Here is a 144,179-nt window from a genome sequence, read left to right on the forward strand (position 1 = left end):
TTCCTTCAATATCAATTTCTTTACCACACCTGCAACCCCCTCATTAAATCCTCCTGGAGAGTACCCATCAACTTGGCCCAAACTGCGACCAGCTGGCCCTGCCAAGGAATGAACCTGATTCAGAAGTTCTCCTGCTTCCAGAAACCCGTGAGAATTCTCAAACCAATTCATTTTTATACACAACTTCTATTCCTTCTTAGTCCCTGTTGCATCTTTTTCCTCTCCATTCCCTCAATACTGATCTTTCCCTAAATATTTTTGTCACAGGTGTTAAGAGATAAATAGTACATATTTGAAGGGAGGGGTAGTTATAACTACACCTATAGGTGCTACATAAGCAGCTGTATGGTAGTAATGGATGAAGTCGATACTTTTTAAAAATTATGAACATTAAATATGGTTAATGAAACAAACTTATGCATTCCTAACATTGATCGAGGAATTTATAAAACTGTGTAGAAATTACAGTGTGTTTTATTTACCATTCTTAATACAGCTATGGAAAAATATAAGCTCTGATCAAGGCGGTGGTGAGAGATACTGCATGCTACAAGATTACCCAGGGCTTATAGGAGTACCAACGTTTTTGTGGCCTATTAATAAATGTGGAGGATATGTTAAGATATTTTAAAGCAATCAGGTTACGAGGAGAATGTGAAAAACAAATGTACTCATGGAAACTAATTGAGAAATGAAAATGAGCTGGATAAATGGGTATATGTTTTTAGATAATAGTGATGATGAGGTGTATGATAGGTTATCAAAGATAATGGATGGATAGGTAGTTTAATCCTGAGTTCACCCTACATTGCGTGATTTCAAGCTAATAGTGCCTGGATAAAAATGCAGACCTATTGAAAAATGTCAATAAAATAATTAATATTACTAAAAATTAGCTGAAAATTTGCGGTTTGTAGAAAACATTCTCCTCTGCCCTAGGCAGCTTTTATCTATGAACTTCACCAAAAACATTGTTATGGTAATATTGTAACAACTATATTTTTTACGAGTCAATCGAGGAAGTGTCTGCATGTTAAAGAAAATTTCCCAATGTTTCACCGAGTAAGTTGGCACTGAAAAGGGTTAGACTACTATAGAATAAATGATAAGAGGAATTTTGTGCTTGGCAGGTCTCTAATTCAATTGTAGCACTTGATTTTCAATTAAGGAATATTTCTTTCCTTTGATTCAACACAGAGATGTCCAAGTTTTTTTTTTTTTTTAATCATTCGATCATATAAAAATCCTCAAACCATTTTATTCAGCAACTTTGATTCAACAAGGTGGAATGAGTGAAAGTCTAAAAGAAAACTTTTGAATAAAATAATTTTTTATTTAGCCATATGTTTTTATAAAAGCAATTCTGCAACTTGCTCAGGTGTTCGGGGCATCACATTTGAAGGATTTTGATACTGATTAACAGGGTTATGGACTGATTTGTACAACTGGCGATAAATAGCAACAATTACTTCATGCGACCTATGTTGCACAACATGACGATGATTACTGCTGAGTAAAAGACGAATTTGGTGCATTGACAACATATCTGGTACTGCTAAGAAGCTATCCAACTTGGTCTGAAAAAATAGTTAATGCAATGAATTAGGTCACAGGAGATGCAAATATAATACCATACCAAAATACGAGATAGAAAATATACCAGGAATGTATTTAAACTTGGTGGCTCCATCCCAGGAATAGACGATAAAGGCCCTGTATCTTGCTCTTGGAGAATGGTGTAAATTGGACCGAGGTTCAGATTAGCAACTAGTGAACTGGCTTGCTCCGAGGTCAAGGTATCTAGCTGCGCATCACCCTGTGCCTAAGTAAAAAATAGTGGGGTAATGAAGATTTAATATGTACTCTTGTATGCCAACACATGATTATATTCAGAAGCTTAAACCGTAAAAGTATTCACACAAGGACAGCTTTTTTCCTTGATGTACAACTCTACAATGGAGCATTACTGATTCCTTAATGTTTAACCTTCCATGCTATGCAATAGAGCATTAAATAGCTGCCAAAAAAGAAACATTACATCAACATCACAGCCATGTAAGAATGCTATTCTTTGCCATACATCTTTACTTCTATCTAATAGATAGCCTATTCAGCCCTTATACTTCTGGGAATGGTAAAAAAATATATAAACCAACAAATTAAGCCCTTGATAAATCAAAAAGATTTCATTCACTCAAAATAGTGTCCTATTTTGTAAATAAATTTCAAGAATTTAATTCAAAATTAATAAAAGGTAAGGAATATGCAAAACAATTTTTCCTATAATTTAAGGCTCTTATTAAGAAACTTTCACGGTATTTAATGTGCAATATTTGTTTGGATTTTTCACATGCTTGGTCATATTTAAGAGCAACAGTTACATCCCTCCCCTTGCTTACTTTAACAGATACTGAATGTAAAAGTAATAAAGAATTAACTAATACTAAAAAAAAACCATAAAAGCTACTGTCCATTTCTTAAGTATACAGACCAGAGTTTGAAGGGCAGTAGTGAAGCACATATTACTGATTACCACCTAATTTGTATCGGTATAAAGGTAATTCAGTGGTGTATGTTAGCAATAAAAATGTGGAATCAGTTTTCGAAGGTATATTTATAAAAAAGTTCCACTGTTTTCGGTACTTTCTTCGTGATCATGGAGCCAGCGCCCTTACAAAACTATGGATAAAGACTCAATGATTTAGCAATTAATACCAATGGCAGATGTTGATTTTATGTGTAGTAATTTTAATCGTGAACTATAGCTAATTGAAAGGAGAGTCATTGTTAACATTAATAACTTTTTCTCGGAAACTAGAAATAAGAGAAACTTGAGCATTGGACTGTTGCCTTTGTCTGCACATTCTCCATGTGACACATAGCAAATTTGATAGTGAAAAATAACTTTCCCTTCCTTTCATCTCATTGTGCACAGTTGCACACACCTTCCCCACAGACAGTGAGTGTTTGTCGTCCCTAGCATCATCGGCACTCCTATTCCAAATCCCTCTGGCTCCTCAATAACATTACAATTTATAAATTCCATCTTTCTCATTCCCCATCAGCTTTTCCCAAGAGGGCTTTGAACGTCAATAATAAATGCAATTATGTAATGGGGCATTGATACTTCAAAAATAAAGTTCTTAAAAATACATTACGGTGACCAGATGTCCAGATTTAGACAGACATGTACTACTTTTTTATTACTGAGCATGGTCAGTTTTTTTTCAATGAAGCTAAACTGTCTTTTTGCATTTAAAACTATTGCCCATACCACATGACAATATACAGAATGTGAGATGATAACCATGGACAAAGTATTATTTAGTTTCTGCCCTCATAAGAATTCATATATGTACATATAATGTAATGGAATTACACAATTTTAAAAAACATTAGTTTCCGCCATACTCCTGGGTAATGGCCACAAAAGTTTGGCATTTAGATCAATTTCTGCTGATTGCTCTAGCTTACGTTTCAGTTTTAAAATGTAATTGCACTTTTTTGAGAATCAGTATGTGTGGAAATGATTGATGCATATCTCGGTAATACATATTATGATATAATGATACATATCTTACTTTTGCTTTCCATTTCCAATGCTACTACACTTTATTTTATAAATGAGAGTGCTGCCCAATATGGTATACATTATGTAGTTTCAAAAACCTGAAGAATTTCTAGAGCATCAAGTATTTTTTTTTCAAAGCATTCAGTTTTCTTCATTCAAATACAGCATTTGTGAATTTTGATCTTGTAACCATAATCATTAATCAGTATTTTTGTCAGAATTGTGTGCTCACTCAACCGGTGCAGGCAAGGCTTTCATGTTTTTATATTTTGAGTAGATGATGTTGCAGAGATGATTTTATGATTAAATGAAGTTTTCTTCAGATATATACAGTTGAGGACCTCAAATCCAGAAACCCGGAAAACCCGAAATCTGGAACATTTGAAAATTCCTCTGCGTAGTGTTTTGACTTGCCACCTCGTGGCACCACTCTCCAAGCCTTGTTCTGGGATGAGTAGGAATTTAGCACATATTATGGACATACGCTAAGAACCTTGTCAGGGACACATAAGGATATTAAGTACAGGAGCCTAAGCACATGTATAAATTAATTAATTTACTAAATATACTATGAAGACCAGAAATCCAGAAGCCCTTCAGTCCCAAGCTTTCTGGATTTGAGGTCAACTGTATGTGCATAATAAATAATATTATTTTAGTAAGAACTTGTTGGATTTCCCATCATGTAACATCAAAGATTTCAATATGTGTTATTAGATCTAGTACATCTACTATCTTTAAACTAAACATTGTGATGTACAAAAATTCTGTTCAATATTTGGTTCAAAAACACAGACTTTGCAGATGAATTTAATTGCTTCACTTTCCAAGATAGGCTCTGCAGGAAAGGTTGTCAAGATAGACAACTATAGTTCCAAGAGCTCAACCATGTGTAACTCAATGTAAAGAACACCAACCTGAAGTCTTTCCAATCTTTCGTCCATAAATTCATATAGGGAAAGAGTAGACTGTATATGATAAATACAGTTTAAAAGATAAACAGCCATATCTGTAGTGGGTAACCGAGATGCACTCAAAATTATTGCTTGCAGTAATGGATCAGTAACCAATGCAACAATCTGAAAGTAAAAAATAATTCGGCTATAAAAATGAATGCTGGGGCCAGTGCACTAGAAGGGTAATTTCTGTTTATTTAATTATACATTAAGTATCATGATTAATGGTAGCAGTATAATTTAACAGAAATCTCTCACAGTGGGAAAGAAATTTCTACTTTTCTAAATTTCTACTAACTACTCTGCTGTTGTAACAAGAGATTTTCTAACCTCTGTTTTACTATGACACAACATTATAATTAACCTTTCTACTGTGAGAAAGCAGCAAAAAAGTAATTTTTTTAAGTCCTGGTAAGGCAATATTGCTAAACTACAGCTCCGTGAGGGTGAAAAACAAACCCTCTAGAGTACACTTGAAAAGCCATTTTATTGCAACCATTAGAAATGTTGTACTAAATACTTAGAAATGCCCTTGCAATTGTTCTCATGAAGGAAGTCCGACTACATACAGTGGAACCTCGTTAAAGCGAATACGGGCTATAGCGAGACCCCCGCTATTACGAGAGATAGCCGATGCACCGTCAATTGATCCTATTATAAGAATGTTAAAAATTTTGTTTTTAACGAGGCCCTTTTGGTGTTGGCTCTCGCCATAGCGAGGGTTTCACCGCCGGAAAAACTTACACCAAGACTCCTTAGTCTCTGTAATTGCTAGCGATCTGTTAGAAATGGAGTTAATGGAGTGCTCAGTCTTAAATTTATGTGGTAAACTGTCGTTCGATAAATAAGTAGTTAATTTTGGTGAAAATATTGTGGCATTAGCATTTGCGAATGCTTGATCTTCTTTTGTTCCTCGGGCGGCAGAAAGCAGACGGTAGCATACCCGCACGTCCATGAGTTGCGCGAATAGAAAGCATTTGATGGAACACACCATGGCCAAAAAAACACCAAACACGTCTGAGCGATAAAATAAAAATAAAGTAGTAATATGAGGTATATTGGCTATTATTTGCACCACCTCCGGTAAAGCGACAATTCGCTATAGCGAGTGTTTATTGGTGCACCGTGGGGTGTCGTTTTATCGAGGTTGCACTTTACTATGTTTTGTCTTTCACAGAATTAAATTTTAGAATTAGAGGCCCCCTAGGCAAGGACTAATCATGAGATCATACATGCATGTCTAAGATTCAGCTAAGAATAGGGTGGTTTCCTATTATGCAAATTCTATTATACGAATTTACATATTTTGTAAGTTCCGCGAACGATGGAAAGGTCTAGGGGCAACATGGTAAGACAGGAACATTTTACAATAGGGTGGTTTCCTATAATTTTTTTATTGCCTAAATCGAAACATTATTACTCCTGGAGTACACATTTCACGCTCTTAGATTTTTAAATGACGATATCTATTTTTCGCAATTAAATGAAAAGTGTAAATTTTTAAGCGCACAAAAACGCGACGGCTAATTATGAATGATGGGAAAAGTCCGTGTGATGTCGGTCTGCTTCCCGCTGCCGCAAGTGAGGTGACCATGGGGCGAGGCTCTGACCGCTGATACGACGCAGGATACTAGCAGGTAGCAGAGTACCATGCTAGCTGGTAGTGCTTGCCTTAAATAAGGATTATTAATGCCCTATCAAACGAAGGAAACTTTCCGACCACAGTCATTTTTAATAGGTGATTATTAAGACATGTTTCCCTGAGCTCTGTGCCTCATGCATGCATTGGTAATCTCAGACGATGTAAAACTCCTATCTACTAGTATAGAAACTAGGTCCCTGTGACGTCACGTGTAGTGGCATCGCATGGGCACCAATCTGGCCTTTTTCAAATGCAGTTAAAATAAACCATTGCCATTCGTCTGAACTGTGCTTTATAAAACCAAATAATTTGTAAATCATGAATGGTAATGGTAACGAATCGCAATCTATGCTTTTCGTTTTCTTGGATGAAGGAAACTACCCTATTTGCAGCTTTTAAAGCAATACTCTGAACTTTTTCTTTGACAAAATACATATTTAAATACCTCCACTGCACAAACGCTCAACAATGACCCACCGAATCCAATCCACTCATCTAGTAGTACTACTAATAGTACCAGATGAGCGGATATGGTTTAGTGGGCAATTTTTGAGTGTTTGTGCAGTGGAGGTATCGATTTCTAAATATGGGTTCTTAACTTGTTGGAACTTGGATGATGTAAATTTGTACTAATGAATAAATCATGTACAAATTAAATCACATGAGAACATTTTATTTTTCAATAAATAATGTAGTTGAAACTGCTCTATTAAGAAAATATGAAGAATTAATTTACAATCAATTAACGCAACAGAATACCTAAAAGTTGAGCGATCCCCTGTAGTTTTCACGTACTAATGGCAGTCTGTGTTTCATGGGCCCTAAAATTCAGGAGCTTTATGGGTGAAATACACACTTTGATTCCTCCTTAATGGTGGTCCAAAGCTGTTCTTGATTTCTTGGTAGAGTGTCCTTTTCTCCAGATCCTGCACCCTTGCATTAAACATCTCTTTAACAGGCCACTAGAGTGATGGGTTAATGAATTACGTTACAGACTGAAACTGATTTTCGTTCAAGAAAAGATGAATTAATATCATCAGTTGGAATTTCCTTGCAACAATTCTCTTTGATGATGCCAGAAAACAAAAGGGAGTCATTTAATGGTGGACAGTGGTGTTTGGTTGTATGCTTTGTCACTCCCAATTTTTCTTCATGAGGAGTAAGTTAGGAGCAGGGTAATCGAGTTCGAATTCTTTGTTACACTTTTTTCTCAGCATTGTGACTATGCCACGCTTGACATTCACACCACTCCTAACCAATGATCACTTTGTTCACTAGTTCCAAATCTGTTCCTTCTTAGCCATCTCTTCACAACAAACAAACCTAAATACAATACATAGAATATACATACAATTATAGCACTTGGTATCAAAGCAACTTAGGTACTATAGCACTTGCTCTAACACATTTTATATATGTAATAGGAAACAAAGGCCCTTTCCATATATCTGTTCGTTTACCCACTGATTAAATACCGCACAAAACAATGTCCAGTCTATTCTACTCAGCTGATGTCAATTCTAAAGAATTTTCTCTATTAAGCTATCAACTGTATCTCTGAACCAACGGTGTGGCGGATGCTGTGTTTCAAGAGTGTTCATAAAGTGTCAGTGATATTAATCCCTGTTCACCTTGTCTACTTCCTGTTTAATTTTTTGAGATCTGATACATGGAATACCCACTTCACGCTTCCTGTGTTCGTATGCTTGAGAATAAAAGTGGATGGTCCAGGATGAATTCTTGGATTACAGTCCAGCCGCCTAGAGTTGTCCGATGGAAGTTCAAAATGAGGGGCGGAGAACCCTGCGCCAACATGGTTTGCAACCAATCGCTGTCCCCCAAATGTACCTCACACCTTTGCCTAGTCATACAACGTTGTCACATGCATATGAAGCAATGAAACAAACTTGAACCACCAACACAAGCCCTTTCTGCGAATCGCCAAAACAAAGGATTCTTCCTTTGGATCCTTCAGGCTCGCCATTCCTTCTGGCTGGTTTCTTCACGGAACCCTTTTGTTTACATGTGATATGGGCATTTTCCTTTCTTACCTGGCAACCTTGCCCCCTACCCTTTCTAGCTGTCAACGGACAACTCTCGGCAGCCAGACTGTATATATGGTCCTTTGTACAATGGAAAAGGTTAAATATTCTATTGAGCATACTGCCCAGGATGTCTATCTTCACTAGGGATTCTGTTACATCCTTCCACAAAAGCTAAGAATTGTTGTAGTGAGCATATGTTGTGGGATTCTACAATCCTTACACTTTCCCATGGTCTCTATTCGCTACGAGTAGTCGTGTCCTACACGTAGTGGCACCAAAAATGAAACATTCACCAATGCTTAACAAATCAAATAAACACGCAAATCAGAAACACAATTGTCCAAGATAACTCTTCATGACAAACAATTGGGAGCGATGTCGTGCATGACCTAACACCACTGTCCACCATTATGTGACCCCTTTTGTTTTCCAGCATCATCAAGTAATATTTTTACACCGTCCTTGCTGAGGGGGTCCCTATTCCTAATACTGTTAAGTAAAATTCATAGAGGACCTACCCATCTACCACGAGCCTCTCCTTTCATATGGCTTAGGGGTCTCCTTTTTTCTCCTAGGTTCTCATTATATTTCACCTTTATAGGATTGAATGAATAGGATAAAACAGTGCAAAAACTTACAGAGAAAAAGTCATTCACCTTGACTTGGATTCAAACCCGGATCTCCCGATTTCCAGTCAAGTGCTTTAGCCAGTTAAGCTACCAAGGTGTCTTTCCCTATGAGCAAATTTGTAGACTATATGGGACAAGATGGTGTGGGCTGCTGAGTATATTATGTGACTAGCAGTCCAAGTCATGTACACTGTGCCACAGCCGGAGAGCAAAGCCTGAATCATGGCCCTTATATACTGGTTACTAATCTCCGGCTCGGGAGTGTTGCCTGAGATTCCGCTTTCACCCCTCAAACGCCTCCCCTCAAACACAACTATGGGCACAGTGCGCTGTCACTAGGGGAAATATGGAACTAACTGCACTGTCTGCGGCGGTATATGCTTTTGACAGCGCAGTTAGTTCCATATTTCCCCTAGTGACAGTGCACTGTGCCCATAGTTGTGTTTGAGGGGAGGCGTTTGAGGGATGAAAGCGGAATCTCAGGTAACACTCCCGAGCCGGAATATGTCGGGAGATTAGCAACCAGTATATAAGGACCATGGCCTGAACTATGAACACTAAGAGCTGTTCGCTCTTGACTAATTTAAGTACAAATACCGGGACTAGCCATCATGAAAACTTACGGAGTCACCTGAAATGCACAAACTGTGAACAAAATTGTGGCTTAAGCACCGCAAATCAGCAGATACGGGTTCAAATCCCAGTCAAGGCAAATGACTTTTTCTCTGAAGAATTTTCTCACAATTTGTGCATTGCTGATGCTGGAAATTTTTTATTCACTCCAGGGCACAACGTGTTCAGGGGCCGTATTCTGTATTTCGTCGGTACCGCACCGGTCGGTTTCCCTTCCCAGCCCAGCGACAGCAAATCATTCCGTACCGACGACGGTTTCCATACCGACGACAGCAAATTCAGCGATTCAGTATGGTCGTCGGTATCAAACCAGTCGGTACGGTTACCTCTCCTTCCCAAACAGGGATAATCCGAATATATCCGAAGTTGGAAGTCATCTAACGTGTCTCCACCAATGAGAAGGGTAAAAACAAGTGAAGACTCATTGGCACAGTTTGTTGTCGTCATTCTCAATCTTTTTATTTACGGAAATTACGACTTATTGCTAATTAAGATAATCAATATTGGATAAGTTGTTAACAATGCTTATATAATGTGTGGTAGTAATGCTGTACCTACAGAATCGAAGAAAACAATATTACAACATCACAATAAAGTTTGTATGTGATGGAGATTGTTGTTGCTGGAATGAATTATTGAAACTATCCTTGAGATTGTAGTTTCTTTTTTCAAATATTGGTTCCGTATAATGCTATTTATTCATGATTTGGTAATATTGTTGTCATTAAGTAAGTTACGTCTAAATGTTATCAACGGAAGGTTATGCCATTGGCACCGTAGCAGACGAAAATAATATACCATGGAACGTGAACGTAGGATTCAAATGTAAATGTCATATTAGAGGAACAAGTTAGGAAATTGTTACAAAAATATGGAGCTGGGTGTAATTAAAAGAAGAGTAATGACGAGGAAGTAAATAAATTGTGATTGGGTGAAATACATATGTATATGTTGCGCATTCCAAGTGAGAGAAAATGATAATATTGCGGTAAACCTCATACTTATTAACAAATATCTTCTTTTATCGTCAAGGGAATCAATGGCTGACGATGAAATGAAATATAGTTGCCTGTTACAAATGAAAGAAACTGATACCGTTGTGGCAAACTTCATGCTTAAATAAAAACATCTTATTTCTATGCCGAGAGAAACGTCAAATTGATGATTGAGTGAAATAACAGTCGCCTATTCAGAGTGAGATAAAGTGATAACATTGCGGCAAAACTCATATTCAATCAAAAATATCTTTTTAATGTCAAAGGAGCAAATAAATGATGATAGAGAGAAATAAAGCCTATTACAAGCGAGTGAAATTTCACTTAAGTGGTAACATAAATGAGAGAAAGTCATTATATGTTAGCAAACCTCATGTTTATTAACCATTATCTTATATTTCTGTCAAGGTAATCAATATAGATGATGACACAGTGAATTATAGTGGCCTATTCGAAGGGGCAGAAAAAGATAACATTGCAGTAAACCTCATTGTTTACTCGGTGATGAGATAAAAACAAAATAAAACGTACAATGCGCACCGGGGAGTTCATGAAACCCACTAGTCGGTGGCCGTATCGACACCTTTTTGCTGTCGGTACGGCTACCGACGATCTCCCGTCCTCTCGTCGCTGCCGCACCGATCGGGTTCGTACAGAATCGCATGACTTCTTACCGGGAGTCGGTGTGACGTCGAACCCGACGAATCGGTGCCGCACCGATCGGTTTAGAGTTACAGAATACGGCCCCAGAGCACAATAATTCATGGCAGCTCTTACCTATTGTAATCATTCTTAGGAAATGTAAATCGTATCCAATTTATGTTAACAATTTTTAAAATAAGCAAATGTAAAAATAAAACATATTTCAGCAAGATTATACTTGCTTTATTAGGAAGTAAATTTAGCAAAAAAGTTATTATCCAATTTGATTACCTTTATCAGATCATTTTTTCGATCTTCTCCAACACTGGTAACTGATAAAACGTCTTTCAACATAGCTAAGGCATGAGCGAGTCCTGGAGGAGGAGAGAGATCAGGTGGTGGAGTCTCAATTTTATCACATAACTGATTTACAGCTCCTTTGAGAGAGGTCAAAAATGCCTGCATTCCCAATTGATGAAGGTCATTTAAAGTTGTTTCAAGAAGGCTTCCAGGGATAACCTATAAATAAATATTTGTAATATAAGTACATATACAAAAACAAGTTATCCATCATGCGGCTACTTTCAACAGTCTCGAAGAAGTATGTACTCAGGTCGCGGTTAACATGTGCTTCAAAATAACTTTTTTTGAACATGAAAAATTACAATCATGTGTTCCTTAATCTTTTATTTTGAAGTCATAATACCTACTACAAGATTACTTTTCAGTTTCCTTTACCTCTTTCTACCAAAACATTCATTTAAAGAAAAGTTGGAATGCTAAAATGTAGTTAGTGATTCTCAGGTAAAAAAGTAATTCTATAAGGTTTACTTTCTCATCACAATGTTAACTAGATTTTAAAGATAGTTGAACTTGATTAATGGGCATATTGATCATATAATTAATGAGGAATCAATTATAATGCACCAAAATGTCTCCGTGTGACCCCCCCTATGATTCTGTATTCTATCAACCATGGATGGAAGGAATACAAAAATGAAGCAGTAACAATTTTAAAATATGTACATAGTCTATCTGCAATATTGAAAGCTTAGTAAGGAGTAATCTTGTAAACTAAGGCAAAAAAAAGAAATTTCAATGGGTTAGTCTCCACTATCAGCATTAATTCTAATTTATTACTCATACACATAATTGGATTCATGAGTAGTCTCCTTATATTTTTTTTGTAAATAATACCACCTTTAAAAATAACATTAGGATGCATTTACAAATATTTTAATAATAAGCACCTATTGAGTTCACAACTCTTCAGCTCCCCACATTCAGATGCATATTGTGATGAGTGGCTTATTGTTCAAAGCAACATTTTAATAATAAAATGCAAAAGACAGAGTTTAGGACTTCAGAACTAGTCAGCTAATTATTGAGGATTAAGGACACTAAATTGAAGAACTAATATTTATCAAGAGGCCAGTCTCCAAATCTAAAAGCAAAATTTTTATTCCTGGACTGAAAAGTATCCACACGTCCATATTTGAGAATATAAGTGATCACTGGCAGGAGCAATTAAAGAGCACTTCTTTGGGGTGCAGTTTATTACTTTAAGCTGCACCTTGATAGTATGCAATACATCTCAGCAGGGATGGTGAGTGAAACAAAACAAAAATGTTTTGTTTCGACAAGGCGGGAAATGAAAATATGAGGCCTAGGTTTAGTTTTGTTCTCGCATGAAATTTAAATCACTAAGGAGTTTAATTTCGGCCCGAGGCGAAACTTAATTCCCACGAACGAAATTAAATTAATCGAAACTCCGCTGCTCATAGTTAAGTTTCAATCCCAGAGTTGAGTGTAGGAGGATAAGAGGGAATAATTTTGACCCATTTCATATCAGAATTTAGAGAGGTTAAAACATTGCACTTAAAAACTGAATGGCCAGCTTGCGCTCACCGTTCTCCTGTTTGTGGCAATAATATAAGTGCCCCATGCACCTAGTGGAGGTAGGCCAAACCTCCACTTCATTGAACTATACTTTGTACTTGGGATGTGGTTCAAAACTAAACTGTACGAAGGTGAAGCACGTGGTCCCTCTGGTGCGAAACATAATCTGTGTTTTGTTTCGTCCCAGAGGTTCAGTTTAGTTTCAACCTGAAGTAGTTTTGACTCCGATTCTGTTTCAACCCTGAGTTTTGCTCCCTGGTTTTAATTGTTATTCCTTTCTACATTTCGCTCCCAGGAACAAAACTATTGAAATTTTACTCATTTTGACTTTCGTGTAGTTTTGATTGTTATCCCTCCCTCTTAGTGATAATGCATCTGAGGTCTGATATGCATAGCAAACAGGCGTTTAGATAAATGAGTTTTTTAAAACATTGTTAAGCGGGTGAAGTAAATATTTTCATGAGAGCCACCTTTACGTTTACAATCTATTCAATTATTTTCAGAAATTATGGGGCAAGTGGGCGGGGTTACCCCCTCCCTTAATTTTCCACTGTACGTAGTGTGCTAAAATGGGATGACACTATAATAACAAGTACTTAGCACCAGTAAAGGAGTAGCAACGTATATGTATATCAATTATGAATAGCCAAAAATATTAACCTGCTTCAGTACATCGGAATAATATCGAAGTAAGCAAACCACAGAAAAAAGCACCACAGGACCAGCAGCTGCAGCTATAATATGTTCAACACGAATCTTCAAAGGATGACAGACACCTTCTGTTATATTAGACAGAGCACCAGATATATGCTCCGGCTTCTCTGCAGAAAAAAAACAATAAAAAAAGGTTAATGAAAGCATTAATTATATATTTGTGAATATTTTTCACAGACATAGTTAGATTGCCTAAAATAATTCAAAGTATTGACGACCTAGAAAGTATTTTACTAAGAGCAACAGGCACGAGAGTAACAGAGAGCCACTTCAAATTCCCATCCAAGATAGCTCTATCCAAGAGTTCCTTCTCTCATCCAATATAACTCCAACCATAATTGCTACCCATTCATAAATGAATCAAATAAATCTCCAAGTTTGCTCGTCTCTTAAAATGACCAAACCACTAACTTGACAAATGAGCATGAATTAATGGTGTTGCTTGCTTTTTGCTAATGGCCCCTGAAATCAATTTTTATAAGCCTTTAAGCTTGAGTTCTACTAAATCAGAAGTAATTATTTAAAAGTCAAAATTCACTACAGACTTGATTATTGTATGACTGCAATACAATCTTTTTTTTGATAGAATTCCTCATACCAATTGGAATTGATGTGCCCTCTTGACAACAACAAAATAGTTTCCTTGAAATAAATATGCAATTTGAAAGCAGGGGATTTCCCTGAATACTAGCTATTTGCATGATAGCTAATGTTGCAAATATGCCAAGAGGCAAACAAATGAAAACATGCCTCCATATGGGGAAGACTAGTTGGAATTTTCCAAGAAGAATAATCAGACAGAGCACAGATCCTGGCATAATAGGGTTGTTTCCTATAATTTTTTATTGCCTAAATCGAAAGATTATTACTCCTGGAGTATGTATTTCACACTTTTAGATTTTTAAATGATGATATCTATTTTTCGCAATTAAATGAAAAGAGAAAAATTTCAAGCGTACGAAAACACGACGGGTAAGTATGAATGCCGGGAAAACTCCGTGTGATGTCGTTCTGGTTCCCACTGCCGTAAGTGAGGCGACCTTGGGGCGAGGCTCTGACCGCTGATACGATGCAGGATGCTAGCAGGTAGCAGAGTACCATGCTAGCTGGTAGCGCTTGGCTTAAATAAGGATTATTAATACCTTATCAAATGAAGAAAACTTTCCGACCTTAGCCAGTTTTAATAGGTGATTATTAAGACATGTTTCCCTGAGCTCTGTGCCTCATGCATGCATTGGTAACCTCAGATGATGTAAAACTCCTATCTACTCGTATAGAAACTAGGTCCCTGTGACGTCACGTGGAATGGCATCGCATGGGTGCCAATCTGGCCTTTTTCAAATGAGGATAAAATTGACCCTTGCCGTTTGTCTAAACCGGTATTTCTAAAACCAAATAATTTGTATATTCTGAATAAACTAATGGTGGGTAACGAATCGCAATCAATGCCTTTCGTTTTCTTTGATGAAGGCAACTACCCTATTAGTGCTTACTTTTAGGTAATCTGTTCAAAAATCGTTACAACTGCATATGGGATGAGGATAGTAATTTTCATTCATACCCAGCAAAGGTTACAAGTTCTTTGGCTTGAGTAGACTTATCTTCCTTCTTTTAACTTCTCCCCAACCACTTTTCCTTTCCAATCCACCTCTTTTAGTGCCTCTTTAAAAAAACATAACAACCCTGAGAAAAACTCATTTGCACTTAATCAAGCAAATTTGGTATACTTCTCCCTAACTCCATGGCTTGTAGCAGCTGCACATTAAATTATGAAGCCCATTGCACACTCCAAAATTACGACAACAACAAAACAAATTTCATATATTTCTTTAAGCAGAAGAAGTTACAGTACACACATTTCATTACAAACTTCATCATTAGAGGATCTATGACAGCTAATCTTGTGAAAAGAGCTTATCATTTCTAAAAATGCTGAAGTTTAGCATGCTTCAATTACAAAAGTTGTCTCACTGAATCATAATGCCCCCTTAAACAAAAAATTATTGTTTTTATTTACTCTAAAAGCCATAAATTCTCACTCTCTCCTCACCACATCACAATTTCTCAAGGGAGTCGGTAGATGGATCTGGACTTAGTACTCATGCAAATCTTGTACAAAATATCTACATCACCGCTAAATTTATGATTTGTAAAAACTATACCATATATTTGAATCCTTATAACAAGATATTCTGCAACAACTACAATGAAATTGATCTAGAATTTAAAATTTAAGATGTCACATACCAAGAAAGATCTTGTTATTTATGGCTCATAGACAGCAATTATGAATTACATTTATTTTTTAGAGTGTCATAGCTTGCAGGAAAGCTCAAGAAAAATGTAATTGGTAAACAATATATATTTTCAAAACTAAATAAGATAATTTATATTCATTCCATATTGACAATAATAGCAATGTTGTAATCTTGCTGAACACCACATAGTCTCTTTTTTTAGTTTACTTTTCCCATGGTAGACAATAGAGGTCTTGACGTATTCGAATCATTAAAAGCACAAATAAAACCACAATGAATAGGGGGGAGGTGGTTGGTAAAGGGTGAAGGCTGCTGGCAATGGTGCTATGTCATAATATGAATAGCACCTACCATCTTGATTACAACTTTCCAGAAGCATCTGAAGATTTTCTTCCTCAACAGGGATGCTTTGGTGAAGCCAGGCCAGCATATCACCAACATATCGCTTAGGATCATCAGCATGCATTTCTATTGGCCCAGGAGCGCCTGTTGGACTTCCCTTGGTCAATGCATCAATGAATGACTTGACCAGAATTGAACGCCTTGCGGTAGCATACTCATCTAGCACATACCTGAAATCAAAATGAATTACTATTGATAAGCTTGAAAGAACTATTGAAAGAAACTCAAAGAGATGACAGTCAGGATTATAGAATCATGAGCCAGGTCATTTGCCATATCCTTCCTTCAGAATTTCATCGCAGAGAAGCCGTCATGTGAGCAGCCACAAGGAAAACTCAAAGGATAGTTTTACTAAATTAGAATTAAATTATACACCTTTTAAATGTATTTCTCATCAAATATTTGGTATTTTTTGCTAATAAACACTCAAAATAAGGGTTCAAAAATTACTTGCACCAGGATAATATGAAACACGAGACCAACCTCAACGTTTTGCAACTGAAATACACCACCCCTGCTAAATTGTAACACCTGTGGCATGAGGAGTTGTTAGTAAAAAAAGGTGCTCATTATATTTTATGGTGCCGTGGAATATTCTGTGGAGTATTTTACATACCAATTATGTACTATTTTACCCATAATACTTTTTTTACTCAAAATGTCAACCTTATTCATTATTCACATTTTCCTTTTCCCTATCCATCCCTCTGAAGCCTATCAATGACATAAGAAGGTATCTTGGATGGATAACTACATTTTATCTTACACCACTTCTTGTTTAAACAAAGTGACCTGGGTTTCAATGAATCATCATCATCAGGCGTAAATTATTTCTATGTACATACCTATCTTATAATTACAACCTTATTTACCTAACTGAAAAAGAGATAGATTGTGAAGTTTGAATAATTAAGTGAATAGATAATAATTTCCCCTAATGATGCTAATTTTTCATCAAAACCCATTTCCCTTTATTTAAAAAGAAGTGCTAAAAGTTATACTTATCCATCCAAGGGACCTTAAAATGGAATATTAACCACACAGTTAAAAATTAGTTAGTGAATGACGTAACAATCACAGCCAATAATTGCTTTTCATTTGGAATAAAAAAATAGAAAGTCATTCATCTCTTTCATTTTTCTATCCATTCTAATGTCCAGTGCAAACAGAAAATGCAATGCAGGGCATGAGAAGAAAGATGAATGTGTAAATATTGACTTGAGAGTGGTATTGGCACCTCTACATATGTAATGACAAACCAAGCCCAGAGAATTTTATTATTTCTTTTCTAAAAATTCAATTAAAAACTTGAAACACCTAATTACATTTCAACACTTTTGCATCCGTGGACAAAGATGCCGACTTACAAAAAATATTTGGGGGGTCTAAACTGGGGATCTTGCCCCTTGCTTGGGGAAATTTTATCAGTAGTGAGTTCCCATTTTAGAAGAGTCATATGATCAACATAGGAACCCTGATAACTCGAATCTCAATATCTGGAAACTCTGGGGAAAATCGACTATTCTATGCAGAGGCGCCACAAATAGGAAATGCATTCCCTCATTTTCTAATAATGAATGCGGAGATTTTCAAAACATTTTAGTGTCCTACACCTCAGTTACTTTCTTCAGAAGTATATTCTCTACCGAGAGATGATGCATTGCATAATTAGTTGTACAATCAACAGTATAAAGTGATCCATTCTATCGCTAAAAGAAAATAAACACTATCCTTGGTGAATAATATGCGTTCACGTACATACAAACGTTCCGCTTCAGGAATCAATATGACCGCCAGATGAGGTTGTCAGAACCTTACACACATATAGCCTTGTCCAAGAGCCACAATTAGTGCTTCCTGTGGGCAAATGTGGTAACTAGGAGTGGCATTCCTTAGTTACCTGTTGATTGATCATGAATTAACATTTCTCCCTGGAGGTGAAGATACATGCATGCTGTCTGTTCCTTTTTAAAATTTGTAAGAATTTTGTGAATATGGTTTTGAGATTTGATTCAAATCCCCAAAAGATTCTATTTTGGATTTAGATTGGTGAAAATTGTGGTTTCAACCCATCCCTATAGTTTTATGGTAAGACCATTCATTGCCGTGCCTATATATTTGACGGTGCTGTTATTGTAATAAGCAGCTTTATTCTATGGAAAGAATTAATGAAAGAATATAAAATGTTTGACTACTATTAATTACAGAAAGGCCCCAAGTTTGTTGAAAATTCAATTCTGGAAGCTTGAGTGGACTAATTGGTCAATGTTGAAAAAGAATTTACAGAAAAATCTAAGCCAAAAGTGACAATTAACTATTAATGTAATATTACACTTTAATTTATCATGGAATACTTAAAAAAAAGCAGCTTTTGAGACCTTTATTGAGGAAATTTAAAATTAGTAACACTGATTGTTCACCATTTTTGTGGACTATCTCAAGAGGCAAATATCTTTCTATCTTTATGACCATGCATATGTTTGCCGGTCATATACTTTCATTAATTTGACAAATGGATGATGGTTGACGAGCGATTTTCATTTATTTGCCTTTTCTCTATGAGCAACAAGCTCAGGATAAATTTCCATGTGATAAATTTCTATTGTGTGGACCATGTACATTTTCACATTTCCTACAAATGGTCGCTTTTCTCTCTTCTGAGCCTTTCAAAGTGATACATTCCTGCTATTGAAAACATACAAAGATAATGTCAATAAGACGTTACAAAATTAAAAATGTTACATGGCTGTATGACCATTAAATTTAGCATGCTCGTTTTTCAACCTCTTCCCTGCAGGCTTGGATGGAAGATAAGCTTAGAAGACAGGACAAGTGGAGTGCTGTGGCAGCATGCTATGCAGTAATACATCTTAACTTTAAAGATTATACCTTTACCATTTGAGATTAAGCTATGAAATCAATTAGAAATAAAACAATTTCATTGTTTCCTTTAAATATCATATGCAGCATACATAGACTTAAATCATAAGATATGTAAGTTAGCAGTTAACTACAAATTATACTGCAAAAAATCCTAACTTTCTGTTCAAAAGACATTTAAATACAAATAAAAGCATTATGACTCAATTAATATAAAGTTAAGAACTTGTCGTGGAGGAGTTCAGCTAGTAGAAACTCTGTTGCCAGAAATCAAGTGAAGAAGGTAGTCAAAGATGAAGAAAAAAGAACAGTACTAGTAGCTTAACATAAGAAAAATATTTTTTTAAACTTAAGAGTGTTAACTTTATAGAAAAGATATTTCCTCCTGTAGTACAGTGTATGTTGATGCATAGAAATAAGTCATTGGAAAGGACTACTTCCTATTTCTTTGGTTCGGCAACAACCCATTGGGAGAATAATATTGGAAACAATTGTTGACAAGAGCCCCTACTGTTAACTAAATGTAAAACACTCTATTGTGTGCACTGAATTTCTCTAGTGCACTGTGCCATATGGAGTGCTCAGAAATGTTTAGACTACACTGCTGAGCTAAGGCCATACGGCCAGGATACTTAAGGGCCTTGGAAAACTATTTCACAGATTACACTTTTGACTCGCTTAATTATAAGTTATTTTAACAATTGTTATAAACAATAGATCAGTACAAGTAGACACAGGCATAGGCATAATTCTTGCAAAATCTCTCTGGCTCTATCAGGTACATTCAAAATGAAATGTACATAATAACTGTTCCAAGTAGGGGATTGATTCCCCTTCCACATCACCATTCCCATGGAAGGACATTTGTACAATTTAGTGTCATAGTTAAATGCACTGAGGTTGTACTAAGAATAACTCCAGATTGCCAAAACATCCTTTTTTGTCAGCTATAGTAACAATAAACTAAAAACAAAAAACCACTTACTTGAGCAGAATTGGTCTTTCCTGAATATATGACATAGCTCGAGGTAGTAAAGACATATTCTCAGGGGAATCTATGTTACGACAATGGGTTTGTGTCCACCTGTAGAGTCTTTCCAGAGCAGATTCCTAAACAAAACACGAGCAGTTAGGAGATCAGGCGTAAGAAAATTTCTTGGAAGCCCAGAGGTAAGATACATTTACTACTCCAATCATCAAGTTAGAACTGAATACCTGATAATGAGTCATTTGCTCCATTATTTCTAATGCAGCAGTTTGATGCCCAGACTGCATCAATGTGTTGCATTCTCGATGAATTTTCTTCACTTTTTCCAAAACAATGAAGAATTCAGATGATAAAGGAGAGTCTCTTCCTCCTTTGAGGATTGCTTGCTCAGTGGAAGATAATTGAAAGTTCAGCAAAAATTTTTTCACCAATTCTTGTTCCATTGATATTTTCCGACTGTAAAGAAAAAAATTAAAAGGTAAATTGACTGAGAAGAGCCCACCAAGAAAAGCATGATATAATCACGATGAAAAAAAAACCTTTCTGCTTGAAGTTTGGTAGTCTGATTTATCAAGGATGATGTCTGGGCCTTAGTAGATTGAAGCCTTGAATTCATGTCTGTGAGCATCATATTCATTGACTGCACATCCACATAAATGCTATCAAGAGACTCTTTAACATCACGAAATGCTGACAGAAATTCCTATTGAAAAAAAAGAAGCAGATTTCAGGATACATAGACTTAATCTAGGAAAACAAAATTATTTAAGGAAATAAGTAAGTATTCTAGCCAATGATAAAACAAGTGCTTTGTTTGGTGCTTACACAGATGCTTCATTGACAGAAAGCAGACAGGAAATAACCAAGAAAACATCTCACTAAATGCATGAAACATGCACATGGTTCAAGGTTAAAAATACATTTTCTTTCTAGCCATTTCCTAAATAAGACTAAGATGCAAGAAAAATAAGACTCGGTAAAACTAGGTATGATGGTGAATATTTCAATAGGGTAGTTTCCTTCATCAAAGAAAACGAAAAGCATTGATTGCGATTCGTTACCCACCATTATTGTATTCATAATATACAAATTATTTCGTTTTAGAACTATCGGTTTAGACGAATGGCAATGGTCCATTTTTATCCACATTTGAAAACGGCCAGATTGGCGCCCACGCGATGCCACTCCACGTGACGTCACAGAGACCTAGTTTCTATATGAGTAGATAGGAGTTATACATCGTCTGAGATTACCAATGCATACATGAGGCGCAGAGCTCAGGGAAACATGTCTTAATAATCACTTATTAAAACTGGCTAAGGTCGGAAAGTCTTCTTCGTTTGATAAGGTATTAATAATCCTTATTTAAGCCAAGCGCTACCAGCTAGCAGGGTACTCAGCTACCCGCTAGCAGCCTGCGTCGTATCAGCGCTCAAGCCTCCCTCAAGGTCACCTCACAGGGCGGCAGCGGGACGAGAAATACGTCACACTGAGAGATTTCCCAGCATTCACACTTAGCCGTCGCGTTTTCGCGCGCTTGAAAATTTTCACTTTTCATTTAATTGCAAAAAATAGATATCATCATTTAAAAATCTAAAAGTGTGAAATACGTACTCCAGGAGTAATAATCTTTCGATTCAGGCAATAAAAAAATAATAGGAAACCACCCTATTAAGTTTTCCTGGATATCACACAATTACTTTTACCACCTATTTTTTACAGAACGCGACCCAGGTTTCAATGAATTATTATCATCTTAAGGTGCAAACTATGATTTGCTTATCTTATTATTGTTACCAATTTACTAGATGAATTTTAAAATGGACACCAGAATAGGGTAAAATTCATCAAGTAACTAGGTAACAAGAATAAGATAAACAAATGATAATTTGCGCCTGAAGATGATGATAATTCATTGAAACCCGGGTCGCGCTCTGTAAAAAATAAGTGGTATAAGTATTTGTGTGATATCCAGGAAAACTTATAATGGAATACCACAAAGTTAAACAAGAGTTAGTGAATTTTAATATTTCAATTACTTCTAAGGCAAAGCATTTATATTTCAGAGATTACAAAGAAAGATTCACTAAAGCAGATTTGAGAAAAGATTGAAGCAGGAAATAAATGCTAAAACTTAAGCCAAGGGTACAATCCTTGAAAACATTGGAGGGGCAAGTAACACTTTACAGATCAGAAACATGAACCACGAAATACTGATCGGAATAGAATAGAAGACTTCAACCAAGAGCTGAGATCACACAAGATCAAATGGATGGGGGTCATTCCACGTCAAATCACCCAGAAATTTTCAAAATGACACCCACCGACTCGGATTTTAATGAAATTTTTGTCACTAGCTACTATCACCTATCTAATAACCCATGTAAAATATTTCCACTCTCACTCTCATAGTTTGCAAGATATGAGGAGTCAAAGTTTGAGATGTTTGCTCAGAAGTGGCGCTAGTGGGAGTCAAATTCCAGAGTGCAGGGCACAGGGTAAAAATTCATAACTCAGAAACCACATAATATATTTGAATGAAATTTTGACCCCTTGTCTATCCAAGTGCATAGCTTCCATAGTAATGTCTTTTATTCCCCTTGCATTGTTATGCTAGCCAAAATGATGTCAACAGTTGTTAATTAACCGATTTTTTTAGCTCAAAAACATTACTTCATATTTTCTGAATTATCACCAAAAGGCAGAGCAGTTAACTCATCCAATTTTTTTTTTAAATTGAAGGTTAATATGTGCTCCAATATACTGTGAAATAAAAATGGTGGTGTTTTGACTGCCACTATGAGTATTTCAGGTTTTACTTTTTTTTCTGCCCCCGTGAGAGGGATTTTGGACACGTACTGTAAGATAATAAGTATAAGTGTATCCATACCTTCATGAGGATATATTTGAAATATTGGTCAGTAAATCTAAGACCAAACATGTAGTCTAGTGAATGTGGCTCTTGTTCATACAATTTTTTTAATAACAATACTTGGCTTGTGGCAGCTGAGGGGAAAAGAGTCCAAATGGCTCAGAAATGTGAAATGATGCTTTTTCCTGGAATTTACCAATTTTTCAAGTGTTTTGCATATGGAAAAATTGGTATCAACATACATTAGACTCTTACTGTGCATTAAGAGGATAAATGGAAATACTAATTTAAATAAAATTATTTAAATAATACACTTCAATGTGTTTAAGGCATCTCCCGAACATCTCTGGAGGCTCTCTCGGGCAACTAAACGCTTTACGATACCACCAATTCCATCACATGGGGATTTTACATGGCTTATAGCAAAGAATGTCCATGATGCCATTAAAGAGAAATCCTGGTAATGCTTGCAAAGATTGAGATATTTTTTGCAGTTCTTGTACCGTCCTGCACAACCATCACTAGAGTAACTCAATTTTTTTACTAAAGCAAAATTTTCCTTCACAAAGCAAAATATTATTCTTTGGGTTCCATAAGCAAAAGCTACATCATGCTACAAATCATCTGACAAGATGCATAAACTGGAAATAATAAGCTGTTTCGTCAGGTGATCTCGAGTATAAATCACAACAGGGTGTACCGTGCAACTATCACTTGTCCAGTGATACCCTTGTGCCTCATCTTGGATAACATATGAATAGTTCTCATTGAAGTCAAAGAGAACAACTGCTTCATGGGGTCCAAGATTTTCTTTCATTTGCTTAAGGTAGTTTGCCTGTACCTTCGTAATAAATGAATGGGGCACCAGTTTTTCCACTCTTTCAATTAAAGTTAATCGGTACTCATCAAATGTCACAGTGAAGTTCACCAGTTGAGATCTGTCACGGGAAACCCACTGACTGTATGAAACTTCATCTCCGGGGTCACATTCTTCAAACTTTTTCAGCAGTAAGCTTTTCAATTTTTCACGTGAAGGACACTGAGAGCAATGTTGCAGTATACAGTCCCTATTTTTTCTAGAGCACACTAAATAACCAACTAGGTCCTGGCTTGTTTCCTCTATATTACAGGCATTAAGCAGTAAGTTGACATTTTAATGAATTGTGCAAACACACACTGAATGCGTTCCAGGAGATCCTGCTACCACAAACCATTTTGGACCTATGTTGCAGAATTTAGAAAAGCCTAATTTAATTCTGGGGAAGTCAAATTTAAAAGTGGAATACAATTCCTTCAAGTTAGCAAGTAATAATCTCTTCTGAACGTGTACATTTTTGGAGATACTAATGGAATCTTTCTTTCCAGGCATCATTCTGGAGTACTCATCACTTTTATAGAAAGTCCTAACTAATTGTAATGTTTTTTATTTGCCTTCCCTTTTCTCAATTCAGGTGCAGCCAATTTTCCATTATCACTGCAAAGTTCTCTTGCTTGGCGGGCAGTGTACTCACTCACATGAAACTCTTCCATTACTTTCTTCCTGCTCCATAAAGTTGGTACCAATGATACTTTCCTTGATGAGTGCTTGATGTGTCAACTTTTTGTTTGATTAAGTCTATGAGCACATCCATATCATGAACTTTCTGAAGTAGTTCTTTTGGCAGTTTTGGGTTATCCTTTTCTGGAGATAATTCTTTATCAAGAACTCTTTTAACTTTCCTTTTAAAATTACTGCATGCTGACTCTACTTTCAGGGGTGCCGACTTATAAAAAATATTGGGGGGGCCCATGTCGGAGGTCTTGCCCCGGGAAGAGGTTAAATTCAAAGTCTGTCGCAGCACCGAAACACTATCTAATTCACACCACTTGATTCAGTTAACCTGCTTAACTTTATAATTATTTGTTTTAATACATTGTTGAATTTATTTTAAAAGGTAACTATCGTCAAACATGGGAAATAAAAATTACCAATATATTTTTGTGATTTCACGAAGCATAATATAACCTAATTATTTTCTTGAATTATTGAGGGGGCTCCACCCCCCCAAACGAATCTTTGTGGGGGCTCGGGCCCCCTCAGGCCCCATGGAGTCGGCGCCACTGTCTACTTTCCTTTTAGCGTAGGTTGACCTTCTGTGAGATGATATGCCATGAAATTTTAAAGGTGACTCCTCTCTATCTTGCAGCGTTCTGTTAAGTAGCTCAGTTGATTTTTCTGGGGATAATATTGTTTCAAAATTCAAAATACTATCATTGCTGTCACTATCTACTTCTTCAACACCAGAAAGCTCATTTCCAAACCTGGAGTGTTTCTGTACTTCCTCCCTACATGGCTGGCATATTTTCATTCCTGGCACTAATTTCCGAAGAGTTGGGATTTTACAGGCCTTTTCTGCAAATTCAAGACTTAAATTTCTCAGTGATTTTGATATTTTCTTCTTGTGGCTCTTAAAAGGATCAAGACAATATATTTGGTAGGTTTCATACTTTTTCAAATAGTATATTCTGTGATGTTCGCAGACATTGGATAGGACTTCCCCAGGTACACCACTTCTGAGAGATAACAGCTGTTTTTCAAGTATACTCATGATCTCAATTTTGTTCAGTTGCACCACTGGTGTGTAGGTTTTTTTTGAGGCAATCAGATGCGGTAACTTTTCCAATGCTGTACAGTTCAAAAATTTGCTCATTTTGATGCACAGTGGAGACACTAAACTTTTTTAATGTTGAAGTTCACAATGAGCAGCTTTGCCTAACTCATAGCACACACAATTAATGTACAGGTAAAAATACACTGATCGTACACACAGAATAAACTTGGACACCCATGGAGCATCTTCACACAAGAAGATTTGGCAGAAGACTAAAAGTGGTACCCTAGAATCTATTTTGATTTATCATGCCCTCACTGTGATACATTGTAAAATTTTATTCTTCCTAATGTAGAGGTTGCACTTAATTCTCTTATTCCTTGGTAGATGGAATAACACTGAAAAGTGAGGCTGAATAGGTTTATTATTTCCAGTTTATGCATCTTTTCAGATGATTTGTAGCATGATGTAGCTTTTGCTTATGGAACCCAAAGAATAATATTTTGCTTTGTGAAGGAAAATTTTGCTTTAGTAAAAAAATTGAGTTACTCTAGTGATGGTTGTGCAGGACGGTACAAGAACTGCAAAAAATATCTCAATCTTTGCAAGCATTACCAGGATTTCTCTTTAATGGCATCATGGACATTCTTTGCTATAAGCCATGTAAAATCCCCATGTGATGGAATTGGTGGTATCGTAAAGCGTTTAGTTGCCCGAGAGAGCCTCCAGAGATGTTCGGTAGATGCCTTAAACACATTGAAGTGTATTATTTAAATAATTTTATTTAAATTAGTATTTCCATTTATCCTCTTAATGCACAGTAAGAGTCTAATGTATGTTGATACCAATTTTTCCATATGCAAAACACTTGAAAAATTGGTAAATTCCAGGAAAAAGCATCATTTCACATTTCTGAGCCATTTGGACTCTTTTCCCCTCAGCTGCCACAAGCCAAGTATTGTTATTAAAAAAATTGTATGAACAAGAGCCACATTCACTAGACTACATGTTTGGTCTTAGATTTACTGACCAATATTTCAAATATATCCTCATGAAGGTATGGATACACTTATACTTATTATCTTACAGTACGTGTCCAAAATCCCTCTCACGGGGGCAGAAAAAAAAGTAAAACCTGAAATACTCATAGTGGCAGTCAAAACACCACCATTTTTATTTCACAGTATATTGGAGCACATATTAACCTTCAATTTAAAAAAAAATTGGATGAGTTAACTGCTCTGCCTTTTGGTGATAATTCAGAAAATATGAAGTAATGTTTTTGAGCTAAAAAAATCGGTTAATTAACAACTGTTGACATCATTTTGGCTAGCATAACAATGCAAGGGGAATAAAAGACATTACTATGGAAGCTATGCACTTGGATAGACAAGGGGTCAAAATTTCATTCAAATATATTATGTGGTTTCTGAGTTATGAATTTTTACCCTGTGCCCTGCACTCTGGAATTTGACTCCCACTAGCGCCACTTCTGAGCAAACATCTCAAACTTTGACTCCTCATATCTTGCAAACTATGAGAGTGAGAGTGGAAATATTTTACATGGGTTATTAGATAGGTGATAGTAGCTAGTGACAAAAATTTCATTAAAATCCGAGTCGGTGGGTGCCATGCCTGGGTGAACTGACATGGAATGACCCATGGATAATAGGGTTCGAAATGAGAAGCCATAAGTATATGGAATTATAATGAACACCATGGTCATTAAATTATACATAATTCTTGCAAGGATTGGCCAAATAATGGACAAGAAATTATATAAGTCATAATTCTCTTTTCTCAGCAGCTCTACAGCTCAATGAGGACCTTGGCCTGCAGCACTATTTCCCTTCAACTATTACAGTCCGAGGTTCTAGCTCACCGTCCATGAATTCTTGTCTAGCTGTTTATCAAGGCTGCACTGCACTTGATCCATTCATCCATTTTTTGGATGTACATATCTTTTTTCTTATGCAAAGCCTTCTCTTTAGCAAGCTGTTTGGGATTTCCTCCACCAGCATTCTCTTCACGTTTTTTAACCAGTATACCCTCTGCAAATTAATGAATCTCACAATATTTTTATCCCCACTCAACTGATCCAATGCTTCATAATACCTGATCCTGAACTCTCCCTGGTTGGATTCTGGTGTGTATATACCATGGAGGATCTGTCCTACAAAAGGTGCTCAATTGTCATATCGTCCTTCGTTGTCCCAGTTTCTGATCCATATGTCACTACTAGCTGCACTGGCATCAAGAAAAACTTCATCTTCAGAGTTACTTATCTTAGACTCCTGATTAATTTGTTATTTGCAAAGCAGGCTGTATTTGGCTTCAGTTTGATCTTGGGCGCATAATTTAAGCCTACTTTCACTGGTCAGTAGCAACCACAGTAATTAAAGTTGCTTATGCTCTAGAAGGCATCTCGTGCAATTGTTAGGCTCACAATGCTGTTTCATGCTTTACTGCACATATTAAGATACAATTGGCTTTATTTACATATACAGACATATTTTGCCAGTTTCTCTTTCCAGCAGTACTCATATCTACCCTCAGTTCACTAATCTCCTGGCTGCAATGACAATGTCATTGTCATATGTGCAGATCTGACTTGTTTTTTCAAAGATTATACATTTTTTCATCACATTGTGAAGAGCTTAGCAGACAGTCCCTCTCATGGCTTGAAATCAGCAATGATTCTGTACTCATTATGCAGCCCATTTTGAACTATTATGTACCTATGCTCACCAATCAGCTAGTAGGGAATAATATGAAAAAAAAATCAAAGACGAGGCAGATTAGACTAAAGAACGATAATCATAGTGAACTAAAGGAACTGGCTTGATAATGGGAGGAATAGAGTACTGCACCAATCCCAAGATAGTAAATACATACCACCAAGGGCACAAAAATGGAAGACGCCTGAAATCTGTATCTTTTGAGTCTACGGGTAACTTGACATAATTAAGTTCAAAGAGACCAAAAATACATACAATGTTTACCACTATTGTTGAAATGTATGCATATCATCACAGGATAATATTCACATGACAGATATGGAGTATCCTATGTTTTCCTGATGAATAACCAACCAAAAATACTTAACTTATTATGCTTTTAATAGTCAGAATAACGCATGTTCACATTTTTACAAAAATAGAAATCTTAGAAAAGTATATGAAAACCTTCTTTCATCAATAGCTCCATAACTTTGTTTAATCATTAATCGTGTGGCGAATTTTATCAAGGAAATTGCCAGCTTTGCTGCTCTTCCCAGTAAACACACACAGCTACCACAGCGCTTCACAAGGATGTCAGCACTGCTAGTACAGCACATCAGCAGCACTCTCATAAAGCCAGTTGTCAAGAAATGCGTCGAATGTGCCTTCACAGCTCGTGTACCTGCGCTGCAGCCGCAAGTTGCGGAAGCGCTGCAGCAGCACTGCAGACAGTCTTTTGAATAAGACATGTTATGATATAGTGGCACTACATTGTGACAAAAATCATTATCCTTGAGTGCTTGCGTGAGAGGCAAGAGTGCACATGGAAGTTAAGGAAAAGGAAGAGTACTAAAGGGTAGGTTATTAATTTCCTAAAGCTATTTCATTACAGTGATGGAGTACAATTTAGTTCATCAGGACTAAATAGTGGATTTTCCCTCCATGAGTTTCTAATTAATTTTAGCGGGTAATAGGGTAGTTTCCTTCATCGAAGAAAACGAAAGGCATTGATTGCAATCCGTTACCCACCATTAGTGTATTCATAATATACAAATTATTTGGTTTTAGAAATCCAAGTTTAGACGAATGGCAATGGTCAATTTTAACCGCATTTGAAAAAGGCCATAGATTGGCGCCCATGTGATGCCACTCCATGTGACGTCACAGGGACCTAGTTTCTATGAGAGTATATAGGAGTTTTACATCGTCTGAGATTACCAATGCATACATGAGACACGGAGCTCACGGAAACATGTCTTAATAATCCCCATTAAAACTGGCCAAGGTCGGAGAGTATTCCTCGTTTGCTAGGGCATTAATAATCCTTATTTAAGCCAAGTGCTACCTGCTAGCAGGGTACTCTGCAACCTGCTAGCAGCCTGCATCGCAGTGGCACACATATCCAAGCCCCAAGGTCACCTCACACGGCAGTAGCGGGAACCAGAATGACATCACACTGGATTTTCCCAGCATTCATACTTAGCTGTCGTGTTTTCGCATGCTTGAAATTTTTTACTTTTCATTTAATCGTGAAAAATAGATATAGCTATTTAAAAATCTAAAAGCGTGAAATACATACTCCAAAAGTAATAATCTTTCGATTAAGGCAATAAAAAAATAATAGGAAACCACCCTATTATCAAGTTTATACTCCTTTCTGAGTCGGAAGAGGGAGGAGCTGGTGAAACTCCCCGCTCTGAGACCAGGAGCAATCAAAAGATATGCTTTAATGTCCAAGTTTTATGCGTGTTCTAGGAGCATGTGAGAAAACATAGTTGCTTTGAATTTGGCCCTTTGTCATCGGAGAGGTACTGCACTGATGAGTGGAATGCACTATTGCCATAGAAATTTTAGGGTGAGAATCTTGTCTGCCACTGGACGTAGTTTGGAGACAATAATAATAATAATAATAATATTTAATTTCCTGTTGGCTATACAAGTATAACATAGGATTTAGTCAAAAAAGAAGAAAAGTTTATACAAAAGTTACATAGAAATTACAATAAATGATAAGCAGTTAAATACATACATAATTATATTAATTTGTCATTTAGATACTCATCAATGCTATAATAGCATTTCTTAAGTAGCAGTTCTTTTAGCTTATTTTTAAAAGTATTATTACTCACTGCACATTTTATTGCATTTGGAACTTTATTGTAAACCATAGAGGCTGAGTGGTGAGGACCTTTTCTGCTTACATTATAAGGCTGATTGTTCAGATGGACATTGTCTTTACTACGTGTCCCGTGGTTATGGATTGACGAGTTGGGCATAAACAGGTGCCTATTGTTTCTCACAAAAGTACAGCAATTCAAGATATAAATACAGGGGAGAGTAAGTATTTTAAGTTCTTTGAATAGGGGTCTTCCTGGGGTCCTAATTGAGACCCTTAGCATACTCTTAATAGCCCTCTTTTGTATTGAAAATGCCTTTATTGCAGCACTACTATTACCCCAGAATACAATTCCATAAACTAAAAAAGAATGGATTTTGGCGAAGTAGATGAGACTTAGAATCTGAGTTGAGGTGGTTTGGGCAAGTTTCCTGATCATATAGATCCCAGTATTCATTTTATTGATTAATTTGGTTATGTGAGGCTGCCAGTCAAGGTTCATTCAGAGAATTCCGAGGCACGCTTTTATTTCTCCTATTCCAACTCTGGATTCAACTGCCCGGCATGGTGGATTTGGAGTGGGGGGAGTAACTTTCGTGAAGGAGAGGGCAGGCAGGCAAATGTTGCCCCAAACATACCATTTCATGGAATTTAAACTTTTCCTCATTAATTTGGATGAATATATATTTTTTTCAAATTGCAGCTGACATAATATATAGGTAGAAGTATGAATAGCATTGCAAAATTTGTTTTGTTGGTTCCATGAGGTTTTGGCTTCTTTTAGCAAGTAAAATGTCAGCCCTATGCCAATCAACCCATAACCAAAAGGACATCTAAGGTATATAGTTTTGTCTATGTAATCAAATGAACTATACACAACTTGGATGACCCAGCCAAGAGTTTGAAAATGTTATCCTAATAATATACAGGGAGACAATTGAAAATTATTAGAAGGTATAGTCATCAAAATTGCAATAAATTCATTTCATATTGAAAGGTTAGATATTTCTATTAGATACACAGAATACCAGATATTAATGATAGTAAATATTTTACGTCTAAATCTGGTATACAATAAGACCTAAATTGGTAACAATAGCCCAAACATGAGCAACATTGCCACTACCGTGGATAAAATATAGAAAAATAATGCGAACCTAAGTTATAAATCTACATGAAGTACACAGGAAATCAGTTGGTTTGGTGGTATACCTGATTTAGACGTCGACGTCTCTATAGATCGTAGATCTATATTGGGTTTAACTTAGGTTTACTGAAAACTTTGTGCTAAGGTACTATTCATAAAAATAAAATAGATATTAGGCATGCTACGAGTAATCGACATTAATGACTTTTTGCATCATTGGATAAATAGAATTAAAACTAGAAGACAGTGAGAATGTACATGCTAAGACAATGCAAAATTTTAATTAGAATTTGATGGAGGAAGTTAAGCCGCTTTACTAAATTTCTTATTGAAGGGCTCACTCCATAATTATGACACCAGATTAATAGCAATGAAAATACCTCATTTATTGACAGACTGCGCTTTTCTATCTTGCTCCGCAAATTTCTTCTAGCCTGGAAAGAATTCTCAGTGAAGAATGTTGACAGCTCTTTAAGGGCCTCGAGTGTTTCCTGAAGAGGAAGAGTTTACCAGCATATAACCAATAGCGAAGAACTTAATATAATAGAAGTATATAACAAAAATATACTTTATCATTTTCGATGCGAGTTTCTAAAATTTTATTAAGTTTTTTCGTCACTTGCGACGCCGCTTCCGAATCCAACGGGACGTCCTCTTTAGGTGCTGGATCCATTACACTATACCCAGGATACTTAAAACTGGGGCTAAGAATATTTCCTCAGCGATCACAGTACAAGAACAACCAATGACTAAAACATAACTGTACAAAAAAATCAATTCATATTAATACGTTAGGACCGAAGCGATTTGCCACGATCATCTGCTGCCGCTACTGCCCCCGTCACTTTTCTCCGCTATCCGATCTTCATTAGCGCGGGAATAGAGGAAATTTCAAAAATACTTAAACATGACCGTTTGTGATTCCACCATATAATTTGATAAAATGCGTCAATTATTGACTTAAAATTAAATGAAGCCGTTTCAATTTCATAAGTATCGTGAGTGAACAGGAAACCTTTTTTCTGAGATCTTTACAATTCCAAATATAACGTTTAAGTTAGTCTCACCGAGAGGTGTCTCATTGCACTCAACTCTCCAACAAATCCCTGGGTATACGATGCGTGGATAATACTTATCTTTGAGGCACTACAGTAGAATGATTATTAACCCAAAACATTTCTGACGAAATGTTTAAAAGATACTCTATATAGGCATCTTCAACTTATTAGGTGTGATTGATTTTTCATCGAACTTACAATCACCGTGGTTTATGTATATTGAGGTGATTTAAATGCCTGAATAACAGACATAAATATATATATGGATGTAAGACCATGATATGTGGATACAGGCAAAGACACATGTGGATCACGTATGCATTTATATCCTAGAAATTGTTTTTTCCCAAATACCTTATACTTACCATTGCTGCAGAGATTAGTCTGCTCTTTTAATGGAGGTAATGTATGTTATGGAGCAGATATTGGCACATTAAAATTTGAAAGAAGTTGGGAGCTTTATTTCTGAGAAGTATTAGTATTAGCAATTACTTAAAATTTCATTTAAATGTACACTAAAAAGATTAGTCACTAAAGTTTTCCATGGTTTCTTTGAACTGAGCTTAAAGTCTAGCATTCCTGCTTGCTTTTTTGTTCACAGGCTCCCACTAATTCTCAGCTACCAGCAGGTATTCCACTATTGAATAAAAAAATCTTTCTCCTTTCACATGTGTGCATTGTAATGTCACAGAATGGGGACCTCCAGAATTCCATAGGTCCCTATTCTGTGGTAATGTCTCGCCTGATCCTTTCACTGAATTATGAGTTGATTCAACTGTAAGGTTTCCTTCAGCCTGAGATAAAATTCATTGATATGTCACATAGGCAATCAAACTTTTGAAGTGCAGATTCATGAGAATTGTTTTCTTTACCAAATACTGACCTATGTTCAGGGCCGGATTTACTGCAAGGCAAAATAGGCATGTCGCAGTCCAAGGTCTGTTAGGCAGCCAGCAATGATCTGCACTGGAGGTGCCTCGAAGTGCACCGCTGTCAGCAGGCTTATAATTAATGAATTTGCCGAAAAGAAGACAAGAAAGAAACTCTTGAAATAGTTCCCGTTGTGCTTGAAGCAGACTCCGTCATGTCTTCATTCATGTTTTTAATCAGCACTTTCTCTAGATGATATTGCAGGAAGATATGCAGTCGGCCATAGTTGTATTTTAGAGGCTATGTTCAATTGAAAATGTCTTTCATACCAGTTCTTCATGCATTTTAAAATTAGTTATTTTGTACTATACTTCATGCTACCACAATTCATTCAGTTACAGCAGTGCATAGTGTTTTAGTTACATGAAAGTTAAACTGTTTCTTATAGTTTTACTCCAAGCTGTTTAAAAAAAATTGAATTCTCCGTTTTCCCTGCATAAAAATTCAAGCATAAACTTATGCTGTCAGCCATATATCTATTTATTCATTTTTTCCAAACCTTACCTCATGCCAGTGCCTTATCAGAAAAATCGGGTGGGGGGGGGGGGGCCTCAAGTGAGTAGGGGCGCTCCATGGAGTAACTTTGGGTAAATCCAGCCCTATGTTCTTTGGGTCATTCAAACGAATACATACTATAAAAATAGAGAGCACTTGTGGTGCTTCAGAAGTTTCCAAACATATCATAGGAACACTATTGATAGAAATCAACTGAAGAAAATTAAAATCCATTTAATTGTGCTATTTTAATAAACCATTGAGAAAATGTTATCAACACACACATTTCCAAAATAATTGCCAAAAGAGATTTGCCAATGCAACTTTGAACATTTTTCCCTTTTCAACAGAAAACTAATATGTAGTGTTTTAAAAAAGTGACACTTAATCAATGACAAATGACGGAGATGACTGAAGACAAGGGCAAATTAAACAAAATCCTTCCATACAAAAAAGAAAAAATAGATCATTGAGAGCACAAACCAGATAGTGTATTCAAAAGTAAACATTTACACAATTACAAGTTTTGAAGATCAATCCTCAATGTGAGAAAATTAAGATTATTGAGCTTTCACTTTCTTTTTGGTTTCCTTCTCTATAACTTTTTCTTTAGCCTTCTCATACAATGGCAACAGCTTCCCTTCCTTAGCCAAAATCTTCAATATTTCCACAATTAGAGGTAGATAATTGTGCTTTCTCCTGATATTTTCTATACGATACAATTTCATTTTAGCCTCTTCTTCTTCAATAAGCATTCGCAACCTTGATAATTCAGCTTGCTGAGCATCTGTCTCCATCCCACCCTCCTAAAATGAAAAAAGCATGATTTCAACCATTTATGAATAATCTGAAACTATCCAGATAAGTTATAAGGAAATTATGTAGAAGGGGTACCATGTTTATTCTAACATTGAGGAATACAGTCAATCCTCAATTATCCATACCAATGGATGTTGAGGAGAAGCCTGAATAATGTGAGTATTATAAAAATGGTCGTGATACCAACATTTTAATCTGTGGCATGAAAAATATTCTGCAAAACAGCATATAAAAGGTTTCAAGAACTGAAATTGAAAAAATTAAATATTTCTTGTAACTTAATATACTTCAATAAATTAGAAGCTGCTCTGAGCAAAACAAATGACTGTTTGTAGGAAAATAATGACAAATGAGCATCAAGTTTGGTACTCGGTAGTCAAGAATGAAAAGAAGGAATGTTGAACAATAATTATACATAATACGTAGAGATACGTGAAAATTGCACTCTCCCACTTTCAATAACAGTTTATCGCATTTTGTAGCGTATATTTTTTATTTTCATAATGAGGTAGATGACGATAAAATGTAGTGAAACACAGTTGTACGATAAAATACAGAATATTTTAAATAATTATGTTGCAGAACAATAATAAGTTAAGGTATAAGACATATATTGGCGGAGGTGTAGCTTGCCCGCGCCCACTTGTAGTTTGCGGGCATGTGGAGCCCCAGCCAACTAGCAGCCGGCCAGTCGCTCACATGCTTTAAGCGGTGAGTGCTGGCGGAGCATTTAAACTGCATTCAGTACAAAATGTAAGAATTTTGCCGTCAAAAAGGCAAATTTGCTTACAAATATTATAAAAGTCAAGTCATCGCATTTATGTCACATTTATTTGTGCACATCGCATCTATATCACATTTGTGATTTTCACGCATCTCTTATAATAAGTTATAAAGTAACCGTGGTTACTTTTTAACTTGCTCATTCTCTTTAACTAATTTTATTGTTTTCATAAATGTTAAATTACTGCTAATGTATTGTTACACCTCCATTAATCTACCAGATAAGATCAGCTAATGGAAAACAGCAGATGAAAATGAAGGAATTCTATGCAACTGAAAGTGAAGGGCACACACAATTAGAAATTTGCTTTGGGTGGTATGATAGTTGTCCATGATGGTAAGTTGAAATCATCTCATAATATAGAAAAGCACAAATTTCATTAAATGTGCTACAATTTTCATTGCTGTTTACTCAGTGGTTCATTTTTCTCAACCCCCAAATAGAGTAGGTTTAGTTTTACGAAGAAGCATGATTGGTTGGCTGTTCTCAATGATTACATAGAGGCTACCATGTTCACCAATTTGGTCTCCAGTTAAGCCATAGAATTGAGTGTGCCAAAAATGACTTTTTTAATCAAATCTGCCCCATGCAAAGAGGTTGAGGACAGCTATCTAGGTTCCATATCTAAATACTCTTCACTTAGGCCAAAGTCATGTGTTTTTATTTTTCACAAAATCATAGGTAGGTTTCAGGAACAAAAACCTACAAACACCAAGGCATAATTACGGCCATTTTCTTACTATCAAATGTTGACTTTGGCTTTCAGCACCAGACAAACAAATTTTGTAGTGAATTTGATTGGTTGCATAGTTTTACAGTGAATGTGAAATGATAACATATTACAGGTATAAAAAAATCGGACACCAACCAAAATTGTGGGTAACTCTCAGCCTCATTTCACATTTTACCTAATTGAATCCGAATTTGTTGTAATCATTTATTTATATTATATTATATATAATATAATATAAATATTATATTATTTATATTATAACCATGTATCTGCTATTACTCCTTTTAATATGTGTCAATGATCCAAAGGAAGAAAATAATAGGGTATTTTCAAAACTTTAAACTAGGAAGTATACTGTACTTAACCTTTGAAGGCCAACAGAATGTTTACAATTGGCTCAATATTAAAGGAGATATTGAGCATATTCTAAAAGGCAAGTAATGATATGCTAGCACATTTTAAAGAGAAGAGAAAGTAGAAAAATGATATATGTAACAAGGAAGTAATTTATTTGGTGCTGCCTTACTCACAAATACAAAGCCTCATTGGAGATATGGAATCCTTCGAATGGCAAGTGCTAGCACATCACTGAAACTTAATATGCACACACTAAATGGGGAACTTGCATGAATTTTTTTTTATTTCACAGGCGGACATAACATTATTTTCTGAATTAAATAAAGAAAACTGCATGTAAATCTGAGTTTTCCTTCGGGAGATATTCAATGATAAATGTAACGAATTTTAAAGCGCGCCAAAAACTCCCTCACCCCCCAAGCCACTGCCGACGAAGCCTTGATCACATCTTGTGTTTCTTTAACCTTTTCCCTACCAAAGACGTAAATATACGTGTGGATGTTTCTTTACCCAGGAGACAAAAGCCGTATATTTTCGTTGGAGATTTTATTACACAAGTGAACGAATGCCAAATATATAGGTTTCCTAGCTCTCCCCCTTTTATGACAGTGGCGGGTGTACGACATCTTTGTTGTGGGACCCAATACTGTGGGGTTTAGGCTTTACCCTCTGAATCCGGGAGCAGGTACTCTGACCCCTCGTCTTTCATTACCCCTCTTACAATTAGTGGTAAGGGTAAAGTGGTCGTGCAATTGTTTACCCAGTCAATTTTCGAAATAAATATTTGTTCTTTTCTCAAGAAATTTAAACTAAGAGTTGAATTCTTTGTCTTTTGAGTAGCGTTTACAATTTTTAAACAAAATTCTACGATAAATATTAACTTATATCTCGAGTTCTGTATAAACATCAACATGGATATTGTTGCTGCATTAAATGCGATGATATTGACCTTAAAATGAGGAATTCAATTCAAAGTCAGCAATTTACGTGCAGGCAAAAATTATCCATGAGTAAATTCATATAAGCAATCATAAGTTGACCGCGAACCAATGCCACAGGTATGGTTGTAAACCCGGAAAGGAGTGAGCACAACTACCCTTGGAGTCCGAGATAATGCGGAGTCCTCACTGGGAGGGGTCGAAAAAGGTTAAAGCTGAAAGCGTGTGACTATCCACGAGGCCCTTCTTAACGGATGTCCTCCAAAAATGCTCCGTACCACGAGAAAGAAGTCTCTTGGGGCTCAGTACAGCGATCATGCTAAGACGAAAACTTTACTGTCTCGAAAAGGTGAACTGTCCATTGTTTTTCATAGATAACGGCCCAATAGTTTTTCCTTCATTAGTATAGAAAGTGCTTTCCTTGTGCTCTATGAATTGGCCTGAGCTTTCCAAACCCCGCTACTTACACGAAAAGAATGCAGAACAACAGATTATTTATTTCTCAGGAGTAAAGAGTTTTTATCTGTAATCAAGGGTCTCCAGCTAAGCATTCGGCATTGGATTTTCAGCATTTTTAGCTGGAATAGAATCAGACCACCGTAGGATGGATAGGACTGCCTTCTCCACTAATACATCATTGCCAAATTCAACAGCACGGCTGTTATCATAGGATTATCTGGACGCATGCAGTTAATCAACAAATGAAATTTACCTCCATCTGCTTTTGTATGCTTTGAATTCTCTTTTCATAGTTGAGCTTTCTGTCTGATACAATAGCCATCAAGTTGAAATGGATTTCTCCTTCACTGTACCTGTAATATAAAAACAATCAATGACACAATTCACGACTCCCGGACACAATCCCGAAATTGTCACACTAACTTAGGCAAAATTACGTACTTTTTTATACGCTTCTCGATTATAGGTCTCACAACGTCCAGCCAATCTGAATCTGGAGGAATGGAACCTAGATCTATTGGCCCATCTTTCAAGCCATCCAATTCGTACAATCGCCCTTCAATTGGGATATAACCCACAAAATGGTAAACTTCTTCACCCTTAGAGGCCATTTTCGATTCTATTTCAAATAAGGTCTGTCTGTAAATGAAAAACATTAGATTAAAGTTCATGGTCATCATCGGATAAAGACGTAAGATATCCAGGAAAATGTCTTACCTTGCGAAGGAATTGTGAACTGAGCGGATGACTTGCGAATTGCTCAACGTGAGACCTTTCATGTTTGCATCAAAAGTCTGACAGAATTCCTTGAACTCAGTTAAAGTAGATCCAAGCTGTATGTCGGGATGTTTGGCGTTTAAAAGTATGCTAAGTATTGCCTGCGTAGCACATGCGTTGTTGATCACCTACGGGTGTAAAAAAATGATATAAAAACATGTTCGCAAGAAATGGAAGATAAAACTAGGTACACGCACACACCTGTTTGGCAAAGAATATTTTCTCCAACCGATTGTCTTGAACAATGGACCCTGATATCTCATCATCTTGTACCCACTTAAAAAGGAAAATCAGCCCATGAATTGGCCTGAAAGGAAACGAGGAATAGACATAGAGAACCACACTGATAGGAAGATTGGCAATGTATGTCAACAAGAATGTAACGATTACGACTATTTACTTCAAATTAGCGAATTGCTCAGCATCTAAGCTCCATATTTCCTCAACCTGGACGCCTTTTACACCTGTCATCCAAAAAAAGACCGGTTTATTTCGTAAAGCCGCTAAATAAATGACTTGTACGGAAAGTAACTGAACAATTATAAAGTCTAAAAAAATAATGACGAGCTGAAATTAAATACCCACCGAATTCTTTGATTAACTCAGTAAAAACTCCAGGGTCACTCTCGATGAGACACCAATTTCCTGCGGTGTCCGCCATTTTTCGGGTTGAAGATCAACAAATCGAAGCGTAGCCTGGGAAATGCATGCACCAAATGACTACTGCGCTCCGTAAGTCTGCTTGGTCTGCTTCGCTGTGGTTGTCATTGTGTATTATTTCTTGTGATTAATTCACATATTGAATTTGGGGTGAAATGTGTCTCGGGTGAGTGGGAGTTGTTGATAATAAATTTCACTTGCGAAAATATTCAATACAAAGCTTGGAATGGATGAATAACTTGACCTATTGCCCAAATTAATATGCATCCTCTTTTTTCTGAAACCAATTGAACTAATTCCGCCACTTATCATTCTATGTTTGCGTGAAAATTTGTCTCTTAGATGTCACATGTATTCGTGCATAGATTTATTTATCATTTAAAATTAAGTTTTGATCATAATTGTTGCTAATTTGTATTTGTGATGTTTATGATTTACAGCAAGTGACTTCTGGGATATTGAGCTATTTCAGCAAACTTTACTCTTGTTGGATTTCAAAACCATAGAAATGTCTGAACCAGTACCATCTGCTACTCTTCCTTCGGGTTGGGAATGCAAATTCGATCAGAGATCTGGACGCTAGTAAGTCTTATTTCCAAGGAAATGTCAGCCTAATATTTTTCTAGATATGGTATCTGTGTAGCGTATTATTAAATGATTGATAATTGTTTGTCTTTTAGTTACTTTATAAATCATTTCACCCAAACTACTACATGGGAAGACCCAAGACTCAGATATCGACCATTCATTCAAACGACACCGCAAATGATACAGACGACCCCACAACATACTGCCATATCCTATGATGGTGTTCCACTTCAGGTATGATCTCTTGTGAGATGGATTGGTATTTTTATATACAGTTGCGTGTATTAAATTACCTATGCCGATGTTTTTTCAATTGATGTGTGGATATTTAGTTCATGTAAACAATCAATTTTAGGATTTAACAAATATGCGACCGAGTCCAATTCCTGGCAGAGCTTATGTTCCCGTTCATCCCATCTCCAGCTATGGACCACCGCCACCGCTATCATATCATACCACCGAAACAACTTTAAGTAATGATACGGAGCAGTCGGTCGCGAAAATAGGTGCCATGTTTCCAACTGTTGGTGAAACACATATTCGGGCTCTCTTAAAGAAGTAAGTGACGTCCATTTAGTTCTGTAGCAGTTAATAGCTGGTTCGAGGAACGTACTGTCTTTTCTATTGATGCTGTAAAATCATTCTTTTTCGGATTTTTCCAAAATTAAAAAAAGAATGAATTTTCTGGTATGGATATTCTTGAATAAGCGGTATCAGAGTAGATATATTAAAGTCTTGGGCTGTGGAAGTGGGCAAAATGGCTTGTTGTGGCAAAATTCATGGAGGCCTTTGGCTTTCCTGTAACTTCTTAGGGAAACATGTGAGACTCATATCTATTTCTAAAGGCCTTTTTACATGGTACATTAACCTGTATTAGTTAATGTTTACTTAAATGTATAGGCACGTGAATGAACATGAAGATGCACCATGTAACCACCCAACTTGTGCAAGTGCATGAACAGAAAATAGAACCTGTTCTAATTTGATTCATGTATTCATACATGTTCTATTTCAGTCCACAAAATCTTTCATGCAAACATACATTGACTCGATCATGTTAATGTATCGTGTAATGAGGCCTTAAACTTTTGATAAGATTCATAATTATTTCTTGAGAAAAGTGTAAGATATTTAGGTGGACAGTTCCAAGATAAATATGAGCAATAAAAAAGATTTTAAGAAAATAGCGCGAGAAAAGACCCTTTTGAAGTGGTACTCTTCCCTCAGATATGTCCTAGACCTGGTTATTTTTAATTTTTTTCTTAAAAAGTTTTTTTTTTCAACGGAAGGTGTGAGATACTTGTAAGGGCCAAATGCCAGGAGTTTAAGGAAAGTATTCTTTAACTGGCTCAGACCTTTTTAATGTCTTTCACTTCCCTAAGAAAAGTCTAATGCCCAACACCCTTAGTTTACTCAATAGTCAACTGTTTGCATTAAAAATTCATTATCCTATGATAATTTTTCGCTTTTCACCACCCCTTTCTGCACCCGACTGAATGGGCATTGCTCATCTTGCAAGACTGTATCCTCTCTTTCCACTTCTCTCCGTCTCACCATCCATGCCTCTCCATAGTTTTTTATTTTATGAGATGCATGAAATGGAAATGTTGGCCTCCCTTCCCATCTTCTTGTACTCCCTAGAGCTCAAGGACTTGGAACTGGCCTGCATTCGGTCTTTTTGTGTTTTCTGCACCAGGGATCAGCAGCGCTGAAGAAAGCACCACCAATGCCCGTCAATTACTTTTCACCCCAATGTTTGAGTCTCTTCCACCCTATCCTCTTCCCCCTCCTTTGCCATTTTGTTTTTTCTTGCTGTCATACCAATACCTTTCCTCTCTTAAGAAAGATTGCCAGTGGCCCATCAAAATTAGAGAAAATTCTTCCCAGTAATGTCTTTCTTTTCATTTTTATTTTACTATCATATTAAATGTGAAGGAGATGGTTGGAAACTAAAAGGACTTAAGCTAATGAGGATAGGATAAGTCAGTGGGTGGCAGAAGGTGGAGAGTGGTGGGATGAAGAAATATTGAATGCTTAACCCTTTCGCGCCGAATGCCACACCTGTGCAGTAAGGATTTTCTTCCATAAACAACGAATGCCACACCTGTGCGGCGTGAATTTTCCTAACCTAAGCAACGAATGCCGCGCCTGTGCGGCACAGGTCGAAAAAAGTGACCGTGGTGGACACAATAGACCCATGGACGCGGTCGCCCCTCGTGATCTGCCCTAGCTCGAGCCCAGTCCCTTCTTCGGCCGCTCAGGTCGACCCTTTCCTATCCTCTCCACGCGGTCAACTACTGTTATTTGCAGAGTGTTTTCCAAAAATTATATTTGTTGCTTACTTTTGAAATCCAATGCTAGAAATTAAATCATCTTTTTTTGCTGACCACATGGAAATTTCAACCAAAATTCTAGCGTTAATATCAACGGAGTTATGGAAAAACTAGTAAATATACTAAATACGTCTATATCAACATTAGAACTTCGTTTAAAATTTCTGCACGCTCAAAAAAAAACACAAAATTAACTTTAAATGTAAAAAAATCGATGCGAACAACAAATATTTGCATATATTTTGAATTAATATTTTAGCCAGTTGACCGCGGACTCGTCCTACTTGCCGGACTCGGCTTTTAATCCTTCTAGGGTCTGGGACAGAGGCCGAGGAAAGGGATCGGTGCCCCACTGAGTTGGGTCCAAAAATGGTTTGGGAGGGAACCACTGCCTTCAGTCGATGGGAAAAAGCTTCGTGCAGGGGAGTAAAGAAAACTTTCAAGAGACTTGTATTGAGGAAGAATTTCCCTCAACAAAGGTCCGGTGCGAAAGGGTTAAGAAATAACTTCTATCAAGGTGGTTACTGTTATTCCCACTGCAGAACAGCTAATTTTTCCAAATAAAATCATTAGCAATTAAATAAACAACACATTGGAAGCCTGGATAACATGATTGATTTGGTTAACAGAATAGAGTAGACTCTCGTCAATACGAACAACGTTATTACGAATTTCTCGTTATTTCAAAGCAAATTGTTGCTCCCGACAAAAGGCCTATCTAAGCTTTAGGAAAAGAAACGTTTTTACGAAATTTTCGTTTTTACGAATTACGAACCTCAGTCCCGGTCCCGGTGGTCACAAAATGAACTTTATTACGACGTACCACGCGTAAGCAATGGCATTTAGGTGGATATTTACTACGCAAAGTCTTAATAATCGCGCCACGTTTAAGTTCTCCTCGTGTACTGTAACCAAGAGCGTCAATTATGGTTATTTCTTCACCATATACGCAACGTCGTATGGTAAGCTTCATTCCTGGGGAATCATAGTGATCGACTCATTACAGCTCGAAAATTTGATGCGCAGTTAGTCCTCTTCCTTCGCACATTCAATTTATGAACTTTCACAGATACCAGCATGCAAAATTTTCAAATTTCGAATTTGGCGCCTTTTGATTTAGCCATTACTACGCGGAGCTGCGTAGAGGAACTCGCACTCTAGGCATAATCTGAACAAGGTATCATTGAATCCGGTGTGAAGTTTGGAACTGTTCAGCGTTTCGCACGTTCTTCCTTGCCGCGGCGAGCAATTTTTTCGGCTCCGGCTGCGTTGAACGCCCAGCTAGATCAAGTCGTCTCATCGTTGGTTAGCGCACAATTTTGATGCAGTGTTGCATTCTTCAGTATAACCGTGCTACTCGATGCCTTGCATACATTCCGGCCGGCGAGAGTTGCCCGATGGCGACACAATATGAGGAGCGGATAACCCTGCGCCAGCACGGTTTACAGCCAATCGCTGTCTCCCAAACGAACCTCACACCATCGCAAACACCACTCATACAACGTTGTCAAAGCACCGACATAAGCCTGATCCACTAAAACATGCCCTTTCTTCGAATCACCAAAACAAATGATAATTCCTATGAGTCCTTCACTCGTCGTCCCTTCCGGCTCCTTTCTTCACGGAGCTCTTTGTAGACGTTTCCCTTTCTTACCTGGCCATGCTCCCCGACTTAGACCATTCTGCCTGTCATAGGAAAACTCTCGGCGGCCGGACCGTAGGTTTATCAACTTAGAAACAAGGTCTTGGAACGCATCTAGTTCGTTTATCGAACTTACTGTATTCGGAAAGATATCAACCCTCGATTACGTCATGCCGCATTCTTCTGATGAGAAATTGAAATGAATTTTCCTGTTTATATATATTTTCGCGTAATTTAATAGCGTTTTTCACGCACGGTTTTTTTCGCCGATTCTTCAAAGAAACGTTCATACGAACTTCGTTATTACGAACCTCAGTTTTTTCGGTCCCTCGAACTTCGTAATAACGAGAGTCTACTTTAAAAGGTGGGATAATTTTAGAGAAAAAGTTGGGACTCGTTTTCCGTTTCAAGTTCGCCAGCTTCAGAAGCTACGTGGAACCTAAATCACAGTTCTGCAATGTCAATGATTGTGCTTCAAATATGTATCTGTTGGTTGTAGCAGACATAAATTATGTTTTTATGAAATGATGAGTCATTAGCAGTGATTCTTATTTGATCAGTCTCTTTTGCCTCTAGAAATTTCCTTAATTTACCATTAATGTCTCATAAATCTCACATCAATGCCTTGGTTTTTTTTTACCTTAATTGTCTCATTAATTTCTGGCCAATTTCTCAGTTTCCCTGAAATTTCTCTTAGATTTGCTTAAATTTCTTATGTAGACCTCATTTGTCTTAGAACTTCTTTACTATTTTACGCTTTTGACCTTAACAGCATCGGCAAGTTTTTGTTAAAGCCTTGGTTATTTCTGGCAGTGATCTTAGTGTGGTGGAGGATTTAAATGAGACATTTTTGAGAAAAGTGTCCCATTCATTTATTTTACTTTGCCCTTTTCTCATTAAAAAATTCTCATTAATGTCTCTAAAAATCTCATGATATTCTCTAAACGGGTTGTTTTATATCCTCAAGAGATCACGGCCATGCTGTTTATTCCTTAAAGAATAATAACAATGAATGAAAGAAAAAATGTAATTTTTCTTTGTATTATCACATTGATTTTGTAATTCATAATTTTTATGGGAATGGATGGATTAAAACTGGGTCATCATTAGTTCAAAGCGGATTACCTAATAGGGGGGGTCTTTCAGAGCACTTATGTATGCTCGTATATACATATATACCTTTCGCCTCCCTTGTGAAGTGTCAAACCTTGCGGGAGGCTATTTTTGCTGCTCTCTTGTCTCTTGAAAATTGTGACGTTTTCTCGTTTCCCGTTTAGGATGACTGTTGGCGTCATACCAAAAGCGGAACCCTTTCCGGTAGAATGTGTGAAATGTACGGAAGACGAGCGTAGGATAGGTTCCCGATCGACTCGGAACGAATCCGTTTCCGACTCCTCCAATCCTATGAGACTCTGAAACACCCCCAGGGTCAACAGAAAGAGTTATCAAGCCAGTCTTCTTGGGGAAAGCAAATCATATGTGCCCTGAATAATCATCTTTGTATCTTTTTATTTCAATAGTATGGTAGAAAGAAATGATGATATTTCTTACGCCAGTAAACATTGTGCTGCAATGTGAATGTGGCAATTGTTGGAACCATGTCAACCTGGTTATCATCCAAAAATTTGTTAGCCCTCAAAGATTCTTTCACTCTCCCAGTGATTCAACTCAGTGGTCAAAGTCACCGCAGACCTTGCCAAAGGTGTGTGATATCACTCATTCAGGATTGTGGGAGAAGGTACTTTTCTGGGCTACCTCACAGTTGTGGGAATTTTTATTTGGGTGTGCCTGAAAGTTGCCCCCAAGATTTGAACCTAGGATCTTCTGATCAGTAGTTTAACGCTGTAACTACATACTTGGTGATCACACTCCCATAGCAGTTGGGAATTTAACAACTTGCACTGTGCACTTCACAAATTTTCTATCCCATTATATTTTAAAAAGCTGCCTATATCCAGGTCCATGGGATTTCTTTGAAAGCTTTGAATATCTAAGCCCATAAGAACTTACTAAAAATTATCTTCCAACTTCCACAGTTCTCTAAAACTTCTTGAAATAAGTCTTATTCTATTTCTGAATATTTCTGCTATAGTTAGTTTTAAGAAGATTAACTTTTTGTTAGTTTCTCGTCTACCACTTCTGATCTCAAGTACCATGTTTTTAATACTAGAAACTTCCTTAGTTACAGAATTTTTATCAGCAATTTATTCTTAACTTTTCTCTCTTTGGGCATCCTAGGTGAAGTAGATCATGATATATTTCAGCCATCTTGACTTTTTTCTGTTATAATGTTCAAATGTTGATTTAATTACTATTTTGGGGGTTTGGATCAATTTTTGAAATTAATCTACTTTCCACGGAAAGTCGAGAATTCCGTGATGAATTAACCTCAAAATGAGGAAGAAATGATAAAAGGGATAACAAAAGCATAAGGAATGTGGAGAAATGATGGTGAGGTGACAGAGAAAGGAACAAGGTAAATAGGAAAAAGTGGATAAAAGGTTAGGAAAAGAAATAGGGAAAGATCACACAGGACAACAAGCGAGTGAAGGCCACAGAGCTAACTTATTCATGAAGCATACACCACGTAGGTCTGAAAGTGACTGGATTTTCTAGAGGCTAGTATCCACCTATCGCATTTTGGTTGGTTTTTGGGAAGTTATATGCTCAATGCCCTCACCCCCAAAAAAAATGGCCTGACTCTTAGTAGCAAAGACATTTTAAATAGATATTAGTAATGATGAAATTGATGTATAATGCTATATTGTGGTTTGTTTTTGGGTTACTTTCATTGATAATAAATACTAACTGTTTTGTTAACAGCGCGTGGATGACAATAAGCTCTTGAAGATCCTTTAATTAAGCTATTAACTTAAATAAAAGCTTTTAACCAACGTTCCTTATCCATGGTATTCACAGCCTCTCAACCTCTACAACCACAGCTGCAGAACTGTGACTCCCTCTATGTAGTTTATTTACAAAATTGCTCACCAATAGTAGAATTTCAGTGTATCCTTGATGATATTATGAAGTTGTTGAATCTGGTGGTTGTTTACTAAGTAGTGTAAAAAAATATATTGTTTGTGTGTTTGATGATTACTGATCTCAAGTATAACCAGAATATATCCAAGTTATTACTTATGTCATGTGAATTAATCTTATGTTCATATTGCACTTTCTTTTCTCTCAAGTACTTTAATTGACTCTCATTTATTTCCAAAAGGAGTCCTATGGTGATTTTAAGTAATGTCCATTTTTTAATACATGTTAGAAATTACCTTGGATTCTGAAGGAATTTGAATTCTGTATAATTTCTTTTTTGGGGCATCGTAGAAGGGCAATTAGATTGTGATACGGTGCACTCTTTTGTGGTGTTATTGCTATTTTTGTTACCGAATGTTAATTCCTTTCTACTTTCAGTTTACTTATGAAAGTCATCCCTTTTGATGCTATTTTAACTATAGTTCTGTAAATCTTCTGTTATGATGTACTACATACTTTTGCAATAGAACCAGAGGCTCCCCACTAGATGCAGGCAACCTTATTGATATTCAGAATTTTTTCTAGATACCTTTTGCTGATCTCAAGAACCGATGAATATCAAGTTATTTCAAAGGGTCCTGGAAGTGTTGGGATTTTTTTCATTAAGATTTTCAATTCTTTTCAGTTTCCTTGTTATCCCCATCATAATTAAAACCTCTTACTTTACATGTAATGTCTGTGATTTGTTGAAGGTATAAGAAAATGTTCTAAGTGCATAGAGATTTTGCGGTGGGAAATGAATATCTTGCCTCTGCAGGAAGTTATTCTGAGATTATAGGCTCATAACCAAGTGCATGACGCATGCCAGTTATAATCTTAAATACTTGTCAGTTTTCAAAGATTTTTGCGAGTATATTTTTTGTAAAACATGGAGAGTCAGGAATTTAGAATTTCCCAACTTTCTGGTAAACTTGTTTGATTCATTGACTGTACTTAAATTATGTAGGCTGGCTTGGGGCAACAGCATTTTGCTAGTGATCATGCTATCAATACTATTGCTATTGTTGTTTCCAACATATGCAGACCCAGTTCCTGGAAAGGCCAAAAGCAGCTGACCATTGTCATTGAAATCTTTGCACCAATATATGATATGAACTGCTTACTGGATGCTTCCTTATTATCATAATGCAGACCTTGACTCAAATCTTGTGGCTGAGAAGGGTTTTAATTAATAATAATTTATTTACGCATTACACGTACAATTCAAAGCATCAGGTTCAGCGACTTGTAAATTGGTATCTTGTCATAAAGGAAAACATGGTAAAAAATATTAAACCTTGAATTAAAAATACACATGAGAAACATACATAAATTAACAGCCCTCATTCAGAAACTCATTCAAGCATAATAACTTAATTCAATCTACCTAGAGTTGTATTAATGCATCCTTTGTCACTATCCTGTTATTAATATCAAGCTTTCCCATCATACAGTGGTGAATTTTTAGTTCCTTGTTATAGGGAAAGCTTTCAATCAGAGTATTGGTAAGTTATATACATAGATGCTTTCTCCTTGCGTCATGATTACATTCGGTTTTATTGGGATGGGACCCTCAATACCATGAGACTCTGACCTCCTCCATACTTCAGTATCAAGCAAACCAGATGTCCTAAGCATTGCACAATTGAATATTTCAAAGAAAAATAACAATTTTTAGCCATTTTACAGCTTTTTCAATTTCAGTAATTCCAATTGAATTTATTTTAGGAAAACTAATTATGTATTGAAGAAAATTCTAATACCACTATTATAACCAATTTTTCTGTTGTAAGAATTCACCATGACAGGGAAGAATTTGAATTGGAATTCAGGAAACTTTTTAAGAATGAATTTATTAACATATCACTATTAGATCAAGCAGTTTAAATTCTACAGTGAATTGAAATTTTTTAATGACTTAAGTAAACTGACAAATGTAATTTATGCAATGAGCATAACAGCTGCAAGATATTGTGTATATGTATACAGTAGCACCCTTGTATTATGAGCTGCCATTTATTTAGCAATATTTCATGGAATACTTCATGGTGCGAAGTTATAACACTAGGCCCTTACCTTACATAATGCATAGAGAAATATGTACCTTTCGTGAAGAATCCATGCTTGTATTTGTTTTATTCTTCTCTTTATTGTTATCTACAGCCTCATTTTCAACTATCTGATATGGTGTAGCTAGGAGCTGTGCAACTTTTCAGAAGCAAAAACTCAAATGTTGCATACTATTCCTTCTGGATTCAGCTTAAGTCAGGCACTTGGCTCACAATGTGTTCTCAGCCATTTTTATTTGCACAGTTCTCACGTTACACATTCTACTTTTCTTTGTGATAATTCCTTCCTCTCACTATTAGCATTTATATTGAAACCTCAAGACTTTTCCGCCCAGTAAAGACATCTTACTTCTTACTTTATTTTTAATTTGTTCACATATTTGCCATACCTGCCGCATTTATCATCCAGGAAATCAGCATCACCCATCATATCCTTAGCCCTCAAAAAGTTATATGGAAACCCACAATGATTTGAGGTCTTTTTTATACTTCTCCGCAAAAAATGTTTAATTTTTCAGGAATCGTAAATTTCAGTTAATTCAAAATTAAGAATTTGTACTCATTACTTTATTATTCAAGAATGGGTACACTTTATGAATTAGCATATATTCATCTTGACTTTTCATATACTATGTTATTAAAAAAATATTTTGAAGGAAATTAATTTAACCAGGAACTAAGGATGAGTTAGTTCTTAAATTTTTTCCATTGTCATTACCAGTCTGGTTCTCCCCATCATTTCTCGGTTCTTGATACTCGGTTCCAAGAATGAACTCTTATTATGTATCTGAATTAATGGAAAATTTAGATGAACAACCACAAGAAGTGAATGAAAATAATTTCACTAAAGAAGTAAATTGGCGGTAAAGCTCTGTAAAAAAACATAAGATCGTCTCCATAATTTTATTTGCTAAGTAAAAGTTTAAATAACAGGTAGTTAAAGAATGCCAGATCGATCAATACGTCACATTACATCAGCTAGCCACTGGTTCTTTCTCCAGATTTTGATTTGAAAAAATCCAACATTTTTACACAATCTGGGTCTAGTCTATTCCTTTTTTTGGCAGAAATATTGCCTGCAGTACTGAACAGGCGTTCACTGAAAACAGTAGGGGTCGATGTTGATTTTAAAGGGCAGCAAAAACTGTGCGTGGAGCACATTTTACATACTGCACAGGTAGTTAGCATAGCATCAGGATGAATAGTGACACTCCCCCAACTTCTGACGACATCATCTGTTAATTTGTTGTAACTTGTAAGTCAGTTCAAAATAGTATATTCGGTGTTCTGCAATGTAGCTTAAATTGTTACTTTAATTGACAACTTACTCGCATGCTTCACTGTCACAGTTTTTATAACCTCAACAATAAACTGCTCAACATGTTGGTACTGCGACTCCATGGATAAACTGATCGGCGGCCGTGAGTTAACACAAAATTGTAACGCGGTGTTGCATTCTGCAGGATAACCATACTTTTCGGTGCCTTGCATAGGTTTATCAACTTACAAATAAGACCTCGGAACGCATCTTGTTCGTGTGTTGAAGAATTGCTGTATATGCTCATGATTCAATCGTGAGACCACTTTCAGACGAAATGTTTTTCCTGAAATGTTGCATGCTGTAACATTGGAAACTTACATCACAAGTGCTCCAATAAGAAAGACTCAGAAAGTAACGGAAACAAAATATCAGACATGAAACAAGAATTAGAGGTTGTATAAAAAGTAGCAGATTAATCTGGGAATGCACAACAGACCCACGAGGTCTTCTTTCACACCAGTTGTACTGAATATATGGAGGAAAAAAATAACATACTCTAGGTTTAAGAGGAAGGCCAGGGTATCAGTGGGCACCTCCACTCTCAAGATATTGGCACCCATTAGGTATTTAAGAAAATGTAATTCCCTGGGGGACTTCACAAGTCATGTGCTCCGGGTTAATTAAGACTGATGCAATTTGACCTCTTATGTGATATCTTCAAGATTCTTACAGGTGTGTCATTGTGAAGTCCCATGGCCACACTGAAAAAATTACCATCCTTTTCATAAATGAGTGCACATGGGCAAAAGACATTTTTGTACTGCAAGTGATTGTCAGCTCTTATCTAAAGCCGATGTCCTACGGTCAAATTTGCATAAAAATATTTGCATCAAAATTTTGATGCAACTGGACGGGGGTGTCCCACGGTGCATCTCATTTGGACGAAAAACAAACGAAAGACGATATTTATGCAAACGAATTTGGAAGCTAATGGAAGTGAAGGATTCTGTCTTTTTTTGTGGGCGAAATTGTCTGAATAGGCCTCTTGAACATTAAAGAGGCGAAAAAAAGAAAACAGAAGGAATGCTGAACTTGGCCTTGGCTGGAAAGGGGGTATGAAAGCGTTGGAATAAGCATGCTAAACATGCTTGGAGAAGGAGTTGTTCGCCGATGTTATCTATTATAAGTAATGATATTTTCATGTCCCTTATCAGCAAGGTTGAGGGCAGAATAAAACAGCAGGATACAAACGTGAGGCAGTTTATTCCTGCGGCGAAAATGTTACTAATAAATGATGGACATTGTGGTTGAGAAGATGTTATGAATAGTGCTGTAAACGTGCATTTAAATCACATTTTTTCTCTCATAATCTAGCAGTTGCTAACATAAGGTCCTTTTCCTATAATCATAGAGATAGAAACGGGCAGCTGTTGTATTTCACAGGTTAATCATCAGTCCATATTAGTCATTTCTCCAGCTGCTCGCTCGCTCGCATTGTATGCCCTCCACAAAGCTAACCTGTAGAATTCGGCCTCGATACCTTAAGTAAATCTTTTATTCTTTCCAAAACATCCCTCCTTGTATTGCAATTCTAAAGATCGCATCCTTCTTATTAAAGATCAACTCATTATTATGGTTTTCCTAGTTGAGAGTTTCCATCGCCTATCGAGACCAATTTTTGCTCATTTTTACTTTTAGGACCACAACAGGTGATGAAATAGACGAATACGAACGTGTATATATATATATATATATTTGAAATAATGTTTTGTGAATTCACTTCGCAGTATGGTGACATTATAAATTCAAAACTAAACCTTATAGTATTCCATACAGTACTAGTGAAAAAACTCAACCGGTTTTGATCTTTTCAGGTCTTTATCTAGAGGTTTACGGTAATGATAATGACCTGAAAAGGTGTAAATCGGTTAGCTTTTTGATGCATAATGTGTGGAATACAACAAAGTTTATTTTTGTGTCCATAATATATATATTTATTAATTAAAATGCTCATCCAGACGATAAATAAGTTTAACCTATGTGGCCTGTTTAGTCCTATGCTCTTAAAAAGTGATGAAAATCCTACATTTTTCATGTGAACTTGTTTATATTACCTCTTATGAATTTGTACCCTGTGTAGTAGCTCAAAAAAATTCTGTCATTGCTTTCAGTATATAATATTATCTGCTGTGTCTCAAAGAGTAATCTTGGAATACTTCATGAAATCCAATAAAATGATGGATTCTTTTACATCCTTAATTACAATATATATTTATTAAAATTCCCAATCTGGTTGGCAAGGCTGTGTAAAGCTGTTGGATTTGACTGCCATATATATAATTTCTGATAGCTGAAACTTATGTGGGTACCTTGTGGAGCTATGTATTACGTCATAGATTATTGTCATCTTGGTTGGAGCAGTCATACTATTACTATCCAGAATAGTCTAAGCAGTCATATTCTAGGTTTTTATGCTTATAAACAAATTTTATTTAACTTGGTCACTACTCAAAATTAGTGATGAACAGTTTTGGGAAAATTAATGTCGTTCACTGCTACAAAATTCAATCACTCTTATGTTAGAAGTCATTAGGATAGATGATATTTTCTTATATTTAACTGCCATTTAAAAAATCTTTAAATATAGTAAAATCTGTGGGTTATCCATGAGTTTGTATCCTTTAATGGCGTTATGGAAGGAGTAAGAGAAGTAATGAGAAATAATGACTTTTCTTTACCCTCACAAATTTATTTTAGAGATACTTAGTGGACGAGAAATCCAGATTGGTGATAGATATGCTGAATAAGCGGTTTCGTTTGACCTGACTTTTATGCATGCCATGTATCCAAGTTATAATACTCTACATCCACCCTCTCTGGCAGGTATCACAACCGGGAAACAGTTGTAATGAGCGCGCTTCAAGTGGAAAAGCACCCAATCAGCACTCCTGGCCCTTTTGCCACCCCTCCTCTTGGTGGTACCAGGTCTTATCAACCTGGTGTAGGAGTAATATCAGCTTATGGATTGGCAACACCTCCCCCTTCTGCAGTAGCAGGTGGCGTTGCAGCTTCCCGTGCTCCCATCTCAGGAGGGGGCAGTCCAATTATCCGACCTTTTGCTGCTGGTGCTGGTGCCATTTTCGTCTCCCAGAGAGTTGGTGATGCATTCAGAAACTCGCCTCGTCCTCATTCATCCCCCAAGATGAAACTGAGGTTCAGATAATTCCAGAAAATGCTCATAATAGTTTCATTGCATTTTAAGTTGGAAAAACCATCATCATATTTATTTTAGATATTTACTTAGATATCAGATTGTTGTTGAAACAATTTTCATTTTCTTTATGAATATGAGTTAATTGTTTTTAATGTACATGCATATTTGTTTTAAAATATTTGTGTTTAAGTTTTAATTACCTACATTATGCATGCATGAACTTAAGTTTTTTTTAAAGTATATACTGCATTTATTTGGCTAGCATCACTAGTGTAGAATTTTTACCTATATTTTTGGGCTTTAATTTTACTTATAGTTAACCCATGAGGGTACAGGATAATAGTTTTTGACGTAAGTGACTTCAATTTTCTAAGTGAAAGGTGCAATAACCTCTTGTCAAAATGCCCCACCTTCAAGCAACATTATTCCCATTTTTTGATACATTTTACCCCACAACGTAATGTGCTACTGTTGCAAACTTTGCCTGGCAACCTATTTATATCTGTTCCCATGTGGGTGGGAAAGATGTAAAAGGATTTTCACAAGTAGTATAAGGGAAAAGGAGCTACTAGGAAAAGCAGTTTTTCCTATCTTTTGAGCAAAGGGAAACAGTAAATCACTGGCAAACTTTACACAACTTAATGCCTTCCAAGCTCCATCGCTGATAGTGTTATATGCACATTTTTTCGGAAATACTTCATTATGGATTTAACACATCACAGTTCGGTTTTCATTGAAATATTGTGTGCAAAAATCTGCATGAGTGTATTGTAAGTTGCCTATTTTTATTCATTTTTTGATTGTAATTCAATTGTAAAATTTTAAAGCAGATAAAAATCCTCAGATTCCGGTATAATTATTGTTATGAAAGTTGTAGCTTACTAATTTTAGCCTTTCAGCATTATCAACCTTTTAAATAAACTGCTTATGCCTAATTTGAGGTGTGATAAAATCCAGAATGCCTTCAGATATAACAATCACCTCAGCGTTTCTCAAATGTGTCCAGATTTGAGCACTCTCACTCGCCAAGAATCTTCAGTGCCGTTTATCAAGTACATAATTTAAAAACATCTCTGCTCATTTGCTTTTTTGCAAAGCAGTGGATTTCATAAGAAAAATCTTTGTATGGGATACAAGACTTATATCTGCAATATCTACCTCTGAAATTTTGAGGGCAAATTTGCCGATTGCGTTTAAATTGTTGTTTGTTATTGCTCAGCAGGGAGTTGTTGCGACAAAACACAAATCATTTCTACAGGTGCGGTAAGAGATTGCTTTTAAATAGATGCTTTCTTTTTGTCCCACTGACTGGCTTTTGCTGAAAGTCATGCAAGGATTTTCCTACTTTTAAAGGAAAAAATTGTGCAATTTTGGTTATCAATTCGATCTATTGTTAAGTAGCTGCATGTAATAGTTTCTTATTTGGCCTGTTTTCAATTTACATTTTTCAATTTCACAGGCCACAGTTTATCTGTGAAGCCCCCTGATTCATTCTTTATAGGCATATTTTTACTTTGGAAATGAAACTCAATGAAAGTGCTATATCTTACGAAATTATAATCAAAACAGAATTTTTTTCAAAGTTCACATTGAAAGGTGCATGTGAACATTTGATAAGTAAGTCAGGTTTGATAATCAGAATTGAAACTTTTGATTGGGTTCAATGTTTTATGCCATTTATGGTAAGTTTGTTATTTTAATAGTTGGCTACAAATCATTCATAATAATTGGGTTGTTTCCTATTATGTATTTTTTTATTGCCTAAATCGAAAGATTATTACTCCTGGAGTACGCATTACACGCTTTTAGATTTTAAAATAACGATATCTATTTTCTGCGATTTAATGAAAAGAGAAAAATTTCAAGCGCACGAAAACACGACGGCTAAGTATGAATGCTGGGAAAAGCCTGTCTGACATCATCCTGGTTCCCTCTGTCGCCATGTGAGGTGACGTTGAGGCGAGGCTTGAGCGCTGATACGACGCAGCCTGCTTTTATAGCAGGTAGCAGAGTACCCTGCTAGCAGGTAGCGCTTGGCTTAAATAAGGATTATTAATACCTTATCAAACGAAGGAAACTTTCCGACCATAGGCAGTTTTAATAGGTGATTATTAAGAGATGTTTCCCTGAGCTCTGTACCTCATGCATGCATTGGTATTCTCAGACGATGTAAAACTCCTGACTACTCGTATAGCATCTAGGTCCCTGTGACGTCACATGGAGTGGCATCGCATGGGCACCAATCTGGGCTTTTTCAAATGCGCTTAAACTTGACCATTAACATTTGTCCAAACTGGGATTTCTAAAACCAAATAATTTGTATTTATTATGAATACACAAATGGTGGGTAATGAATCGCAATCAATGCCTTTCGTTTTCTTTGATGAAGGGAACTACCCTATTGAAATCTACCCTTATCTCTTCCTCAATCTTTGATGCAGTAATTACCATTTTCTTTTCTTCAAACTATATTTCATGGAACCATGTAATTAAGAGCACAATCTGTAATATCATGTTGTATTCAGAGAATCTAGAAAGAGTAAATATTCTCATTCTCTGGTATAAAATTCTTATGCTTTTCTTTTTTATATAATTTGTTTTTATGTATGAAGTACCTTCTCACAGCCATTTTCCATGTAAGCCCCTCTCTCTTATAATTTTGAAGTCATGAAGTGAATACTCAAAAATTTTGGCTGACGTTAACAGAATGTCATTCATGTAACATTACGGTGGCCAGTGAGGATTGATTAGGCTGAAATAGATAATACCCATAGACAACAAGTTCAGCTGATATTCCATGTTGGAGAATGATTTTCAGAGTAGTTCATCTAAATATTTGCTATCCTTGCTTATGTGTGTAGTTTAATATCTAACTGTGCTCATTTACCTGTATTATTTAAAATAATTTTTACTTGCCGATTACAGTATGGAAATATTCAATTTTTAAAATTGTTTGGCTTTTAAGATCTAGTTATTTGGTACCATTACATCAAGACTTGATCAATAAATGCTCTTTTTCATTTTATTATTATAGACACTGTTTAAAAATTGTTTTAGAAATGCGATTTGTATGCCTTCAGCTACTCGTATGATCTCATACGTTTTCACATGTTGGTGCAAAAACTTAATTACAATATTTCTACTGTGTATTCATTCCTGCCATATATCTCAAAGTGGCAGTCTGGTTGTGTGGAATTTTGTATGATACATGGGAATCTAGTCAGGTTACATATCATCTGATAACCACCTTGGAGCTAGTGTCGTGGAGACAAGGCAGTAGATATGCCTCATTAATTTAATGTGGCTTAGAGCCTAGTGGCTAGTGGCTAGAGCTAACTCTATCCTGGAGTAAGTTGGATAGAGTGGGGAGGTCTTTCAACTATACTCTCTTGAAGTGTTTGGGAGATACAGTCTAGGTGTACCACCTCGCAAATCAAACCCTGGGGAGATGCATCCTCTTCTCCAAGAATTCCCACTGAGAAATTTGTCTGGCTATGGCCTTGCTTTAACTCTAGTAAACAGAGAAGGGAAGGAATTATGTATCTGTCTCATTGTGCAATGCAGTGGGGTTTCCATGCTTCACTCAAGAAATTCATTTAAATTTATTTCATGTTAACTATGGGATTACCTTTTATTAAAAATATAGACTAGGTCTGGTATTAAGAATTAGCCCTCATCCCATTTTAATTTCTAGCATTTAGCTATCAACTCTATTGCTGAGCTAATGAGCTTTAAGTTTTTATGTGAGTGCTTTTGATTTACTACAGTGAAATTTTTTGATTTGCCCAGCATTGTCTTCGTTCGTTGAAATGTATAGGAAGTCAGAGGTAGCACCTGTTTCTTGGAAGTGGCCTTAGTAAAGATTTTTTTGTGGATTACCATTAATTTTCCTAATCATGCTGTGCCAAAGTTAGGTTTCAGTGGAGGCTGAAGAATACAGTTTCATTTTTGTGGTTCAAACAACATGCTTGGTGGATAGGAAAAGGAGGGATTGAAAAATGAAATATTGTTATTTGTTCTGTAGTGGTCTTGATAGAAATAAGAAAATGGTAATGTAAAAAGAGATTGGTACAAGGTCATAACACTGCCTTAGTAAATATTCACAAAAGAGGGGTGATTGGGACCTGAGATTAAGAGTAGCCACTCTATTTAGCCTTAATTTATTTAGCTATATTACCTCAATTTCCTTTCAAATACCTCTTATGAACGTTAACTATGAAGGCTTGGAAGTGTACCTTGAAAATTTGTAATATTGGTGAACAAATTGTTGTTTTGTATTACTTATATTGATGTTAAATATATAACTCTTGAGATAAAGTAAATATGCAGGGAATACTTGCCTTTTTCTCTGTTAGATTTTCTGTTAGTGACAGTCTGTGGTGCTATCATATTTGCAGAATATTGATGTGTTAATATTCTTTTTAAATTCTTTTTAAGGTGTATTACATTCCTTTCTTATCAATAAGCTAGAGCATATAAAAAGGTGTAAATTATATTTACCCTTATGATTTAGTTATCTTTATTTATTGGATTTATTTTTGTCTGATATTAGAGAAATGTTTTAGAATATGTGCCATTTTATTATCAAAATATTAAATGTATGTACACTGAAAATATTTATCAACTCCAAGTTTAATTGTTGCACTTAAGTGGTGATTGTTTCTCCAACTTTTTATTAGATGCTACTTCAGATAGTTCATTCAACAGTACTCCTTCTGCATGAGTTATCTTACCTTAATGCAAGATATTGTAGCCCAATTGTTGTTTTCATTATGTACATGCTGGAAAAAATAATTTTATTGAATGATTTTTGTTTCTTTTTTGTAAAATTTATTTCTTTCATACAGGGAAGTGTGATGCTGTGCTATTTGCTGTAGTTGCTGTTTGTATGGAAACCAGTATCCTCTCCTATTCATTTTTTTAAAGTATTACCCCCATTGTGGAATCTACTCTTTGTGTAGGTGGTATTATACACATTTTTGTAATAGTTGCATGTCCAATATGCATGTATTTGTTTGAATTTGTTTGATAAGATACTGGTGAATTTGTGATTTTTACTTGTATTTTATGTATGTTTTTATGTTTGTTATTGCTACACATTAGGTTGTACACATTCTAATAAGTTGTCTTGTAGAGTGCATAAAATCTCTCCAGATACTAGTTAGTTAAATGTTGAAAGTGAGTGTCGAGATTGAAAATGTACTTAGTAATCTGGTTTCTTTTTAGCCATATTTTTTGTATTCCGCATCATTTATCCCAATATCCCCACTTGTAAATACAAACCTAAAGTCGATCTGAACCCATGAAAATTACTATTTGTCTTGTCAACACTTTGGGTTGAACATGAAATTTCTAAACTTGAAATGTATAATAGAATTTTGTATCAGTCATGGGTGAATGTAGCATTCAAATTAGTCATCTGTAGTATTTTCAGCGTTTCAAATTTCTTTTTCCCTTCTTATGAGCATGAATGCACATATATAATTTTGCTTTCAGATACCTGAAGAGCGTTTTTCCCACAGTTGAAGAGACTTTTCTGCTTGACATATTATGTAATGCAGATAACAATGTTCAAAAGGCAACGGAAAAACTATTGGTTATGGGTTTTGAGAAACGGGATACACCACCTCCTAGGTTAACCATTCGAAAAAAAGAAGAAGAACCAAAACCTAAAACAGTTGTGCCCACACCACCTCCAAGAATGAAGAGTCAGGAAGAGAAGCAGAAAAGTAAGTCTTAACTTCTTGAACCTGAACTGTATTATAAAGATACATATGTTGTTTTTTATCATTAAATTTAATCCACAGTCACTCATGCATAATTTAGTTGCACTATGCTGTGTCGTTATTGGATGTGAAGCAGTGGCGGCTGGTGGTAATTTATCTAGGGTGTGCATTAGAGCAGATATAGGATGATTTAATTATATATATTAATACTAATCCACGAGCATCATATTTCGCTGTAATAGAATACATAGCAAGCAAAACATATCACTGGTACATTCTACCCTTAGAATTGCATTGAGGAATTATGAGGAAGTAGTGTAGAAAACGGCCATACAGATGACTCTGTAGACTGACTAGGATCCTGGGCGCAGGTAGTGTAGGTGGCGGCTACACCACTACACAACCTGGGAGTCACTCACCAAAAATATGTGCGTGCGCACTCGCATCGTTTTGAGTCTGCTCCCATCACCCATTTGAACAGTGCATACCCCCCCGCTTACTTCGTCCCGCCAGAGCACCCTCAAGCGATCCGCATAGACCGAAAATGCGCCCGGCGCGATGCCACGGGATCGCACACTTGTAGAGCGGTGAATTCGAAAAGGAGATAGCTGTAGCGTTCGGAGCTTCATGTTTCTTGCATATGCAGACAGGATTTTTATCGTTCTCGTTGAAAAGGAATAGTTTTCTTTTATAATTCATTCATCTTTGGGTGTGCACTTGCTAACATGCGTTTACGCACGCGCCGCCACTGATGTGAAGTGAAAAATGAAATATTTTTTAGCGCTCAATGTGTAACATGTTGATGGCATTTTTAAAATTCACATCCTTTTATGTTCAACCTGATTTACAATTGGCATTTTTGCTAATTTGTTAGAACTGCAGGCCCGCCCAGAGGTGGGCAGGGGGTCGGTGGGGCAGACTGCCATGGGCCACAGAGTAAAGGGAGCTTTTTCTATTTAGGGAAGGGAAATCTCACAACCAAACTATACCCTGGACCACAAGAAGTCTGTGGGTGGCCCTGTATGACTGTACTATAATTGATTTATCACAGTTGATTTTAACATATTTCAGTAAAGTATAATAGTTATTTCACTCTGTATTTATTTTTTATTTTGTGATATGTGAAATGTAGTCTAATGCAGGAACCTTAAGGGAGGCATGGTTATACCAAGTTCAAGTTAACTCAAAGACACCACTCACCATGGCAGATGTGTTCTGACTTCAGTGGAATACAAAAGAGTTGAATAAGTTTTCATTTATTTACAGTAATGTGGTAATACTATCTTGACCATTTCATAGTTTTTTTGGTGTACAGTTATAGCAATGGAAGGTACATAATCTGCCTTATCCATTCTGCCCATTAGAGAATCTCAATTCTACTGAAAAATTCTAGTGATTGTTTTTATTTAGCCTATTCAGCAAATGTTTCATTTAGCTTTTACTCATGCTTGCATCATAATTATTTAAATCGATTTTGTGATTAGATATTTTTTTTCCGCTTAGAGTTAGTTGCTGTCTTGAATCTGTAGATGTACTGTCTTATGGTAATTTGCATCAGAGCAGATTACTGGTTGAAAGTTGCTTTTAACCCTTTCTCGCAGAGTGTCAGCAGTAGTTGACGGGCATTATTATATGCAAAACACCTAATGTCAGCTCTAGCTGGCATGGATTTTTCAACGCAAACGGACCGATGTCGACTAGAACTGATGCGGGAGGGAAGTGACTGAGGTAGCAATGGTCGGGGGAAGTGACTGAGGTAGCAATGGTCGGAGGCATTCAGGCCCTTTCTGAGACCCAGCTTAGCAAGACCTTAGGACCACTCCTTGGCAATTGGCCCCGACCTTCCTACTCATTTATGATCCTCCTCGCTGCAGAAATCCATTGTGAAGTGGTTATCTAGTCAATGGTTTTTGCAAAGAAACATTTTATTGCATACTTTAATTTTTTATTTTGAATAGAATCTTTATTTTTATGTGCGTAAGCAATTTTAAAAAGAAATTTTAGCATTACTATTAATGGACTTCTGGAGTTAGTTTTAGTACCTTGTGTTCATAACTTTGTTATAATCAATGCTAGAAATCTGTTTATAATTCTACAATGGTTAAAAAAATGTAAGTCATTCTTATAGAAGTGTAAGTTATTGAAAATCGAAAGCAGTATTTGGTTTAAAAGACTCTGGTAACTCAATAAGTTGAGGGTGGACTTGTGCTATGATAGGGTTGGAAAGTTAAGTCCTGTGCCTGGGGTAATGGCCGGGTACCCTGTTAAGTTGCGTCCAAAATCGTAGGGATCAGAATGGGGATAGGAATAACTGGGAAACTCATCCCCAAAAAATAACTGCAAACAGAGAGGTTGAAAGTATTCTTTTTCTACTCGTAGCATAGAAAAGATTTTCCTCTCATAGGTGCTGGCAGGAAAGGGTTAAAGGAAGACATTCGATCCTGATATAGTCTGTATTAATAGAAATCCCAAGTAATCATTGCTGAAGCCATTGGAAAGGAAATTAAACTGTGTGCCAAAAATATCAATTAACTTTTCAAATATGGACTGGCATAGGTCGTTTGAACTTTAGCTTCTTGTGTTTGGAAATGTCTCATTCTGGTCATTGGTTTTCTTTTCCTATCATCTTGAGGGTAAATATGGAATCAAGAATTGAAATATGTTGCTAAAATGTATCACTCTTTTAAGTAGTATTGCCTATGAGAATTTGTAAAATATTTTACATTTGCTTGTGTTATTGGCTTTTTCTTCAAAGAAAAGCTTATTATTTTAATGTACAATCAATTGAAATTAGGAAGCTTTATCATATGTTACCGTCAAGTTTTGAACTATGTTCTAGTTGAAAAAAGAGAAGTGACTCTTTGTTTGAATGTCTATTTTAGTGAAAAACAGGTTACAAGAGAAGTACAAGGACATTCCTGAGAGAGTGGTGACAATAGCTCTGGATAGTGTTGATTATGATGAAGAAAGAGCTGGTCATATTTTGAATATGATGGTCCAAGAAGAAAGTAAAGCCAAAAGTACTGAGTTGAAAACAAGTGAAAAAGATGGGTGAGTGAAATGGATTTTATCCTTAGTTAATTTTTTATCCCACTTTAGTTTATGATTATGTATATGTATGTATTGTAGTCCTATAGCTGTAAAAATTGGGTAGCAATAGGCTGTATGGACACATTAAACACCATAAAGTCAGCTTCACACCTGGCTTAAAAATAGAGAAGAATGGGGAAAGCAATTATTTTTAGGTAGGAAACGAAAGGTTGTGAGTGCTCCATTAGACTAAGTCATTCCACTGAACCAGGGGTCAAATGGTGATTTTTCGATAACAAACAATAATTACAGTGGAAGCTTGGTTTAGGGAGTGCTCGTAATCCCTGGAATCATTCGGTAAATTGGGGACTCGGCATGTCTAAAAGCAAGACTAAGCCACTCAATTCCCTTCCGATGTTCGCTTTAACTTACAGTTTTTCTTTCAAATCTATGTTATTTCATAGAGGAATAAGATCTACGCTTGCTTTAACTTGCATATTTTTTCCTAATTTTTCTTGTAAATTATCGCAAAGCATTTATTGGAGCTTGTTTCCGAAAACCATCTGTTGCTGTGTGTCACTTGCTTTGTAGCAATTTGATCATGGATTGGTAAAATGCGTCTAATTACTTTGCAACAGCTGAAATAAAATTCTGGACACTACCTCATACCACACAAAACTACACGAGAGACAGTCGCAGTGACTTACAGTTCTGTAAGCATACAGCTCAATTGTGTCTTTCGTTACATTTGGAAACAATTAACATGGAGATCCATGGTGTGTCCTTGTCGAGCTCTGCCACAGACTGCCAGGAGCACAGACTGAGTCTTCTCCATGCACGAAGCTACGCTCGCCTTAATGTTGCCTATCTTTCATAGACTCCATGCCTGCTAGCCAGGTAGTCATTCAGTTGTGTCTGGCAATTTAATTGGTGCAATTTCTCGTGTATTTGCTGATGAAATAAACATCATACCCCTCTTTTTGGAGTTAGGTATTATTTCCGATCAATCAGAGATAAAAATGAGTGACCCACGGTTACTTTCTAGTTCAATATTTATGCACTGCTATGAAGAGATATACATATGCATCTTGTAATATCAAGATCACAGTGTGGCAGGGATTTCTCAACGACACTATATCTGTGTTTTTCAATGTGTCAATAGGCCTTGTATGGTACACCATCAGTCATTCATTAGAACATGATACCACTGTATGCAGACAATGTGCATATGGTAGAAAGGTTCCTCATATGACCCATCTGATGATGAGAATGCAGTGTAGCTACTGATATGTGAAATGGATAAGAGACTCATATTTAGAATGGATGGTTTTAATTTTTCATGGTGATGGAAAGATTTTTTATGGTATCGTAAATTTGTTAAATTCAGTTGTAAATATAAATAAAAGAGTGAGCAAATTTAAGCTTCTGGTGTTAAAACATGTGGATATCATTGATTTAAGCTCTATGGTTAATGTGTAACAGATTGTTAAAATTCACCAGAATGCTTTTGAAGTTCCAGCAGCTAATGATGGGCCAAAAATAAGACTTTTTAGAATTACCGTATTTCTCCGAATATAGTCCCCCTCTGGATATAGTCCCCCTCTGCATGTAGTCCCCCCCCTAATTTTGAGGCTTCAGTTTTGGGAAAAGTTAAAAAAATGCATTTGATTATTGTCCCCCCCATTCACTTTTACCACGGGCATTTTTGGAAAAAAGGGGGGACTATATTCAGTCATATACGGTAGTTATTGCACCTTTAATTTTTATCATCCCTGTATTTTGTTTGCTGCTGCCGCTAAGGTAAGCAAGCACTCTGACCAAGAACCAGTTACTGATTGCAAATAAGATCCTAAAGTGGTCGTGTATCCCATGTCTCTCTCATCTAGAGTGAAAGAATAATAGTTGCTAACTGGCCCATTGTGATAGATTACAAAACAGTGAAACTGCTATATTGTTGCAGTAATAACGGTAAATTCTGTTTCATCAGATCAACAGTGGTCCCTATTTCTGAAGCTGCTCATCCTTGCTCTTCTCCTCATCCTATTGTCTATCTCTTTGGGATGTCGTGGTAAAACACAAGATCTTGAGGCAGTCTGCCACAGTAAAAGTTCTTATGGGGTGATTTAAAGTTGATTCACCAATGCGGTGGCATATCTGCTGTTCCAGTTATTAGCACTATGAACATATGTTAATCATCGTATATAACTACATACATTCTTACTTATTGCTTTGAGATAGATGAAAATTGCATATGTTATAGAGTCGATAAATCCACGATACATTAGAAGAAATGCGACATCAGTGTGATTACAGGAATTTTTTTGTGAATTAGTGCGGAATTCCTGTCCTCCTAGTGTTAATATGGTGACTTGCAATCAAGTTATATGCATTTTATTCCAGGATTGTTTCATTTGCATCTTGTCTGAAGTTACTGTATTCCAGAAATTCATCCTATTAGTGTGGTTTCGTATTATTTTTTTATTGCCTAAATTGAAAAATTATTACTCCTGGAGTACGCATTTCACGCTCTTAGATTTTTAAATGACGGTATCTAGCTTTCGCTATTAAATGAAAAGTGAAAATTTTCAAGCGCCCGAAAACAAGACGGCTAAGTATGAATGCTGGGAAAAGCCTGTGTGACGTATTTCTGGTTCCCGCTGCCGCCGTGTGAGGTGTGATATTTAATGTGATACATGATTAATAAATGCCTGAGATGCCCTGTATGGCCCACTGTCTGATTTGGTAACCATATTAAGGTTAAGATGGGAAATTCGGAAGCCATCATGGAGCATACTGGTATTCTTATTTATGATAACCTGCATAGCTGATGGCAATGCTGAATAGGATGCAGGAAATTGATTCTTTGATTCACAATTAAGAAAAAAATCTGAGGATAGTGTGGAATTTTGAAGTAAAATTGGGTATAAAGTCATAGTAAATAGAGTCTATGGAGTAGATAAATTTAGAGAAGAAATTTTCCCCCTTGGGAAGGAAATCTGATTCTTTTTATTCTTACACAGACATGAAGAATATAGGAATGCTTAATAATTGTAGATATCAGTAATAGGAGACTTTTTCCGTGCATATACGGACCAGTAGATTAGTAAAGATTGGTTTTTATGAAATTTCACGACGGGTAAGTTTTACAGTAAATACTGTTTGCTGACGAGTTTTTGACTGTAATTATGAAAACAGTTTTTACCACATTACATTGAGTTATGGCTATTCTTTTAACAGTCCTTGCATCACAATGTCTTCTTTTTTGGATGGGATTTAGAGTAGTTTTAATTAACCCTCCAGGCCATAATTTCATCTCTGGGGCAGAAAAAATCAAGTCAGAAAATTCTTATCAACTTTCCTTTTTTTGGTAAATTTTAAAAACTCTTTGGGGATTTTATCTATTGCTACTTTTCTCTTCATCTTTTCTAATGCTCCATATATTTTGGGATGTAATGTGACATTATTTATGGAATGAGTTGCTATAATTCTCTGCTCTCCTTTCTCTCTATCTCTTGGTTAGCTGGCGTATCCACTTACGTAGCCATGTTTTTGTCACATAACCTTTGAATTGATGTGCCAAGTATTTTTATGTGTGTTTACTGTGGTTCTTGATATGTTTTTCTTAAATTTTCTGTGGAAATGCAATTTCTTACATTCAATTGAAATAAATATCTTCTATTTTTCTGTGATTTAAAATTGACTCATTACTTGATAGGCCAACTCCTGAGAATGAATCAACGGCTCCAACTCAAACTTCTGGGCCTGTTGCATTGGGTGGTTCTCCTACTCATAAATCAGTATTGATTCGCAAGCCTCTTGGCGATAAGCCTGAAAAAGGTCAACACAGAAGACCAAAAGGAAAAAAAGATGTTCCCAAGTAAGGTTTTCAGAGTAACTTATGTTATAGTTAAATGCTGTATCTCAAAGCTAGTTTGTATTATATTCCAATGTTTTCTTCCTTAAGGGTTTCTCGAGGCACTAGTACCACCGAAGACAAAGAACACAAATCACCTTACCTATCAAAAGTGACTGGACCAAATCCTGACTTGCATAAAGGTCCCAATGATGAACTCTTGCTGTAAGTATTTGAAGCAGTGGTGGCTGCTAAAGTTAACACGATTTTATGACTAATGAAGTTCATTTTATTCGTACCTCCTGCCTGTTTGATGTATTAAGATTATTAGCTCCTCGATGAATAGGAGGAACTCAGAATTCATGATAAGTCTCATGAGTATGTTGATTTTATCGGAGCATACTCCACCCTATTATAGGGAGGCATAGTTGTCTAATTTTGAAATGAAAGGTAACATGTGAGCGTGATGAAATCTCAGATACTGGTATGGCAAACAAAAAAAAGTATTTTGTCCTGCTCGGAAGTGAAAAGAAAACACAGGATGTACATTTAGTGTCATTCTGGCATTAAATTATATTCACCACTAGGAGTTTAGTTTAAACTTAGGGTGAACCTCTCATCCCAGGTATAAAACTACACTATTAAAAACTCTGTGGTTTGTTGATTTTAATTCCTTCATTATAAAATCTGCCATAGGTTGTGACCTTTTATCCCTATGTGACCAGTGGAGGTCAAATAGTTTACTTATCAAACCTAAGGCATCGCCATTGACTTCTGAATTTTTTCTAACCCATGATTTGACACCTAATATGTCATGATACTCTAGCCACAGGTCTGATTACCTCTGACCCCTGTATGATATTTGTGAGTCAAATGGCTGGTAATAAAAATCTGCAGATATCATCATTGACTTTTCAATCCTTCCAAAGGCATGGGTTGACACCTTGTTTATCGCGGTACTCTAGCTGATATTCCATTGGCTTTTGACCCCATGTAGCCATAGAGATCAAATCGTTTAATTTGTTTAAGCTGGTGGTTACTGGTTAAGCTGGTCTATTTAATTATTGTCTTTTTCATTTCTCAATCATGCCATAAGTAGATGCTTTGATGGGGTCTATTATTGGTCCCATCATCAAAACTATTTCATGATAAGTCATGAGGAGCATGCTCCAGACTGCTAGCATCACAAGCCTCATGAAATGCATTACTCTTACATAATTCTCAATAACTTACTGAAAAACTTGTTGTGAATGAGGTTTTCAGCTGCTGTAGAAAACAGCCTGACATTAGTGGTGCAGGTTGAAATTGGGACCAACTGCCTCAATGGTTTGGTGACTGAAGGGGCATATCTGTTTATATATATCATCGGCCCTAATCAAAAGTAAACCATTCAAAGGTAAAGCATGTGGTCCTACAGATGCGAAATGTATATAGTGTTTAATAATGTTCACTGAATAAAATTTCATATCGACTCGCAACAGTTTCGACCTCAAATGTTCAATATTATGCATGTGGTTACTGTGATGGGAACTTAATTTCTGCATACATATTTAGTTTTACTCTGGTACTTAAGTTACATTTTGACCTGCAGTAGTTTTAACCCCAATTTAGTTTTGATCGTGGGTTTATGATCTCTTGAGAAATTTCCTTCCCTGCTGAATGGTACCTATATAGCTACTTGCTGATGTAAATATGCATATCATCTTTCATGGGAATAGTTTCTAAAGGCAGTTTTACATGGTGAATTTTCATTTGATTGATCTTGCGAATGACCATCATTCACCAGGTAAAGCAGAAATTTCCTGTATTCAAATGATCATTCGAATGTAATTTAAAGCATGAACTAATTAGCTTGAATGATTTCTGTAAATGATATGAGTGCAAGGTATCCATCTTGCCACTGGCACCAACTCTAAATTTTAAGATCATATATGAAAACTCTAGAAGCATAGTAACCCATGTGATAGCTTAAATAATTAATATGCACTTTGAGATAATGTGAGTTCACAAACATTAATTCTCTTAAGTCGGTAATTCGGAAATAGCATTCGGTATTTTTTATGAGTAAAAAAATGTTGTTTTTCTTCAACATTACATCAATATTTTGTTTAATTTGCAATTATTTAATTATATCTCATGATTTGAAAGCTAAAGTTAGGGGTGAAAGTCTCAATTAATGACAAAATCTCTGTTTATTCGGTGAACAAAGTAGAACGAAAACGAGCCGATATATCATACTGGCTCACCTGTGAAATCACATTATTGCCTATCTTCCGTAAGTCAAGGGGCAAACCCGAGTCTTCTTTCTATGCAATTTAGACCATGTTCTATTTTGCTTGAATGATTCCGTGTGATTCTGTGAATGATAAGATCCTGTGGCGTCCATCTTGCCACTGCCACCACCTCAGAATTTAGAGATGGAAACAAAAACAGTGATAATACAACTGCAGTGAGTGTATTTGCCTGATGAGCATGAAATGTATATTGAGTTTATGAACGTACTATTTAAGCACAGTACTACAGAATGGCATATAGGAGAGTTAATCAGTTGAGGAGAGTTTGGAATACCATAGCTTTTTCTGAGAAATGTCTTTCATGTTATAATGGAAGAAAATGACTATGATATGAATAAATGGGCGTGTTAAAGAATAAAGTAAATTGAAAATTGAATTCAAGTAAAAAAATTTTTATGTAAATTTAAATTGCAATTAAATGAATTTCAGAAATACATATAGAATAAGGTTAATTAGGTAAAATAATAAGGTAGAAATTACTTTTATTTCACTCTCCTCTCAAAATGGTGTGGGTATAATGGTGCCCAAAAGACATTCATAGACATAGAGAGTCTATTGGTAAGTGCTTATGACTTGCTCTCGGTTTTGTATTAGATTGTGAAATAGTACATATGAAGTTATTTTCAGTACCAATTTTTCTAACCAAAACTGGACCTTTGGCACTTTTATTTTGGCATTTTAGGGGTAGTTGTAATATGCATGTATATACTTAGATTTAATTTATATTATGCAGTGGTTATGAGAATTTTTAAAATAATGTCCTACAGTGGTCATTATACTGCTCTTAACAGTCAATTCCCTTACAAGAGCATACTTTTACATCCTATACAACTCATGTCGTTAATGATTAACAATATCAGCGTATTTGAAAATGAAGAATGAAGGTTATTGAGCATAATGAGTCCAGTGAGCCAGCATATGGACTCTACCACAATATAGAGATTATTTTTTTCCATTACTTCACATGTATTGAGAGCTATAGGAAACCTTAGCTATGGAGACACAAAAGGCTAGCTGGTGTATTATTTTTTCATCATGCTTAATTTTCCTTGAGTACGTGTCTTCTCAGCCCTCCATCGTCATTAAGAGGATAGTTTCTTGCCCTTGTGGAATGCACAAAGTCTCTGGTGGAGTGGATCCAGAGTTGTCTCCTCCTCTTAGGCAGGTTTTTCCAAAGTAGGCCTTTCACTGCATCACGGTGATTCATTTTATACCCCCAGGCTGTACAGGCAGATCTGAAAAGTTCTTTGTCTTGATCATGAATGCTGGATCAATTTTGTAATGTATTTTCCTTGTTGCACACAACTTTTTCTTAGTGCAGTGTAACTTTGAAAGGCTTTATAGTTAGAAACTAGGTGTTGGCGGAAGTAAGAACTTTTCAAACAATGCATGGTTTTTTCTTGTGATCGATTTAATGAATGAGTCTCTAGTGTGCTGATTTTTATTTTCAGGGTGGACTACGTCACTTGGAATGGCCCTAACTCAAATTACTGTAGTGCTAAATCTGGTAAGATCTGCAAGGGAGTGAATTTAAACCTGCGTCAAGGTTCATCCAACTTGGCTAAAGGTCCAAACAAGGACATGTGTAAAGGCCCTGTTAAAAATTTGGCTAAGGGCAGTATTTACTGCAAGTCTGCCGCTTAAAATTCTCTTATTTTCATAATGGATCTCTGATCAGTATGCTAAAATCTACTTTCTCTTAAAATTTCTTGATCAACAAATTGATAATAGATTTGAATCTATGCAGTGTAAAACTTCTGATTTGCTGCAGTAATGATTGAGGGGCAATGGGGGTATTTATAGTATTGGGGGAGATAAATTCTTTAATTTTTATAAGCATTGGAGGCAATTTGACAGAGGTGGATAATTGCATATTTTTGTAATCACATTATTAAATTGCATTTGCCTTTCATGTTATATTTGAAGGAATTCGAATCAAGGCCGCAAAATCTATGAAGCATTAGTTTATTGCTAGTGGATAAGATCATCTCTGACAATTGAAATTATGTCAAAGGATCTTTGAAAATCATGGTTATCACTTCTAGAGGCTTAGATTTTAATGCTACTTTTTCTATTTTTTCCACCATTAATTGGAAATGATCTGATTAAAATTCATGGCTTCCATGTATAAGCTATTTTCCACTGTTTTGTGTAATGGAGGGCTAATTCCTGCTAAGTATTCGATTACAATTCTTTGATAAGGTCTATTCTGGATTCTTCTTCCACTGCTTTTTTAAAAATATTTCTGTTATTATTGAGGAAATTTATTGATTTTATTGAGGGAATTTGTTGATTACTATATGGAGGAAATTAGATTGGAATAATTGATCTTCATCATTTCAAATTGCAGATATTAGCATGGAATATAGCCCTCACTCACAAGCTCCTCATTTGACATATGTATTTTGTAGGCATTGGAGATTTTTGGTGGCATCTAAGTAGTTTTCATTGCAATTGTATACTTGTGCATTTGTTATTTATTGAATCTGTTGTTTGGTGATGTGAATGTGATACAGTGTGATTACATTGGTAGTGTGCCTGTTTAAGATTTAAGGTTGTATTACTACTAATTCACTATTATTTAAATTTACTGCCATGAAATTATATAATACTCATTAATCACTAATTTATATAACTTATGCTGAAAGCATTTAAGCCATTACTGTGGGTCTTGATTCTTTGTATATTTGAAGATTGTAACTCAAATGCCACAACTTTAAAAATTGAATGTAAGTAAATAGAATCACATTAATGAATTATAAGTCCCCATCCAAGCAAAAATATTTGTAAGGCATTTGAGTAACTCCATCACAAATTAAGCGAGGGGCATCTGCACATTTGCCTATTGCCTTTCGCTGTTACTTAGGTTCTTGATAAATTTTATGGACAAACTCGGTGGTTCAAATGGCCAGTATTTTAAACTCTTTTTGGATTGGAGGTTTAATGCAAATTAAATAGGTGAGGTCTCTTAACTTCTTAGAAGAGCTTTATCACAACAGTCATTATCCATTTATATTGTTGCTAAATCACTTTTTGGTTTCAGTTCTAGCTGAAAGGATCAAGATAAGTGAAAGGGTATTAAAAAAATCTACCATTGGATTTACTGTAAACTTCTAGATATCGGGACCTGATCTTTTTAGTAGCAATAGTGTCATTCGTACTCATATTCTCTCTTCTCTATATGCTACAGCAAACTGTCTTCACTTCCAAACTGTCTTCCCTCTACCTTCACTTCCAGTTTTACCTTCCTCTCGCATTTGACCTTGACTGGTCGAGGTATAGGCAATACCCTTATCTTTCATATGTTGGAAGCCTGACTCATTTTTATCTTTATCAATCTACTCATTTAGATTCTCTGCATTTACATTTTCAAATTCTTTCATGGTTTTCTCTAATTCTCCCAACTTGGAATCACTCACTTCTGTTTACGAGAAGCTTTTGAAATCGCCTTTGAGATCTATCAAAAGTTTCATCCAGGAGCGAGCTATGTTAATTAGGCTTTATTCAACCGCATGCAAGGCTGTGGCAATAATTGTTCCTTGAAAAATATATTTAAAGATTGTAAATGACATCTCTAATTTACATTTGATTACATAGTCATTGAAGAAATCTTAGAATTTAATTAAGAGTTTTTTTTCTGCTGCTCATCATTCTCTGCAATACTAGGACAGACATCCAAGTATACTTGATATATTCCTTGTCAGCAGGTAGAGAAAATTAATTAAGTTTCACGGAAAGAATTCTAATGGAAATAAGAAGCCTTGTGTACCTTTGCATTAAAATATGATAATCCTGGCATTTTTGCGTATGATTTTATGCGCTTAAAGATTGCAGAAAACAATGAAGAAGGGTAAACTAGTGTGCAAATAATCAGCAACATGGATAATACGTGTACACGTAATTGGGAGTTTACCATTATTCATACCACAGGCATAAATGCTCTGAAGTATGTTAATCCCAGTAGTGCATGCGATGAAAACGGCCCACTAATATCAAGGTCTACTGAGTGGTGCCCCTTCGGCAAGGCTCATCCTGAAGGTCATGGGTACTTTTTCTTATTCTGTGGTTGTAGTGAACAACCTAACCAACCTACTGAAAACTTTTAATTTAATTTCTTCCGTCTTCTTCACTTAAGTATAAAAATGAGTCTTCCTCTTGAAATGGGCTTAGCTGTCATTGGTGTCAATGTCAGAATTCTCTTCTCCATGCTAGAAATTGTGGTCATATGCTGTATCCTTAACTATTTCTTGCTGAGTTTTATCCATTAGTTAGTGTCAGACTTTTTATCGATGTTTGAATATTGGGTATTCATCAGTCAAAAATGATTTTAAAACTGTCATTTAATGGATAGATGTTTTCAATTATTTATTCCTCCAATTCAAGACTTTTTGTCCAAGTTAGCCTACTATCTTCTGATGCCTTTGATATGTTGAGGAATGAGATTAAAGGAGTGGTGAAATTCAGATTTTTTCTTGGGTGGACTTATGAATCTCATTAGATGTCCATTCTGATATCGTTATAAAGTTACAAGCCATTTTGGACTTATTCATAGATGTATGAAATCATTCATGTACACTTTTCATGTACATCAGTAATTTCAGGAAAAATATTCCAGTACTGTTGCAGTACATATTTAAAGGGTACATTATGTTTTAGGTTTTGCAGATAGAATTATTTTTGCTATAACTTTGAAGCTCCAAGTACCGAAAATTTTTCTAGTCATAAAACTATTTTAAGTGAAAGGTAAAAGTGTACCAGTGTGTTGTTTAATTTTATTCAAAACTAAGTGTCAATGTTATTTTAGAAAATCATGGACTAATTGTAAGAGGAAGTGCCTACTTATCATGTTTAGCCACTGACGTAGGCGGATTGATGGGGAGGAGGTGGGGTACGTGCCCCCCCCAAATGCTCTAATAATAGACAAAAATTTTAACAAATTTATCATCATGTTCACTTTGTTTTGTGTATTACAGAGTCTCAATCATTTAATTTCATATTAATAACTTGATATTAAAATAAGGAGATTATATTTTGTACAGTAATTGTTATATCTTGTTTTTAATCATGAGGAGATTGTATGTTAGGCCCTTGTGCGCCCCTCTCAGAAAAAAATCCTGGATCTGCCCCTGGCCACTGACACATTGTTTAGCAAGTTGGCGCAACATTTTTTGGCACTGACATTTTCCCTCTGAATGCTTGTGTTATCAATTTTTAGGTGACTGGTAAATGGAGACGTTGTGGCATTTGAGGTAGTGAGGCTGATTGTCTTATAATGGGGTCACATGAAACCTGTTTATAATTAAAATCGATTTTATGTTTTTTTAGCTATTTTTCTAAAATTTTCTCTTGGTAATTCCTGATTTTTTTTGCTGACGTTTATGAAGTCTGATAATGCTGGGGATTTGTAGGGCTAGGACCCTCCCCAGTTCAACCGTCCCTAGTAATGAGAAAAACTGCCAGTTGTGTAGTTACTGACGAGGATGAATTTTGAAAAAGGTAATGGATGAAAAGAGGGTTATTGCTATATATCGCTGTTTATATTTACTGAAAGAACAATTATTTTACTCTAGCCAAAGATATTCTTAAGTGGAATTTGAATATGTTCTATAAAAATGTCATCCCTTGTGACTACTATGAATTTAATAATTGTTTTGCGATTGCCTGTAGGTCTTAGGTTTTGTCTTTGTCATGACATGCTATTAGTCTGACTATCCATTGTAAAGCATTATTGTTTATGGCTACCCTTGTTCTTTTGTAAGCTTTTTAAATGAATTTCTATTTTATAATTATTATTCTATACTTAGTGGTGCTACTTATTCCCCTCTTTGTCTAATTTTGCACTTGTTATGGTTCAATGTATTGTTCTTCAGAATGATAGTTATGTAAGAGGATCGAGAAAAAAATATCAGCGGGACTTAACTCATTCCTATTTCCACCACCACCATGATCCTTCGTAATGATTGGGTCTTTCATTTTGATCCAGAAAAATATGGCTTAGAGGCATAAATGCATTAATCCTGTCCGTACACTGGTGCTAGACTTTGGAGAAACCGAAATTCATTTTTTGGATGGATGAAAAGGTATTTTCTACTAACATAGGTAAATTCTCTATAGGATTTAGTCTTCCAGTGTATTTATTTAGTAATGCTTGGATTTTACAGTTATTTCTCTTTCATATTCCCATTGCTTGATTATCTCTTAACAGATTTCGTTACTGAGGCACAATCTCTCAATAGCTGCATTTGATGATTCCAATAGTGCAATTATTATTTATTCTTGAATTTTCTTTACTGGGGAGACATATTTTTATTGACTTTTTAAGCCACATAAATATAAGCAGTAGTCCATAAAGGTCATTTGGTGGAAACTGAGTAAATCGTTATTTTATTTAAAATTCTTAAACTACAAATTCTGCTCATATCCTCCCATATAACTTTGAGGGATGAAACAATCTTACTCACCTTTGTAATTGTCAATATTTGCTCAGATGTATTTCCTGAAAAATGCAAAAATCTCCAACTGAAAGTAGTTTCAAACAGTAGCATGTATAACTTGTGTCTAGTTCTTTTTGAATTGTCAGGCAAGATGTTTCTTGGCTTAGATATTGACGAAGTAGGGTACACATTGACTGTGAAGCTGGTTGGCCTGCCCAAGTCTGTAGAGATTTGATTAGTTGAATGCCGTCTTGTTTTAGGTTGATAAATAATGATCATAGCTCTATTATGTACATGATATGTTCCCCAGATGCTGCTGTAGAATTTGATTAAATGCCAGCCTAGGAAAGAATATTTGCCTATTCTCTTCAATTTTGGATTTTTCCATCAAAATAAAACTAGGTAATCTTGTCATTAGCAGATTTCTTAATTCGGAAAGTTCTTGCTATGGTAAATTAACTGAATACATTTCTTAGAACTGCTCACTTAATCTTTAATAATACAACTTGGATTACTCCATTATTGTACTTCATCTAGTATTCTGTCAAAGTTTCTGATGAAAAATCTGATTACTGGAGTGCAGCACTCACCAAAGTAGTGATTATGCACGAGTGGACATAAATACTCTATACTGAATCCTGGGTGGTGTTGTAATGACATGTACTTGGATTTAGTCAGCATTATTTCAAGCAGAATAAATTGATTCTTGTATAAGAATTAATGGTACTAGTGAATTCTATGAATTTAACTGTTAATACTTTCAGCCATAAGGCCACAAGTTCTCATATGTGTATGTATAGTTAATGAATGGCATAATACAAAAGGTGAATGACAAAGACCAAAACTTATATTGACAGGCATTCCAGGTGATAAGTAATCTAGTTCAAAGTCATAGTAAACAATACTCATGTTTAACTTAATGTTTAAGTTCTAGTCATGTATTTTTGTGATTTATGTGAAAACAATTTTAATTTGTTAACACATGAAATTGTTTTACTCATATGTAGCAAGTAAACATTTATTTAATAATAAATGAAGTCATAAAATATATTTCAATTTAATACTTTCTCCTCCCCCTGTCACACATTCTCTAATATAGACAAAAATGAAACAGATGAGGAAAATAACAAATACAAAAAGGATAAAAATACAATTCCGTACAAATGAGAGTACTTGGAATTATAAAAGAACACACATGGAACATAATTATTTAAATTTAAACTTCATCTTCATTCAGCAACATATTTGGAATCCCATCACTAATTGGAAATTTTCTACCAGATTCTGGACATACCAATTCTCCATTAATAACTTCGACCTGAAAATGTAAATACCAAGAAATTAAAGTTTTTTTTAGAGAAAATTAAGGAGAGAAATAAATGCACAGGTACACTTACCTCCATCAGGACATGATGAGCCTTTTTCAGGAATTCTTGATTGTTTTCATAATCTGGAATGATAGTTTTTGGCAACTCTGCACTATGTCCAATCTGAAAGTTAAGCAGTTCTCAGTTAGCAAGCTCTTCTTTTTCCTGATGCTGCCCTAAAATTCACTGAAACATCCTTGAATGAGGGAGTTACATTCCGTTATTATACCGCAGTGAGCAAACCTAGCTACAATCGACATTTTCGAAAGCTCAAATAATCAAGTTTACTTGAGGTGGGACCATATCTTTTATGACCATGTAGGAACTGCCTCCAATGGGGGAAACATCTAGCTGTCAATTACTACAATGGGTTCTATTGGAATGGGTTCATTCATTTTTTTAACTGATATACACCCTCTTACGTAATGTCATTTGTGATCATATTCTTTCATCATCAAGTAAACCCAAAATAAAGTTCACTAAATTACAGGTACTTTCAAAAACACTCAAAGACACATTGGACATTTGGAGGTTCTATTTATGGGTTGAAAGAATGTGGCAATATCCCATTACTGTGAGTGCCATTCCATGCCAACCTGGACTGAAGTTGACCCTTGACCTATCTAACTTTAATGAAAATTGGAGCACATGTTTACCTTTTCAAAAAAAATAATACCATTTGAAGCAAAAATTGAAAAAAACAAGAGAATAATGGGCATTTTTAAAATGGCAGTTTTCCACTAACAAGAAAATTTTGATGTCATATTGCTCGCAAAGGAATCAAGGTAAACAGAGGTTCAAGGGCTTATTTAAAATCCATTGAAATTTTCATCATATCCAATAATAATGCATTTTTTCAATTTGATAAAATACATGGTATGGTATTTTATTTAAAAAGCTATCATGTTTACCAATTTTCATCCAAGTTTTCATTTCAAGTCCATTTTGGTAGTGTGCATTGCTGCGGGGCAATTTTTGTCTTTGCGGTTCATTTTAAGTATGAGGGACATTATCAAAATTTCCTTACATAAAAAGTTCTGAAATATTTTTTTTTCATACAGCATGCGTGACTTTAATATTCATGTACTTTTCTACACCTCTGAAATCGAAATCTACCCTTCGACCATTTAAAAGATCAAACAATGGGTAAAATTTAATTTTAAAAAGCTAATTGTAATGCAAAGATGTCATTCTCTCTATAAAAAAACATTGAAGTGCACTGATCAAATATTATGCCCGTGACGTGTTGAAGAACATGCCTGTTTTGCCATTCTCATAGTTTTTTGAGTGTTCTTCTTCACTCTTTCAACCAAAGAAGCTAAACGATTACATTTAAACACTGTTTAATGGTTCATTGTTGTCAAATAAAGAATGAGTAAAACAATAAATTACATGACCTTATGGAGAGTGTAAGCAACAACAAACAATGCAAGGATGGTGGGCAAGACTGAGGGGCAGTGGAAAAGTGCTCTAAGGCATTCATGACATCATAAACTTTATTGCAAGTGTGTCTGGGCCCTAGAGTTTTTGCTGAAAATAGCTGGAGAGGCATGCGATGGATCAAAAATCGGAGATATATGGTCCCTTTATTATTTATTTTATTATAGTTTGAATAATAAAGTGACTGTTTACCTCCGACAACCACCACAATATGCAACATAAGTGTTGATAAAGACTGATGGCTGATCTATGGGAGTGGAACCCAATGGGGGGGATGAAGCCCCCTCATTGGGTCGAAACACACAATAGATAAAATCAAAATTTTTGGTGGTGCCACTTCGTACAAAAGTATTAAGTTATATTTTACGATGTATTTACCTGGTTTAACGAATTGAAATATAAATTATCTCTAAACTTAGGGCCTATTTTAAATGCTTTTGGTATGTTAGAATCCAGTGGCAGATGGGGCTAGAGGGGCCTATATAGCTCCTCCTTCGGTTACCAATTTACAACAATGGTAATATTGCCTAAATTTAAATGTAAAGGATTATGTAAATTCTTTTGCACATTAAGTTTCTTGTAGTAATGAAAATGGGGATTGCATGTTAAGAATTGTAATAAATGCCCTCCTTTAACAAATTTGATTACTTTGAAAATAAATTTCCTATAGTAATCCCAGATAGCACAAAGTAAGTGAGTTAACCGTTTCTTATGGTTTTCTTACGGAAAAAATTGATAAGCAGCTTATCGTAAGCTAAGGGACTTATATAAGGCAAGGGTAAGACGTTAGGGGCGTTTAGGTAAGGAATGCCGTCAAATATCCTCAGGCAATGTAAGTCACTTCTGTTGGAGCGCCAAAGGCGGCTGAACAGCGTACTACACATGCTACGCGGCTCATCTTGACATGAATTAAAGGCTATTGGGGAAATTTAGCGAGTTTTTAGAAGGGCTGAACAACTGATAACAGATTTTCCCGTAAATAGAAAAAAATTAATAACTGCAAGCAACCGGCTAGTGAAGATATAAAGCATAGTACAAGTACTCTATCCATGCGGCGGAAAGAAAAAAAAATAACGTCAGGATGGAATCCGAACGTGCGACCCTCGGAACCGAAGTACTACTCGCTAACCACTACACCACGGCAGTTGTTGAGAATAGGTGGCGTAGTTACTAATTAAATAAGCAATTATGTAAAAAAAACTTGTTTGGCATGTGCATGAAAAACTGAATTTATTCAAGGTCCATACATTTTATCATTTACGAATTTTAAATTATGGTTTGATAACCCGACGACTACAATACATATATTAGATGTTCCTTCCGGCATTTTTATATTATTCTACGTTGGTATTCTTGTGAAATTGTGTTTTTCTTAAGACCTTCGTTAAGCTATCAGTTCATAAATGTGAATGATTTTCAAATTATGGCGGTATGATGTTATTTCTCCTCATATTATAGAAGCGCCAATAATAAAAACATTGTTTTAATGCATAAAGGCCTTAATTAACACTCTGTAACGATGGGATAATAACAGCATCTACGGAAGTGCTGAAAGTTTGGCATCCATTTTGCCATTACTCTGGATGTTTGTCGCCCTGGCCGTAAGAAACCCATAACAAGCTTACTTGAGAAGCGACTTCCTTATTTCTTCCTTTCACCTTATCTCAATGACTTATAATGTGCTAGCTGGGATATTTAATTTTATTCTATTTTTATATCCAGCAGGTCCAACAGTATATTTTTACTGGCTAGACAGGTTTGAAAATTGTTGTATCTCATTTCATAATATATAGTGCACTTAGGAACAACGAATGACAGTAGGCAGTATGAAATTTCAGGAGAGTGCAAAAAATTGATAAATGAGAAATGGAATAATCAGTTGCTGGTAAGTAGTCGAAACTATTTTTAAACAATAGGTTATGCAGAATATTTTGCATTGCTATAGAAATTTTCATGTGTTTCCGTCGTCAATTTGAGGATAAAAAATTAATTAAAAAGTACTGACTGAATTTGCAACTCCCGCTAATATTTTTTAAATATTCTAGTCGAATGAAAATAATGTTGATCTAGTTCCGGTACAGCTTGTGATAAAGGCCATAAATTTAAAGCAGTCATTACGTATTCAAACCAACTATACGTACCATGTGTAATGAAAATCCAAGTTGGTGGGTTACATTTGGCCATTCTTTTGGTTTATTGAACAGAATGACCGTGAGGTAATCTTAAATACTCATAATTAAATCGCAATCATTAGGTAAGCAATAATGAACTAAAGAATGGTATGAATTTGATGTTTTTACCGATTTTAAAATTCATTATGGGCCACATGAATACCTATGCATTTACAGAGTCTCTGCATGCCTATCCCATGCATTATTCTGAAAACATAATTTAGCCATTTAGTCTATTATATTTAAAACTGCCTTAAATATTAGCAATATTTCCTAACATTTTAATCCTAACCATTAACTCAATTCATATCCAGAAGTGTTACTTATTCCATGACGCAAAACCAGTTGAACACTCGAGTTCGAACTGGATTAAGAGACGTCCAGAAGAGACACGAGGCTTGGTAAAAAACGATACCTTCCTCTTAGATGAGTTTAGGCACAAAAAACTACCCAAAACACGGTATTAAATAGTAAATAATGTCAAATCTTTAAAAAAATAATCTTTGGAGCCGAGATGCTTACACTATCTGCTGCATTCCACAATGCGTTCCAATCCAGTTTCGGTATGATTCTAGAGACAAACTCCGGGTTAAAATCTACTTCCGACACTTTCACGTCTTTGGCCTGAAAAGTAAAATAAGTACCATTATTTAGCCAGCAGAATGGCGAAGTTAAACCTGCGTAATTGAATAGGCATCAATGAAAACATGGACCGGTGGAAATTACTCACCAAAATTCCAAGAGGGTATCCCACACTCACACCTTTGAGGCATTTTGAAGTAAGCATATTATGAGTCAACAGTTTCATTTTCGGCTTAATCGAGATGGATATCCCGCAGAATATTACAATTCGACAGTTCCCAAATACCGCACGTGAATTCGAGTAATTTTTGTGCCGAATATCGGTCCTCATTTGTTACTTTGGTTTTCTGTCTGCTGCTGTTTTTGTCCGCTTGTTTTGGTATGTGGTGTATATTTTGATCCATGCTCTCGTCCTGTATTAGTTGTACTGGTTTGATGCTCAGTTTGTCATTAAATCGTGTTCAATCCTCAATGAATTTTCTTCTATGGCAACTCAGGGAAGATTTAACCTGTGAAGTGGTCCATTGTATCTTCATACAGACATCTGAATATTGTTGCTTCTAACAACTGCTTTACCGTGGTTCCTCTCATTGGTCTCTGCACCACAATGAACTCCAAAGAATTCAGTGAGTGCAATCGACATCGTTATCCATTATCACACGACTAGTTTCTTTGCACCCTGAAAATTAGCATAGGTTCCTTATTGAGATCATGGAAATTTGATCTCTAGGTGTAAATTTTCTATGATAAGCATTCAGATGAATCCAGAGACACCTAAATCTGAGAAGGTAATAGCGCATAAACCAATGAATAGTGGTGGAGCAATTACCACTACTACCGCTAACTCTACTGCAGTAGTGTCCTTGAGCCTGTCTTCATCATCGTCGTCTAGCACGAGCTCTACGTTTTACAGAGGTGTGAATGGTAGTCAGCAGGCCATATTTAACCCAATATTACCCTCACAAAATCAAAACTATTATAATGGAGTTTATTGCTCTCAACAAGGATTTTCTGGTTCCTCATCAGTGTCCTCGCCCAATTTCAGTGGATATGGCTATGACTCTTCCTGGACACACGAAGGTCACTTTTCTGTGCACACTAGCCCCATATCATCGGAAAACGTTAGGAATTTGGCCGCTCCCCTTTCGGAGAAAAGTGTTTTGAGCTTCTCTAATTCCTCGCATAGTTGTTGTATTAACAAATTAGGACCAAATGATGGAGTTGTTTTAAGCTCTTCTCTGAGTTCCAGTGTATATAAATCATCGGTGAAGGAGGTTGAGCATCATGCTAAAAGTGGTCTCAGTATGGAAACTCAAGCTTGTGGTATGAACCTGACCCAAAACCAAAATCCGCCAGCCCCCATGTATAAATGCTCTGAACAAATTCCCCCATCATCATATGCTCAGATGAACTTATATTCATTGGAGTCATGTGATTATAAATACTCCTCTGAGATACCCCTATTAGGCAATAATTTAAATGACGATATCTCCAAGAACAATCGATCTCAATTAAATACAGGAAAACAGGCAAGCAAGATCAGCCATGTGCCAAAGTCATCAAATCCAGACAATCAGGCTTGCGACTTGATGCCGCAGCAGGATAATAAGCAGCAGGAGCAATGTGCATATGGAAATCAAGGAACATCATACAGCTCCGAACATATAGAAACTTATTATCTGCAAGCGCCTTTCACCTTCAATGTTGAAAATAGCCAGCCACATTATTCATCTCATAGACATACAGGCTCCCATGATGAAAACGTTTTTTTAAATAACAAAGCATTTCCTTCTCCATCATTAGAATCTCAAGTTGGAATCAGTTCAAGAGCAATTTGTCATTCTGATCGTCCTAGATCCATTTTAGATTCTAGCATCTCTTCTGACTTAATGAGATTAGATGGTTACTTGCACATTGATCCAAAACTCATGACTAGTTCTTACAACCAGGAAAACTACTATGGTGGGAAACAGACTCATCATTCATTCAGTGGCTGTGAACATGAACTTCAGCAACAGTATCCTATGAATACGAGCCATCACATGCTCACCTCTCCTTTTTCTCAGCAAGTCAATTGCATGCATAACTGCACCAGTGTCAAAACCAATGCTACTACCTCAAGTGAAGCTAGAGACGGATGTGAATTATTAGAATCTGTCAATGGAAAGGATATTGATGTACTGGAAAGTGAAGATGGTAGCAGTCAGGAATCGTTGAGTATTGCTGAGGATGATGATATTGTGGTGGAGGAAGAAATTGAAGAAGAAAAAGATAAATATTCAAATTTAGATGTCCTTAATGAAAAGGTAAGATTGCTTTTATTTTTATTGGTTGTAATGTGGTTGAAAGGGTGTTATTGAGGGCCTTGAATGGTGTGTATTGGCTTAACCCTTTCGCTTCTGTCAACGTACCTAGTACGTATTTGCACGGTAGGCTGCTGTGAATTTACCTTTACATCCTCACTGCCATGCGCTCAGTGCTTTCGCCGCACGTGACAGGTAGGTTTCCAGAGGGTGGGCCACTGCGAAAGGGATAAGATTATGTAGTTCTTTCTGTATTAAATTTTTCTGTTGAAAATTGTACCTGCTTTGGAAAATATATCTAATTTTTATGACGAATTTATTTTTACAATATTCTAAATTATCCATAGTTTCTAATGATGGTCTAAATTAATGGCTTTTCTAAACAATTTAGTCAGAGAAATACTCTTGAGAAAGAACTCGTCATGCCAATTGACAATTGCAGTTTCTTTAATTCCTTCCCTCTGATGATGTAGAGAACCTGAAAGATCAAACTGGGTATCAATAAATTATTGAAGCAGCAGTATCTAAAGATAATTTGCTATCATTAGCAATATCACATAAAATCAGTACTTACTTGCTAGTATCAATGAGCTCATTTCACGTTTTTGCTTATTGCTGATTGTAATAGTGTTTGAGTATTTAAGAGACCCATATTTTCTGTCTCTTGATCCATTTCCTTTTATCAATCTCAAATATCAATCATGAGCCGTAGCTGAGGGCCCCAAATCACCCCAGACCATGGGTGTACCCAGCGAGGGGCAGCTCCCCCCCTAGAAGCAAAAATCGCAGAAGTCTGTTAGCAAAATCAGTACTGAATTGAAACGAAAGTATTCAACAAATTTTCTTTAAACCCACGAAAAATGATATATATTAGTATAAGATATGTAACTAAAATAAAATTACTTTTTCGAGGAAATAATCTCATAAGTCCCATGGCTTGCCCCCCCCCGGGCCATGGCTTGCCCCCCCTAGTTATGATCCTGGGTACGCCCTTGCCTCAGACCACTCCTGCTGTTGTTTCCTTCCTCAATGAAAAGTTCTCCCCGAACGAGTTAATGAAATAGAAATTTATTGACGTCACTAACTCATGAGAAGTAGTCGCCAACTTTCATGTTTTTATTGTCGTAAATGTATGAGGGAATTGCCTAATGAAGAATTTATTTTTTTCATTTTAACTTATCTTTTCTTTTGAACCACTGGTATATTTTAATAAATTTCTATTTTGGGTCTGTGTGAATGACTCCATTGTCTCAATCAAACTGTAGAAAAGTGGATAAAAAAATGATTTGTCTAGGGGTCAATATAGTCTATCCTTGTCTATGTTATTAAATAGGGATAATTTATTCTTACGTCACATTGAAACTGGGAAAGACATCCGTGATAAAATATGAACGCCAATAGTAATTTCCACACTTTAATTTATCACTCCACTGCTGACCGTGGATTTGACACTTGTTATCATTTTCAAGGTACCTATTTTGCATATTTGTATTTCCACTTCTTCAAGCCTGAAACGATTTCATTCATGTGAAAGATGTAATAGTATGCCAATTTGTCGACACCTTATAATCGCATGACTCACTCCAAGAAGTAATCTTGTATACCTGGATCTGCTCACATCAAAATTGTGATGTGTCAGGAGGGTCCAAGGTTGCCATCCACAATGGGCAATGCATTTAACTCTTTCGCTGCTGTTCAATCTCCGAAAACCTACTCCTCACATGCGGCAAAAAGGTTAAAATGCGTTTCATAGGCCCATGGAGCAGGTACTTTTAGGATTGGTGTGGTACACCCTCCGAAGGGTCGCTTATCCGCGACCCTATCCTCGACGAGCTCACCCATGCAGGATCGTCTCCTCGACCCTACCAGCCTACCTCCCGAAAAGTGGCTGCTCTGACTTCATTTTGAAAACCTATCAATCAATCCGATCATCAAAAAATGATTGTTTTCATTGCACTCCTGCCAATCAAACAATCAAGTATGTCTTTTAACCGTGTTTCTGCGATGAAAAATAACGATTTAGTCAAGTTTGCTAAAAACGTGGCTGCGGACAACCGGAAATGGGCAATTTAGCATAGTTAACAAAATCATTATTTTTCATCACAGAAACACGGTTCAAAGACATACTTGATTCCCTATTTGGCTGGAGTGCAATGCAAGTAATTATTTTTTGATGATCGGATTGATTGATTGATTTTCAAATTGCAGTCAGAGCAGCCACTTTTCGGGAGGTAGGCCCCGGTCACTTTTTGGGAGGTAGGCCCCGCTGGTAGGGTCGATGAGACGGTCCTGCATGGGTGAGTTGGTCGAGGATTCCGGATCCCGGATTAGCAACCTTTCGGAGTGCTTCGGCGAAAGTGCTGACCGCATGGCAGGGACGACGAAAAAGTACGTCCACAGCAGTCTGCCGTGCGGACGTACTAGGTACGTCCACAGCAGTGAAAGGGTTAATAATCTCCTCCTTATCTCCATAACTCCTAGCTCCTAATATCCATAACTCAGGCTTACTTTTGTGTGAAATTATGGGTTAAATTCAATATACATGACCCAATCACCTAACATGGCTCTGAATGTGTCTTCACAATAGTAAAGATCAACTATCATAGGTAAATTTAACTTTCCCATTTTGTTCTCGAGTATTTGTAATCATACTCTACTGATTAGTAGACAAAAATATTATGTGGAAACAATTCCTCCAAGTCCAAGGGCTGTAATACAGAGTACAGTTACAGTATAGGTAAGAGCAGATGTTGCATCTGGTGTGCTTTCCATTATTGCTTGCTTCATCATAATTGTTGCTTTGATATTTTATGCAGAGATAATTTATGGCGAGATTTTGAGATTCCTCTGTACATCACATCCTCAGATAAAATTCTAATCAGAAGGGACCAATCTTCAAGTATCATTTCCAGCTTTCCAAAAATGATTTTGTAGGTTTATTAATTACACAGGGAGCGTGGAGCCCAAGAGACATGGAATGTCTTGAAAGTGGGCCTGCGACCATAGGTTAAAATATGGAACTACAATACGCATTTGGTATATACATTCAGTCCTCTTTTATCAGTCATCAATAATTTTATTCTATGGACATTTTCTGTTAGAAATTTCAAAAGTACAACTGTGTATACATAGATATGTGGGGTGGTAAGTTGATATTTTCACAGAGTATCGAATGCCTACCTTATACTGATTAACTACCGTAAACTACCTTAAAATATTTTTGGTTTTTAAGCTTGCGTTTGTATTTTTTCTTTTTGAGCATATTTACCTAGGAAAAGTTTCAAAATTTCTCTCGGATTTCTAATTAGTAATTATGAAATTGGTTGAAATTCAAACTAACAGTTAAGCCCTAAGTGTGGTCTAATATCACCCCACTGCTTGGGGTGACTTTGGACCAATATGTTTTTGCATTAAATTTGAATGGGCTTTGCCTTTTGGTAAAATCTCACCCCATTTTTATGTACCCACAACATGATTAGGATGGTTTTGGCTAAGAAACTAACACCTACAAACCTACCTATACACCTACACTTTGGCTAAAACTGAATACTTTCAAAAACAAATTCTCACAAAATCAATGAATATTAAAAAAATACAAATATAACTCAGGATATTTACCCTTACGCATGCAGGTTTCAATTTGATACATGCTACATGTCATCGGAAGTACGCACGTGCAGCACCAGCAGAAATTTTGACATGATATCATTCATGAAGGTACACAAACAAAATATGTATGTTACATCACATTCCAAAGAGTAGAAGATGCTAGCATGCGTGATGATGTTCAAACTTAATTACAGAAAGCTGAAGCAACTGCCATTTACCACTAAATTTATGCAATAGAACAATGATGGTAGGATGGGTCAAAACCATTGTGGTCCAAAGTCAGACCATTTGGTTCTAAGTTACCCCAGTTTATGGTACATTTTTGAGAGAAATGAAGAATACTTTTTTTCTAGATGCAATTTTATGGTACAATAAATATGCAAAATCTGATCCAAATCCATTATGCTAAAGAACCTTCAGGAAAGAAAATGTAAATATATCATCAAAGTAAAGCTGCAAACATTAAACACACTGTCATTTGCTCAATTGAGATGGAATGACCCATTTATCTATCTAATATTTTTCAAACGGACTCATACCTCTGGCAGATTAGGGGAGGCAACTCTCCCAGTAATTTCTGTAGAAATTAAAAAGATGGCAGTCATTAAGTTGGGTCTCCAATGAAATTTTTTATTTCACCAGCTTAAAAAACTATGCTAAAAAATGATTGATGATTATCTTAAAGCCACTTGTCTTTGCATATCAGACCTCAGACACACTATTGCAGAGAGGTGTTGCATACCACCAATGCACCTGGAAAATGATGATCCCCATTTAAATATTACCTTAATTTTCCCCTGATATCTGTGAAAGATGAATCGGTTCCTCCAGTGATCTGAAAAACTGGGAAAGGTAGTATATTTCAAGGAAATTTCTAGTTATCCAAAAGACAGCTTACACACTTGGTGTTCTTCATTTTGGAGGTGGGAAGGGGCCTGGGCTGACTTTAGTTCCCCTCATATATGCTCCCTGGCTATTTTGACTCCCATAAATGGCCATCAAATTGAAAAAAGAAAATTAAACCTGAAAAGATATGATGGAAAACCTGTGAGTGCTGCTTATTTTATGTTAAACTTCATTTATGTAGTTGTTATGTATTAATTATAATTTATATTTAAAATTGTGTATACAGCAGACTCCCGATTATCTGGCTGCGGTTTATCCGGGTTGCGGTTTATCCGTGCATGTTCACGCTCAATTTTTCCGTGATCTTTATTAGAAAATGAAATGGGACGCAAAATCATCGGAATTACTGCATTATTGCTAGGATACACCGCACTTATCATTTCCGTCAGAATCCCATTCGTAAAACGGAAGCGATCGCGCGCTAGCTGCATTCACGGGAGAAACGTTTTCGTGTTTTCCAAGCCTAGCAGTGCGCGACCGCGTTCCGTTATCACGGATACACGTCCGCAGCAGTTGCAACCCGGGCAACTTGTGCGAGATACGACTACGTGACGGGGTGCCTGACAGTGTAGTTTACGACGTCTAGCAGTGGTTTTGAAGCATTCGTGCAAACCACTTTTCTGTATCCGCGATCACACAGCCACGGATGTGTGGTTTTAGAAACCAGGCCTTACATGGAGCATTAATAATACGAGTACAACCATGTTATCGCCGCTAAAAAGATCGCGAACTGGCGAAGAAAGCTCTCATTGAGTCCAGGAAACACTCTAAAATAGCAGAATAACGGCATAAATAATAATGTATTGTTTTTTACGTAAATTGTGAACATTACAAGACATTTGAGTCGGAGTTTGGGTTATCCGTGTTTTCCCATTATTCGTGCCGTCCCTCCCCATCATTAGCCCGGATAATCGGGAGTCTACTGTATTTCGTTTATTATTGTCCATTATTTGCCAATAATATCAATCAAAGTTGCTTAAAAAATCACCATTTGTCACATTGGATGCTTGGATGTGATTTTAATTGAATCCATGCTTTTGTAACCAGTTAAGAAATGGTATGCAAAATGTGTTAATAATTGAGATTATTTTTTACCTATTCTATAGGTGGTGCAGCCTGAGATGAAAGATGTATCACGAAGCATGAGATGTTTGGTTTGTAACACTTTTCAAGGACAATCTTTGCAATCATTTTTATTAGTCCAAATAAAAATTGATTCACCGATCACTGCAGTGTCATGCCTCCCAGTGATAACAAAACTAAATCATATTTTACTGAGGAAAAGTAAAAATGTTTCTTGTTTGGATATGAATGATGAAGATGACATTTCAAGTAAAAATTTCAATGGAAAATACTTATGCAGACATTGTTTATCTTTGGTTGAGAGGGCTGATGATTTGGAAGTGAAACTAGGCATGATATATCAAGATCTGCAGTGCCTCTACAAAAAGACTAATTCTCTGAGGAAAGTTAGCCATGATGTTGAGTTTACCAATGAAGAATGTGGAAAAAAAGACAATCCTGTTGGCAGTATTTTAAATAGTGATGACACTGAAAAAGAAGGGACATGCTTGGCAAAGACTGCTGATAGCTCAGATGTATTGGCTGATAATGGCTTGAAAGTAGCTGCTACTAGCTGTGGAAAATCATCAGTGGTGCAAGAAAACAGTGATGTTGGCTTAGTTGTTGGGACTAAAGAATTAAAACTTCCCAATGTAAGCAAAATATTGTAGCTATGTGACACATAACGCATGGCCAAGCACTGTATCTTGGTGTATATAAGTTTTTTTTCCATATTTTATTGATGTTATTAATTTATTTTCCAGGCAGATTTCGAGAAGTATGAAGAAAATAGTGCTAAAAAGAAGGAAAAACCAATGAAATCTGATGAATTTCAAGAAGATAATGGAAAACCTAGTTGTAGTCCACTTGTTGAAGAAGAAAAAGTTGTAAATACTAAGCCTGCTGGTTGCCATGACCAGAGCTTCATATGTGACTTATGTGATATGAAGTTTTCTAGAAAAGAATCACTGGTTAAACACATGCAAATGCATACTGGGGATTTTTCATATAGATGTGAACATTGCCAAAAAGGTTTTTCTCGGCATGGGTCATTGGTGCGCCACATAGCCAGCAAACATAATGAAGGAGGTGATCGTCATCTTTTTCAGTGTGAGCAATGTGGGAATCGATTTACTCAGGAACATCATCTACAGGTAACTAATATTGTAGTAACTTCAAAATGTTTTAAGCAATTTTTATGTGCACAAAGGTTAAGAAAAGACTTCACTGTTTCACAAAATAAAATATATTTGCGACCGGTTTCGATACAGCGTATCATCATCTGGCAATTTCAAGTATCAGTACATAGAATTTATACCCTTGAAGGCGAAGGGGCGGTGGAGTGGAGGTGGAGAAAGGGGGGGGAAATGGGTGAGGGGATAAGGGAAGGGAAGGTAGGTTTGGGAAGTACGTCGCTGATGGGTCACTGCACGGGGTAGCCGAGGGTTGGTGTATGATGACAAAATACGGGGAGGGGTGTTATGGAGTGGTGAGTGGCATCCGTAATGGTTTCTCAGAAAAAACATTGAAAAGTGGTGAATGGTGAGAATACAACTGCTCGTTAACTAATGTTATGTTGGGTGAGGTTTGGCCCACTAAAATTTCCAACTGCTCGAGTGCGTCAAGCCTTGGGCCGTTGTTTTCTTTATGTAGGATTATCGGTTCGAAATCGCTTGTGTGGTCGGAATCCAAGAGGTGTTTGGCAAAGTGTGAGGTTTCTTTGTTGTCACACTTTGCCAAACTCCTCTTGGATTCCGACCACCCAAGCGATTTCGAACCGATAATCCTACATAAAGAAAACAACGGCCCAAGGCTTGACGCACTCGAGCAGTTGGAAATTTTAGTGGGCCAAACCTCACCCAACATAACATTAGTTAACGAGCAGTTGTATTCTCACCATTCACCACTTTTCAATGTTTTTTCTGAGAAACCATTACGGATGCCACTCACCACTCCATAACACCCCTCCCCGTATTTTGTCATCATACACCAACCCTCGGCTACCCCGTGCAGTGACCCATCAGCGACGTACTTCCCAAACCTACCTTCCCTTCCCTTATCCCCTCACCCATTTCCCCCCCCTTTCTCCACCTCCACTCCACCGCCCCTCTAACGCCTTCAAGGGTATAAATTCTATGTACTGATACTTGAAATTGCCAGATGATGATACGCTGTATCGAAACCGGTCGCAAATATATTTTATTTTGTGAAACAGCGAAGTCTTTACTTAACCTTTGTGCATCATGAAGGAGTTTCACCATGTTACGCCAACCACCATCGCATTTAATTTTTATGTGATTTTATAAATGCAATGGTGCACCAATAGGTGGCAAAATGCCCCTTCTTTGAATTTTTCCTGGTCACTAAATGTGCAGGCACTCATAGGCAAACTAAAAAAAAAACTTTTACATAAAAAAAAACTTTTACATAAAAAAAAACAGCCTCCCTTGATTTGACTACCCTTAGCTGTGGAAAAAAATACCAATTTGTTGTTGCTGAGGATTAAACATGCCAACGGCATGGCTTATTTCAGTGCAAATATTCTTTTGAGCTTCAGATGCTTAAGTATTTTGTCTTCCTTGGTTCACCCGAATATTTTTTTACAGTACACTCTCGTTATTACAAAGTTCACGGGACCGAAAAACCGGAGGTTTGAAATGACACTGCTTAATTACCTAAACGCCATTATGATGATAAAAAAATAGTCTCATGTCTATGCTTGTCGCAATTAAAATTAATGAAAAAGTTGACGCCATACAATGAAGACAACAAAATATACAGCCATCATGAAGCCCTGAACCCTGGTCCCCCGGGTGGCAGTCTTAAACGTTTCCACTAGGCCATCTGACCCGCCTGCTGAGCGGTGCGATATCATAGAACTATAAGCGGCTTGTGAAAAGTACCGCATGAAAATTAATTAATTACAGCCAAACTAAGGCCCATTCAACGGAACCATTACTAGTTCAGGGATGTGTTCACCATTCCGAAGGCCATAAAAAATACGGCATTGAAAAAGGAGGAGCAAGTTTGGTGGTCTCCCCTTGTCAGTGTGATTGCTTAAATGCTCATCATTTTATGTTGAAGATTAGCCCTGTGCTGACTATAAATATCCTTGAATAGACTTGAATCCAATAGAATTGGGAAAAGTAAAAAGAACCTCTTAAAGTAATATCAGTAGTCAACATTCCAACGATATCTATGGCATTAATTTTGTTTCTTTGTCATGATTTACATGTGTTTTTGTGAGCGTTCGATTGAAAAAAAACCGGTGTTTATTGGAAGAGAGGTTAGGAAAGGGAGTGCATAGGGGACTGGTTGGGGAATTATTGGTGGAACTTCCTAAAACTGGTTAATTGAAAGATAATCAAGGCTCTAATCTACTTTAGATTTGTTTTTGCTTGTTCAAATCTATAAAATTTGGTGATTAATAATGGAGTTTTGAACATGTAAAGCTTTCAACTGTTTCCCACTTTTATCTATGCTGCGAATGATCTCTTTATGTTTTTGTCAAGGTACATTTACGGTCCCACCGAGGAGAGCTGCAACACAAGTGCGCACAGTGCGGTAAGGCATTTGCCAGCAGGAACTCGCTGTATATTCACTTGCGCACTCACTCTGGGGAGCGGCCTTATCCTTGCGAGGCATGTGGGAGGGCCTTCTCAACGTTGTCCAACTTGAAAGCCCACTCGCTTCTGTGCCCCAAGAGTGATTCCGTTCGGGAATTCAAGCCCACGAAACCACTCAAGCATAATTGCAGTGTCTGCCAAAAAGGTTTCACTAAGCCCTCAGATCTCAGGGTACATCTGAGGTCTCACACTGGAGAGAAGCCATATGTTTGTGAGCGATGCAGTAAGCGGTTCTGCAATTCTGGTAATTACAACCAACATGTTCGTTCCCATTGCAAAACCGCTCCTAATGTGGAGAGCTCAGGACTTTTTAAGGATAATACTGTAAGCTCTAGTGAAAGAGAGGGTGATAGTGAAGTGAGTGGAAGTTTGAAAGGGAATGCATTGAGTACTAGTCAAACCAAATTGTTACCTGCCGTGAAAATGCCTTATTTTTGTAAAGTTTGTGGGAAGGAATTTGCGAGGAAAGGAGCCTTGGTTGGTCACCAGAACCGTCATGATGGCATCAAACCGTATGCTTGTGAGATTTGTGGTAAGGCTTTTCCCGATCGAAGCAATCTGCTTAAACACAAAATGTTTCATTCCGAAGTCAAGCCTCACAAATGTAATGTGTGTGGAAAGTCATTTCGTTCGAGCTTGAAGGTTCACATGAGGGTCCATACTGGTGAAAAACCATTCAGTTGCTCCACTTGCAATCAGAGGTTCACTGTGAAAAGTTCTCTTGTGGCTCATGTAAAAAAACACCACAAGGTTAGTACGGACGTTCAACAGTGAATAGTATTGATTTCAAATGTAGGTTCTGTGCAGTGGGGAGGCCAGGAATTTTGTTCAGAGGGGGGGTCCAAAACCAGGAGGAAAAATTTTATAAAAATAGGGTGCTAAGTAGAGGGTTTTAAACTAATTTTAACACTTTTCATAATCGAAAAAACTTCATTTTTCAAAGAAATATTTCGTCAATTCATTATTTAAAAAATATTTTCTGAAGTAAAGTACATAATTATGTTTTTAATTTTTGGGGGTGTTCAGACCCCCCGAATCTTTCCCCTGGCTACGCCACTGGTTCTGTGTGATTTTCTCATTATTTTAGTTTCTGAGGATGAGACTCGGTTTCATATCGCACCAAATCACCACCAGAATCACAGGTTACCATATAATCCAACAAACCGAGTTTGTTGGATTATATGGTAACCTATGATTCAGTGGTTTTTCTGTGAAAATATGGCTAATACCGATGCCAGATTTCTCTTCTCCACTTCTTTCCTCAATTGTGCAAACAAACTTAACTTTCATTCACACCATTTATGTAATCAACCAATCAACTTCCTTATGGTGTACATTATACTCTCTTCCTCTATTTATATATGTACATTCTTGCCTCTTGTTTTATTGGTTTCCTGTGTCATTCTGAATTTTGCAGATATTTAATGCATGCGTCCCATTTAGCTGAACTGCGGAGAATACCTTTTGCATTAATGCATTGTCTTCTGGGCTGAATAAATCTCTTATAGCTATAGGTGTTTAAGCCGGGTGAGTTGTTCCACTCTTTCTGAAGTTATGAGGAAAAATTTGGACCCCAAAAATGTCAGAAAGCATCATACAACTCACCTTACTGAAAACTTGGGAGAAATACTTCTACCTAATACACTGGTAAAGCACTGTATAGATCCTTCATTATCTGATAGACTGGCTTTAGCCACTTTTTAATCTATATCAAGACATATTGACTTTTTTGTGCGTAGTATACCTATATGTGCATTCAGTGGCAGATCCAGGATAGGGACAAGGGGGGGCTAAGTGGGGGATCTGGGGGGGGGGGGGGTAACCTCCCAGCAGTAGTGGGAGTCCAAACAAAATTACCATTTTAACTAGTGCAATTGCATATCCAAAGGGGGGGAGGCTATAGCCACTCTCTGGATTTGCCATTGTGTGCATTGATGTGCTACAGGGAAACTTATGAAGTCTTTTTATGATTGATCTCTGTTCGATGGCAGTGAACTTTTAACTTAGTACAAAATCTTGAGGGCATCCCATAATCCCTTGGGAGGTAAGCATAATGTGTGCTAAAAACAAATGTATTTTTTTATGGAATTGTATTTTCTGTAGTGATGTATTTTTATAATAAATATTGTCTACTGAGACTGAGTTTTCTCTAATACATACTTATAATATGGGGAGCATGGAATGATATAGGTGTTTAATATTCCCATGGAAATAAACTCGCATCGTTTCTCCTCTTATTCCATCAACTTATTGTGGAACTTTTTCCATTTTCGTATTACCCTACCTTTGTGATCGCTAAGTTTTGGTATGACCTTTTCTCTCTTACCACCAGATAACAATGTCACCTTAGTGTTTATGGCACCTATTTTTCTATGTTTCCTTACACTACCCTTTCCACCAACCTTCTCTTGCCCTCATCACTTCCCACCATAATCTACTGAATATTTCTTAATACCTTCTTTTTCAATCCTCTGTCTGCAATATTTCACTTCCTTCTCTCCATTTTCATAATTACTTTATCTGTGATCACCTTACAACCATGATAAAAACACAAATGGTAATTTTCACTCAATTTAACACTTAACGACCGACCATGGTTTCGAAACTTTTTGTCATTATCAAGGTGTCGACACAAAGTGTCAAAACCATGGTCGGTCGTTAACTGTTAAATTGTGTGGAAATTACCATTTGTGTTTTTATCATGGATACAACAGTGTTCCACAAAATCAAGCCTAAAAAGATCTTATATGCTGTGATCACCTGTTTCTATCCCTTTGGTATCCTCATCCCAACCAAGTTCTCTGAAGATTTGAATATTTCTTGATCTTTTCTGTTCATGTACATACTAAGTTCTACAGATCAAGACCATAGTGAACAGGGGATTCAAATCACCTGAAATGTTTTCTCAAATGTGTTCTACCAATTCACCCCTTTATACAGTGCAATTTGGATTGCGCCTTTGTACATACGTGAGATTGCTCAGTAACATCTTGCAATCTTGGCAAGAAAGTACTTGTCCAGCCGCACCAGTGTGTAGAGAAAGATAATTTTCTGCTGGCAGTGGTATCATAATATGTTCTGTTACATGGAGACATGAAAACCTGCTGCCTGAACATGAAGAATTGATTTTTCTGCATGAAAATGTGAAAGAATCAAATCTTGCATGATTAATTTATGTATAAAATCTTGATTATAATTATGCAAATGGCTTTACTCAGGTCTCTTCGTAGCAGTTTGTATAATTAAAATGAAAGTGTACGTATATTAATAGAGGTTATTAAATTTCAAATGTGCTTATGGAACTGTTTAAGACACATTCATTTTCTTTCATCTCCTAATCCTTACACAACTACAATCAACAATCCTCATTATCTTTTCCTTTTTTCATCAAGTTAAGTAGGTATTCAGAATAGAAAAATAACAAGGGGACTGGAAAAATGAGAAAATATGTTTGAGCTTGCATTGTTGTATGTATTGCCTAATTCAGGAATTAACCATACTCGACTCACGAGTAGTTTTCAACTTGACCCGAGATGAGAAAGTACTACTCGCACATCCCTAATATATGTGGTGTTGGAAAATACACAATTCTCTCAATTGTCCTAAATATATGTTTCACCATAATGTAATCTTAATGAATCTCCTGTTTTCTTCCAAGTGTACTTGTAATGACATACACATAATCATGTGTTAGTGATTAGTCCTGGGTAAGCTAATGATTTTGAAATCATAAGTTTATTCTCTACAAATGTTTGTCAGTGGTGAAAGGACAATGCTGGCCAGCTCTTGTTTAGATTTTTTGTTGCCAACTTTTACATTTGTTGTATGCTATCAATGAATTTGAATGTATTCAATTCTTCTCCACTTTGCATTTTTGAGGGGGGTTGTCCCTTCCTTGATGAAGCTGGTATAAGCTGACTTAATTCCATCCTTTTATGTACCATGTTCCGATCAAGTCAAATTTAGGGTATTTTTTCCAACTCCAAATCCTATGGCTTACCTAATCTATGACTACATGCCTCTGTATCAGTTTTCTATTCCGTCATAGAGCTATACCTTATTGATTTTTGTCTCCATGGAAGTACATACAAGGTCTTAAACCTATTTTCCCAGTCTTAAACATATTTTCCCCTTCCTTCAATTCCTGTTTAATAGTTTTTTCACCCATAATTTTGTCACAGAATTTTTTGAATGTGCAACCCTTTCCATGATGACTGACTTGTATCAAAAGGAAGATATCACCTTAGATAGGTTCCTTTTCTTTGTTCTACAAGTAAAATGCTGCCCATGCTGGCTACATAGCTCCTAAGAGAAGGAGCTGCACTCTTTCTCCCAGTTATTGGTAGCTGAACTTCTGTTTCCAGCCATGTTGACTTACATATATATTATATCATATATGTTGCAGCCACATATTGCAGCTATCTATCATGATTACCTCCTCTCTCTCAGCTTTAATCAACAGTGCAGAGATTTCACAGGGCTTAGACCAGTGGTACCTAAATGTTTAGGCCCCATAAGTTGGCAAATAAGATGTAGTGAAATCTAGTCATTACGGCAACTGATGGAACATCAGGAAAAAAGGATAATATACATAAAATATTTTATTTAAATATTCCAGAATTTTTCAATTTACAAGATAAAACACTAATTCAAATCCATATCTTCCTCATCAGAACTTTCTGATTGACTTTCATCATCTTCCTCGGTATCTGCGTCATCTTCAATGTCTTCTTCTGATTCACTGCCAGAACCCAGCCACTCAATGGAGCTTAAATCATTAGGAATGATGGTCTTCCACTCATCAAGTTTATGTATATCTAATTAAAAAAGGATTAAAATAAATCAGACAGCAAGGTTCTAACACAGTCTACAGATTTTTAATGACTAATGCACTTAACGATTTTCTTAGTATGTAATAGGTTTTTTAAAAAATGGGGCCATTTTTTACATGAAGAATTATTTACCATTATTACTAATCATTTCTTTATAATGTTCTTCCTACAAAGTGAATAGGGACTATGTACATATATACAAGCTTATAAAAAAAATATGGTGGTTATCTACTGAATCAGTTATACCATGAATTAAAACCAGGTTATACCTTAAATTACTTAGTTTTATTCACACCCAATTGGTATGCGGTCAACCGCAAGTAAATAACAGCATGCCAAATACACAAATTCATGATAACTGCATTTATAATAAGAATCGATTACCTAATCTCAAGCGTGTACGCTATCTCAGCAGAAAATGCTGCCGCAGACAACACAATTTTCCCTCTGTAGCTTTATGTTGGCGCTGTAGTTCATAAATGTTTCAGTGTTTTATGAAGGGTGGATCTTTGCAGTCATTTTGACATATTGCCAATTTTAAGGTTGATGTTAAGGGAAATGACTTCATATTTTTTTGTTTTCCTATCGGTCCAAATGCTGGCTTAAAGGATTGGGATAAAAATTAAAAGGGTGACTATATATTAATCCAAAATCACAGGATGATTACTTACTGATTACAGGCTTTCCTTACTAATTTTACTGTGGTCAATATTTTTAAAATATTGGAAAAGCCTGTAGCTTAAATTTATAGGTAAAAACTGCTTCTTCAGTCAAAACCATTATGGTTTCTGTTGGGAAAGGTAACGTAGGATACATTAGAAAGTTATTATTAGTTTAATACACCCATGCCTCGTATAGCACAAGGGATGCGTTCCTTGGGGTCTTAGCAGTACAGTGCAACCTCGATATAACGACACCCCACGATGCACTAATAAACACTCGCTATAGCGAATTGTCACTTTACCGGAGGTGGAGCAAATAATAGCCAATATACCAGTTGCGAACAGATATACAGGAACAGGGGTGGTGCGGCGACAGATAAACATCTATCCGATAAACGTAAGCATAAATCCAGACGAAAGGCGATGTTTTTTTGCATCACTAAATTTCCTTACTCAAATAACGACTAACTATTCAAACAATTTATTAGCGCCGCACTGAATAAAAATCATGCAAAGCATTGTTTCGTCAATCATTATATTTATCGAACGACAGTTTACCACATAAATTTGAGACTGAGCACTCCATTAACTTCATTTCTAACAGATCGCTAGCAATTACAGAGGTTAAGGAGTCTTGATGAAAGTCTTCCGGCGGTGAAACCCTCGCTATGGCGAGAGCCAACACCGAAAGGGTCTCGTAAAAACGAATTTTTAACACACTTATTATAGGGTCAATTGACGGTGCATCGGCTATCTCTCGTAATAACGGGGGTGTCGCTATAGCCCGTACTCGCTTTAATGAGGTTCCACTGTATATGAATTTGCGTTATATGAGAGCGTTTTAACATTGGGAAGATAGGGATGCGTTCCTGGTAGCATAGGTGTTGGGTATCAAATTTCCTCTAAACCATAAATATTCCCATAAATAGCCTTAGAAAACCTTATTTATACAGATGTTTATAGTTTAAAATACCTTTAAAGATAGTAGGCAAGCATTTAAAGACTTTTGTTCACGTTAAAAAAATTTGTACGGGCTTTTGACATTCCCTCCTGTCGTGCGGGTGGCCTAACATATGCTATCTCAAGTGTTCGTAATGCATTGCCGGCAGTTGACGATTTTTCAAACCAGTCTAAATACAATTATTGTGTCACCCAGGCCCTTTTGTCGCTCATCGAAATGACAGGCAAATGCTACTTTGAATGCCATTTCATAGCTTGCGGAGATTATGAATGATAAATCATTTTAATTTGAAGTCCTCCGAGGCATTATCAGCTACCTGAAACAGTCTTTAATTACCTTGAAACCTGACCCAGGTTTTCCTTCTCAGAAAATGAATGAACGAAATTGCATCCTTTTCCAAAACAATATCATCTCGTCAACAATAAAAACTGGTTGAGGGGGAAAGGAGCCACTTTCAATCACAGCTTGGAGTTCATTAGAAAATGTTTCGGTGACTGCGCTATCAAAACTTGCAGATTCATCTGATAACGCCACACTGAAAATACCTGCTTGCCATTTAAAATTCTAGAACCAACTGGAGCTTTCACTAAAAGTTAAACTTAAAGTTCACTAAAAGTAAATCCTGAGTTTAAACTTCCGCGCAATATCTCTTTGACGCTCTCCATTTTCAAAGCAATTGACCTCTTTCAAATTCTCTTCTAGGTTTATGGTTTTTCTTGATAACTTCCAGATTTTTCTACCTGCATTCCTACTTTTTGCCATTGTTCTCTTGGTTTTTACTCTGTATGGGTCTATCGAAATCACCTTCCATTGCTGCACTGTATTCCTGAGACGCAGAGGACCTACGACTGCGGGGAGAGAATGAAGCCATTGTGTTGAGAATATATAGCGGACCCTTTAATGTGTTGATGCTATTCATACACAACTTGGCCAACACTGCATTTCTCCCCGTGAATACCGATGACCTTGAAGGCTTTAGCGTACCCCCTAGAAGTCATTTGCCTGATAACCTATGACGGCAAAAATTATGTCTCAAACCGTATTGCTTAAAAAAAACTCATTTCCACTAGCTCCACGCTTAATTAATGATCTAAATTAATAATTTTCATTCTGTCAAGGAGACGAGATAAATTACTTCGGTAGGCCGGCTATCTGGACCCAATGACGAGTAATGCTTTTGGCCATTACACAGCAATTGATTACAATTGATATATAAACAAAAAATAAGATTTGAGGCAAGCAATACTATTAATACGCGTAAAATGATAGCAATATCATGTGTACTTAGCGCAAGTTCACGTTTTATCATGAGAGCGTTAAAGTTTTTTGATTAGGCTACACTGCATTGCGATGTTTCCCCGAGGAACGAATTTGCGCTATATCGAAATTGCGCTATACGAGGCATGGGTGTACTCATAATTACAATGATGTTAACAATAACAAATAGATTGCCAGTCTATTCATTCCAATAAAATGATTTAAGAGTTACCTTTGGTCATGTATGCAGTGGGTGAAAATTGATAATATTTATAGTGATTACATAATATGAAGCGGAGTTTCTCAAGGATCCGTCTTGGAACGTATTTCCTTCTAATGTACATATGTCAATGAATTGGGTAGTTATGTATGAATTCAAAAGGCTTATGTCCAACTACAGTTGAGGACCTCAAATTCAGAATCCAGAAACTCGGAAAACCAGAAAGCTGGAATGTTTGGAAATTCCTCTGTGTAATGTTTCGACTTGCCACCTTGTGGCACCACTCTCCAAGCCTTGTTCTGGGACGAGTAATAAGTTAGCACATGGTATGAACATATGCTAAGAACAATGGTTGTTGACACATAAGGATTTCAAATATCAAGCACAAGAGCCTGAACACATTCATGAATTAATTAATTAACAAAATATACCACGAAGACCAGAAATCCAGAAAAACCAGAAATCCTTTGGTTCCAAGCTTCTCGGATTTGAGGTCCTCAACTGTATCTTGATAGGAGAAAATGATTATAAGAGTGTATCTCACCCAATGAATAAAAATCACACAAGGTCAACTGCTTATCACCGTCCTCCACAAGGCCTCCATACAGGTATAGCTGTCCATGCTTTATAACCATTCCAGAACTCATTCGTGGCGATGGCATGAAGACACTTTTCTGTTCCGGGCCAGGAGTAGCTTCATTAGAAGCACTGGAAGGTGTCATTCCTCCTATGGTCATTTTGAAAATCCCGTCATCTGACACAGTCATTGGAGCAGGTATACAAGTGGCGTCTGGGGCTGCTTCTTCCGCCTTAAAGTAAAAGTGACTAATTGATAAATATCTGTCACATGATACTAATATGCTCCCACAATCAGCCTTAAATAGGTCATCTGAAGTGCAAGACGGTTCAAGTGAGCAGGTCCATAAAAGGGAAAATTTTTTAGGACTCTTTTTGTTATCTTTATGCCTATATTTTGAATTAAAAGGGATGCACCAGAATAAGGCTTAGTAAAAATATTTTTCACTTTCCAACCCTCATTTTTATGCTACTCAACAGCCAATTTCATCCTCACATTGCTATTTTTAATGCCCTGAATTATGTACTTCCTTTATTTCAAGGTGAATGTCGTTGAGGATGGAAAGATGATCTTCTGCTCTAATCACTTCTCTGACATTGCTAACACATTCCCCCATACGACTGACATGACTTCAAATGCTACTCAGGGAGATACTATATAGCATATCTTTACACTGCTAGATAACATTCTTGGAACAAAGGTAATAGTTACTTCATTGAGGCCTGGCAGGGAATGTGATAATCAACTTTCTGCTATGGATAACTCTTAGAACCAGGGACAGATCCAGGATTTCTTTCTGGGGGGGCCGTATGCTGGATTTTGTTCAGGGGGGGCACAAGGATACCTCGTAATACAAAAAAAATGCAATGATAATGGGACTGTATTAAAAATCTTGCATATTTTTTAAGGGTCTGGGGGGGGGGGGAAGCATGAAGGCACATGACCCCTTGCTCTCCCCCTAGATCCGCCTATACTTAGAACTCAATATTTGCATGCATGGTGAGGTATGTCGACTCCTGAAATGGTTTGATAAACTTGAGTTAGGTTGTTTGGATAATAATGAGATGAATTCGTTCATGATAAAATAATCTTGTATCTTTACAAAGCAAAGGTACGAATGGTCAGTAACTCGTAAGACACCTTAAATTGAAATGCAGCTATACTGAGAACTGAGACAAAGCATTAAATAAAAGGAAAGTGCTAAGAATCATGTATACTTGAATGAGCTTAAGGAAATGCAATAGTGTAATCTATTTCCAGGTTCACTGCAGCATGGAATGAACTTTTATAGTGCAAGATTTCATTCCTCCAACTGGGAACATTGCTATGAGGAATGAAATTAACATTAAGCTCCTGATAACATTCCCAGCAGGAGGAATGCTAGACCAATAAAAGTTTAGGCCACACAGCAGAAAACCCAAAACTGGCGCACCTAATTGCTCTGTAAGTCTAAAAACAAAGAGCTTAAGGAGAGTTGAACCATACGAGTTAACAGTACCATTACTGATAATGACAGCAATGTAAAATCTTACTTCCATTTCTTCATCATCTTCGCCTAATGTCGCCTCCGCACTCTTTTCACTTTCATCAGCTTCTAGCTCTCCCATATTTCCTTCTTTTTGCTGCCTCCTTTTTGGCTTATTCTCACTCCGCTTTCCAGATAAGGTTACTGTTAGATGAGAAAGAAATGTACACAAAAATAATTAGGTTGTGCTCTGCGCAAAGATGCATATATATTATCTTCCAATCGCTTTGGGAAATTTCAGCTTTATTTATCGTGGGGCCTATTCCCCAGTACTTGCTTACACATAAAACAGGTTATCCCCTTAGTAATTCAAACAAATAGTTGTATTCATTCAGAATGTGAGCTAAGACATAGGAAACTTGTCTCCCTTGTAAGGGTTGCAAGTTCCCCAGTTGAGTTGCAGAGCAAGAATGTACATATATCCAATCACTATTCCTGGAATTAAAAAACTAAGAGTTGACTTTAACTAAAGGTTAATTAACTGTAAAGCAATCCTAAAATAGTCATGAATTAAAGAACAAAAATTAAGTCCGACAGTAGCAATTATAACAGTCAAAATCAAGAGCAATATTGACAGTGCACTGTAACATAACTAAAAACCTGTAAGAAAACTAAGATATACGAAGCACACATAACACTCTTAGCTACCTGTTAAAGTACTAATTCATTGAAACAATTTGATTTCGCCTCCTCACAAGAAATGAGATTCAACATCAGAAAAATTTGAAATTTAAGATCGTGACTCACCAGTTCTCCAAGCAATTTTTTCCAAGTCAAGTACATAAAAGTCATTGAAGAACTCTCCAGATAAATCTTCCTCTCCTTCTTCGACATCAAACACTCCTCCAAACAAATAAGCCATATTGTTGGGAGCAACTGCCATTGATGAACTACAACGGGGTGGTAACCGTACTCCACTTGGTTTTGTTGATATCCACTTCCACTTCGTACCAGTGGTATCATTTTCTGGTAAAAAATAGAATTAAGAGTAAAAAAATAATATTCATCGAGCAAACTGGTCAAGATGAATGTGAAATATTAAGAACAATCTTCAACACATTTACAGTCTACCGTACAAAACCAGCTACCTTCCACAAGCAGTTTCAAAATAGGAATGCAACTATCTTTTTCTTTTTGACTTGAGTGGGGAATGAGATGGAACGGGGAAAAATAGCAAATGCGATACAATAACATCTACAGAATGAATGCCTGAGATGAAAAAACATGACTAAGACAGCTTTGAAACCATTCAGTCACGCTGTTGATCACAGAAATGTATTTTACCATATAACAACAGCAAATAACTGCTTGACACTGCTGATAATGGATTTACAAAACGTACACTAAAGCAATGCATGTATCATTTACAAAAATTCAAGCTGTTCAACCTCTACATGAAGTAATAACCATATCTCAATATTAAAAGCTTCGATAGAAATTGCAAGTAACCTAAGAATTACATAAAATTTCGAGCACTGAATTCGTCTTCAATAATTTGAAGTCACTTCAAAGTTGGCTCCTCAAAACAGATTCATAACATTATGTGTAGAAAAAAAAATGAAAAGGATGCGAATGATATCATTTCATTAACTTACTGTCAGGCGAAAGAAGGAACGAATCCATATGAACTGTGCCTTTGTCAACGTCTTTCTTCAGCTTCTCCTTGCTGTAGCCTCCAAATATCAGTATTTTCCCATCTTTGAGAGCTACCATTTGGCATCCCGACCTTGGACTTGGCGGTGTCCCTGTAATTGTTATTAACTTGCTATAGTACGATATATTATGAAGGAAAAAAGTTCATTTATAGAAGTCATTTGCCCTACCAGATGGCTCCAACTTCCTCCATTTAAAGTCATCTAAGCTAAATATATACACATCGTTGAAGTACTTGTAATCACTAAGATTATCGTGAAAACCGCCAAACACTATAATTTGTCTTTTGGAGTAAACCATTCTATGCCCACTCCTAGCAGAAGGCCCTCCAGGAGCACTGAAGTAAGAGAACCATTATAAATAATCATGTTAAACTGACCACTGGTAAACTGGACGAACTTCATTTAACTTCAGCATCTTACTTGATCTTTTCCCACTTTTTATCCGCCAATCGGAAAACCCATAAGTCTCTGTAATGATAGAACTGTGACTGTGATGGTGTTTGAAACTCCCCCCCAAACACCCACAATTGCCCCTTTTCCAGAGGCAAAGCCAACATCTGATGACCACATCGAGGAGGGGGACTTCCAGGAGCTTTACACAAGGTCCATTCATTTGAAGAAATGTTGTAGAATAAAAGATCACCATGCACGGTGGTCTGAAAAATTCACAAGACTAACAGGTAGTTTCCACTTCCAAAACATTCACAAGATAATTAAAAGGCACAAATCTTACATTTTTCCCATCGAAGTATTCTCCACCGTAGAAAATTAACTCATCCTTCTCTGGATGTGCTGCTAAGGCAAAATTAGCCCTCCTGGAAGGTGGAGGTACAGTTAACTGCACGACTTTTTGTCGCTTTCTCTCTTCCTCTTCTATCTTTGCAACAATATTCTCTACATCCTCCTACGAATGGAAAATAAAATAAATGTAAAGTGACCCACTTTACCGTGGACTAATGAAAATAAAGAATAATATGAATAAGGCAACCTCTCCGATTTCAGCCAGCTCCTTCTTCTTTTTAGATGACATTTTTTTCTCAGTTTTCGTGGCCGTCTTTTCTGCTCCCTTCCCTTTTTTCTTATCTTTATTTTTCTTCCCCATTGTTAACCGGCTCGAAGAAAACTATTGAATATTAGAAAATATTCGATAAAATTAACCACACGTGCTCTTCAGAAACAACACAGTCTTTCCTTCGTTTTCAAAACACTACGTCAACCTTGTGCTGACATCCAATGGAAAGCCAGTCAACTAGAAGGAGCTTTCAAAACCTTCGGTAGCTTAATTTCTGATCATCATCTTGATTAGCTCTTATTGTCAGAGCTTAGAATATAATCGAAAAAAATTATTGAATTTAAAAAATGTAGATTAAGAATACACGCGGCAGGGGGTTATAGTCCCTTTCAGACGAAAGATCTCTGCGAACACATTACACGCTTTCTCTTTGTCATTTGTTTTGGAGGGAGGAAACCGTAAATTCGATATGAAAATTTGAAATCATCCTGAGATGTTTTTAGTTTTTAAATATGTTTCACGACTTGGTTTTCAGCAAAACTCAATACGTATACCCAAGGGGGACTTAAAATTATTTTATCACCTTCTCCCGTTATTAATGAGATGAAATTTCAAAATTAGGTCTACTACGAATGATAAAGTTCTACACATGGGCGTACCACGATAAATTCAGTTGAACACGAAAATTTTGAGCAAATTTTCTTCTGAAGAACATGGGGAACTAAAATAAAAGTAGTTTATTTTTTCAAGCAAATGATTATAAAAGCTAATAAATCGCTGTCATAACCCCTATGAAAAAATTGTATAAACCTGTTTCAAAATTTTATACATTGCCATTTTTCATAGAGGAATTTACTTAAATTTTGGTTTCATTAACCTTTTCTGTGCTAAATGGTTACAACTTGAACGACCACGGCTAGCCCCCTGCTAGTTGTGATCCTGGGTACGACCTTGGTTCTGTAGAACACGGTCATACTGGTCATACCTTCAACGTTAAATTCGGCTTGGACCTTGCCACTGTGCTCGTTGATATGTTGTTAAAAAAATATTATTACCAGTCAAAGGCAAAATCCATTACTGGTCGTCATATGCCTATTTCTGTCATGAATAGATAATTTGCAGAATCGGTGGAATCCTGCCGACGTAATGGGTGGTCTGACATGACAAGCTCTACCTTCATAAGGATTCGCTAGCATTAGCCTACTACGAATGGTCTGACATGACAAGCCCCACCTAAAAATATTGCTTTAATACTGTTAATGAGAAATAATTGAATCACGAACTTGAGTCTGAATGAATCTTAATGTGACATTCAGACTTGATTTTGTTGTGCTTCTGTTTCGAACATCCATCTACTGGATACCAAATGGGGTAGTTTCCTTCATCAAAAAAAACGAAAGGCATTGATTGCGATTCGTTACCCACCCTTAGTGTTTTCATAATAAATACAAATCATTTGGTTTTAGAAATCCCAGTTTAGACGAATGTCAATGGTCAAGTTTAACCTTATTTGAAAAAGACCAGATTGGCGCCCATGCGATGCCAGTCCATCTGACGTCACAGGAACCTAGATGCTACATGAGTAGTCATCAGGATTTTTACATCGTCTGAGATTACCAATGCATGCATGTGGCACAGAGCTCAGGGAAACATCTCTTAATAATCACTTATTAAAATTGCATATGGTCGGAAAGTTTCCTTCGTTTGATAAGGTATTCATAATCCTTATTTAAGCTAAGCGCTACCTGCTAGCAGCCTGCATCGTAGCTTCGCTCATAGCCTCTCCCTAAGGTGGCCTCACACGGTGGAAGCCGTAACCAGAATGACATCACACGGGCTTTTCCCAGCATTCATACTTAGCCGTCGCGTTTTCGCGCGCTTGAAAATTTTCACTTTTCATTTAATCGCGAAAAATAGATATCGCCATTTAAAAATCTAAAAGCGTGAAATACGTACTCAAGGAGTAATAATCTTTCGATTTAGACAATACAAAATTAGGAAACCACCCTATAGTAACTTCAAAATGACTAGGAATTCATTTCATTTATTCAATGGAAATAACAAACAAGTCAGTCATTTTAGTCAAATCGTATGGAACTTGCATGAAGAAACTTGACATCATATTTCACAGATGAGGAGATCATGTTGTTAAAATTTATTAGAAATGGACACAAGGCTGGCACAAGGAAAAATACTTATCCGGGCAAATTGCTGTTGGGTCGCTCCTCTTCCGAGGGTTTGGTATGGACTACCGCTCAATTAAACGGGGAGTCCGGGCGTTTCCCTTGCTACGTCGCCCTGGGCAGTCGCCCGAGTCGCCGAGTTGAATGGACAATATGGGATTATTGTAACCAAAGATGCGGTATCTGTTTCAGACTAAGCTGCATGTGATAGGTGTATTCGTATACGAGGAACATATTTTTTAAATTCCACTTTCAGAAAGAATCACCGATGTCACTTTTTTACAATAAAACTTTAAAGGTTTGCCTTGCAATCCATGGCAGTCTCGAAAATAGCTATGGGTTGGAAGACTTGAATTTTTTCGTCAATAAAAGGTGACAATATTTGAATAGGTACCCTCCATCGACCATAATATCCAGTTTAGTAGATATCTTGGTGTTATTGCCAATGTGACATGGCTATGGCAAACTGCTCTCAATGTGCATTCGTTATTGTCTAGGAATGCGCTTTTTCAATTTACGAGTTCATTCCGATCTTGTATATTCTCATTCCGTGTGCTGTCTTCATTTAATTTTCACCAATTAATTTTGCAGTTTTTCATCATATCCTCCGTCGTTTCTATCTCCTTTCATTCGTGTTAAATGCAATGATACCGGACTTAGCGAAGGGAGGTCTAAAAGATTACTGCAATGTCGTAAGCGTTACCAATTGAGGTGTCTTGGTGTTATCATTTCTGGAGAGGGGATTCTGCGGCGTCGGAAGTGTCCTGAGGAGTGTCCTGAGGCCCCCAAAATTTTCCCTGAAATAAGCTGTGTTTGAGGGATCACAAAAAGAAAATTAATATTATGCATTAATTAATCAATGAATTATTATTTCGCGAGGCTTCTCATGATAGGAGCCGGGATTTTTTTTAGGTTGGGCTCGCTAGCAAAAATAATTCCGACGTCCCTGTGAGGGAGGGGGATGGCAAGGCTGTAGCTGGGGGTAGGGTCAGGTTCACAGGGTTCAACGTCAGGATTTGACATAGCCAAACAGGTGTTGATTACCCTATATTACATTGTGTAGGTCACCTCGAGTTTTCGTGTTGTATGGCATTGTGTAAGTGCTCCGCATAAGTGTCCCTTTTATTCACAAGCTATTTTTTAAAACAGGAATCCTCCCTTTGGCTAAAAGCGACAAATTATTATTTCTCTATCATCATGATGATCTCCCACGGTCATTTTTTGTAAATGTAAGTGATCTCCAATTTGTCATCTCTGCTGAAAGCGATGACCTCGAAAATCATGAACTTAGTTGCATCTATGAGTTCCTGTGGTGATGTTTCATAGTTCACTAATAGAATATGTGGCGGAGGGGGACACGTACAACTGTGTTTGGGGGATCACAAAAAGAAAATTAATATAATGAACTAGTGAAAATATCAGTAAAATACACGAAGAGTGCCAACAAACAAAAATTATTGCCTAGAGAAGTAATTACCCTCAAAATGATTTGAGTTGGGATCGAGTCACCTGTTTGGAGTGGGGAGGATTGAACCTTCGAGCCAACGGGTGGGGCAGCCCTTGCTTTCCAAGATCTTTTCCCGATCAGCCATCGCCCTGCAGCACTTACAATGTCTCTTTCATGTTATTTAGGCTCACCACCAGTTGAAATTGTCTTTACCACGTGAATAGGGGGCGAATCAGGGTCGAGTTACTCATTCGGTCAAGATTCTGCTTGGCTAATAGGGTGGTTTCCTATTATTTTTTATTGCCTTATTCGAAAGATTATTACTCCTGGAGTACGCATTTCACGCTCTTAGATTTTCGAATGACATTATATCTATTTTTCGCGATTAAACGAAAAGTGAAAAATTTCAAGCGCGCGAAAACGCGACGGCTACGTAGTAATGAAGGGAAAAGCCCGTATGACGTATTTCTGGTTCCCCCTGCCGCCCTGTGAGGTGACCTTGAGGCGAGGCTTGAGCGCTGATACGACGAAGGCTGCTAGCAGGTAGCAGAGTACCATTCTAGCTGGTAGTGCTTGGCTTAAATATGGATTACTACTACCTTATTAAACGAAGGAAACTTTCCGACCTTAGACGATTTTAATAAGTGATTATTAAGAGATGTTTCCCTGAGCTCTGTGACTCATGCATGCATTGGTAATCTCAGACGATGTAAAACTCCTATCTACTCGTATAAAAACTAGGTCCACGTGGAGTGGGATCGCATGGGTGCCAAATCTGGCCTTTTTGAAATGAGGCTAAAATTGACCATTGCCATTCGTTTAAACTGGGATTTCTAAAACCAAATAATTTGTGTATTATGAAAACCTTAATGGTGGGTAACGAATAGCAATCAATGCATTTCGTTTTCTTCGATGAAGGAAACTACCCTATTTCTATCTGATGCTGTCTGTACTTTTATCTCAAATCATCTTAAAAATTACAAACATTTTCCTTGGTTCGAGCATTAGATACGGGGTGAACTCCGTTTGCATCAAAATTCCATTGTGTTACTCTTGGAAGGGGGAGGGCACATTTGCAAAGCCATTTTTCTTTTCTGTTTTAATTTATAGTTCAGAATCTTAGAGGTTGTCTAATGTTTTTCCCCCTCATTTCCTTCTCAGGGGCGCAGCAAGGAATTCAGTCTAGGGGGAGGATTTAGGTGCAACTAGTACTAGAGGTCTGGGGGTATGGAAGGGTAAGCAGGAGGTGCGAGATTAATAAATTGCGGAATTTTAAGATAAATGGTTCAAAATGGTGGGTTTTATGGGTTTCCGAAGGAAATTTTATTAATCCTTACAATATTCTATAAGTAATATCAATCTGATTAAGTAAAATGGATTAAACTTAAAAATGTCTCTGAGCTCTGGGCTTTTGTATCTCATCCTGTTTTTTGGGGGATTTGTCCTCCAAAACCACCCTCGCTGCGCCACTGACTCTTCTTACTTTGAGCCGAAGATTATGCCATGTCACTTAACCCAAAATTGTTCGCAATCCTTCTCTCCATCAAGACCGCCTAGAAAATCTACCTTTTAATGAGAGGGGGGAATTTTTTTTGCCCCCCGAAGGTACTAAAAAAAAGGTTTTCAGCGTTCTTGGGGATGGCGATATCGCTACATTAACCCTGGCCCCTCAAACGTTCCAGGGTAGCTCGACTCTTCACTTATAAATTTTCTCGAAGTGTTTCCTCATGTTATGAATGTCTCCAGTGTATCCACGGGATCAACAGTTATCACGACCCTAGCTAGACAAGTAGCAAATAATCGATACTTGGCGGAAATATACAATTAGGCTTCATTTTACCCACACTTTTATCAATTGGCCAATAAGCACAATGAAATCGGCTATATTTATTCTCGCTGATTGTGAACAGTTCTCTAGTTATCCCGTAATTGAAACTTTTCCTCCTTTTTCGAGTTCCACTATGAGGCGTCAAAATTCTAAACTTCTTCTCGAAAAGAGGCGTGATTAGTTCTCGTCAGTCAGTGCTACGGTGACCAGACTTTCGTAATAATTCGAAATTTACCTCCGTGGTCATGGATACATACATCATTCCCCTTCATTGAAATCTTATCCGTTGTAAAATTATATTTCTCTCCGACAGTTTATGAGGGGTGCCCGTGGGAGGCCTTAGGGCTGATGCCACACTCTGCACCGTAGATATTTTTGGATGGACAAGTTAAAATATGTAGTTGGGGGTTGAAAAACTTAAAGTATAATTTATCATTTAACTATCTATTGGCGGAGGGAGATGCTTTCTATTAACAGATTGAGGAATTAATCGCACGGTAGCTTTTTGAATTCATTAGCATGCTCCTGGACAGCTCACTATTACTTATGCTCTATTACCCAAAGTTTTCCAATTTGCTGTTTTCCTTTGGGTTTTAATGGTGATTTGAGTTATTGCGTATGTTTCGTTGAATTTTGGAGGCAGTGAATATGATTCCTTTCATTGCCCTTAAAGTCCAGGTGTGCTCTCATCTTTCATGATTTTCAAAGGTTGTGTTGGTATTATAGGAAAGAAGTTTTCAATTGACTGTATAATTCTCCCTGCTCGTCCACCTTGCAAGTCAGAAATGTTACTGCGTTGGTGTGCGGGAAGGGGGAGAAATTCCCCGCTTCCCGCACACCAACGCAGTAACATTTATGACTTGCAAGGTGGACGAGCAGGGAGAATTATACGGACAATTGAGTATTTCTTTTCTATAATTTCCGAGGCCGTAGAAGCTCAACCCCCATTTTTGAATTTTTTGCGTTGTGTTGGTAGTTGCTGTAGTTTTCTCTGCGAATCACCACCAGTAGTTTTCGTATCTTTATTATGCCCTTCATCAAATGTTCCTAGTCTTTCATTGCTAACTTCCGCAATCCCATCAGCCATAATTACTTAGCTGGAGTTTTTCATTTTCAGTGGCTTCTTTCATTCATCGTAACGAACGTTACTTCTTTCTCTGAACGCTGGGTGGTAGGCATATAGCTTTAGATAAAACGGCATTCATACTACCGCTTTATATTAGTATCGTCATCCTTTTAATTTCGTTGCCTACTCTACCCTGCTATAAATCAGAGACAACCAAGCATGTATAGAAATAACTATATTTGCCTTCATGGTTTTCGAATACGAATGAAATCCATCTCGATTATACACCTCAATCCACCAGACTGATTTTTAGTATACTTCACAGTTGGAATCTGAGACATCATCCTCTTCTTACGTCGATTGCGTTTATTTGTCTTATTTTTATTACAGTGATGCCCATCTTCGATTTAAAAGCTGTTTCCCTTGCAGCCCATACGCCGCTAAGTTGAGATCTGGATGACGAGAATCAGATCTTTTCCCTCCTCGACCCCCCGGAAAGAGGGCAATTCGTGGACCACGGCGGAACACCAGGAACTTTGGGTCGCGTCATTGAGTGGGCGGAAGGACCCAGGGATTGAATTAGAAGGGTGGGCTCTGCCGGCAGTCGCACGGTCGACTGCCCTTTCTCGGGCGGTGTGGGGGTCTGTCGGAAGTACTGATGTACTGCGGTGAGCAGTGTCGCTCGAATATGTTTTAGGCGGATAGGAGACATTGGCCAGGCGAGTGGGGAAGCGTGCAGGAAGTGAGATGGACCATGGTCGAGTGGGCAGGTCGATGTGAGGGAAACACAACAATTAGCATTAGGGAGTGGAGTAAAATGGCCTGGAGTCAATGTAGGGGATGAACGGTGGTGCTGCCTCCCTTCCCTATCTTTTCCTTTCGTATCTAATGGAAGATTAGGTTCAGGGCCGGAAGAAAGGAAATGGATATGGTCTTGCATGTTGATCTCTTTTTGATGGAGTGTATCATTTTCGCCGAGATTGTATCTTTTCTCCTGAAAGCAGCTTTTCTTCGGTTTGGCTACACAAAATGTTTAAGCTTGCCGTTTTCCTAATAGGGAGTAGACTACTCAATCGGTTGAAATTGCTGATTTCCGAGTGTTAAATATTATTTCTAATGTGCGTGTATGCTTCAATTACAGGCAAATTTGGATTTAAGTGGTGGTTCGAGTCATTGTGGATGTTTATTTGAGCTATGGTGGTAGTGAATATGGTTCCTTTTCTTTTATTAGGCCCTCATCGATGATCTTGTAGAGAGCTCTCTATTTTTTTATTTTAGCTGACAATTAAGGCTTAGGAAGCTTAGCTCTAATGAGTTTGCTCTCGGATTTTCTAGCCATAAAATCTGCTGTGAGAAGCTTTCTGGTAGGCTTTCCAGTAAAAGTCAACTTCGCTTTTCCAAATTAAGTTTTATCCATGGGTAGCAAATACTTTTATTTGATATTTTTATTGTGTGTGTGCCTTCCATTTAATTTATGTGTTCAGCTTGTTAATAACTGCGTTAATATTTACAATTATTAAAGTAGCGCGTTAATGATTGGTAATATACCTACCTACCATAAATAACCACTGTTACTATCCTGAAGAATTAATTATTAATAAACAGATAATGTAGGTGTCGCTGCAAGCCGTCTGTTGTGGGGCCCTGATTCATTCATTTTAGATATCGGCTTCGTGAAACACAATTTATTGGAATACCTTGTTGAAACTATTGATTCAAATCTTTATGGGAGAATTCTATATAATCGCTGTCCGTTAAAGTCTTGTTAAAGCTCGAGAACTGCTGGACCGATTTGGCTAATTTTGTTTTTAAAATATTCGTGAAAGTCCAGGAAAGGTTTGAAAGGTGAGAATATAATGAAGCAGGGCCATTGAGGCCTTGGAATGGCTCCTGAATTATTTCCATAAGAAATACATGCAATGTTCGTTACTGATGCCTGCAGGCTTTTTTTCTTTTACACATTTAAATTAGTGACAATGGTCACAAATAGTTGAAACATATACCATTGGAAAGAAAAATAAATAAAAATTATCATCCTAGCAATCGATTTTTGTTTCCCACGTGATTAACGGTGACTTTTGAAAAAAAAAATCATAAAAATGCTGAAATTTGAGCGTTTTCGGCTTACTAACCGCCCGAAGACCGTCGGTATAGGGAAATTGCATACTTTTTATAAACAGTATGCTGATATACTATAGTAAATACTTATCACCGCAGTACACTTTTTTAGGTGGCGTTAGCTCTACTCTCCAAGCGAAGTGAATGGTGTACCGTGCGATGACGTCGGAAGGTGTTTCAGGTCACGTGACTTCAAGGGATAGTTTTATCGGTAAGGCAGAATTGCGTTATACAGTGACTGAAAATGAATCGGATAGGCTTAGAATCCAACGAGTTCGAGAACATCAAACAAAGTAACAGCGAGCACGATAAAATCGAAATTAATCGATTAAAACGTAGTGCTCCTGTGACCCTGGAATGAGTAACATTCAACTACGATCCAGTTGTAGATTATTGTGCCGATAAATCAGTAGCAGTTGGGGAAATGAAAATAATTTGCCAATATCGTAAGGCGTTAAGATACAAAGGTGAATCTTCTTGATTATGTTGTGCTGGTGGAAAAGGAAAATTGCCGCAATTGGTGCCACCACCAGATCCATTACGCTAATTAGTTTCTGGAATGGGAAATGATTCTAAACAATTTCAGCCAGCATTAAAAAATATAAGCGTTGTTTTCAAATGACTTCGTCATTTTTATATTTTTAAATGCAGAAAAAATCTAAAAATAAATATAGTTTATCAGACGGTATTAAATTGATGAACTGTATTGTAACTGTGTTGTATCTGATGTAAATGAAGATATAATATTCATTGGAATTTTAAGTTTTATTTAATAACAGCATTTAATAGAGATAGTCCACAAATAGTACTGACCGAAAAAAATTGTAGTTAGTTATTTATTTGCTGACATAATTATCTATAACACAATGATTCGATAAACATGACTGAAAGACGGGACGAGTAATATTTGGACTTCCACAGCTATTTTATAACCAAAATTAGCCAAATCGGTTTAGCCATTTTCGAGTTTTAGCGAGGAGAACTAACTGCAATTGATTTATATAAACATAGATGGATATGAAGGTGATACGAAGCTCACCGGGTCATCTGGTAGAATATAAAAATATTCGGCTAGTGTGCGAGAATATTTTTATTACGAAAGTAATTTGTGGCGGTAGAATCACTGGAATGGCTCTTGTATTTACAAGAGCCTCATGCCAAGCCAAGCTTCATGAATTTGGATGCATTTTCATCATTTATGAATGAATTGTGTAATGATGCCTTCAGTCCAAACTTAGAAATATTTTCTAAATCCTGTCGCAAGAAGTCATTTTACGTGGTTAAAAATAAGTAAGAAAGTAGTGCATGAAGTCTAATTCCTGGAAATTTCAGTGCTATTACGAGGGAAATAGTTTCAATAAAAAATATGCAACTTTGCTTTGAAGAGATTGAGAACCATCAATGGAATTATTGGAAGGGCTTCGATGGACAATAAAGTTTTTTTAAAATTATTTAATTGTAATTTTGATAACGATGGCAGATTTTAGCATTCAAATGCAAATAACTATGGGAAAATGACTATTAAAGCTAAAAACTGTAACGTATGGGTAAATTGAAAGTAAAATAACTTTGCGGACTTAATATGAGCAGCCTTGGTCTCTGGGAATTTTTCTTATTGAGATCGACATTAGACCTATCTTTTGAGATCCATAGTTCGGCTCATTTGAGTGCAATGAGTGGATGTGACCGAAGAAAATTTGATCCATCTTAACAATCTCTCTACTATTTCGTCACCCTATATCATGATATTTGCAAATTTTCGTAAGTGGTCATCTTTGAACAAATAAGTTAGTGTGAGGTGAGCAGTCTGGCGAAAAGATCCTTGTAATTTATAATCAATTATTAATGTATTAGAATAATGCCTTAACGCCTGTGCGGTAGACTCTTAAAGGCTAGAGCTTAACCAAGGCGGGTCAGGGGAGGGAACACCTTCGTCCGCCTGAACCTTAAGTTGTTGGTAACGTTTCTTTCCGGATTAGCTCGACAGGCACAGGAACATGGTGTCTTCCCCCACTGGATGCCTACTACGGCAAAGCTAAAAAATGTAATCACTCATTCATCGTAATCCTATAAAAAATTTTTATTCATGATTATTTCTCGGGTTTGCAGCCAGGTTAATGCTTTTATAAACCCGAGAAATATTCGTCAGAAGTATTCACCAGGAAAAATTAAAATCGTTTATTATTCATGATTAATTTAGATTTCCATTGATTCGCTCTCTGTAACATACAGCAATCCTGTCTTTGTAGAAACAATGGCGACACATCCAATTCCAACTTTATTATTGAAAATTTCAATATGCTTCCTACCATATCACCTCTTTTAATGTTCTAAACTATTTTTTTATTACCCTACATCACATATCAGGCCTCTTCATTTTCTTCCTCTCAAGCCCACCCAAGGAAGTCTTGAATTCAAAATTTATTATTGAAAATTTCAATAATAAACTTGGAATTCAAGACACGCTATTATCAGTTGACTGTCAGTTTTACGTACGACGGTAATGTGGCCTGGCGCTTAGAATTGATTATGCTTGCTGGTAATTTCCCAGTCATCGTCGTCGCATACAGACGATATATTCGTTGAGCTATCTTTTTGTATTATTTTAATTTTAACTACTCTTATTCTCTCTTTTTCACAAGGGAAATTAACCCCAGAACAGTAAACAAATGTTCAATTATATACACTCACCTTTGGATTTTGAATGTTATGCCGTCAGGTTTCCTTAATATTTTTATTACACTTTCGATACACCTACTGAAATATATAGGTCTGGGGTACAGTGAAGTTTTCTCAAAATGTGTTTGAATTCATTTTTTATAGATTTTTATTATTTTTTAAAAAGATTTTGCACGTTTTCTTCGTCCTTCTTGGTCTTTGAATAGATATAAGGTATCCACGAATTGAAAGATTTTCGGGAGGAGAAGAATGACTTCATTGGGTGAGCTTGAGAGGAGGAAAAAAAGAGATCTTACATGTGATGTAGGGGAGTAAAAATAAAGTATAGAACTTTAAAGGAGGTGATATGGTAGGAATCATATTAGCATGGAATTGAGAAATGGCGAAGGTAGGTCGAGTATGGAGTTTGTAGGGCGTTGGGCAAGGAAATAATTTCCGCCATTTCAGAATGGCTGGAGGTAATAGAAGAGAAAGACAGTGTGCTACTCGTTATTCTACGAAGAATATCTGTCGAGATTATTTGACGTATAAGTGGAGTATCCTAGGGGAATTTGGTGCAGTCAATCCTCCTCCAGTGCTGAAATAGATTTTCTATCGACATGTTTACAAATTGAGGTTTAACCGAGGAAAGGATCGACTTAGTTCAAAAATAACTTACTACACGTCTTACTAAAAATAACAAAAAAAATCTTTTTGTCTTGTTATTACTGTTTTTATTAGACAAAGTATCATTACCCTGCACTGTAGTTTCATATGTAAGTCTCTTGTGAATTGTGCGGTGAACTTATCAGAAGAGGTCATAAAACCCGCAGTCGCTTTTAAGATACGCCTATTCTTCATGGGATTAAATGTGGAGCCTTGAGGCGGATATGGTGATAAATTGTAGTATACCAAGGAACGTCCTTAACCTAAGAAACCACTATACTAGCATCATTTTGAGATGAAATAAACATTAGAAAGATAAAGCTTCTCTGGTTTCTGTGATTTTTATCTCATCCAGCGTCGTTTTTTTTTTTTACGGAGAATGAAATTAGTGTGTCGACAGGCATTAAGATCTCATAAAATCAAAGCTGAGTGTTCCGGCAGTTGCACAGCTAAGCTTTCAATCACAGATGGTGGGCTCTAATTCCAAAATACCCATGGAAGCATTCTTGTTCTGGATTCATAGCTTGGGTAGCTTATTTGGTTTTTCGTGTATCTTTTTATGTTGTAGTTCTATTTCAAGTAGGAGGATTGACCGCTTTTTTATTTAGTGGTCGAGCTGCGAAGATCTCCGCTGGCCCTCGTGCATTTTACGAGGAAGCTTGCTTGACAGAGCGGAGTCTCGCTCCGGTTCGCTGTCTTCCTCTGCATCAGTCTCGGTCGACAGGCATGTTCACCAAGCTCAGAGCATGATGATTAATGAGTGTGCTCAAGTCGGCTAATCTGAAGGGCCTAGGGATCGAAACGTCTGCCACTGGATGGGAAGGGAGGCTGCCCCCTTGTGTTACAGCAAAAGCAGGGCGAGGTTTGCGGTCGTTATTCCAGTGCCTCGTTTTCACTCCCTTTGGAATTTAAACGAAGGGGCTGCATCGATCAGTTTACTGCATATAATTTCTGTCGTTGATGTTAACGTCAATTTTTCTGCGATTGAGATTGAATTAAAGTGCGAGTTGGGAAGGTTGCGATTGATTTCGAAGTGCTACTACCTAGCCCTTACTTAACAGGAGTTGCTCCTGGGGGAAATTAAATTTCAAGACTTCTCATTTTAAAAATGTGAAAAATTTCTTCTCAATCATAATTAAAGTGGCAGCTCTACATATTTCACCATTAAAATTTACAGCACAAAAGGACACGTAGCTTAGATATATCCGGAATGGAGCTAAAAATGTATATAATTTTGATGTTACTTAGCAGCAGCATTGGGTTATACCTAATGAGTTAATTTCGCTTTTGATTATTGTGCTTAATTAAAATATTTTCTGATCGGTGTATCAAGCTGGAAATTTGACGGTCACGACGCTTTGTTTTCTTTGAAGTGGCTAGTTTAACCCCTTGCGCTGTTCAACGAGTTCAAGCTTCATAAACTTGCGACGCCATACCGCGCAATAACGAGTGTATCTCGTCATCGGATTTTCATAAGTTTAGCACTATTTAGAGGATGTTAAAATGTTAAAACATTCATAGCATACATGAATAATTCCTATTTCATGAAACATGATGCATTGGAAGTATTAAAATGATTTTATTCGAGTAGCGATAGCTGTGCTCACCATGTTTAATAATCACATTTTATTTCACGGTTCTACGTTGATTACAAATTGCAAAATATAATTTCATTACCTAAAATTTGAAAAAGAACCACAAAAAAATAAAATGGAAATAGAAGCACGATATTCAGAAAATTAATCGAAGTGGAAGAGGTTAATCTGCAGTGTGCAATTATTTCGTTAAAAAAACAATGTAATTTATTTTTATAGCGAGTTATTACAGGCATGGCAAATAATATTACGTATGAGATATAACTTTAATTGTTGTATATTTAATTTGAAATGGTAATCTCGAGTACGTATTAAGGAGTCTTACCCGAGTCCATAAGTGCGTTCAATATTCTGGCTGTAAACTTTATTGCAATTTTCATTTCTAGCTAGTGCCAGGAAAAGTTTTTATGTGAAAGCAATAACTATTCCAAGTATTTTTGTCCGTATTATTTTGCTAATTTAGCAATTTGGTTTCCAAGCCAATTTAAAGACGTATAGAAGATGAAGAATATTGTAACGGAAATTAATTAATGAACACAGAGCTTAATTGCTTATTTGTGTATTGATAGTTGATTTGAAAATATCTTCCTTTTATTTTTCATAAAGAATATTATAAGAGGTTCTATATGGCAAAAAATTAGTTTTCGATAAGGTTGGCTTTAATGCCAGGTAGTTGTTAATTTACTGGTGCTCATATCTTCGCGGAAAATGTTCTTGTTCTAGAGTAAATGAATTTATTGCTTGGAAGTTGAAATAGCTTCAGGCGTCGTATCGATGATTACAAGACATTCATCTGTTTGAGTTTTGAGATGAAAGAATTCCATGGATGTGGATTATTCAGGCACGCTACTGTATCATACTTAATGAATTTATTTTATCCGCGATAAATGTTTCATAAACTTCGAGATTTAATTCATTTTATGGTTTCAAAACATCTTTTTACTTAAAAATGAGCGTTAATTTGCATCTAAAATTAAATCTACCCTGTGCAATATTCCCGGGTCCTAACTTCATTGTCCGCTTTTGCCAAGCAGTGATTTGATAGGAAGGTGTTTGAGGCGATATTTATGAATTCGTATTATAGCTGAAATATGAAATTATGTTATAGATTAGATTTTATATTTTCATTTATTTGTGAGCTTTTATTTATTTAAGAATAGTTTCATCCGAGATGGAATGATTCGCAGAATAATCACTATTGGAATGTTTGATCAGGTTTTTAAAAGAAATCTTGGAGCAGAAAACTATATATTGAATCGATCGTAAAGAACCATAGGCAGTGGATGTATGCCCAAAATTTACTTTTTTAAATTTAGGCTTGAAAGTATTTTCACGCTGCAGCCTAACGTGAACCCATTTATAGACGATGAAAATTTATGGATTTTTTTCGTAAAAATTCAAACCTGTCTATATGTGGTATTTTTCCAATTTTTTTTAGAGTAGCATCCTCTGGATTATAACATGAATGCGTCAACCGTGTAGAAGATAATTAAAAAGTTTGGAAATTTTTCAAATATTTCATTTTGCATTAAAAATTTCAACGTCCGATATAGCCAGTAAACCTAAAATATCATTCGATTCATGTGAATAAAAATACCTCTGGGTATGAGTTAACGCCCTAGAAACGCTTTCTGTTTGACGTTTACGAGGTTAAAATTTGTTGTAGTGCATCGCTGCACACATTTGTTTAAATTTCAGTTTTTCGATACCGCCGAGATTCCGAAACAAAGCCATTATCATGGTATCTACCTCAATAATCTTTCACTATTCCAAATTTTGCGTGAAAAAGTGCGACGTTTAACAACTCTGACCGTCAAGGCCAGTAATTCTCATTCTGTGAGCGATAAGTCTTAGTTATGCATTTATCCGCATTTTCAGCCTTTTTCCATGCGCGCCCAGGAGTTTTATTTTGCGCCATAAGCGATGAAATGGTCGCAATTTATTCTCCTCTGCATTGGAGCATTAAATCCCGCTGCGGCGTAATGAATACCTGCAATAAAAGTAATGAATATGCCCGTATTTTAGAAGAATACGAGTATTTATGGCGGGTAAAACCAGAAAATCCATTAATCACACCTTGTTATTACAGGGATAGATCTATTGCTGTTCCTCTCGTCGTTTTCACCTGCTCCTTTATCAATCTCTCTCTCTTTTTAATCTGGGCGACGCGCCGAACATTCGAGAGCTATATCCACAGTCGGATTTGAGGAGTACTTTTTTTACTCGTATTTCAACCTGTCTACCGAATGCCGAGGCTTCATTTGTGCCTTGATCGTCCTTTATCTTTCAATGATAAAATAGCGAAGCTGAATCTGATAGTTTCAAAATTTGATGCTATTATAAGAATGTTTCATTTAGAGTTCAATTATTTCCTTATTCGCCTACTCGCACATATGCAGCCGTTCGTTTTAAAGATCTGGAGCTTAGAACAGTTTAATATTCTTGTATTCGAGTTGAAAAAGTTTTGAGCAATTATTCGTACACTTATAATTATTTTTTCAACATTTTGGTGGCTTCAAATGGTCCTATTATATCCATAAAATATAAATTTATGTCAAGTTATGAAGTGTTATATGCATGCATTCGAGTTGAAAAATTTTTAAGCAATTATTTTTTTTAGCATTTTGGTGGTTTCAAATTGTCTTGCTACACCCTTAAGAAATTAATTGATGCCAAATTTATTCATTTTCTGTGGTTTAAGGCAAAAGTGCTCGTTCAAACATGGGCATATAGCTTGTACACGGAGCTATCCCGCAGCTTCAAGAATTCAACCTGTTACACGCACATTGCTGTGACAGAGATGTACCTGTCTATTCAGACGGAAGAGATAACATAGATACAAAATGATGATGCAGAATTCGATAATGTATTAGACATGGTTTGAAGATGTAAGGAATATTCCTATGGCATACCCAAAAGTTGCTTTTCTAATTTATTTTTAATAAAAATTCTTTCCAAATGGTACTTATCAAATTAATTTCCGTGGAAACGAATTCCCCCAGACTGGGAATCGAGTCACTGACTTAAACCTTTCAGGAACATTGCGCAGACCGCTACTTACGCTATCCAGCTTTTGTCATTCCCATAGAATTATGGGCCACGGTTTGATTCCTGATGCAATAGGATTTTTTCCTTTGGTAATGAATGTGTATTTTACCTCTTGATTTCGTTCGCGCGACTTGTTCGAAAATCACAGAAAATTACAAGTTATACACTGTAACCAGACTCCTCTCTCTCTCGGGTTGGGTTCGTGGGTTGCCTGCGGTCGTTTGTGAGAAAAATTGTGGAATGAAAGAGACTCCACTTTTCAATTTGGTTATATTAAATTCCACACTGAATACAATCAACCAGACTCTTATAGGCCTGAATAACAGAAGAAAAGAACAAAATCCCGGGAGGCGTTCAGGTGCCCGACTCTTCCGTGAATAAGCCTCTCCTCCCTCCGTCCGCGTGCACCTTCTCCGTCTGCCTGTCTGTCCGCCGTTCGTCCTCTCCAGGTTTCGTGAACTGCTCCTTGTTCCTATTCCGGCCGCTGGCGCTAGCAGTGCCGGAGCGAACACCGGATTGGTCACAATACCTACAATTATAAATATGAATATGGAAAAATTATATCCCTATATATCCGTTCAACAGCTATAACTGATATTTATTAAACTGTTAAGAATAACTGATATGTTGTAAATGACGAAAATAGCTGTCGTGGGGTGATACAATTCAGAAGGGAGTGATTTAGTTCTATCCCCTGTCATTTATTACAAAATACTTCATTTTGGCCATGACACTTCGTCAGGACGTCTATCTCTCTTTGATATTTTCTGCAAATTCAAATCACGTTATTTTTTATATTTTCCCAGAAACCTAAGATTTATGGCGGGCGTTGAGTTCTCTTTCACTGAAGATTGAGGTATGTTTTCGAGGGCGGCAGTGAGGGATTTTTATACGATGATTATGCTCCTCTTGGCCTTTTTTTAAGTTGGCATTAGCTAGTATATATCTCGAGAAAATAGTTCTTTTATATCCAGCAGTTTTTTTTAGGTAAAGTGGAGTGTATTAAATAGTGGTAGTAGATGATGACCGAGGCTTATTTATGAAGTGCTTTCCATGAAGAGGTATCGGTGAAAGGAAAATTTGCATGGCAGTCCCATGATTTTTTAACGTTAATTAACGAAATTTAGAAGATGAATTTGAATTTTATTGACAAATCCCTACGTATCGCTTTATGTGTTTGGGTGTAATTTATTTTCAATTTGGGGCATGGTCATGCGCCATCATCTATAGCAATGTTATTCGATGACTTTACTTTTCCTCGTTTTGTTTTTATATTATATTTTATCGATCTGCAGCCAGCAGTTGTATTTAGAGAGAGCTATAAAACATAAGTATACCATCGTCAAGTATATGTATGTATGTACGTAGGAATCCAATCCATCCATCAGAGATTCAGGAATCCAAGTATTCCTGAATCCCTGATGACATTGGGCGAGTTTTTCACCGAAACGTTGGAAGGAGATATGGATGACCTGACCTGGTGCGAAACGCGAAAAAACTTTACCGCAATTGTTGGCCGGGGAAAAAACCAAAAATTGGATACTAGTTGACCCGAGTCAACCTCAGCATATATTTTTGAAATAATTCGCGAAGTTTAGCCGTAACCAAATGCGGTGAGAAGTTTTGAGTGGCCATTAAGGGCGTTTACCATGACCATTATTGGCAGTCGAGAATTTAAGTTAGCGAAGGCATTTGTAAATTTCGCTAAGATTGTTGAATAGGTACTCACAACTTACGAACAAGATGGGTTAGGAGGAATTGGCCGTAGGTCGGATTTGTTCTAAGTCAGAAATGACATATATATATAAATATTGAATTATCTATGATCCAAAATATAGCCTAAATATTTCTGTGGCAAGTGACATAGATTCGCTCTGTGAAGTACACGTACTTATTACGCTCGGTCCTTTAATAGATTTAAAGAAAATGAAATAATGAGAAATAAAGGAGAATATCGTGATAGGAATACGTTGCCGCGATATGCGCGCGATTTTAGTTGGCATTTTCGAGAGGATATTTTGAAATTTTGCAAAACTTAATTTAAAAAATAGTTTTGATCGTAACACCAAATGGTCGTAAGGCGGACGGTCGTAAGTCGGATGGTTGTGAGTCACGGAGTACCTTGTTAACTAACTTCTGTTAACTAGCAAACTTCTGTTCGGCTAACTTCTGAAATGATGCGAGCTGTAGCTAACTCTAAGTGACGAAAGAACCGGAATGAACGCCCGAGTCTTGGGTAGTTATTCATTTTGCATTGCAATTGCCCACAAGGTATTCATCCAGCTCGCATTACCACCAGCCGCCATTGTTGAATCCATCATTCGCCGCCCCTCCTCTCTCAGGGCACTTTCCTCGACGGGTTGCGGCGTTCCTTCTTTTCCTTCCTGCCACCGTTCGTTCGTCTCGCCTTCTCCACGACTCCCCGTGGATCCAGCGTACGAAAGTCGTCCTTCCCCCGCCCTACCATTCATGGATCCGTATTTCACGCTCTGAGGACCTCAGAAGTGATTTCTGAGACAGTTTCAATGATGGCGGGGGAGAGGGGCAGAGGTCGGATGCTGAGAGTGAGAAAAAATATACATTCGTGGAATTTTACATTTATTCTTTTTTTTTCCTACTTCGAGTTCTACTCGGCGAATATTTCTCTGCCTTCTTCCCTCCAGCCTCTGTCCCTCCTTTGCTCTCTTTTCCTTATGGATGCGAATTTCCTTCCTCTTTCCTGATGGAAGTTTATTGGAGGGCGAATACAGGGTGTGAGCGAGGTTTTGAGTAGTTGGGAGGACTGAAAAAAGGCGTTATTCTCAAAGGAGTTGAGGGTGCGACCCTGTGTGTTGAATCGGCGAGAGGGAAAAGAGGGGTCGAGGTGGGGAAGGAGGGTAGGACCTTTGAAAATAAGAAAAAAATCCATGATAAGAGTTTACATCGCTTTTGATGAGGTTCTCCTATGTTTGTAGTGGAACAGCTCTTTGGAAAGGTCTTCAAGGGTGTTTCCCCAGCATTAATTTCTTATGAGTAAGAATGTTTGATATAGCCGAGTGGTAATTGACTTTGCTTTCACACCTAAAGAAAGAATTCTGGTACTTTTCGAAGGTGTTCTTGCTTTTATAAGACCTAGAATTTACAATTCAGCTGATCGTGAAAGTTGATACTTGAATGGGGACCTGTAGTTTTTGTCATGCATATTTTAATTCCCCGAAACATATGCTACATTGGAGAGATTCGTCTTTCAAACTTAATGCTTTCGGAATTTCGATTAAATAGTTTGTTTTATAGGTGACTTAACGTGGTGAATAGTGTTATAAAGTATTTTTTCACATTCTGAGATAAAATGCCTTTTACAGCGTTTTATGGGCACCCATCCATATAAGAGACATGTTGTCATAATACTATTAATATTTATATTAATTATCGTATAAATCGTAGTAATAGGAGAAAATCAAAATCTCACCTACTTTAAATGAGATAACACATTTTATACACTTCTTTACGATGCATTCATGTTCACGGATAACTATACATATACTTACGGTAGGTGAATAAAGCTTCGTCTTTTTTTATGTATCTTAGATGGAATATTGCCATCATGAAGATAGGTATGTAGTCCTAACATTGTGCATGTGATAAATTTCGCCTTACTCAATTCTTTTTTCAAGCAAGAGTGAAGATTATTTTAGAACACTTTATACTTTTCAAAGTTGTTTCATCATGTAACATTTTTTTCTTGTTCTCAATTTTCCTTCCATGAATAACCACCTAAGAGTGTATCGGAGCAGGAGGCAAAAAATATTTTCCCAAGTTGCAAAGTGTATCCCCCTACTCAACTCTCAGCTAAGCATCCTGGCTTAAAAAAATTGCGAGCAGGAGATACGTTCGGGCAGAGAGAGGAGTTTGTGGGGGAGGAGGGGGAAGAGGTTTGCGGGGAGACGGAGACAAGGGATGGGTGGGTGGAAGGTTTTGGGGGCGTGGGTCGGCCCATGACAATCTGCAGCGTCAAATGTGGTGGAAACACGCTCCGCCTCGCCTATTTAAAACTTTGGAGGAGAATTGCGAATTACTCCCGCGGTTCTTTGTAATGCAAAGTAGCGGAGAGTGTCTTTTAAGTTTTGGAAGAATTAAGTAAGGAGCAGGAGGGGGGGCACCGTAAGGCTCCAGGAGTCGCGTGAAAGGAGGGGTCGGGTGTGGAGGGGGAAGTGGAGGAAGGGGTGGGACGTTGAAGGGTGGGATGGGGAGGAGAAATCTGTGCTGGCGGGGGAAAAGGAGGGGGAAAGTTGTCACTGGAAAGCAAAGGGCTCAGGAGAGTTGGGTATTGTAGGGGGGGAGCGGGGGATGAGCTGACGAAAATGGGCGGCGGAGGGGGAAAGAGTATCCCTTCCCCAACTCCCCTACCCACCTTCCCAATATTCTCTCTCCAAACCACCCCTCTCCTCCTCCGCGATCCTCCTCTCTTTTCTTCCCAAAATCTTCCTTTCCACCCAAACCCCATCTTACGCCCTTGTGTCGGAAGAGAGCCGTGAAGTTTTGCTTCGGTGTTTCGAGGGAGTTTTTGGCTGAGGGGGTGCGGCATTAAAATAGGCGCGGAGGTTAGGTGGGTGGTGGGCGGCCAACGCCTCGAGGGACAGAATGAGCGGTGAAAAAGCACGGACGGAGGGGGGGGAGGTCGTCTTATGGGGGGGTGGAGGGGAAGGAGGTTCGTAAGAAAGTGGTGGGGATAGGTGGCAGCCGGGAGGGGGGGAGACGGTGGAAAAACGTCGTGGGAGGGAGAGAGAGAATATTCCCGGAGACGCCGCGTTTGGTGGTGTGAGGAATATCTTTCGGGTTGACAAAAGGGGGGAGGCTGCGCGAAATGTGGGTGGGGGTAGTTAAGACAAGGCAGTATTGGATGATAAGTTGGTGGTAGAGGGGGGGGGGCGAGGAAGAAGGGTGGTTGGGATAAAAAAAGGGACAGTCTGGGAAGGAAGGATAGGGGGTGGTGAGATCGGGTTGGGAGACGGTCGAGGAGGCTGGAAACTCCCATCCTGCTTGGAAATCCCTCATTTACACCCTCCCCACCACCCTCCTCCTAAGAAATTTAATATCTGTTGATTAATTAACGGAGTGGCTTTCCAGTCGCAACCATTCTCCTTCCCTATAGCCGTGCTCCGAACAGATCTTTCGTCTTATAGAATGAGCAGATATTCATGCGGAGACGTGCTAATTTAAATACACCCCAGGAACTTTCTATATCCCTTTCTGTCTTTTTAATGTTGGACCTCCCCCCTCCCGCGCCAAAGATTCATTTTTCTTGCATGCAAATGAATTCGTTCAATATTTCTCAACTTCTTCAGGCATTCGTTCTGCTTCCTAACCTTCTTGTTCCTCCTCTGCCTTCATTTTTCTGAATGATGTTGCTCTAATTGTTCACACCGTCGGTAGCCTTATGACCATTCTTGATTCAGTCGTGTTCTTCCACATCCAATGGTTTTTTTCAATACCGTTAAGTACACACAATGGAATTGCAATCATGGTGTGGTTTTATATTATATTTACACCTTACCTTGTTTTCCAGGATAAAATTATTTTGATTTCGGTAAACATTACTCTCCCATCTTATTTTATAATTTTCTGTCACTAACAATAATGCGGTTGCCAAATCTTATACTATTTTACGATCTATATTTACAGAACATTATATTACCCCTGCGTCTTTATTGAGTCATTTTCTTTGATAGCGGTCATATTTTACCTTACCTTTTTTTATGTTTAAATGATGTGGTACTTTATGTGAAATAAGCTGTAATACATATTCAAAATGAGCTTTTTAAATCACTCTTAAAAATTTTCTGCGGTGAATTTCGAATCTGAATATTCTTTTATAGTTGAAATCATGTGTGCGCAACTTCTGCCCTCGGAAAATATTGTCTTCCTTATGAGCAATGTATTGTGATTTAATTTGTTGCGATATTCATGCCGTTTCCAACAATAAATTATTTCATTGCATAAGAGCGTGCTTTATCAGAGATTTTTTACCAGTGAATCTTATTTTAGCAGTATTAATTTGGTATAGAAAAAGGAACAGGGAAATGTGAATTGCACCATCTTAAGACTAATGAATGAGAGACCATTGTCGATTCCAAATACTTGTGCCGTCATTATTGAATGAACTTACCAATGATACTATATACTTAATACTGTCCTATAATCAATAAAATATATCTAAAGGGATGATCACGTCAACGTGATATCCTGAAAATGTCTAAAATTTTCTCCTTGGGGTGAATGTTTTTTCATAAACACAAAAATTTATTACATTAAACGAAATTAATTTGAACTTCCGTTATCGATTGGTGTCGGACTCGCTTGCTAATTGGCGTATGCTTAGTATTTGATATCTAATTAAGATGTAAAATATGGCGAATGTGAAAGAGATGCGCAAGAGCTAATGCCAGCCATCGATGGGATAATAGCTCATCTAAAAATATTTTGCTGTGACGCGTATACTGGAACCCTGGAGAGCTCAAAGGAAAAACATTAATTTATTCAAATCCTTAGAAAGCCTTCATGTTACAAAAAATAGTCTCAAATTAATGTGCATGGAAAAGGAGATACGCTTAAACTGCATTTTCTCTCGCTATAATTGTTTTTGCCGGTACGATACAGTTTTTCCTATGACGGAATCTGCGTCTGTATGTCGGGAAAAGGTTCAATTTCTGGAAAAGGTTTAATTTTGTCTCTTGACAGCTGGAAGGAAAAGATTCAGCAGGCTGAACTATTGGTTCCTTAGGGTAAAATTTTTGCTCTGGCAAAACTTTGGAACTTATATCTTGTGAGAGTTTTCCGAAACATCCTTGCTTTGCATTCAAAATTCATCATTTCCCTGAAATGGGTCCCCGTGGCTTCCCTCCGAGCGAGTATCTCATTCTCATATGCATCCTTACGCGAAGATCTCTTGGGAAACAGCCCAGTGAAATGTCAACACTTTTTGCCGAGGATTTCTTGTAGTTCCACATCTAAATTTGCATATTACCCCGTGAGTTGCTTCAGAGGGTGGTGTTACTGTGGTTTAAGGACCTCTCACATTGAGCAGTGCAGTGCCAGGGAATTGGATAAAACAATTGGTAAGGTCAAGGAGTGAGAGAAAAACGAATTCTTTTGGCATCGGCTTGACATCGATTCGTTTTTATTTTGTCGAGTTGGATTAGTTTAAAATAATACTCTTAGTTTCACCTTGACAAATGCGAGATTTAGCATTATATAGTGATATTAATCTCGCCGATCTTGCTATCAGAGGTAGCATCTAGCCCTTAAAGATTTGTTTCGTTTCCTTTATTACTGTAATTTTTTTCGTAATAACTGGGATATAAATTGTCTTTGATGAATTATTAAATTACTTAACTTCAGAATTCTAAACAGAGGCAGATTCAGAGATGGATGGTAAGTAGGTGCATGCCCCCATGATGCGAATATACCAGATATGTACGGTGGGGTACCCCATTCCCAAAAATCCTGTGATTAATAGGAAGGTTAGCAGACATTGACATATCCACGCAAATATGGATAGGGATCCGCCACTGGTTTCAAAGTCTTGCAGGCATTCATGATGAGGTTTTCGTGGAATCAGCTTCCATTTTAAGTCAGTAGAGGTTCTCCAAATAAAATTTTGTTAAAACTTCTTCTTATTAAAACTTTAACAAATAATTTCAAAGAAACTGATGGTTTTTAAAGTGGATGGATTTCGATATTTTTTGGATGTATTCTCTTTTATAAGTTTATAGTGGGAGAAAAATATCCTATTCGCGTAATAATGGTATAATTTCATATTTTTATGCGATGTCACCCTTTCGTATAAACTCCAGTTAAAGCAGTACTTCCCTCTAATTATATTATTTTGCTTGCATTTTGTGGAAATATTTCAACATGTTCGGGTAATAGGTGTTGAAAGGAGACTGCGATTTCATCTCAATATGACATTTAACTCTTTAGAATATTTTTCTTTCTGAAACAAATTATTTTGTTTCGAATTTATTTCACCATAAGGTATTTACCGGAGGATCACCTACATTCTTTTCTTTATTTAAAAAACTTTTTAAGTGTTTTAGAATATTTTACTTCCGTCTGCTTTGTCATTAAGTGGTTTTATGAGAACTACGCCTTCTGAGGTGTCAGGCTCTGTTGAAGCCCTAGGGTCTCTTATCACTTTCAGTGAAATAAATCCGAAGAAAAATCTTCCGGAAAATTTGACTTCTTGATTTCGGTACCTAATTTTATTTTACGTAATGAATGTGTAGTATTTTATCTCACATGGCTCTTTCTTTTTAATTGGTATGGCCATACTATTTTCTTTGCGTCATTTCATTGGTCCATAGGTTTTTGCCCCTGAATCGCACTAACACAATTGAAAATTTTCGAGTTTTTTTATCACTCTTTTAGTTCCATGCTTGTGTTTATATTTTTATCATCTTCATTTTGATTATTCATACGTGATTATTCATAGGCTTACCTTATGTCGGATTGGATGCCTTGGATCCGGCGCAAATACTCCATATCAGTAATCAATCCATGAATATCTCAATGCTAACTCGACCGCTGCTGCAGAGTAATCGAGCATTTTATGATTGGTACATTTCTTGAAGTGGATTCACTGCTATATTCAGGATTGCATATAGGCTGTAAGTACGATATATAACCGAGTATTTTTATTATGCTCTCACCTCAGCTTCCTACGGAGATTCAGTGTCGAGTTACATTCTCTTTGGGTCTTCGTTAAGAATACTGATTGGGATTTTCAAACAATTTATTAGTAAAGAAAAATTTCTCGGGATTCCCACCGGGTGTGGTATTGGGTTAATTCTCCCAACTTTTCTATGGCTAAGTCGATGAAGACGACGGCAGACTTAGCCATTGAAACGTTGGGAGAATTAACCCAATACCACACCCGGTGGGAATCCCGAGAAATTTTTCTTCAATCTATACGCCGGGAAAACCTAAAATTTTACAATTTATTAGTAAGTGTACGACAGGTGAATTTCTGGCGTTTTTTAACCTCAGCTTCTCGTCATCCGTATTTTATACTCTAATTGGTCTGTGCTGTATTTTTAGGCCGGTAATACCCGAAAAAATTGTCAAGGCGGTATACGGTAGATAAAAATGCAATTCTGCGAGCTGAAAACGTGAGCGTGGTGCATCTAAACACGCTTATGATGAAGAGGGTGCTTTTACCCCCGTAGAAAGGTGCGGTTTGCAGGAAGCATCCACGATGATACACAAGTGGAAACATTTCGTTTTATTGGGACCGCCGAAAGTGAATTTACTCAACATCTGTCTTACGATTAACGGAAGTAACTTTAAAGGCCGCGTTACGACTGTGACCGCACCACTCGGAAGGAGTCGCTGCCATGGAGATGATGTAAGGGGCTTGGAACTGTGTTCAGGGGTGATGGGGGGAGGTTTGTCGGAAGGCTTCTCTTCCCCTGTCATCCTTGGGAGTTCACTATTTTGACGGAAAGCCCGAAAAGTAATAGCAGATTGGCCCTCTATTCTTGTATTAACTGCATTGTAACTCTGAATTTACATAAATGTTACGATATAAAATATAATTTTTATATGATTTTCGATAACGCCGTCCAAGTATCAGTGAAATACTTTTTTTAACATTTAAGTAATGCAGCTGTTCAATCACCATAACTAAAATTAATGCATACTATTTCCATTCGTCGATGAAGGCCCAATATTTGCAGCTATTATGTGATATGTTCTTTTTTTGGGGCCGAAATTGCATTGATATAAGATGTAAAACTGGCGGAAAAAGGTAACTTTTAATCCTGTTTTTCCTCAACTTCAACGCAAAAATTAAAAATATCTCGTAATGGCTGCACTAATTCATCTTTATCCCAGAACATAGAGAAAAATTAATGTGCAGTATGGCATACGTTAAGTAACGTAATGGGGAACCGTGATGGTCTGTAGCCGCAGTATTGAGCCTGCTTAATCTCCTCAGTCCTGGGACTTATTTACCGTTATTTTTTTGCCTGAAAATCATGTTTTCTGGTTAATCAGATTTTGATAAACAACATTTGCGATTTCTGTGATTCATGCTTCTGTATGATGGTGTCATCTGTCGGGAAGTACCGAACTGGTCGCAATAAAGACATTACACTTAGCCAAACGGGAAAAAATTCAAACGTCGATGCAGTGTATACAATACGCCAGGGGCAAGGAGGTTAAAGCCGCGCAGTACTGCAACATCTCTTCATCTCCATCCTCGTCGTTTTCTCTCCTCAGCACTCGCGCCACTTTCCTCCTTCGTGGTCCCTTCCAAGTCCTCTCCGCCTTTCTCTTCCACGCAGCTTCCCCTTGCCTTAATCCCGTATTAATGTAGCGATCGCTTCGAGGCGGGAACTCGCCTTCTCACGGAGCAAATTGCCCGGAAGCTCGGGTCTCTGGAGCCGACTCCGATCACAGCCGTGATATGTCACCCGCGGGCGTGCCCCGTTTCGGGGGGGGGGGACGTGGAGGTGGGGGTCGAAGGGGGAAGCTAGGTTATAGTATCGAGAAGGTCCGCGTTGGGAATGGGGAAGGTTATAAGGTCGGATTTTGGCTTGTTGGAACACATTCCGCTTTGCGACGCCCTCAAACGACCGCCTTTCTTTCTATAGTAACCTTAGGTCCTTTTCCACCCCCCTACCCTGTTTGAAATACCTGCTTCAAACTATTAGATATGAATTTCGAATTATATGCCTCGTTTTGGAGAATTAGCTTGAGAGAGGCTGGAAATTTCAATGTTTCATTCTAGAAAATCAAGGGTTGCAAATGGAAGAGAAAATTATAAACGCGTGCGGTTATAGTTGCTTTACCTATTATTAGATTATCTTTAGAGAAAATATATTTGATATTCTTTGCCGGATGGAGATTACGAAGATATGGATTATAATGCTACCTGGCCTATGTTGTGTTATTTTACGTCTTTACAGACCGTTCAAGGCAACGACGAATTTGGTAGATATACATTATTAAGCAGTCAAGTGTAAAATAATTTTCTCGTACTCACCACCGATGTCTGAAAAACAAACTAGCATCGACCCTTGTGTTAGAAAACATAGAAAATCGGCAATTTTTCCCTCTTTTTACTGTTCCTTTTTCCTTGAGCCCAACTTCTCCATGGCTGTTTTCATAACATACCTTACCGCACGTTGCCATGGGTACAGGTGAGCGTAATTCAATTACCACCGTATCCCGGAGCATAAATCAACGCCTAATTTCATCAAATTATCCTATTCCTTTTTCTTCCCGAAAATGGATGAAGGGACCAAATGTTTAAACTAAGTCCCCTATTTTTCTCCGATCGACGCGTGGGATTCTGCTCGCATCTTCCTGTATATAACTGCAGTATTTTTTCGCGATCCAGACAGACGTGGGCACGATAAATTTCTGGGCGCGGGAACCGTTATTGGTCCACCTGGGTTGGAAAAATCTCCCCTGCCGCCGTGCGGATGGTGGTGCTGCTACGGCGTGGTGCAGGGAGTCGCCGTGTTCCCTTCGCGCTTGCGTCAATCGAAGCGCTACCAAACATTTTTCTCACTCTCTCCCTCCTATCTTTATGGGACCTATTCCATCTCGTTCCCACCCCCTTATTGCATCCAATAAATCCTTTTTGTCTCCTCCTCCATCGCCTTAAAAAATCTATTCTTTTTCCTTTTGCAAATCCCTTCTCAATGTGTGTAGGTTTTTCACGTGCCTGCCTTCTACAGTGGAGTTTAGCAATATTCTATTGTTATTTTGGAGTCAGCATAGGGATTATTAATTGTTTTCAAACATTTAGGCTCCTTTGCAACTGAAAACGTGCTACGCGGCGTTGCTTAATTTGAGTTGTGATCACACTAAGAATATTAACTAATAATAGAAAGTGATGCAGACATGCTCTGATTTGTTTCCATTTGAAAGAAATATTAGTCTCCGCCATCTTATGTGATGAAAAGCGCTGTGCTTAGTTAATTCGATCTCATCCTCATTTAAATGTTAGTTTTTAATTTTTCAAAACTAACAATTCGGTGTGGTGGCTAGAGTGTTGGCTTCCCACCCGGTGGGCTCGGGTTCACATCCCGGCGGTGGCAGAGAATTTTCAGATACTGCCCGATCCCTGCATGATTGTTATGTGGAGAACATTTCAAGCGCAACATTATCTACGTCGGATGGGATGTTTAGCCGTGGTCCCCTTGGCGCCTTTCGTTAAGATCAGGCTAATGCCGACGCCGGGTTTCCCTCCACCCTTCCTTCCATACCCTTTCCTCATGGCGCGAATGACCTCAGCTGTCGGTCGCCTCCTCCAAATACCATATACCTTCCAAACTAATAACACTCTCATTAAATCATGCTACCCTTAATGTTTTAAAAGCTGATAAACTAATATTTTCATTGGTTTTGTAATTTAATATAAAAAAAATATTCTGAGAAATGTTAGCCTTTGATGCGTAATTAGTGTTAATTTATAGTGAAGATTTGAAGTCCAATCGTCTCAAAATCTTAATCGATTTGAAACATCGAAAATGTGATCCTGGTGTTGCTAAGTTCTTTCGGATTGAAAATATTTATGCATGATTTTCTGCTGATCTCTCTTAGGTGAAGATTATTGCTTTCTCCACCTTATTGAATTGGTTTAATTCTATTCGTTTACAATTTGTCTATATGTCCCCTATCTAATAATTTCATAATGTCATGGAACGTGATCTAGGTTAGGCACGAGCAAGAATTTTCAAGGCTCTCATAATAAATTGAATACATTTATTTACATGCCAGCATCCAAATCCTCCTTCGTGCTCAGCCCACATTTTCCTCCTTATAATTCCTCCTGAAGGCACATTGTTTCCACCACTCCACCAGCCACCACTTTCCTCTCCTCTCCTTCGTAATGCGTCCTAAACTCCCTAGTGAACGAGAAATCTCTTGCTTCTGGGTAATGCATCCATTTATTCCCCATCCCTTCCCTAACCCTCGGATATCTCTTCTTCCCCCCTCCATCCGGGATCCACATAGACTATTCCCCGTATGGTGTAGGCCCATATCCTCCCTCTACGTCCCACTTCTGGTCCCTCGGCCAGCCAAGCATGAAGTTCTCATGGCTTCCAATTCCACCCCACGACCCTTGTCCTCCCGCTCTCTTTGCCAAAATTTAATACGCTACTAACGTAGAGGCGGTGGATTTGCCAGAACAAGTGTTTCGTGTAGCGGCTCCATGGCTGGAAGAGATGGAGTGAGAAACGGAATTTTAGAGCTCCTCCTTCGCTCGGAATATCACTAGGTTTGTGAATCGCTCTGCGATGACTTTTAACGAAATGAGGAAAAGGCTTCGTGGCCGGGAATGGATGTGGAGGGTAGTGAGGACGAAGGAGAATGTGCATGTAGCGTGCAGAGACTGGATTTAATGGGTTAACAGCGAAGTATTCGTATGTTACGACGTGAGCGTATGGTACACGCAGACTAACGTGAACAACTAGATTACCTACTTCGCTTTTCCTCATGAATTTTCTGAAACAACATCAATTATGCTTTGGGTACGTATTCCATCGGATGAATAAATTCACGGCGAGATTGAAATATCCCTCGACTTAGAAACTGCATTTAACTCATGACGCGTTTCATCGTTTTCACATAATTATCAAATGCATCGTTATAATTTTCCTTATTATTCGCAACTCTGCAAACGCAATGAAGTTTATAAATGGAATCTGAAAATGATATCTCATTCTGAATGAGTCATTCATGATTGAACGGTTCACCAAAACTCACCTGAAACATCTAGTTCAATTTGCGGGAATTTGTACACGTTTCTGCAATCTGCATTTCTGCAAATTCCATGTCTCAACAATACTAACTAATGTACATCGCATTTTTGACTCACCGGGAGCATATTCCATCCAGAAAATATACTTTTGGAGTGTAATCTCTTTCCGGAGAAGTAAATAATTTTACGGGACTTACAATACCGATTTTCCTACGCATAACATAGTGATATGATCTATTCTTTTGTTTTAACGTAGTTGGTAAATTTGAAGCATACATTTTGTAAAGGCAAAGATAAACATTAATTATGGGATTAGGATAACATATGAGACTTACCTTACCAACTGGCATTACAGCCCCAAAAGAGCCTGTGCCTCTTTAATCACCTCTCTTCAGGTGTCCCTCTCGACAGTAAGGGATTGCCATTTTATTACTCCAATTTGTGCTAGGTCTTCTTCAACGTCATCCAGCTACCTTTTTCGCCGTCGCCCCGTAAGTCTTCTCCCCCCTGTCTCTGACTGAATGTCCGTCGCACTGCCCTAATTTCAGGCAATCTCTCCAGATGACCGAGTCACCTTAGTATAGCACTTTTGACTAGGTTTTTCCCAGACTAGGTATTCTGTACAGTGCGTACAGCTCTTCATTGATGCGAATACCCCAGGAGATTTTTCCGGATACTATTCTCTCATCTTTTGAGTAATCATTCATACCGGTTTTAGATGACCTACGTTTCGGTGTCACGTAGGATCACGTATTGAAGGACTGTTCGGTATGATCATTCTTTATTTCTGTGACCTAATAACCGTGACTTAAATAGGCGCTGGAGTCCAAAGTAAGCCTTATTCCCTGTAATAAGCCTTTCTCTGATTTCTACGCCGTTTATCAGACATCAATGAGCCTAAATATTTAAAGGTACGCACTCTTTCCAATTGATATCTACTTAATGCAAAATGTGCTGGAGGCTCTTTTTCAGCCCTTTTCATTACCATGACCTTAGTTTTAGTCTCCTTTATGATATGGTCGGCCCTTCCTGATTCTTCATCCATTTGCTCTATAGACCCGCTTGTTCTTACTAATTAAATCCACGTTATCTGTCCATATCATATGCTTTACTGACATATTCAATAATATTCCACCAGGGTTAATCTCAATCTTCCGAACAACTCTTTCCAACATCAGGTTGAAGAGGGTACGTGATGATGCGTCACCTTCTCTCAGCCCTCTGTCAAACGCTAAATGCCACTGGCAATCTTGCCTATTTATTATGTTGTTGTTTGTTTCTATCATAGTCAGCTTAATTATTCGACGAGATAGTTTGCCATCCGAAGTGTAACAATAGTATCATAAAGATAAAGCCGTTCAATGCTGTCGTATGCTTGTTTATAATCAGTGAAAAGCTGGTGCACTAATATTTAGTATATTAGTAACATTTTTCTATGAGATTCTTTATTGCAAATATATGATCAGTAGAGGATCTTCCTGGTCGGAATCCGCACTAATAATCTCCTAATATGTCTTCCTCCGAGTGTTTCTAGTCATCGTGCTATATCTGTGTGAGCACTTTGTATGTGACGTTCAATAGAGATTTTCTCCGGTAATTCTCACATTCTAACTTCGAAATTTTTATGTGGATTAGGTGTGTGAATGCATACGACTGTTCTTTCGGCATCTTTTCTTCTATCCACCTTTCTTTCAATAACATCGTTTAACTGCTGCTGGAGTCTTTCCCCTCCGTGTTTGAGCATCTCAGCTGTTAAAGGTCATCCTCTGGGGCTATATTGTTCTTCATTGATCTAATCGCTTTTACTGTCTCAACTCTGCTAGGTGGTGGTGTTTCGACTTCATCTTGCTCTTAGCTGCGATTTCCTACGCCTTCATCTTCTTCTACTCCTAGTCGATTTAGCTAATAAACATTTAGTTTAACATATGACACAGGACTTAGGTAAATAAATCTATCCATACTTTCATTTACATGCACTATGGTGAAGGCTTGGCTATTTTGGTTGGAAACAAGGATGAACTTAATAACATTCTTACCTAATGCTTAAATAACTTCCTCGGGTATATGTTCGAATGGCTAAATATTAAAATTTCATATTCAGTTCATTAATTAAGCAGATTTTATCGATTGGCTATGTTTACTTCTCTTAAATTAGGTTTTCACTTCAAATACTTTAATTTTCTTCCCACGTGTTGTTTCCCATCTCTACCTATGTTTCTTGAATACTTCCAAGGTATCACTCTGATTGGTTATTGCTACTGCTCTCATATGCATGTATTTGAAGGAACCTAAGTTTCAATGTCATCATCCTCAAGATAAGTACCTTGCAGAAACCTAGGTCGGAATAAAAGTTTGTAATAGTGGAAAATTGTTTATACCAATATGGAAAAATTCCACTCCATCACGGTCGGTTCTTCTGATTATATTAGAGGGAACTTGGAAGGAAGGAATTTGAAGGAACGTAAGGAATCAATGTATCAATCAAGTTCAACGGAGCATAAATTGGGATATAATTGTTTGCAATTGAAATACTTTTAATATGTGCTCATCAATGTTACTGGCTTTAGCATTTGAAAATTCTGTTTTTTAAAGACTCTTACCTCGGACGTCAGAGATAGTCTTTTTTCTTTGAGCAAAAATCATATTTTCAGGACCTACTCATGGCAATTTTTTTTATTGGATTGCCTTTTCAAGGTCCTCTGGAAGATTTTCGATATCCATTTACACTTGTGCATGAGATATGCGGCGGGGGAGATGTTTTCTTTGGACATATGCTGTCGTAGACGATTCGTTTGCACGGTTGGACGTGATAAAACTCGCATTCTCTTGTTTCAGAGAGCGTCGTTACGAGAGTGAAATGTGTTTCGACGTTATCTCCAGATTGCGTGCTCTTCCCCGGGGGTTGTTCCTTGTTCCTCCCGTATCATCGCGCTCGGAAACTGCCATTGTGCGTCTCCCCTCTCCCTTTAATCGTAAACGGAGGATTTTTACGCCGTCGCTAGAGAGAGAAAGAGAGAGAGGCATACGGCTCAACGCTGCTTGCGACCTCCTCCCTCGCAGACCTCCTCTTCTTGGACCGTGGCGTTGTATCGTCTCAAGATATGCTCGCTCACTCCTCGTCAGCGTGCATGAGTCGACCGGCCGAGATCTGATAGCGACGGAGCGCACATCTTCGTGGATGGGCGTGGGCTAAGGGAGGGGGCGAGCGAAATCGCTTATTCCGAACGCATACGCTATTTTTTTCGTTTCAATGGGATGGAAAAAAAGAAGGGCAAGACTGTAATTGCTTCGAGAGGAGGAGAGAGATCTCCGTGGAAAAAAAAATGAGCTGAAAGACTTTCGACTTGGAAGGCGGCGTGTCCTCAGTCTGTGACATATATCTGATTTCTGTGTAGTAATGCAGGTGGAAATAGAAAGTAAGCGGGAAAGGTATTAGCGAGGAAATAGGCGGTAGTGCATAGCTATGGAAGATAAAAATAGTTGTAGTTTGTCGCTACTTGAAATCTATTGTGTTGGTACGCTTCGCCTTTATTTCTATCTATTAATGGAAGAAATGGATGTGAAGAGGGTGGTTAGTTAGCTAAACTTGTTTTTCAGCTTGAATTTGAAACTCCTTACTGTATATATTTAGGACTTTCCGCGTTCATCGTTTTCTTAAATGTCGTCGTATTTTTCTCTTAAGATTGGAGTAAACTTAATGAAGAAAATGTCCTTTAAAATACTTGGTTTCATCGTTATATTGTAAAAGAGTTTTAAGCGTCAAAGTTCATGGTATTAGTATCGACGTGTATGGGGCAATTATCTAATTTCCCAAAAGAACGAAATTATTTTCTTTTTTTAATAACCTCTCTTGGAATAAAACCATCCAATAAAAAAAGTGTCACGTGCACTGAAAAGTGCCTTCATTTCCAAAACCAGTTATTTTTTGAAGTCAGACGTCTTTTTTTAGAGTTTATTAAACCATAATTTAAGAAATGCAAGGATAAAAAGACTTGGGTAATTCGTGAAAAAATGTCTCTGAAAATCGTGAACGGTTTTTGATATCAAAGGGTTGCTCTGACGTTAGCATTGTATTTGCCAATTTGATATTTAACTAGCTTGAGGTGATAAACATAGCAGATTAAAAAATCTTGAAAACACTCCCTTGTTCCGCTTTTTATAACTGCGTTTGATCAAGTTGCTGGCTCCATTATAAAATTACTACTCCGCAGGGGTATGAATTGTCTAAAAAATGGGTGTATTTTCAAGGAACCCAAATCTATGAATTTTTGGAACCCTTTTTGACCCAAATCCAAGGATTGCAGCTGCCGAATAAAAATTTGTGGTACGTATTTCCATAGAGTTAGTATATTCTATATACTTATTCTATGGTATTACCAAATTCTTAGGGAAATATTGTCGAAACGAATATTTATTAAGAGGAACTCTTTTCCATGGCGCTTTGGTCGTAAGTAATTCAGTTCTATTAAAGTGGTGAAGAATAATGACGTACAACTTGGTTAAGTATATTATTATCTCATTTCGATAGATTTTGCATGCAGGGAGAGTGAATTTGGAACTATAAGAGCACGCTTAGTCCTGAAAGTTATAAAAATTTCAGCCACACTCATTTCTAGCAGTCACATTTCCCAGAAAAACCTCCCTAGAAAAACATTTGTTTGCGTTCAAGGGCCACCAACATTCAATTGGACTGTAAAAGTCATTTATTAACCATTATTATTTCATGATTTTAATTTTTATCCGCGCATATGGTGCCATTTTATTGCAGATATGGCTGACCTTATTGCAGCCACCCTCAAAATTTTGCATGCAGTGATGCACAGTATATGTTATTCACTGTGGTAAATGCAAAATTTATTTATCTTCGACTTAAACGTTTTATCTGAGCAAATTTATGGACGCATGCTTAGCATTGACTTGGTTTAGAGGATGTAACGCAAGTTTTTCTTCTGCCAACTCCCGTTGATGGCCGTGATCGCCTCGTATCTACACCCTTTACTCTAGAAACAGCCTCACCTTCCGGATTAGAAATCTCGTGGCACTCATGGCGTAATGTTTGGTGTTCATGGTACAATGCTATCTCTGAAAAGGGCAGGGGAAATTCATGCTAGCGGCGAGGGAATTATTTTCCGTATCCTGGGACAAAATGAAACAAGATGCATCACCGTGCGCATCAAACATAAACTTAACAAGAAGATTCTCTTGATAAGAGTGGCTGCTAAGTTAACTGGGCAGGAGATTCGACACGATAAGTGCATCTTTGCCCCCATAGCATCTATTTCGAGTTTATCTCGTAGTAATTGGAATTATCAGCTGTCGATCGGCTCACCACGAATGTTTCTCCTCCTTTCTCTTCGGCGCAAAAAAAGCGGCGGGGAAAGGCTAAGTAGCTTGCAGCGCTGGTCAAGCTTCTGTTTCGTACGTGAAATCGATAAAAAAATTGTGTTTTTCTTAAACCTTACTTTTATTTTTACGGTAGTGTAGTCCCTATTACTTTATATTCAATATACACTCCATTAAGTGCAAAAAATAACAAGGGGAGACAATCTTTTTCAATGCCTTATTTTCGTGGCATTTATAATGCCGATCGCTTCTCGGAATCGGTATTGTTTTCATTAAATGAGCCTTAGTTTGGATATAAATAATTAATTAATGTTCATTCGGTACGTTAAACATGCCTTACATTAAATATAGCGGAAGAGGTGTATTTCTGTTGTGGTTATCATCTTTAACTCTTAACGGGAAGACCCGGAATCACGCCTTCGTCCCGGCAATATATTATTTCATTTTGCCCGGTTTCAATTTCATTTCAATTGCCGCAAAAATATGGCATTGAAAAAGGCGTGGCAGGGTATGTGGTCTCCCTTTATAAGTTAAACTTAAATTAAGTGCTGAGCTCTTAACTGAACTATTTTGCTTCCTGAAGAATATTCAATGGTATTTATGCACCATAGAGAGGGATCAATTGAACGGTTGTTTTTGAAGTATCATAGGAAAATGGGTCAAATCGGTTAATCCATTGATTCCACTTGAGTCATAGTCGATGCAGATTGGACAGTAAGAAATTAACTACAGGCTTATCGCTTTCTCTAGAATTGAAAGACATAGGATGCACCACTCAAATGCAGCTGTTTTAACCACTTAAGTCTTCCAATTTATAGAGTAGTAATTTTATATTTGGATTGTTAAAATAACGTGTGAAATTTATATTGCATCGTGATAGATCGACCGCAAGATATGTAAAGTTATGTGAAGAAAAGAGAATTGTATGACTTTTGATGTTCTCAAGAATGTACATAACTTTGATTTATGCATGCTTCACAACAACTCTGTATGAACCTTGATTGGAGTGTAATCCTCCCTAGCGATAACTTTCCATTTCTATCTGGTGACATAACTGTGGGGGAATGAGGGGATATATTCCCTCCGAAGTTTCAGATAAATAAAAAAAAATATAAAGCTACTGCGTTGTTTTGATGTATATTAACTGCATCTCCTTAAAGTTAAATTGTAAGGATCAAAATGATGTAAAATTTATTTCCAGTTATGTCTTTTTAAAAAACTTTCCCGGAACCCTCATTCCCAGGGGGGTCTCTCTCCCTAGCCCCTCCATCCCCCCTCCAAAGCATATTCCTAATTACGCCACTGGGTCGAATAATAATAATATCCAACAAAATTGGCTGTAGGCTAGCCAATGATCTCAATGAATGAAAATGCTGATGATTTTTTTCCAAATTGTCAAATAAGTAATGCCAAATTTTTGATCTGAAAAAAAGTACTATATGTACAATACAAAAATTGTCATCTATTTATTCGGTCTGAGTGACCATATTTTGAATTAACTCGCACCTTTTATGATAAATATTTACTTTAAGGCTTCAATATCCCAGTTTTATCTCCGTTCTGTGATCAATTAATGGCTTTGTGACATACATCTTGAGGTTATCCCTGGAAGGTGACCCGCAAAACGTATTCGCCTTTTATCTTTTCTCGTTAAAAATTAAATCAGATAGCTTTTTTCCGACTAAATTTATTAGTTTATTTTAGAGGTGTGATACTGTGAGATAGAATTGCATTGTGCGTCTTTCTTGCTAATTTAAATTCAAATCTATAGCGGAGAAATAGTGAATCAATTATGAACTCAAATCTCTGCAGTTATGTGCGAGTACTTTTGAAGCAAGTGTATAATAGTTCAGGGTGCTATGCTCTTCGCATTTTGTTGATGAATTATTTTTCCAGGGTAACCATGATGTTTTTTTTTAAGTCGTCTTGAAGATTTCCTGTATCGTAAATGGTCATCGAGAGATAATAGTAGAGGGTAAAGTATGATATTCCAGGTTGTATCCCGCGTTATTTGGTCAATAGCGATAACATATATCGGGATGCTTCCGCTTTTCTTTTTTGGGTCAAAGAAAAATGTTCAAGGTCTTGGGCCAAAGACTTTGAATGGTTGACGGAAGGTGCTCAGTTAGACCTTAAATGGAAAGCGAAATGTTTCCGAAACATGGCGTCATTATCTAAAAAAACGAGGGAGGTCACCCGAAAGACTTTTTTCCAGGCCAGTAATCGTTAGCCTTCTACCTGCATTTTAGAGGGTCTTTTTGATGTATGATTTTCAGCTATACTTGGGTTTAAGGCTTTGAAATATCTTTTTCCTTTTAGTTTTGTCACTTTGGATTCATTTTGTCTGATTTCATTATTGGATAATCTTCGACACGATCTTCCAATCATTTGTTTGTTCTCTAACATTGAATACTAGGTGCAAGGGCTGTCTCAATATAAATTCTTTCGTTACTATGTTCAGTTTTTCCCGCTTATTACTAGAGATTTTATACGTAAGCTTCATATAATGGCATTCATTTTATTGTGACCAAATATGCATTACATTAGATACAGTGCTGGTTTATTCCAGTTTATCATTATTACATTTTATTGCTGGAAATCACTCTAATAAGGTCAAAGTCTCGTTTTTATTTATTTGAATAGGAATAGTCCGTATGTAGGCGTTCCACTTGGCCTATATTTTCAGATTTTAATTTTTTTATATGCTATCAATGATGAATATGGCGTGATTTCTATCGATGACGGGACTAGATTAGCTTACAATTTGGAGTAAAACTGATTATTATAAGTAATCATGAGCTATTTACATAGAGTCAATTTTGAAGCGATTCTATTCATCAGGTATTCTCCATGTGTACCTTCTACGAGGGCGCTGTTGAAGCATAAACAGTGATAGCAACCTGGAATGTATATGTATTTTAGCTTTATGTCTTGAAGGAAAAATTTATTTCGTAAATTACGTGATTTTAATATACTCTGGAAATCGTGATGTTGAATATTGTCCATCAGTTGGGTAGGTTTACAAGGAGGAGCATGCACAACCATAGGCGGATCTAGAGGGAGGGGGGGGGGGCACGGGGGCACGTGCCCCCCCCCCCCGATCCTTAAAAAATATGCAAGATTTTTAACAAAGTTCCATTATCATTGCGATTTTTTTAATTACGAGGTATCCTTGTGCCCCCCCCCCCCCAAGAACAAAATTCTGGGTACAGCCTTGCTTGTGCCCCGCCCCCCCCCCCCAGAAAGATATCCTGATTCGCCCCTGTGCACAACGAATCCTTGCCCCGCCCCACCCTGCCTATCCCCAACCGCTCTTCAAATTTTCATCCTCATCTCTGCACACCTTTAGTCTTCAATCTATCCTATAATCCTGCTCTCTTCCTCTCAATTCCTCGCTACCTCAACATCATTCCCTCTATCAAGGTGTTCTGTAACCTCTCTCCATTTACATCATACCTACTTAATCCACAGGATCTTCGTCCGTGGGCAATATTTCTCCTCATTCACAAACGACTACAAGATCCTCAATACT

At 37.1% G+C, this 144,179-nt stretch overlaps 6 protein-coding genes across 7 annotated transcripts; 2 read left to right on the forward strand and 4 right to left on the reverse strand.

Moving 5' to 3' along the window:
* Positions 1 to 1,312: 1,312 nt before the first annotated feature.
* On the reverse strand, positions 1,313 to 32,544 carry LOC124159425 (conserved oligomeric Golgi complex subunit 6). Its single transcript, XM_046535236.1, has 11 exons — positions 32,269 to 32,544; positions 32,081 to 32,191; positions 20,794 to 20,957; positions 20,482 to 20,710; positions 20,252 to 20,376; positions 16,336 to 16,556; positions 13,673 to 13,833; positions 11,405 to 11,632; positions 4,489 to 4,650; positions 1,661 to 1,822; positions 1,313 to 1,577 (listed from the first exon to the last, which is right to left on the reverse strand). Exons 1-11 carry the CDS (start codon positions 32,371 to 32,373, stop codon positions 1,350 to 1,352), a joined length of 1,896 nt encoding a protein of 631 aa, XP_046391192.1. The 5' UTR covers positions 32,374 to 32,544; the 3' UTR covers positions 1,313 to 1,349.
* A 1,868-nt stretch (positions 32,545 to 34,412) lies between these two features.
* LOC124159449 (ubiquitin carboxyl-terminal hydrolase isozyme L5) lies at positions 34,413 to 39,754 on the reverse strand. Its single transcript, XM_046535264.1, has 7 exons — positions 39,636 to 39,754; positions 39,451 to 39,514; positions 39,252 to 39,357; positions 38,991 to 39,178; positions 38,715 to 38,912; positions 38,527 to 38,626; positions 34,413 to 34,989 (listed from the first exon to the last, which is right to left on the reverse strand). The coding sequence occupies exons 1-7, from the start codon at positions 39,709 to 39,711 to the stop codon at positions 34,744 to 34,746; spliced, it is 978 nt and encodes a 325-aa protein (XP_046391220.1). The 5' UTR covers positions 39,712 to 39,754; the 3' UTR covers positions 34,413 to 34,743.
* A 19-nt stretch (positions 39,755 to 39,773) lies between these two features.
* LOC124159435 lies at positions 39,774 to 71,796 on the forward strand. 2 transcript variants are annotated; one of them, XM_046535247.1, is made up of 10 exons: positions 39,774 to 39,876; positions 40,151 to 40,292; positions 40,391 to 40,532; positions 40,654 to 40,856; positions 53,508 to 53,837; positions 59,335 to 59,567; positions 62,447 to 62,615; positions 66,310 to 66,471; positions 66,559 to 66,672; positions 70,193 to 71,796. In XM_046535247.1, exons 2-10 carry the CDS (start codon positions 40,219 to 40,221, stop codon positions 70,383 to 70,385), a joined length of 1,620 nt encoding a protein of 539 aa, XP_046391203.1. In that variant the 5' UTR covers positions 39,774 to 39,876; positions 40,151 to 40,218; the 3' UTR covers positions 70,386 to 71,796. The 2 variants fall into 2 exon arrangements, with proteins under 2 accessions (XP_046391203.1, XP_046391210.1); XM_046535254.1 differs by lacking the exon at positions 53,508 to 53,837 and having other exon boundaries at positions 39,776 to 39,876.
* A 4,420-nt stretch (positions 71,797 to 76,216) lies between these two features.
* Positions 76,217 to 81,103, reverse strand: LOC124159461 (multifunctional methyltransferase subunit TRM112-like protein). The gene is made up of 4 exons (XM_046535288.1): positions 80,884 to 81,103; positions 80,676 to 80,777; positions 76,573 to 76,665; positions 76,217 to 76,493 (listed from the first exon to the last, which is right to left on the reverse strand). The coding sequence occupies exons 1-4, from the start codon at positions 81,064 to 81,066 to the stop codon at positions 76,392 to 76,394; spliced, it is 480 nt and encodes a 159-aa protein (XP_046391244.1). The 5' UTR covers positions 81,067 to 81,103; the 3' UTR covers positions 76,217 to 76,391.
* Positions 81,104 to 81,205: 102 nt separating this feature from the next.
* On the forward strand, positions 81,206 to 93,125 carry LOC124159454 (zinc finger protein 271-like). The gene is made up of 4 exons (XM_046535276.1): positions 81,206 to 83,041; positions 88,660 to 89,268; positions 89,380 to 89,769; positions 92,128 to 93,125. Exons 1-4 carry the CDS (start codon positions 81,479 to 81,481, stop codon positions 93,013 to 93,015), a joined length of 3,450 nt encoding a protein of 1,149 aa, XP_046391232.1. The 5' UTR covers positions 81,206 to 81,478; the 3' UTR covers positions 93,016 to 93,125.
* Positions 93,126 to 96,827: 3,702 nt separating this feature from the next.
* Positions 96,828 to 105,339, reverse strand: LOC124159466 (kelch domain-containing protein 4). The gene is made up of 10 exons (XM_046535293.1): positions 105,148 to 105,339; positions 104,919 to 105,053; positions 104,664 to 104,834; positions 104,351 to 104,586; positions 104,099 to 104,265; positions 103,871 to 104,020; positions 103,023 to 103,241; positions 102,283 to 102,419; positions 100,718 to 100,982; positions 96,828 to 97,058 (listed from the first exon to the last, which is right to left on the reverse strand). Exons 2-10 carry the CDS (start codon positions 105,030 to 105,032, stop codon positions 96,886 to 96,888), a joined length of 1,632 nt encoding a protein of 543 aa, XP_046391249.1. The 5' UTR covers positions 105,033 to 105,053; positions 105,148 to 105,339; the 3' UTR covers positions 96,828 to 96,885.
* Positions 105,340 to 144,179: the final 38,840 nt, after the last annotated feature.

This window comes from Ischnura elegans, chromosome 1 (genome assembly GCF_921293095.1).
Source record: "Ischnura elegans chromosome 1, ioIscEleg1.1, whole genome shotgun sequence".
Classification (NCBI taxonomy): domain Eukaryota; kingdom Metazoa; phylum Arthropoda; class Insecta; order Odonata; family Coenagrionidae; genus Ischnura; species Ischnura elegans.

What these genes read in the sequence shown, in the direction of transcription:
- LOC124159466 (XM_046535293.1), bottom strand. Translation starts at nt 105,032, where the DNA reads ATGGGGAAGAAAAATAAAGATAAGAAAAAAGGGAAGGGAGCAGAAAAG. An exon ending in GAGGAAGTTGGAGCCATCTG is followed by an intron (nt 104,021 to 104,098) that starts GTAGGGCAAATG and finishes TAACAATTACAG; the next exon opens with GGACACCGCCAAGTCCAAGG. An exon ending in GTGTGATTTTTATTCATTGG is followed by an intron (nt 97,059 to 100,717) that starts GTGAGATACACT and finishes TTTTTTAATTAG; the next exon opens with ATATACATAAACTTGATGAG.
- LOC124159425 (XM_046535236.1), bottom strand. Translation starts at nt 32,373, where the DNA reads ATGGATCCAGCACCTAAAGAGGACGTCCCGTTGGATTCGGAAGCGGCG. An exon ending in AGCAAATGACTCATTATCAG is followed by an intron (nt 20,377 to 20,481) that starts GTATTCAGTTCT and finishes TGTTTTGTTTAG; the next exon opens with GAATCTGCTCTGGAAAGACT. An exon ending in CAAGTTTAAATACATTCCTG is followed by an intron (nt 1,578 to 1,660) that starts GTATATTTTCTA and finishes CTATTTTTTCAG; the next exon opens with ACCAAGTTGGATAGCTTCTT.
- LOC124159454 (XM_046535276.1), top strand. Translation starts at nt 81,479, where the DNA reads ATGATAAGCATTCAGATGAATCCAGAGACACCTAAATCTGAGAAGGTA. An exon ending in AAGAATTAAAACTTCCCAAT is followed by an intron (nt 89,269 to 89,379) that starts GTAAGCAAAATA and finishes TTTATTTTCCAG; the next exon opens with GCAGATTTCGAGAAGTATGA. An exon ending in CTCAGGAACATCATCTACAG is followed by an intron (nt 89,770 to 92,127) that starts GTAACTAATATT and finishes GTTTTTGTCAAG; the next exon opens with GTACATTTACGGTCCCACCG.
- LOC124159449 (XM_046535264.1), bottom strand. Translation starts at nt 39,711, where the DNA reads ATGGCGGACACCGCAGGAAATTGGTGTCTCATCGAGAGTGACCCTGGA. An exon ending in AAATATTCTTTGCCAAACAG is followed by an intron (nt 39,179 to 39,251) that starts GTGTGTGCGTGT and finishes TTACACCCGTAG; the next exon opens with GTGATCAACAACGCATGTGC. An exon ending in GCATACAAAAGCAGATGGAG is followed by an intron (nt 34,990 to 38,526) that starts GTAAATTTCATT and finishes TTTTCATTTTAG; the next exon opens with GAGGGTGGGATGGAGACAGA.
- LOC124159435 (XM_046535247.1), top strand. Translation starts at nt 40,219, where the DNA reads ATGTCTGAACCAGTACCATCTGCTACTCTTCCTTCGGGTTGGGAATGC. An exon ending in GATCAGAGATCTGGACGCTA is followed by an intron (nt 40,293 to 40,390) that starts GTAAGTCTTATT and finishes TTTGTCTTTTAG; the next exon opens with TTACTTTATAAATCATTTCA. An exon ending in TCAGGAAGAGAAGCAGAAAA is followed by an intron (nt 59,568 to 62,446) that starts GTAAGTCTTAAC and finishes TGTCTATTTTAG; the next exon opens with TGAAAAACAGGTTACAAGAG.
- LOC124159461 (XM_046535288.1), bottom strand. Translation starts at nt 81,066, where the DNA reads ATGAGGACCGATATTCGGCACAAAAATTACTCGAATTCACGTGCGGTA. An exon ending in GATACCCTCTTGGAATTTTG is followed by an intron (nt 80,778 to 80,883) that starts GTGAGTAATTTC and finishes TTTACTTTTCAG; the next exon opens with GCCAAAGACGTGAAAGTGTC. An exon ending in TGTGGAATGCAGCAGATAGT is followed by an intron (nt 76,666 to 80,675) that starts GTAAGCATCTCG and finishes CTTAACTTTCAG; the next exon opens with ATTGGACATAGTGCAGAGTT.